Genomic DNA, 144,179 nt, shown 5'->3' with positions numbered 1-144,179 from the left:
ACGATTTCTGAAATTTGATTGTGTTTAGTTAACTATCCGACTAGACACAGCGTTCGGATCTCCGTCCAACAAAAAGTTTTATGCCATTATATTCCAGGTTAAAATGTGCTCAAATTTTCTTGCTTTTGATTGAAACCATACTTAAGATCTTTCGTGGTTAGTTAACAGGATGCGTGATTGTAGTCCCAGATCTGAGTCCAGTACAAAAATTATCGTCATAATATTTTAAGCTGAAAGGTGCTTTTTGAGATGTCATTTATTGTAATAGCGTAATGGCTGTGTCATCTCAAATACCGTGTTTTCTGATATCTGCAATATCGTGGTATATCTGGATTGAAAGCCATGCAGAGCAGCTATCTCTTCTGGCCTCTTGCAGTAACAGTTTTGTATAGTCAAACGACAGTACAGGAAAGAAAGCAAAAATTGGGCGAAACGCAATTCAGGTTTTTCGGATACTTTGAGCATGATAATACATGGCATTGTGAAGTCATGCCTAACACAATACAGATTACTAAACGTAACAGCCGCCATCTCATGAAGGCTTCTTGAAATTCAAATGGCTCCGAGCACTATGGGACTTAACATCTGTGGTCTTCAGTCCCCTAGACCTTAGAACTACTTAAACCTAACTAACCTAAGGACAGCACACACATCCATGCCCGAGGCAGGATTCGAACCTGCGACCACAGTGGTCACGCGGTTCCAGATTGAAGCGCCTAGAACCGAAAGGCCACACCGGCCGGCCTTCTTGAAGTATCCGGCGGTAACTCTATCCGCCAATACATTATGATATTTGTTCATTTTATTACGGGATGGTTGTTTTTTTTTCTTTTTGCGGGAGCGGGAGGGGACGATGTGGAAGGGTGTCACCAATCCTCTGTTTTCGTGCGGCCAGCTACTATGCACTCTCACATGCCAAACTCATAATCTCAGCGCAGCACTTACACCAGTGTCCTCTTCTATTTGTTGTATGTACTACAGTTTCTGTCTTCTCCTAAAATTTTTACCCTTCCTTGCTCCTTCTAGTACCATTGAAACCTGATGCCTTAACTCAGGCCGTATCATCCTGTCACATTCTCCAGGTAGTGTTTTCCACATGCACCTCTCATCGTCGATTCTGTGGAAGCTTCATTATTGATTTCAACAATACACTTAATTATTAGTATCCTTCGGTAACGCCACATCTCAGACGCTGCGATTCTCTTCTTTCCCGGTTTTCCCGCAGTCTGTTCTTTACTTCTCCACAAGTTGATTGCCAGATATTTGTTTCTCACATTAAGGCCTAAGTTTCATACTAGTAGGCTTCTTTTGGTGAGGATTGTTATCTTAGTAAGTACTCACCTGCCTCTTACGTCCCCATTGGTTCGTTCTTTATGCATTTTTACCTTTGAAAGTAACGGGGCCCCGTCATTTCATCTAGTGCGTAGTCCCCATTTTTAATGTTATTTTTATTGTTAACCACGTCTGCTGCTCCTTAACACTTCCTCCTCTCTTTGATTTACTCTCAAGAGTGGCCATTATATTCACGAAGAACTGTCATTAATCCTCGCTTTAAAAGGGGATAGTTCGTCTATATCTATACTCCGCAAGTCACCTTGCAATGCATAGCGGAGGATAGTTTGTGTACCACTCTCACTTCCTGTTCCAGTCGCGAGTAGTTTGCGAGAAGAAAGATTGTCGATAAGCTTCCCTGTAGGCTCGAATCTCTCTGATATCCGCAAGATATACTTAGGAGGAAGTGTTCCAGTTTCTACTCTTCCTGGACCACACGCTCTCGGAAGTTGGCAACTAAACCATACCGTGATGGAGAACCCCTCCCTTGCAGCGTCTGCTATTGGAGTTGGTTGATCATCTCTGTGACGCTTTCGAGGTTACTAAACGAGACTCGATAATTTCTTTGGATCTTCTCTATTTCCACTGTCAGTTCTGTGTGGTACTGATGCATTCAAGCATTCAAGTACTGGTCGAACGAGTGCTCTGTAACATACCTCCTCTGCTGACGGACTACATTTCCCGAGGATTCTTGTAGTGAATATCAGACTGTCGTCAGACTTTCCTGCGATTAGTTATATGTGGTCGTTCCACTTTAATGGACCCGTAAGCATGCTCCAAGATATTTTATGGAAATCACTGTTTCCAGTAATCGTTCTGCTATTGTTTAATGATATGGACTTTCCGTCTATGCATACGCAATACATTACATCCATTTATATTCAGGGACAATTGCCACTGCTTGTAACAAGCGTCGGTCTTCTGGAGGTCTTCCTGCATTTCGCTGCAATTTTACAGCGTTGCGGCTTCTCTATCCACTACAGCATCTTATGGGAAAAACCTCATGGAAGTTACGATATTGCCCACTATGTCTTTTATACAAGGTGTGATTGGAAAGTTTTAAGAATGGGCTTGTAATTGTACAATGGTTGTACTTATATGCTACTGTGATGCATATCCTTCAAAATAGTCCCCTTCTGACTGAACACACCGACTCCAACGGTGTTTCCACTTTTGGAAACATTCCTGGAAATTTTTTTTCCTGAAGTGTGTTAAGGATGTTCTCCGTATTTGTCTGGATGTCTTCAGTTAAGTCAAATCGCTTTCCTTTCAGTGAAAATTCCAGTTTAGGAAACAGGTAGAAGTCCGCATGGGCCAAATCAGGGGAATATGGTGGTGACTAGGGCCTCCCGTCGGTTACACCGTTCGCCGGGTGCAAGCGTTTCGATCTGACGCCACTTCGCCGACTTGCTTGTCGATGGGGATGAAATGACGATGATTAAGACAACACCCAGGCCCTGAGCGGAGAAAATCTCCGACCTAGCCCGGAATCGAACCCGGGCCCTTAGGATTGACATTCCGTCGCGCTGACCATTCAGTTACCTGGAGGCGGACAATATGGCGGCTGTGGAAGCACAGGAATTTTGAATTTCGTCAAAAATTCAACGATGGAGAAGGCACGATGAGCCGAAGCACTCTCATGGTGTAGCACCCAACTCCTGTCTTTCCACTGTGCAGGCCTTTTCTTCAGTATGTTCTCGCGCAAACGGTCAAGGACACATTTGTAGCATTCCTGATTAATTGTCTGTCCTCCAGGGGTAAATTTCCGATGCACAGTACCGCTAGAATAGGAAAAAAATCACCTACATTGTCTTCACCTTCGACCGACTTTCCGTGCTTTTTTTTCGGTCTTGGTGAACCTGTAGTCTTCCACTGCGAAGACTGCACTTTGGTTTCAGGATCGCATCCATGTACCCACGATTCGTCACCTGATTTGTCTATCTCTGGCTCATTTTTAGTCCGATTAATCAGTTCTTCCCACACTTGAAGTCGGTACTGTCTCTGCTCACTCGACAACACTTTTGGAATGAATTTTACAGACACTCGACGCATGTTCAGATCTTCAGTCAAAATTGACTGCACTGCTTAGAAACTTAAATTAAGTTCATCAGCCATCTCCCTAATTGTAAGTCTACGATCAGAACGCATTAAGTCGCGAACTTTCACAATATTCTCATTCGTTTTTGAGGTGGAAGGACGGCCGGACCGTGATTCATCTTAAAATGATTCGCGGCCATATTTAAATCTGTTGAACCAGACACAAACATTTGGGGGGTTCATAAAATTATCTCCAAAAGCTTTTTTTAATATTTCTTAAGTCTCAGAAGCTGATTTCCCGGTTTTACAACCAAATTTCACACAAACTCGTTGCTCCGTTTTTACGTCAATTTTCACGTAGACAGAATCCGGAAACAAGCCCTAACAGACCCGCCTCAACCAGCTGCCACAACGAACTGAATTTAGGAAACTCAGTTTCCTGTCAGAGGGTGTTCAAGGACAAGGCAATGACTCACTCCCCACCCTCCGTGTACCTGCCCGCCAAACCAGTAAGCAGTAGCGGATCCATTCTTATGACTTTCCAATCACACCTCGTACATATTGTGAAAAGTAATGGACCTATAATACTCTCTGTGGTAATCTCTCTCTTGGGGTACACCGGTAGTTTCTTCTGAATCTGAAGATTTCTCCCCATTGAAAATGAAATGCATTGTTCCCCTTCACCAGAAACTCTTCATTTCAGTCACACAGTTGGTCTGATGTTCTGAACGCTCGTATTTTCTTCATTAGGCAGCAGCTTGGAACACTATCGAATCCCTTAAGGAAGTCAAGGAAAACGGCATCTACCTGGGCGCCGGTATCTTCCGCCTTCTGGGTCTCATGCACGAACAGAGGGACCTGGGTATCAGGAGCTGGGTTTCACACGATCATTACATTCGGAAGCCCTGTTGGTTACTGCAGGGCAGATTTTCGATCTTCAGAAATGTCATAATACGAGAACATAAAACAAACTGACCCACACCAGAGATATAGGCCTGTAGTTTTGAGCGTCTGAGCAACGAGACTTATTGAAAACGTGAGTGAGCTGTGCTTTTCTGCAATCACGAGGGAAGCTTCGCTCTCACGAAGACCTGCAGTATACTGATGCTAGAAGAGGGGCTAGTTCTTTCGCATACTCCGCGTAGAATAGTACTGGCGCCCGTCATGTCCAGTGGCATTCCATCTCCTCACCTATTTCAGCTGTTTGTCTATCCCATGGTCACTGTTTTCGATATCAACCATTTTGTCGTTCGTGTGACGATTTAAAGGAGTCACTGCAGTGCTTTCTTCCTCTGTGAAATGGTTTTGGAAAAAGACGTTTAGTATTTCGGCTTTTTCTGTGTCGTCCTCCGTTTCAACGTCACTATGGTCGCACAGCGTCTGCACAAGGGGCTTCGATCCGTTTACTGATTTAACATTTACGATTTTCTGCCAAGTCAATAGACAGAATTGTACTTTCAAATTTGCCACAGTGAGTCTTGTGAGAGATATCCGTTCACCAAGAAATTAAATCTAACTTCTGATTCTTTTATTTCTTTCAGTGCTTCTTCTATATATAGGACGAACAATGGGGGACGAAGGATTCATCCTTAAATTACATCTTAAATGCCAGCACTTCCGTGTTGTTCTTCCATTCTTACTGTTCCCTCGTGGTTCTCCTGCATGCTGTGTCTTTCCTTTGCTTCACTGTTACGTTAAACTAAATTTCTGTGAATTTTCAACATGTCCCACAACTTTATATTGTCAAACGCTTTTTGTAGGTCGACAAATCGTATGAAAGTGTCTTAACGCCACAAGCAACGTAGCTTTAAAAAGTTTGATGTAGTAATACCTGATGTGCTGCAATGGAAAAAAAAAGTAAAACCATGGCGGAGGATTTTAGGGATGTTGGGTGTTTTCCTGACGTGAATGAATCGCTTATAATTAAAGAGAGCACAGTACTGTATGCGGCTTTGTTTTGTTTGGTCGAATGCCCATTCCTGTGGTCATATTCACTCAATGGAAGTTATTAAGTTCGGCAGCCAAGTGATTCTGACGTTCGTTCGATCCGTTCCCGAATTCAATCTGTTCGTACTTTGTTGCGGGCCGTTCTTTTGACCGCAACGACAAATGAGTGTTATGGGTCGCGTTCCATACTTCACAATGCTCAGTCGTCAAGCACAGTGTCACGATGATTTCATGTGCCGAGAATACATGCGCACAAATACGAGGGTTATTCGCAAAGTAAGGAACGATCTGTAGCGAAATGGAAGCCACAGTGAAAATCCGATGAAGTTTCGCACAGGCGTGATGGGCAGTGTCTCTAGTATCCCCGTCGATCGCGTTACGTCGTTCTTTTTAGTTCTGAGCACACGAGGAGCGCATAAAGATACCGAGAACAATAGCGTCTCCCGCCAAGTACGAGGGCCAGGTGAGAAATTTCGCCTGAAGCTATGCAGCTAACATTAATTAACTGGCGTGCGTTTCCTTCTTCAAGACAATTCTCCGCCGCCTTCTGCAGCGGCAATGAAGATACTCCTGCATCGTTTTCAAATGAAAATGTTTGATTACCCACAATACAGCCCGTAATTGTCTCCCTCTGAGTTTCATCTCTGTTCACATAAACCGCTAGCTATGAAGACAACATTTTCGCACAGACAACGAGCTATAGGCCAGCGTAGAGAATTGGCAGAAATCACTGCCTTCTATAACGAGGGTATTGGAAAGTTGATACAACACTACGACAAACGTCTAAGTCGGATCGGCGACTATGGAGATAAGTAGCTGGAAGTTGTAGCTAACTGTTGCAAATAAAATAGTTTTGATTTTCACTGTGGTTTCCATTTCGCGACCTATCGTTTCACACTTTCCGAATAGCCCTCGTAGTATGAAATGCTGTACTCTTCGGGGAAATACAGAAGTGGAGTTACACACGAAATACTTTGCTAGTCAAGTGGCGTAGTCTGACGCCAACAGAAGGTGAAATATATTATTATCAGGTGAAGTATGGAAAGAGACAGAAAGAAAAGAAACCATTGTAGTGAGTCAGCGTTGGATACTGAAAGATCTCGACAGTCTCTTCCTCAGTATTTTAAGGGACAAGAAAGGTGATGTGTTCGTCTGCGGTCCTTCCAAGTAATGCAAGACATAACTACAGAGAGTAAGAGACAATGCGTACGTTTGTAGCTCCTGTAATTAAATTTGGTGTCGTCACTGGTGCTTTATGCCAGCAATATGACATATATTAATAAATAAAATAAGTGTTTCAACGCAAATTAAAAGAAACTTAATGTTTTTGATGACACAAAGTCAAGTTGAATTGATTATTTCTTGACTCGCCAATAACGTCAGTGCAGACCCATTATTTCAGGGCGTTTAATGTACTAACTATAGTCAGATCTCTGACATTCCCGGTATTTTTGTTACCGTCAATATTTGTAACAATTTTAGGCTAGTGCTCTCTTGTGAAAGAGCTAAAATATGTTACTATTCAGCCAAATACATCAGTTCAGTATGGGAACTTAGATAGAGATTTGAAACACCTGTTGGCAAGTATGAAGCAAAATGAGGGGATAACAGCGCTTCACAATATGATGAATTGATTCGGCGATGTAAGGTCATTTCTGGTTTACCGGGGAAGAAGGATTTCCGCATTCAGCTTCGCTGCAACTTGTGCGTGTTGAGCGGACTGCAAATTATTGGAACGGTATGTGTCGCTCCGTAATCAGTGAAAGAGGTACACATGAGCTAGCAAAACTATGCGTTACTGAATTATTGCATGCCTCCCTGGAATTCAGTTTAAAAGGATATCCCGCAACTGATCACAAGCTTAAGGCTGTTCTGAGATTACGTTGTTCTGTATGATAAATAATTTGATGCACCTTTTGCATTATACTAGCGTAGCTGTTAATACCTTAAGATACGAGCAAGACACCACGCCAGTGGCAGCACAGTTAGGAAAAGTAAAGCCGAAATGAACAAGATCTACATAGTTCACGTCGATTCACGTCGACAAGCAAGTGGTAAACATTATTCCCTGCCCGTAGCTGATAAATGAATTGGACGCAGAGTGCTCCTCGGCAGAAGAGCAATTGTTGCAGTGTACTAGTTAGTATTCTTCTTGGCGTAAAACGATATGCTACTGTAACTGTTTTCCTGTCTAACAAATCGCCAAGTAACTAGGTACATCTTACATGAGGTTCTTCAATGAACGAATCGGTGGTCGAAATTAAACTATTTCTTATCAGCAACTGCGGTGGTTTTCTATATGTACGTGGGGAATTCAAGAAGTAAGTTACTCATTATAATTGCAGGTCAACTCACTGTAAGAGAATGGTAAACTACACTTCGGAGTGACGCAAATATAAACTATTTTTCAACATAGTCCCCCAAGTCACTGTAACCAACGCTTGTAACTTTCTACCAATCGCTCGATTAATCGATTATAGAAATCCTCTCGTTGGTCACGGAGCCATTCGAGTACCGCTGTGTGAACGTTCTTTCTGTTAGGAAATCTCTTTTCCTCAGATGTTCTTTCAGCTTGTCAAAGAGATGGAAACCGCACGGTGTCATAACTGTATTTCCTGACCAGCGTCAACGACATCCGTGCGGTTTTAGTCAAATAATTATTCAAACAAATTTCGGGCTGGCAGCCGATGGTCGTTCAACGTATCCCACGATATTTCAGCTGGGCACCTGCTGGTCGTTCTCAGGTGAGCAACTGAAGTTTTAAAATTCACAGTTAGCATCATTTCACTATGGTTGGAAGCGACGTCGCATTTGGTCCATGTTGTTGTTGTTGTTGTTGTTGTGGTCTTCAGTCCTGAGACTGGTTTGATGCAGCTCTCCATGCTACTCTATCCTGTGCAAGCCTCTTCATCTCCCAGTAGTTACTGCAACCAACATCCTTCTGAATCTGCTTAGTGTATTCATCTCTTGGTGTCCCTCTACGATTTTTACCCTCCCCGCTGCCCTCCAATGCTAAATTTGTGATCCCTTGATGCCTCAAAACATGTCCTACCAATCGGTCCCTTCTTTTTGTCAAGTTGTGCCACAAACTCCTCTTCTCCCCAATTCTATTCAATACCTCCTCATTAGTTATGTGATCTACCCATCTAATCTTCAGCATTCTTCTGTAGCACCACATTTCAAAAGCTCCTATTCTCTTCTTGTCCAAACTATTTATCGTCCATGTTTCACTTCCATACATGGCTACACTCCATACAAATACTTTCAGAAACGACTTCCTGACTCTTAAATCTATACTGGATGTTAACAAATTTCTCTTCTTCGGAAACGCTTTCCTTGCCATTGCCAGTCTACATTTTATATCCTCTCTACTTCGACCATCATCAGTTATTTTACTCCCTAAATAGCAAAACTTCTTTACTACTTTATGTGTCTCATTTCCTAATCTAATTCCCTCAGCATCACCCGATTTAATTTGACTACATTCCATTATCCTCGTTTTGCTTTTGTCGATGTTCATCTTATATCCTCCTTTCAAGACACTGTCCATTCCGTTCAACTGCTCTTCCAAGTCCTTTGCTGTCTCTGACAGAATTACAATGTCATCGGCGAACCTCAAATTTTTTATTTCTTCTCCATGAATTTTAATACCTACTCCGAATTTTTCTTTTGTTTCCTTTACTGCTTGCTCAATATAGAGATTGAATAACATCGGGGACAGGCTACAACCCTGTCTCACTTCCTTCCCAACCATTGCTTCCCTTTCATGTCCCTCGACTCTTATAACTGCCATCTGGTTTCTGTACAAATTGTAAATAGCCTTTCGCTCCCTGTATTTTACTCCTGCCACCTTCAAAATTTGAAAGAGAGTATTCCAGTTAACATTGTCAAAAGCTTTCTCAAAGTCTACAAATGCTAGAAACGTAGGTTTGCCTTTTCTTAATCTTTCTTCTAAGATAAGTCGTAAGGTTAGTATTGCCTCACGTGTTCCAACATTTCTACGGAATCCAAACTGATCGTCCCCGAGGTCCGCCTCTACCAGTTATTCCATTCGTCTGTAAAGAATTCGCGTTAGTATTTTGCAGCTGTGACTTATTAAACTGAGAGTTCGGTAATTTTCACATCTGTCAACACCTTCTTTCTTTGGGATTGGAATTATTATATTCTTCTTGAAGTCTGAGGGTATTTTGCCTGTCTCATACATCTTACTCACCAGATGGTAGAGTTTTGTCATGACTGGCTCTCCCAAGGCCGTCAGTAGTTCTAATGGAATGTTGTCTGCTCCCGGGACCTTGTTTCGACTTCAGTGCTCTGTCAAACTCTGCACGCAGTATCTTATCTCCCATTTCGTCTTCATCTACAGCCTCTTCCATTTCCATAATATTGTCCTCAAGTACATCGCCCTTGTATAAACCCTCTATAAACTCCTTCCACCATTCTGCCTTCCCTTCTTTGCTTAGAACTGGGTTTCCATCTGAGCTCTTGATATTCATATAAGTGGTTCTCTTCTCTCCAAAGGTCTCTTTAATTTTCCTGTTGGCAGTATCTATCTTACCCCTAGTGAAATAAGCCTCTACACCCTTACATTTGTCTTCTAGCCATCCCTGCTTAGCCATTTTGCACTTCCTGTCGATCTCATTTTTGAGACGTTTGTATACCTTTTTACCTGATTCATTTACTGCATTTTTATATTTTCTCCTTTCATCAATTGAATTCAATATTTCTTCTGTTACTCAAGGATTTCTACTAGCCCTCGTCTTTTTAGCTACTTGATCCTCTGCTGCCTTCACTACTTCATCCCTCGATCCCTCGGAGCCACCCATTCTTCTTCTACTGTATTTCTTTCCCCAATTCCTGTCAATTGTTCTCTTATGCTCTCCCTGAAACTCTGTGCAACCTCTGGTTCTTTCAGTTTATCCAGGTCCCATCTCCTTAATTTCTCACCTTTTTGCAATTTCTTCAGTTTTAATCTACAGTTCATAACCAATAGATTGTGGTCAGAGTCAACATCTGCCCCTGGAAATGTCTTACAATTTAAAACTTGGTTCCTAAATCTCTGTCTTACCATTATATAATCTATCTGATACCTTTTAGTATCTCCAGGATTCTTCCATGTATATAATCTTCTTTTATGATTCTTGAACCAAGTGTTAGCTTGGTCCATATACCGCCAGTATTTCAAAGCGGATATGTGTGCAGTTTAGACGTTTTGGCCACAAGAATCATAATGTCCCGCGCTCTTCAGCTTTGTAATACGTTTCCCATGGCCACCTCATTTCAATCTCACTTTGTGATGTACTAATTTCCGAACCCCAACGATATTTTGTCTGCGGGATACTCGCATCATGTACTCTCTTTTGACTGAATAGCCTTGGCGTGGGATGACATGAGGTCAAGCGTCCCATATCACTCCAACTGCACACGTTCCATACCGTTACAGAACCTTCACCAGCTTGAACTATCCCCTCCCGACACGTAGGGTCCATGGATTCATGAGGTTGTCTCCATACCCATATACCTCCATCCGCTCGATACAATTTGAAAGGGAAACGTCCGACCAGACATCATGTTTCCAGTCATCAACAGTCCAAAGTCGGCGTTGAAGTGCCCAGGCGACGCGTAAAGCTTTGTATCGTGCAAAGGGTAGACAAGTGCGCCTTCGGCTTTGAAAGCCCATATCGATGATCTTTCGTTGAAGGGTTCACACGCTGATACTTGTTGATGGCCCAGCATTGAAATCTGCAGAAATTTGCGGAAGGATTGCATTTCTGTCACATTCAGTCGTTGTTGTTCCCGTTCTTGCAGGATCTTTTTCCGTCCGCGGCGATCTCGGAATCTGACGATTTATCTGATTCCTGATTTTCACGGTTCTCTCGTACTGGAAAATCCCCACTTAATCACTACATCGGAGATGTTGTGTCCCATCGCTCGTGCGCCGACTATAACACCACCTGCAAACTCAGTTAACTCTTAGTAACTGCCATTGTAGCAGCAGTAACCGATCTAACAACCGCGCCAGACACTTGTATTATACAGCCGTTGCGGACCGCAGCGCCTATTCTGCCTGTTTACACATCGCTGTATTTGAATACGCTTGCCTATACCAGTTTCTTTGGGGCTTCATTGTAACTTTCTCAAGTCCTTGAGTACCTTACAGAGTACGAAGAAGCCCATCCACTAAAAAAAATCTTTCAAATTGAGGAACATCTACATAAGTCGTTGAGCCTGAAACATCAAAATATATCAATAACTATACGTTCCGAAGATCCTGAAGATCACATTCATTTGAAAGACAGGGGTCTCCAGGATAGCACAACACACTTTGAGATGAAATTTGTATCTGATTTATTAAAATACAAACATCAAGAATAGCATCACGTCGGTTCCGAGAGTTCTCGAATCTGTACAGACAACTGGAATACAGATCAACATAAGCATCATTTCCGCCCTTTTAATTGCTCATGAATACCACACACTGCATGTTGTACCACCACACAGCGAGACCTTCAGAGGTGGTGGTCCAGACATCTGTACACACAGGTACCTCTGATAACCAGTGACACATCCTCCTGCATTGATTTATGCCTGCATTCGTCGTGGCATACTATCCACAATTTCACCAGGGTAATGTTGATCCAGATTGTCCCACTCCTCAACGGCGGTTAGCCGTAGATCCCTCAGAGTGATTGCTGGGTCACTTCGTCTATAAACAGGCCTTTTCAATTTATCCCAGGAATGTTCGATAGGGTTCATGTCTGGAGAACATGCTGGCCACTCTAGTCAAGCGATCTCGTTACCCTGAAGGAAGTCATTCACAAGATGTGCACGATGGTTGCGCGAATTGTAATCCATGAAGACGAATGCCTCGCCAATATGCAGCCGATATGGTTTCACCATCGGCCGGAGGATGAAATTCACGTATCGTACAGCCGTTATGCGTCAGCCCCACATAATGCCACCTCAAAACAGAAGGGAGCCTCCACCTTGCTGCACTCGCTGGGCAGTGTGTCTAAGGCGTTCAGTCTGACCGGGTTGTGCCCAAACACATCTCCGACGACTGTCCGGTTTGAGGCATATGCGATACTCATCGGTGAAGAGAACGTGATGCCAATCCTGAGCAGCCCATTCGGCATGTTATTGGGTCCATCTGTACCGAGCTGCATGGTGCCGTGGTTGCAAAGATGGACCTCGCCATGGACGTCGGGAGTGAAGTTGTCCATCATGAAGCCTATTGTGCACAGTTTGAGTCGTAACACGACGTCCTGTGGCTGCACGAAAAGCATTGTTCAACATGGTGGCGTTTCTGTCAGGGATCCTCCGAGCCATAACCCGTAGGTAGCGGTCATATACTGCATATACTGCAGTAGTGGCGCAAGGGCGGCCTGAGCGAGGCATGTCATCGACAGTTCCTCCCTCTCTGTATCTCCTCCATGTCCGAACAATATTGCTTTGACTCACTTAAATGTTCAAATGTGTGTGAAATCTCATGGGACTTAACTGCTAAGGTCATCAATCCCTAAGCTTACACACTACTTAACCTAAATTATCCTAAGGACAAACACACACACCCATGTCCGAGGGGGGACTCGAACCTCCGCCGGGACCAGCCACACAGTCCATGACTGCAGCGCCTTAGACCGCTCGGCTAATCCCTCACGGCCTTTGATTCATTCCGAGGAGGTCTGGACACTTCCCTTTTTCACAGCCCTTCCTGGAACACAGTAATAATGCGGACGCGATCGAACCACGGTACTGACCGCCTAGGCTTGGTTGAACTACAGGCTACACGTGCCGTGTACCTCCTTCCTGGTGGAATGACTGGAAGTGATCGGCTGTAAGACCCCCTCCGTCTAATAGGCGCTGCTCATGCATGGTTGTTTACATCTTTGGGCGGGTTTAGTGACACGGACTGTGTCTGTGGTACAATATTTTTCTTGCGGGGTTCTAGGAACGGGTGTGATGCAAAAATTTTTTTGATGTATATATAAACTTTGATTTTTATCTTCATATTCGAGCTCCACAAATAAAGATGTACACTAAAATTTTAATTTTTCTATTTATTTTATAAATATTCCTTTTTTACATTTCCAGGAATTGGTCTAGTACACATTCTAAATGTATTATGTTTAACATCAATACGTTTATTAATCTTTTACCTGTAAAGGCTACCTAACTACAGAACACCATTTCCTCGTTAATGTCCCTGATAGTCTTTTTTTACACGTTCGGACATATTTTTCCCGAGTCCTCATATATATTAGAATACTTTCTCTTTTAAGATACATCTTGTTTTTAGATAAAGGTTTGTAACTATCTTCGGATGCAGTACCCTTTGTAATTTCGATCTAATACATCCTGTAGTCTTCTTGAGTATAGTTCTCGGCAGCCATCGTACGAGAATCAAATAATTCTACGCTCTTGAAGGCTAAGTTCATCAGGAAATAATAGTTATTTCGTACTTTAGAAAATTTGCAAACGGCCATCCGTCCAAAACGATCACAAAACAATGTCGCCTATTAGAATACAATATATGTATTTGACGAAGGATGCAGATGTTCAAATTCACGCAATCAGTGCGGGCTCCATTCTGCAATTGTGTAAGTGACCTACTTTTATTCGTTGAGAGTGATTCGCCTGGAATTGTGGCATTAAGTAAATACCAGGTCAAGCACCCAAAATCTGATTTAGAGATAGTCAGCAAAGTACATACAGCAATTATATAAAAGCGGTATAAAATTTGGGGATTGCGACACAAACACAACAGGTTTCACGCCATGTATGTGTTTTTATTCTACGTCAATATGTTTAAGAACAAAATGTTACAAAATCTGAAGAAAATGAAAAGTTCTGTATACAGTCGCTTTGACATAAATAACGATACAGGTGCCATCCTACCGATTTTCACTCATTTCAGAAGGTTTTCCTGTACCTACTCATTCTCCTCTTTTACAGATGGAATCATCTTAGCTAAATCCCTTCTCTTTTCTGCAGATAACCTATGTTCACAGTGTAGTGTTTCCAGTTACACCTGTTGAACACCAGAAAGTTTCACGTTCCTACTCAAGATATAACGTTCCAAGAACTCTTTAATTGCATTAAGAGCTGACCGAACTTTCAGTACCCCTAGCCGTTCAGGAGTCAGTCTGATCTTCTGTGCTTCTGAAATACGTATAGCGGTGAAATTCGTATTTTTTTCAGGAGGTGACTTAATGTCATAAAAATCTCTAACAGTCACCGTGAATGGTGTTGTGGGAGTAGTTTCAGTGATGGGGCTAAGTAAATCTTTCGGAACTTCACACAGAGTTAGCTTCTCTAGTTTCTCAACATGGGGAAAATTCCGATCGCAAGACATACGAGTGTTCTTTCTCCAAAAACTTCTGTTTAATTTTCATAAAGTAAGCCTTTTCAATTAGGTAAGTCAATGATGGTATGCAAGTAGTTAACTATAACCTCAAAATCAGAAAGACGATTTTTGTCGATATGAAATTCGTTTCAATAATACATTAAACACATAATTTACATTGATGCCAATCCTTTTAATAAATGTTGAAATGACAGTTAAGGTGTACCTGGACTTGGGAGCCTCTTTAGTTAGAACCACAATATTCTTTTTTCGACTATATTCCTTTCCTTCGCTGCCTAGTTCCTTACTTTCACTTTGAGCACTTCCTACTCTTCTCTTCTTCAGTTCTGGGGCAATTTTTCTTTTCATTTTGCAATATTATCTATTATTTTCATGTAATAATTACTTCAGCAATGCCCTATTGTTCCCAACAAACCACAGGGCTGTCAGCAATCCGCGCAAGTGCACGCCAAGATACTAACAGAGAGTTGGCGCATGACTCGTTACGTAAACACCGATGTATGTCTTGACACGAGTACCATTTTTAGTCAGCTGTGAACACTGTGTCCTGCTGTTCTGCCGTTGTATCAGGATATATGTTAGAGGCCTTGGAATTTACAGCGGAATTTCACCAGAAACTAAAAATTTTCCTTTTTCGCGCTTAACCCGTTGTTTACTCAAATGGCACATTTATTCAGCTTTGATCGCGAGACCATGAATATACGAGTAACTTGAGATGATTGTGAGGGTCGTTGCCATGAAGTTCTTGATGTATCGAAAATAAAACAGGAATGAAATTTGTGGTAGCATTATATTCTGGCGACACTAGTACGTGATATTCCTTAATCATAAGATTTGTGTTGGTTTTTCTGCACTACAAGCTACAGTTATTGTAAGAGTTATTTTCTTTGATTGTAAACTCATTCATAAAGAGGTACATCCAAATAGGAGACGATATTCTCACCTTAAAGTGTCCAGCACAAACGTTAAGTGAATTTACAACATTTCTTCGGTAATCAGATAAATGAAAAGCTTTTCGGTTCGTTATTCAACAATATACTGCATTTCACTCCTAACGTTGTAAGTAGCCCGACTTGTGAATTAAAAGGAAAACGGGAATACTTGCAGGTGAACTGATACATGAGCTACTTACCAACTTAATTAAATAAAGAAACTTGATTAGCGGAACTGTTTTACAAATTGCCGTTTAAAACGATGATATTAGAACCTAGCCCTACACCGACACCGAAAAATTTTCAGAGGTTGCTCAGAGATACGTTCTGAGTATTTTCGTGTAAGCGACCAACGCTCTCCGGCTTATTATAGAGCTATTCCACTTCATTTGGTTTCTTTATACGGTTAGATTAGTGCACAACAGTTCAACTGTCGATGGTATTTGCTGTGTGTCTAGTTTCCATCCGCACACAGTACTTTCTGTCGGCAACACTACTTACTTCATAGCACTTACGTTTGCGTTTACACTGAAGTGCCAAAAAAAGTGGTATAGGCATGGGCATTCAAATACAAAGATATGTAAAAAAGCTGAATACGCCTATATAACACAACAAGCGTCTGGCGCAATTGTTAGATCGGTTACGGCTGCTACAATGGCAGGTTATCGAGATTTAACTAGAGTTTGAAGGTGGTGTTATAGTCGGCGCAAGAACGATGGGGAGTTTCCAGTACGACAATTTCAAGAATGTACCGTGAATATCAGGAATCCGATAAATCATCAGATTCCGACATCGCTGCAACCGGAAAAAGATCCTGCAAGAACGGGACCAACGATGACCGAAGAAAATCATTCAATGTACCTGAAATGCAATCCATCCTCAAATTGCTGCAAATTTCAATGCTGGGTCATCAAAAAGTGTCAGCGTGCGAACCACTCAACGAAAGGTCAGCGTTGTGGGCTTTAGGAGCCAAAGGCCCACTCGTGTAGCCTTGATGACTGCGCGACACAGTGCTTTACGCCTCTCTTGGGCCCGTCAACAGCGACATTGGGCTGTTGATGACTGGAAACATGTTGCCTGTCGGACGAGTTCCGTTTCAAACTGCTTCGAGCGGATGGACGTGTACGGGTGTGGAGACAACCTCATGAATCCATGGATCCCGCATGTCAGCAGAGGACTGTTGATGCTGGTGGAGGCTCTGTAATGGTAGGAGGCGTGTGCAGTTGGAGTGATATGGGACCCTCATACGTCTAGATACGGCTCTAACAGGAGACACGTACGTAAGTATGCTGTCTGATCACCTGCATCCATTCATGTCCGTTGTGCATTTCGACGAACTTGGTAATTGCAGCAGGACAATGAGAAGCCCCACTCGTCCAGATTTGCTACAAAGTGGGTCCAGGAACTAACTCCCGAGACTTTAACATTATTAAGCATAACTGGGATGTCCTACAACGTGCTGTTCAGAAGAAATCTTGACCCCCTCTTACTCTTACGGATTTATGGACAGCCCTACAGGATTCATGGTGTTAATTCTCTCCAGCTACTTCAGACATAAGTCGAGTCCATGACACGTCGTGTCGCGGCACTTCTGCGTGCTCATGGGGGCCCTACACGATATTAAGCAGGTGTACGAGTTTCTTTGGCTTTTCACAGTAGTAATGCTCGTTTTTGTGTATGGTTTTGTTTTCCGGCAGTATTAGTCGTGCGATAACATTAATACACGACAGTACTATGGACAGCTTTACTGATGAAGCATTCGCCTAAATGTTCCTTGTGAGTGGATACATGGAATGCAACGTAAGAGTGGCACAACGATGCAAAGTTGAGCTATTCCCGTACAGGCGGTAATCACATTACACTATTTTTGAGTCTGAGAATTTTTGTATTACATGCTGTACATTTTGATTATTTCATATTACAGGCTTAAGATATTTTTACAGAAACAAGCGTGATTGCGGTTGCAAAATTATAATTACATTTTATGTAAACTGAAGGTGAAGGAGTGAGAAAGGAAAAGAAGGAACTATTTGATGTCAGCTGCATCGGGACGTCATGCGGAATCAGCGGTGACGAGTGAAAATCAGTGGCGGGCGGGGATTCGAACTGGAGGACTACTGCTTATTAAGCAGTGCATTGACCAGTGCGCCATCCGGACACAGTGGTCATCGCTACTGCGAGGACTACCTCGGCACCCATCTCGACCGATCCACACTTCCACCCGGCGCCACTATCCGCAGTCCTCGTCCATGTCCTCCAAGCCCGCTACTTTGAGATTCTCGCAGGAGGTCGAACGTAATTGTGCATCCCCACTGAAGGTGTTGGTTTCATTGCCCATCGAGGCGAATCAGTTATACAAATAAGTGGTGCCTACTCTTTCGGATAAGTCTGAGTCTGAATCCCGGTCTGGGACACATTTTAACTCTTCCGAAAGAACAAACACCAGGCATTTATATAATTATTACTTTGTAACAAGCTGTCGGGGACCGTATGTTCCGCGTACCAAAGTACTCAGACGGTATTCCTGAACAGCCTCTGAAAATTTCTCAGTGGAATTTTGGTTCATCTTGTACACGTTTCACTGCTCTGATTCTGCTTTAGCCACATGCAAAAGCGATAAAAACGGTTAACTAGTGCGGCGCCTCTGAGCGCAAGCGTGACGAAAGCAGTGAGCAGCATTCTTTTTCGGGATAGTGCGACAGGAATTGCGTAGCAAGTAAAACATTAAAAGTTCTAATTATACTGCACAAGAATCTAACATGTTCTTCCTTTTGCTTAGAGAGTGTAAGAAATAGGAAGAAGAGAGAACATACGCACTTAAAAAGACGTCTTACAGTTAGTTAACAGGGAAACATATTATATCAGCAGTAAATCAAACACACTCCAGACGCGCGAGGAATGGCAAAGAAAATGAGAAGTTTCTCAGCTGCTTTCCTTTGATTGGAGAAATGACTCGTTACAGTGTATAGGATAGAATACCATAAATGGCGTCACAACGCAATAGCGGCACTCATTCAGGGATACCCCATCGGTTAGCTCGAATGAGATCAATAATGGAGTCTCTAGTGGATGTTTAGACAAAGCATGAACTCAGAAAAAGACCACTTAGCCGCATAATTTTTGCTAGAATGGCAAGCGATATCCCTTCCGAGAATTCAGAGAGGAGAAAGACACATTGTGGAAATTATTCGATCTCAGTGGCTCCTAAATGGATCCAACACACACGTGATACGTCAGACGAAGAAAGTTCACAAAGATCGAACAATGAAGTCAGTATTCTGTGTGAAAATGGTAAGGAAAGCCTCTTCCGTAGGTACTGATGGAGAAGAAAGAGACAGTGTAAAAAGCAGTTATTCTATCTGTAGTACACCTAACTTACTCCCAACATCGATTATCATACAGTATCCAGAAAAAGAACAATTCACTTAGCAGTCTGTATCGGAATAATAAGAAAAACCACTTCTGTAGTATTCAGAGAGAAGAGATACTGTAAAAACATTTAAATGAAGTGCTGTACATCTAACTGAGGTTCAATGGATTAAAAACAACAGATAGTCAGTTGCGAAATACAAGTTTAGTAAGCCTGCATTTTGCAACTGATTAGCTGTTATTTGTAATCCAGTGAAACTCTTGTATGCGCAGCTGCTGAAGCGCAGTAATAGTCAAAATCTAGAAAAAAAGGACCTAACTGACTCATAACGTACGTGGTTCTTCCCCAAATTGAACAAATGAATATGAAGCCTCTCCAAGGTTAATAAACCACAAACATTCTGCCGCATGTGACTCAAAATACCTGTTAAATGTAATTGCAATGCGTATACCTGCACGTGTAATGAATCCTCGTGTAACCAACCTCCAGCATCCAGTAAACGACAGCCTACTTCGACCGCTCGTTCCTTGGTCTACATTTACCGTTAGACCAGAGTGGACCTACAGTTAACAGTTAGTGCAGATATTTACTGAATGATGCCCTGCCACTCATCTCTCCCTCGACTGTGAATGCAGATACACTACTCGGTCAATAGTGAGACTGTTTAAGATAGCTAAGGATCCCATCTACAATTAGTATGAGGCTCATTCAATGAACAATACAACAAATTCTTTTCTGAACCAATTTCGATTGAAAAAAATTCGGTATTTTTTGCGGAATATTCCCGCTTCAGACCGTATAGTTCCACGAATTTTCGATAGGTGGCAGCACTATCGCCATCAAAATGAAGTCTGTGACGGAGATGAGTTCCAATCAGAAAGCTTTTGGCGGGAAACGAGAGCATTACAGATACTCACAGGTGCTTGCAGAAAGTCTGCTGAGAGCTAGCAGTGGAAAAAGGCAACATGAGTCGTAGGCGAGGCGTTTGTCGTCATCGCAACAAGGTCGCGAAAACCTGTCCTATTTCCAGCTTTCCAGTGGGCCGGACACAGTTGTGACTCCTGCAACGTTGCAACCCAAATCCTTGAATGGCATGCGCTCCACTTTGCCTTCCGTATCTGCCTTCCTTCCCCCACATGGCTCCTGGAACACCTATTCCCCTTCCCCCACCTACTCCTTTTCCTTCATCTTCACCCCCTGGTTTCCTCCTTCCTCTCCACCACCCACACATTGCTGCGCCTCTATCGCTGTATCTCTCCCTCTCACCACCTCTACACCCTCCATCAGGGCAATTCCCAGCACCTTCCCCTTCTGTATGTTGGACTTCACTGTGATGTATAGCCTTCCTCCCAACTAACCTGGCTTTGTTCCCCCCCCCCCTCCCCATGGGCCCCCTTTTCCTCTTCCCTCCTTCTCCCAGAGCGGATCTTCATCCTTCCCCCACCCCTGAATCCCTGTACTCCATCCTCACTTCTTTTCCTCCCACGTCCTTCCCTCCTTGGCCCTATTCGGCACACCACCTGCCTGTCTCCCCCTCCCTCTCTTCCCCTCCCTCCCTTCTTCCTCACCTCCTTGCGCCTGGCAGGTCCTCTGTTTTGCTCATTGTCATCAGTGTGCTACATCAGTGCTGTGTTAGGTGCTATTATCCTGTGTGTCGAGAGGTGTGATTGTAATTGTGTGCTGGACTTGCATGTAGTGTCACTGTCAGTGACTGATATATGATATGCCATCTCTCGATACTTTTATGCTTCGGTCATGTTTCACTTTGTGTTATTTTAATTGTCCCAGTGTGTGGTTTATTGTGCGTGCTACATTTTTACATTTTTTATCTCCATTTTACAGTCGCTGCTTTTTGTCTGTTGTACCCCTTTTTATAACTATGTACACCATATTTTCTCCTTTATGTTATTTTTAAATGTATTCTATTGTATGTTCTATGTCTTTTGGCTGAAGAGCAGGGCATATGCTGCTGCCAGCCCACCTTGATGGGGAATTGAAATAAAATAAAGAAAAAAAACTGTATGACCGCTAGTTCATTGTCGTCTAACAGGAGGCCATAGAGAGCAAAGAAGGATCATCTGTGCGGAATTGCTTGAGCATTACAAGGCTGATGGTGACAATTTTTTGTGGACCATCGTCACAGGTGATGAAACATGGGTTCATCACTTCAAACTGGAAACAAATCGGCAATCCATGGAGTGGCACCGCACTGAGATGTATTGTGTTAAACTCATAAAATTGGAGAAATGACTTCAGCGTGTTTGTCGCCACAAAATACAAACGAACTTCTCCTTCCCCATGACAATGGGCCTCACATAAGTCTGCACACCCGAGAGGAGTTCGCAAAACTTCAGTAGACTGTTTATCCCGATCCACCCTACACACTGGATCTCACAACTTACGACTTCCATCTGCTTGTCTCACTGAAGGATGCACTATGCAGGAAGCAGTACTTGGATGACAGGGATGATGGAGCAAGAGGTTGACTCCAACGTCGACTTGTAGAGTGGTACCATGTGGACATACAACTCCCCCCCCCCCGCCCCCCCCCCCCCCCCCCCGCAAGTAAGGTGGCGCAAGGCCGTCGTATTGAATGAAGATTATGTTGAAAAATAGGGTTTCAAAGTCAAAAGAGTGGGGAATGATATGGTGTATTGGAGTCCTGAGTAAAACCAATCTATTTATCTGTAAGTGTTGAATTAGTTATTGAACGACCCTCGTAGGTTGATAAAGGAAAAAGTCCACAAAATACTAGTTATTTCTCTGATTGTATTTATCTTTTCCGTCTTTGTCTTGCGTGGGAGCTTGATCTGGAATGAGTTACGGAAAACGTTGGCAGTTAACAGCTGCCAATTCTCAGCGTAAGCTACCCGATACATGTCAAAAATAAATCAGATAACGAAAATCGGCGAAGAATGAGAAAGTCTCGCGCACTGAAGGTTCCGTACAAACTTTATTATATGTGTGGATACTTTATCAAGAGTCTTGTCGATTTTTACCTGTTATCGATATCTATACTGGCAAGATATCACTTCTTTCTAAGACCATATCAAAATCTGTACATTAGTTCCCGATACTAGCCTGGACATACAAAAGTAGGCGTGCTGGGCACTTCAGTTTATGTTTGTGCAGAGAAGATATTTAATAAAATAATTTTTATTTACTTACTGAACATGACTACAGCTTAGATTTTATGTTTGCATGCAAGAATATTTTTCTATTCTAATTTTTACGAATAATGAATGCAATATAGTTTCAATCGGCAAAAATATATATATTTATGTGATATAATCACAGTTCAGTAATTCCTGATATTTTACCTCACTTGTACAGTGAAACCTCAATCCTTGCCAAATTCCACGATTCTAGGTCAGCAGGTGGTACCTTGTAGGTTTTGATTGAGTTTGCGATTATCAAAATATGTGATATAAGTGGCCATATCTTTTTATTGAATGAATTTAGAAGACAAGACGTTTCACACCGCCAGGGGACCGGTAGTCTTTAGTATATGTTATAAATATGAACACCTGAGTAAATGGGGTCTTAACATACTGGCAGACAGACAGACGGATAAAAACTGAAAAAAAAGATTTTTTCCCTGTGATATAATTACAAATTAGCAATTTATGGATTTGTTTCCTTTATATGTGCTGCAAAACCTAGGTTCTTGGCAAATTTCGTGATTCTAGGTCAACGGGAAGTACTCAATAGGTCCTGATGAGTGAGTTTGCGAGTATCAAAATGTGACACAATTGGCCATATATTTTTATTACATGAATTTGGAAGATAAAATTATTATTTACGCCTACCCGTTCCTGAGGGAAAGGGTTGTTAACAGGCGGAGAGAGAGGCTGACAATAAAGCCATCCTATAAGTGCTCCGTTTTCACTGACTGAGGTATGCAACCCTAAAAACACGAGATAGAGGACCACTGAGTATCTGCGGTATGATGGTTTTCTACAGTACCCACTTAAGATAAACAGTGAACAACTGACAAAGCACTCACATTTTCTGCTATTTAAATAAACACAAGATTAGTGTGTCTGAGCAATCCAAATTCCTATGTGCTCAGATAGACGATAAACTGTCATGGAGAGCCCATGTTTGTCTTGTTTAGAAATTGAATACTGTCATGTTTACCTTTAGAACAGTATCTGAAATAGGTGATAATAAAACACGAAAATTAATCTCCTCTGCTTATTTCCATTCGCTTATGACACAGAGCATTATATTCTGGGGTAACTTTCTTCATATTCACAAAGAGTACTTTTGGGTCGGAAACGAACAGTTCGAGCAATATATGGTGTAAGTTCACGAACCTCTTGTCGTCCACTCTTCAGGAGTCTGAGAATTCTGACATTGGCCTCTCAACAGATATTTTCTTTAGAGCCGTTTATTGTTAACAATGTGAGCTTATTCCCAAGAAATAACATTCACTCAGTTAAAACTAAGTAGAAATCTAATCAGCATCCTTCACTCTCTTGCAGAAAGGCGTGCATTAGTCTGCTGTGTTCATTTTCAATATGCTGCCACAGGTAATTAAAATAACAATAATCCTCTCACTTTTAAGCCCAAACCGAAGAATTTCCTCTCGACTCACTCCTTTATCCCGCTGGGATGTTCCAGGAAAAAAATTAAGCTACTTCCTGTGCTATATTTTTAACTATATACTGAAAGTCTGGGCTCTGTTTTAAATGGCTCTGAGCACTATGGGACTCAACTGCTGAGGTCATTAGTCCCCTAGAACTTAGAACTAGTTAAACCTAACTAACCTAAGGACATCACAAACATCCATGCCCGAGGCAGGATTCGAACCTGCGACCGTAGCGGTCTTGCGGTTCCAGACTGCAGCGCCTTTAACCGCACGGCCACTTCGGCCGGCGGCTCTGTTTTAGATCACAGTCGTGAAGCGGAAGTGCAATGCTCGTTATGAAACAAATCTTTGATCATACAAGACGAGCCGCAGCCTCATTTTTGATCAAAGACACTTAAGCCAAGATTTGTGAAGGACTGACTGTATGGTCGTCACCTCTCCAAATCGAGTTTTCTCATTCCATTTTGAGGTCCATTCTTCTGCATCAGCACTTAACGACAGAAGCAGTTTTCTCAGATTTACACTTCAGCTATTTTATGGCCATTGCGCAAGGAACAACTTTCAAACACCATGAACAGCTTAAAGGAAGATCGAACACTGGTCTGAGTGACAGTTTGCTCATCATCATCGGTAAAAGATGATTCTGTAATGGTATGGCTCCGCCTTGGGGATGCCAAAAACTATTATTAGCAGATGTAAAATTTATGCTGTACCTCGTTTTCTTGAGACGAAAAGAGGACCCCTTTCCCGCTCGGCTGTAAATGGAAAAAGACGACAAGCAGCAAGATGGGGAGATTAGGCAATCTTTCAACCATTTCATTACACTCACTGCCGCAAACAGCATGAATTGAACAGTAACTATTGTTGAAATCAATTTTAATTTAGAATAAGGAAGGTTCATGTTCACATGGCTCTAAGCACTGCGGGACTTAACATCTGAGGTCATCAGTCCCCTAGAATTAGAACTACTTAAACCTAACTAACCTAAGGACATCACACACATCCATGCCCGAGACATGATTGGGACCTGCGATCGTAGCAGCAGCGCGGTTCCAGACTGAAGTGACTAGAACCGCTCGGCCACACGACCGGCTAATAAGGAAGGAAGAAGGATTTAGTGTCCCGTCACCGACGAAGTGTAGGACACGGAACACAAGCTAGGACAGGTGAGGATGGGAAATCGGTCATGTCATCACCTGAAGAGATTTACGGGAAATCACGGAAAACCTGAGTATGGATGGTTGTATGGGAATCCGAACTACGCCATCTTCCCAGTCCTGCGTGTTACATCTGTGTCACCTCGTTCGGTTTGATGAACTGGGTGAAACTGGCAAGGGCCTTAGATCGAATGGGCAATCATCAACAAACCTTTTGCACAGGACCTGGAAGCCACCTAAATTCGTATACTCCTTTTTAGTGATGCAATGGTGAAAGCATTCCCCCAGCTGCGTATTAAATGAATCACTAAACTCGTCGTTTCAGAAGATTGTTCAAATGGCTCTGAGCACTATGGGACTTAACATCTCAGGCCACCAGTCCCCAAGAACTTAGAACTACTTAAACCTAACTAACATCACACACATCCATGCCAGTGGCAGGATTCGAACCTGCGACCGTAGCGGTCAAGCGGTTCTAGACTGAAGCGCCTAGAACGGCACGGTCACACCGGCCGGCTCAGAAGAGTGTCATTGTACAGATACACGCCTACCATTGTCATATGAATGCTTGCATAAATCGGAGCTGTGTGGAAACGACAAAAAAGTGAGACATGAATAACACATTAATTCCTCCGTAATATTCACTGTCACCAAATACCGGGCGGTTATATTTAAACGTTCCCTGTTTAACACGTTATATCTCGGAAACCAATTTCCCTACGAGTACCAAACTTGATAGCAATCATGTTCGGAGCATGAGGTGCATGATTTTCATACGTCTCGCTGCCACCGTCCAGTTCCAACTATGGCCACCAGGTGACGTGATCAGTCATCGTGATTCGTAGTTTCACACACTGGACCAGTCGCAGTGCACTTCTTGACGTGTCAACATGAACTTGGACAAAAGGAGCAGGACATTATTGGTGAAGCTCTATTAACAAAACAACAGTAATGCTGCAGCTGAACTTCGCGAATATCGCCGGCTGAAAGGAGTACGTATGGGTCCTCTTTCTCCACCTGCTGTACGGGGCATGATGAAGGAGTTGGAACAAACTGAAGAACTGGGCGTCGCTCCGGGAAGAGGCCGACGTCCGGTCGCACCACAGGTGGTTGAAGAAATCGCTGTTGCTATGGCAGACAAATCTCCGTGTAATTCCCGATCGTCATGCTGCGTCACGATAGTCGAACATCCCCTGGTCCACAGTACGGAAGGTGCTTAGTACCAATCTCAAATGGTACCCGTACAAGATCCATATCATACAGCAGCTTGCACCACAGAACGCACAACTACGTATTGACTTCCCTCTCCATTTTCTCACAAAGGTTGAAGTTGACGACGTCTGGCCCTGGACCATCCTATGGACAGACGAAGCTTATTTTTCTCCGACGGGTGATGTGAACATACAGAATTGCCGGGAGCGGCTATCTTCCCCTCCGGTCACTGTGCATGAAGTTCCTCTGTATGGTAAACGTGTCACGGTATGGTGTGGCTTCATACCTACGTTCATCATTGGTCCATTCTTTTTTGAACAGGTTGGCGCTCAAGGACCAAAGATGTGCAGTGTGACTGGCCAGCATTACTGCGATATGCTTCGCTAGCATGCCGTACCCGCCTACAGGAGGGAGATGCCTTGTACTCAATAGTTTTCATGCAAGATGGGGCACCACCGCACATCGCTCGTGAAGTTCACCTGCTTCTCCGAAACACATTTGGAAACGATCGAATTATCAGCCGATCGTTTCCAAATGCTTGAGCGGCACGATCATCTGATCGCACTCCCTGTGATTTCTGGAGAAGTGGCTATCTGAAGGACAGGGTGCATCACGCTACACATGTACTGATCTGATGCTCAGCATGTCAAGAGAGGTAGATAGCTAGCACACCTACGGATATGCTTTGTTCTGCTGTGCAGAACGCAATCTTGCGCTTTCAGACACTTCTGGACACTGACGAATGGCGTATTGAGCCCCTTTTGTAGCACCGGTATGCAATGGTATGGTGGACAGCAGCAGCACATTAAAAGTGTTTCAATTGAATTGATTCTGCATTATTTCTCTTCCCCACGTAATTGACATTAATGCTACAAAGTTTGGTATTCGTACGGTAATTAGTTTCCGTGTTATAACCTGTTAAACAGAGAAAGTTTAAATATAACCACCTTGTACTACTATGGTACTTTTTTCTTTCATATACATGAATGATTAGCGAGTAAATGTATTTTGTCGGTATGGAAGAAGCAAGTCATTTAACGTCAAAGATGCTTACTCATGGTTAGAACATGAAAAAACAATACATTCTATAATACACTCCTGGAAATTGAAATAAGAACACCGTGAATTCATTGTCCCAGGAAGGGGAAACTTTATTGACACATTCCTGGGGTCAGACACATCACATGATCACACTGACAGAACCACAGGCACATAGACACAGGCAACAGAGCATGCACAATGTCGGCACTAGTACAGTGTATATCCACCTTTCGCAGCAATGCAGGCTGCTATTCTCCCATGGAGACGATCGTAGAGATGCTGGATGTAGTCCTGTGGAACGGCTTGCCATGCCATTTCCACCTGGCGCCTCAGTTGGACCAGCGTTCGTGCCGGACGTGCAGACCGCGTGAGACGACGCTTCATCCAGTCCCAAACATGCTCAATGGGGGACAGATCCGGAGATCTTGCTGGCCAGGGTAGTTGACTTACACCTTCTAGAGCACGTTGGGTGGCACGGGATACATGCGGACGTGCATTGTCCTGTTGGAACAGCAAGTTCCCTTGCCGGTCTAGGAATGGTAGAACGATGGGTTCGATGACGGTTTGGATGTACCGTGCACTATTCAGTGTCCCCTCGACGATCACCAGTGGTGTACGGCCAGTGTAGGAGATCGCTCCCCACACCATGATGCCGGGTGTTGGCCCTGTGTGCCTCGGTCGTATGCAGTCCTGATTGTGGCGCTCACCTGCACGGCGCCAAACACGCATACGACCATCATTGGCACCAAGGCAGAAGCGACTCTCATCGCTGAAGACGACACGTCTCCATTCGTCCCTCCATTCACGCCTGTCGCGACACCACTGGAGGCGGACTGCACGATGTTGGGGCGTGAGCGGAAGACGGCCTAACGGTGTGCGGGACCGTAGCCCAGCTTCATGGAGACGGTTGCGAATGGTCCTCGCCGAAACCCCAGGAGCAACAGTGTCCCTAATTTGCTGGCAAGTGGCGGTGCGGTCCCCTACGGCACTGCGTAGGATCCTACGGTCTTGGCGTGCATCCGTGCGTCGCTGCGGTCCGGTCCCAGGTCGACGGGCACGTGCACCTTCCGCCGACCACTGGCGACAACATCGATGTACTGTGGAGACCTCACGCCCCACGTGTTGAGCAATTCGGCGGTACGTCCACCCGGCCTCCCGCATGACCTCGCTCAAAGTCCGTCAACCGCACATACGGTTCACGTCCACGCTGTCGCGGCATGCTACCAGTGTTAAAGACTGCGATGGAGCTCCGTATGCCACGGCAAACTGGCTGACACTGACGGCGGCGGTGCACAAATGCTGCGCAGCTAGCGCCATTCGACGGCCAACACCGCGGTTCCTGGTGTGTCCGCTGTGCCGTGCGTGTGATCATTGCTTGTACAGCCCTCTCGCAGTGTCCGGAGCAAGTATGGTGGGTCTGACACACCGGTGTCAATGTGTTCTTTTTTCCATTTCCAGGAGTGTATAACTTGGAAGTTGTCAGTATTTAGACACCTTGCATGCCATAATTTATTTAGGCAGCGATGAGCACTCTTATATCTCAAAGAATGTGTCTCAAACCTTATTAACTTATCCATCTGCTAAACATGTCTCTGGATGGAGACTGCAACTCGTGTATTAATGAAGTCGCCTAAGCTCTTGAGTTGATCCAGTCAATAGAAATGTTTGGCAAGTGGAATCGTTTAGCAAAAGCAGCATGACAGTGAACAAAGCAACACTGTTCTTCCACTTGGTGCTACGATGACATGCCAATCGGTTTAGTATAGACGATTTGTTAGGTGATAGAGAAACGGGCACCTCGAAGCGACTCCTTTCTGGATTATGGTGAAATGGTTGCTCGCCTGCGCTGCATATGCGTAGTGTTTTTTCGTGAAACATGAGATGTATTTATTCGAGATATCTTGCAGTCATATTCAACACGGACCATATTATTTCTTTGCCAGAGTCCACAGGTCCGGTAGAATACATGGGAATCAATATCCAATTTGTATTCAGTCACTCCGCTTGTAAGGTTATTACGTCATTGCTTTTCCATTCGTCGAACATCATGAGCATTAATACAAGTACGGTGCTGTTCTTCTTGTCTTCAGTATTTGTGAGAACATGAAAAGGGCACTTGTATGTGAAATACGAGCCTTTGTGTTCATTTTCTGAGGACTGTATGTTTCTTTTTCAATAATTTGGGATTCTTACGATCTTATTTCTCACTCATCTGATATTGATTCAAATCTTTATACATGTTCAGTTAAGCACTACGGCCTCGAACTCCGTTTCATTTTCGCTATATTTCAGGCAAAGACAAAATAAAATGCCTTTTGCAGTGGCGGTACTTTCATATTTTTAAACAAAACTTCCAGATGCCTAGGTAAGTTCTTGCTGCAGCCTCAAGATGCGTCGTTACAGCGACAGACGCTTCGGTATTTTGACATCGCTATCACTTCTACAACACAGTCATGTAATATGGAGAACAGAAAATTCGTGAAAATTGGGGTTCGATAATTGAAGCTGATATGGGTAACAGTTTGAATACTGATGGACTGCGCAAGAAAAGTACTATGGAGCGATTTAATGCGTGGCTGAAAATACATGGGATGACAGCTGGCCTGACATACATTCAACTGGTGTGTGTCGATCTACACTTAACATGGTCAGAGAAGTAATGGTTATCTTAGCTTGCTAGTCAGAGCAATGGATATCAGATTCCGTTTCTGTCGTATAGGAGATAATATTATAGTGCGAATTTGGCAAACACGTGCTACTGTTACATGAAGTCTCTCCAGTTAAAGACGTTCATGTAGCGGTTACCAGAAGAAAAGCAAGTGCCTTGTTCTAGTTTCTCAGAGTACAGAAGCTGATGGATTTGTAAGGTTTCTGGAATGTCTTGAAAGTAGCATAATTAATCAAACAAATTATGATTTTTCACTAAAACTGGTTCTCGATTGGGTTCAGGAGACGTTCGGATTGATTACGCGAATAATTGACCTTTTGATCCGGATTGCCTTCACGCAATCAGAATCTTCAACGAAAATACCTAAGGGACCTTTTGAATATAAAAATGGAAATGAAAGAAAATTAGTGGAATTTCGTAAGAGAAAGATTAACAGGTCGGAAGTTGAATACATTAGTGGTCTCCCAAATACAATCGAGACACCGCGATAAAGAGCGAACCTATAACAAAGCTCATATACTATTTGAACATCATTTCTGGTTAGGGAAAGAAAGGAATAAGAAGAAAATTACTGCATCGTAAAATATTAATATATTTTGAACATTGGCTTTAAACTTCTACACATTGACAAATACACAATAAATGCGTGACTTACATCTGATATTTCTTTTGTAAATGGCGCAGTCCAATAATCGCTGCTTTGTCAGTCCGTTCCTTCTTAAAATTAAGTGTCCTTGCGTGTGCGTAAGTACCTTGTATCCACACCCGAGTTACCGAAATGTTTGTTCGTCGTTTCACATAGTTTTTAGAGAAAATAAAAATACAACTTGTAGCAATGCTATGTAGTACGTCTTAACATGTCGGCGACCAAAAGTACAAGGGATAATGAAGTCTCTAGAATATTTCTTAACAAAAGATAGATTGTTGTTTCTTCTGTTTCGCAGCTTCTTGTTATGAAGCGCTGCGGCAATGATTTTAAATATTTTGGTGTAGGTGCACATTAAAAAAGTATTTCATCTTTTTACTCTCGTGCTGTGATGCTTAGCATCTTTACGAAGTACAGCTCGTTGGCTGTCCTTTTCTTTAATGACAAATATCTCACATGCAAAGTAGCTGAAATCCAATTTACACTATTTTTTGTACGTCTGTAATTTTTCCATGGTGATATCGTGGCAATTAATGCTACTATTCGTAGCAATAACGTAATTTTGTTCTAGTATACGTGTTATGTTAACACCAGATTAAAAAAGATTTCCACAGACACATGTTGACTCTATAAGAAAATATGCATCTCAAATGGAAAGGATTGAAATGTTATTTTGTGAGTGCATGTGGTATTTATATAGAGTTTCTACAGTCACAGTTACTTGCATTCAAAATCAAGTAAGCAAAAGAGCAAGTAAAAAGTTGATCAGTCGCATACGCTGCAACAGACAGTCTAAGTGATGGAACTGGTGCTCGGGTACAGTGAATTATTTAAATGGAATAAGCGATGTAAAGAAACTGTTTTCCGGTTACTTCTTTCCCCAGTGTTATAAAAGTTAGGAGGAAGGGGCGATGAAAGGTCTAGAAGGGGTTTTTTAAGTCGAAATTAACTGTGTTCCGACATCATTCATCGCGGTACAGATTTTTTTTTTTCGAGGAAAGAACTCGCTGCTTGCGAGTGTATCAAAAGACGAGTGTCTTCGTAACTTTACAAAGTCGGGCTATACGTACTTTTTAATAAGCTGGAGTATTCAGCAGGCAGAGAAGTTCCTGCTAACCCCGATGCGGCGTCCGTGGGGCAGGGAGGAAACGGTTGCCGTGGATAGGTGGGGAAACCTGAGTGGGGGGAAAGCTGGATGGGGTCGCAAGAGGCGGGCCATTAGCGAAATTAGCTGTTTATGCCGTCTTAAGTTTCACATCTCATTGGCCGGCGGCAGGGCGCCCCGGTGTCAGAGCGGGCACCGCGCGCCCGCTGCAGTAATTCTATTACCTGCTCTCAGGATAACGACAGCGCACCGCCTGCGGCGTCTTCAGGTCAGGTAGCGAGCGGCGAGCTGAGGCAGGAGTCCGGGCGGGCTGTAGCCGACGGGGGGCAGACGTTATTGCGACGCGAAGTGAACGACATACAGCAATCAACAAATATTTGAAATTCCTGCGCTAGTCACGTGGAAGGGGGGCAGACAGCTCTCTGTCCCTCTGCAGAAAAATGTCACTCTCGCCAGCTCAGCGGCAGAGCTGTCGCGTTCTTTTTTGTGCAGTTGCAAACTCCTCTCAGCGCACCAGCCTTTGTCTATTAGTACTAGCATTCCTGAACTCGGTAGAAGGAGTGTGTGTGACAAAATAAAATCTTTTCCTATGCTTTTCCTCAACAGTTCTTGCTGGAGGAACAGTAGACGTAAGAAGACTGAAGCCTTAGAAATGGCCGGTGTGGCCATGCGGTTCTAGGCGCTTCAGTCTGGAACCGCGAGACCGCTACGGTCGCAGGTTCGAATCCTGCCTCGGGCATGGATGTGTGTGATATCCTTAGGTTAGTTAGGTTTAAATAGTTCTAAGTTCTAGGGGACTGATGACCTCAGATGTTAAGTCCCACAGTGCTCAGAGCAATTTTTTTACAATGATAAACAAATTGCAATTTCACCTAATTTATCATCATTTGTAAGGATTTTAGCATAACAGTCTGGATGAGTAATTTTGTATTTCTCTTCTAAAAGTAATAAAAATTTATCACCAAATTTAGTTGGGAAAATTTCAGCTTTTGAAATAATATAAGATTTATGTTGTTTTAAGTTTTTAATGTTCGGAAAACATTTGCAGAAAGTTTTAACTGTTTAGTTTTCTGAAAATATTTCAAAGGAAATGTAAACATGAAGTTAAAAGTTCTTTACTTTTTTCAAATTCTTCATTCATTTATACAATTGGAAATTTTCAGTTAGCATTCTATGTTGTGAATCATAAGTTAAAATCTTTTTTCTGTACATAATAACATAAGCAGTTGTATCATTTGAGATATTTCATTAAGAAATGTACATAATTTCACTGCAGTTTTTTGAGTAGTTAAAACTTTCATTGGTCTAGGCATATTAATTAAAGGAATTTGATAATTTTGAATAAACTTGAATGGACTTATATTTACATCGTTTTTTAATTGAGTTATTCTTTTAAAATCTCTAAAAGAATGATAAGCTTTTAAGAAGTCATTTGGTGGTTTAACATTCGATAATTCTTCAATTTTTGTCATAGATATTTTGTAATGTACTATGATCGAATAAAGAAGAATAAAGTAATTGGTTATTTTTTGATTGCTTTGGAAAACAATAAAAATAAAGCAAGGCATATCGAATTCTGTAGAATTATAATAATTAGTAATATCTAACTGAACTTTCTCTTTCCCTATAAAACAGCAAATGCCATTGTTTGAAGTTCAAAAAAGAAATTGGAATTTTTGGATTTTAAGGTCTTTCTTGTTCTAACACAAGTAAATAATCTGGTTCACATTTAACAACAGGAACACGAATTTCCACGCCTTCCATTACGATTTTGTCTCCATATGGATGTGTAGAATAATCATTTTTTGTACTCCCATGATAATAGAATCTTCTACATCTTTTCTTGAACTCGAAGTAAAAATTACACTTACATCACCTTCAAACATAACTTCTTTATAATCTTTAAAAAAACCAATAAATAATTCTAATCAATAAACAACTTCATTTTATTTTGTTTTATTTCTTCCATTCTTAGGAAATGCTACTTCCGTATTTAATACATTGTAGGGAAGCAGCATACTCACGCCTTATAAAATTCACATCAGTCTTTCCATTGTGTGCCAGCCCAGTCCGCAGTAACTAGCTCTGACGTCATAAATGTTGCGCAATACTTTAAAAATCAAGTAAATAACCTGAAATGTTTCTAGCATGTCGGGAGTAATACTAAATCAATATGTGTTGGATGTCAGTTCAATAACTTTAACCATTTTCGAAATTTGGAATTTTTCTGTAAAAATCATTGGCGCAACAGAAAAGAGCTAGAAACTTAAAAATTTATGAAACTTCCTGGCAGATTAAAACTGTGTGCCCGACCAAGACTCGAACTTGGGACCTTTGCCTTTCACTTTATTATCGATATCGATACTCACAAGATATCTCTTCTGAGTATTCTAAGACCATATCAAAATCTGTACATTAGTTCCTGAGACTAGCCTGAACGTACAAAAGAAAGTGTGCTGGGCAGTTCAGTTTATGCTTATGCACAGAGGAGATTTAATACAAAATTTTGTTTACGTACTGAATATGAATATAGCTTAGATTTTATGTTTCCGTGCAGGAATATTTTTCTATTCAAATTTTTACGCATGATGAATGCAATATAGTTTCAATTCGCAAAAATATATATTTTGATGTGATATAATCACAGTTCAACAATACCTGATTTTTTTCTCTCACTTGTACAGTGAAACCTCAATTCTTGACAAATCCCATGATTCTAGCGGAGTGTGCGCTGATATGAAACTGCAGAGTGGAAATCTCATTCTGGAAACTTCCTCCAGGCTGTGGCTAAGCCATGTCTCCGCAATATCCTTTGTTTCAGGAGTGCTAGTTCTGCAAGGTTCGCAGGAGAGCTTCTGTAAAGTCTGGAAGGTAGGAGACGAGATACTGGCAGAAGTGAAACTGTGAGGACGGGCAGTGAGTCGTGCTTGGATATCTCAGATGGTAGAGCGAAAGGCAAAGGTCCCGAGTTCGAGTCTCGGTCGGGCACACAGTTTTAATCTGCCAGGAAGTTTCAGATCAGCGCACATTCCGCTGCAGAGTGAAAATCTCATTCTTAAAAATTTATATTTAGATTCCTTTTGCATAATAATTTAGTAGAAACAGTATTCTGGATCTCACAAATTAAAGTTTTAGTTGAATTACATGATTTTCTGGTTTTTGTCTTAGAAATTAAGGAAGCAAGATAGATTAAGTAGGCGAACAAATAAAGCTAGGATGTTTAAATTTAAGTAGAAGGGAGATCCGCTATAATCATAAAGATGTGAGATATTTGAACTGAATAACTATAAAACTATAGTAATAGCATATCTCCAAAGGGCAAGTTCAGAGCTCGTCTACTGCATGTAGTTTAATTAAATTAATTATCTGGCTACTGTAGTAATTACAGTAATTGGTAAGACAGATCAGAATACTCAGACTGAATATGTGGATGATGGGTCGGTAGCAACCAATGATACTGCAGAAATATTAAACCACTCACAGTATTTGATAGATACCATGTTAGAGACGCTTTCTAAGTGGGAAGAGAAAGAGAAGGCGCAGCAGTGTAACGGTAGGGAAGAGCTACAAAATACTGAATTGTCAGGTGAAGAAGCAGAAGAAATTCATGCTTATATTTACGATGAGGATGTTGTGCTCTTATCTAAAGTGCCTGTGCAGGATGTTGATACTGTACTAATAGATTTAGGACAGGAGATAAGTGAGAATGTAGAGGATAGGCTATTGGGGGTCGATGAACCCAGTAGCTGTGACCAGTTGTCACTGGAGAAGGAACCTGACGATAATAGTGAAAGTGGTTTTGCTGTAACTAGTGTTATGCCCGGTCTGGAGGCGAAGAATCGCTCAGACTACAGTAATTTGGGTCATGTTCAGCAAACTAAATGTAATGAAATCGTGCGGTGTTTCGATTTAAAATTAATAGACCGACTGGAAGAGGCAGCTGAAAATGTAATTCAGGAAACCCCTACACACTTTGACCTAAATGTAATGACGACAGATGTCGATCACTTTAGTTGGAGACAAATCCAAAAGGAACTATTGGATGAGTTTGAGGAACCACCTGTACAACCTAGAATAAGCCATCCTATAGTAATAGTGAATATGTTGGGTATCAATGTACGTTGTCTCTTAGACAGTGGAAGTGAGGTGAGTGCGATATCTCAGGCCTTCTTTGATGCATTACCTCGTAAAGACAAGCTTACCGTAATGAGGGTATCAGGACTAAGAATAATTGGTGTTACTAGCAAGGTGTCAAAAAAGGTAAAGCAAGAAGCTTTACTGCCCTTTGATATTAATGGTAATTTAATTGATCATCCATGCTTAATTGTAAACAATCTCAGTATTGAGGTTTTAATTGGCATAGATTTCTTGTCAAAATATCAGTGTTGTTGACTTTGAAAGAAGCCAGTTGAAAATGGTCTTGCCGATAACCAGAGTAATTACGGTACCTTTTATTGATAAACATGTAGTAACTAATTATGAAACTTGGGAGCTGCCTATACGAGTTCTGAAAAATAGGAGATATTGGGATGAAGGTGTTAATCTTAGTAAAAGCAAGCTAAACACAGAAGAAGAAGAAGCAATTATTTTGGACAAGATAGAAGTTAAATTGCAGGAAATCGATCAAATTTCAGCTAATCAGAAGGAAGAACTGAGACAGGTTTTAAAAAGGCATCATAAGGTATTTTCAAATCGACCTGGTCTGATCAAAGGTTATGAATGTCAATTAAAGGTGAAACCTGGCCAAGTGTTTTTCAGGAAGCCATGCCAAATACATGTAGCTAGGAAGGAGGCGGTTCGAAAGGAGATACAGAGAATGCTAGAGTGGGGTGTGATTGAAAAAGCGGTCAGTGAGTACAATAATCCTCTTGTTGTTGTACCAAAAAGAGACGGGAGCGTCTGATTGGTTTGGGCGCTCGTTGGTTGAATGAAATAGTGGTTAGGGAAAGTGATAGACCGCAGAACATGGACGAGTTATTGAAAAAGTTCCGGGGAGTAAAATTCTTAACTTCTATGGACATCACGTGTGGATATTGGAATTTGCCACTGGCGGAAAGTACACAGCTTTCTTGTACGAAGGAGTTTGTTACCAATACCGTGTGGTACCCTTTCGGACTTAATATCTCTGTGCCTTCGTACGTGTGATGTGCCATGTTTTAGGACCAGCCTTAAGTAATAAAATAACAGTCTACGTAGATGATCTGTTAATAGCAACTCCTACCTGGGTAGAACACATAGTTTTCTTAGAGGAAGTGTTAGAGGCTATTGAGAGAGGTGGCATGAAACTAATGAAACTAAAGATTGAAAAGAGAGTGCGTTAAAGAGGAAATAGGTTTCTTGGGATATATGATAAGTGGAAAAGGTATTCTGCCTGACCCAGGCAAGCTAGCAGTCATTGAAAAATTTGAGGCTCCCAGAAAAAAGAAGCAGTTGAGATCGATGTTCGGTCTTTTCGGCTTCTATAGGCGTTTTGTTAGTGATCAGGCTTTTAATGCGCCCTGTCTTCACCTCCTGCTGAAAAAGAATACCCTTGGGTTTGGACAGCAGAATGCCAACAGGCGTTCGAGGTGCTTAAACAATCTTTAATTAATAGTCCTATTTTACATCATCCTGATTTTGAAAAACCATTCTGTATGTCTGTTGATGCTAGTGGCTATGGTATAGCTGTGGAGATATTCCAAGTAGAAATAGAGAACGAACAAGAAGTGCACAAGACGATCTTTACAGGCAGCAGAGAGAAATTATGGCATCTCAGAAATGGAAGCATTGGCAGTTGTATTTGGGGTACAGAAATTTGAGCAGTATCTATTAGGTCACAAGATAATTGTTTACAGTGACCATAAGGCGTTGACCTTTTTAAAGACCTGTAAGTTGAGGAATGCTCGTTTGGTAAGATGGTCATTGTATCTTCAGCAGTTTGACCTCGAGGTTAGATATATTCAAGGGAAAGATAATTTGGTAGCTGATGGGTTATCTAGAAGTGCGGAGCTCTGTGATGACGCGGGAATTACAGCAACAGACCTAAGTGAAATACGAATGTTTGCGTTGCACGAAGTAAATGAAGAAAGTGCATTAAAGAGGGTGATTAAGAACTTGAGACATGAGCAGAATGCAGATGACCAGCTGAAATTAGTGAAGAGCTATTTAGGAAATGCGAACTATCCTAAGGTTTCGCAATACTATTGTCTGCATAAAGGTATTCTGTTTAGAAGGAAAAATGTAGGAGTTTCAGAGTGGAAGCTGTGCCTTCCCTCACAACATGTAGACTTACTAATCGACTACGTACACCTGAGGTATGGGCACTATGGTGCAAGGAAGTGCATTGCAAAATTAAAAGAGAAGGTTGTGTACCGCCGTGTTGCGAAGCGTCTAGCATTTTGTGTAGTGTGCCAGAAAGTCCGTGCTGCTAACACCAGAATACAAGGGGATATGCATTCAGTAGAGCCAACTGAAACTCTAGAATTACTGGCTTGTGATTTGTTTGGCCCTCTCCCTGCTTCGAGAGGTGGGTGCACCCATGTTTTTTTTTTTTTTTTTTTTTTTTTTTGTTGTGGATGGATTTAGTAAATATGTTAAGCTATACGCAGTTAAAAGAGCAAATGCAAAAACGTTGGCAGGAAAGTTGGAAAAAGATTTCATCATGAACGTTGGCTTTCCGAAGAGCTTGCTGTCAGACAATGGGCCTCAATTTACTTCTGATAGATTTAAAGAATGTCTGGATAAGGCCAGAGTGAAACATCTGAAAATATCTGCGTATTTTCCCCAAGGAAATATGAGTGAACGTATTATGAGAGAACTGAATAGGCTTTGCAGGACTTATTGTGCTCGGAAACACTCAAGTTGGGCAGAGCACATGAAGTATTTTGAGAATGTAATTAACAACTTAAGGCATGATGCAACTGGTTTTGCGCCTTGCGAATTGATGATTGGTCAAGAACCGCACAATGTGATTGCAGATATGGTAGAATTCCCTATTCTAACGCAAATATCCACAGACGAGAAGAAGTTAAAGGCTAGGGAAAATATAAGAAAAAGAGCATTGGAAAGGAAGAAGTGTCACGAAGCTGTACCCACCAGTTTTGAAATAGGTCAGTTAGTCTTTGTCAAAACCAAGGAAAAATCAAAGAAAATAAATGCAGAAACAAAGAAATTCATGTTCGTAAACCAAGGACCTTTCAGGATCATAGGAAAACCACATGCCAATGCATATAGGCTAGAGTACCCTAAGAGTAAAAAGTTATTAGGTCTCAGGAACGTGATCGACCTAAAGAAGTTCATAGGTAGTGAATGAATTCTGAAGGGAGGAGGTTGTTCTGTAACCTCTACACAGTGTGGCAGCTGTGTAGTCCCAGCTGTGTGAGATCTTCTTTCCTTTTCAGGTCTCACTCATTCTTCATCTTTCCTATCCACCAAAATTTTGGCTCTTAATCTCAAATACTAAAATCTTCCTGTATGACTATCAAGCCAGCATTAAGCTAATGAATTCTGTAGGGAGGAGGTTGTTCTGTAACCTCTACACAGTATGGCAGCTGTGCAGTCCGAGCTGTGTGAGATCTTCTTTTCATTTCAGATCTCACTCTCTCTTCAGCTTTCCTATCCACCTAAAATTTTGATCCCTTCTTTCCAATACGAAAATTTTCTGAAACCACTGAATTCTGTAGGGAGGAGGTTGATTTGTAACCTCTACACAGTGTGGCAGCTGTGCAGTCCCAGCTGTGTGAGATCTTCTTTCCCATTTCAGGTCTCACTCTATCTTCATCTTTCCTATCCACCAAAGTTTCGACTCCTTCTTTGCAATACAAAAATTTTCTGTCATGGCTATCAAGCCATGAGTTCTGTAACCATTGTATCCCCCGATTAGTGAAGAAAATACCGAATGTGACAAACCTAACAGTGACATAAACAACAGAGAAGTATGATGTAATTAAGATACAAAGGTATTTGAGTAACAAGTATGTATAGAACCCTGGTAATATTATAAGTACAAAGTGTTGTTTTATTGGAAATGGTCTCACAATAATATTTAAAAAAGATATACTCGTACAAGTTCGTCTATAAGCAGGATCTGAAGTGGCAATGAGACCTAGTGTATGCATTAGAGCTAACTAATAAATAGTAAGAGAGAGTGCTTAGTGTTGTGAAAAATAGACAGATAAGTTGTAGAAATGAACTCACCTTGTGTAGCAAGGAATGGCAGTGTAATAGAATTGAGTAGTGTTTGTGGCTGGGACGTGAAGGACACGTCCCTGAAGTATTTATAAGGTTGGAGCTGGCCGTTATTTGGTGTAGTGTGTGACAGGACACACCTACACGTATTGAGGTTATGAGTTGGAGGCGCGAATGTGACCATAGGTACCCTTATGTTAGATGAGACAGAGCAGCTCATGTTGTCCTATAGGTTTAAGGAATTTAGCATTACGCTCGGCCATAATTACTTAATGCACTTTAGTGGTAGGTCGAGAGAGACTACCTGTGGTTTCAGCATCCAATCAAGTGGAAGTGGATTGCAACGTGAGCAAACTAATCAGCTGCCATACACTATAGATATGAAATAAATGTGCTATTCTATGCGTTAAACGTTAATAGAGTGAGTGTTAAATAAGTACACACACTAGCAACATAATTGAGTAACATAATGGCAGACGTGAAACATTATTTATAGCTCAGGATAAATACACTTCGATGAAGTAAGTACATAATTGCAGATGTGGAACTGACACAGCAGCAGAGGACTAATTAGTGGATTTAGTAGTCAACTAAAAGTAGTGTGTTTTGAACACTCAGAACTGTACTATTACCACAAGTTACTCACATGTACAAAGAGGCTGAGAAGACAACTGCTAATTAAATATACTCATACTATCTCTAAGAATAAGGTAATCGAAGATGACTCAGTTAAGTAAATAAAATACAGATTTGTCAGGAATGTACCGAGCACTGGTTCAGTGTTCCGGCCCAGAAATAATAAATTGAGATTAAATAGGATTTATGATTGTATGCCTTGAGCAAAAATTTTCTCTAGTACGTGACTAACGGGGTTTTGAGCCATTTGTTTACCTATTTTATGACAGTTAAGTAACTGCGAGAGTAAAATTGAAAAAGTTCTTTTAACTTTGTTCCAGTAACATGCTGAAAGATAAAATTATATATCCCCATTTCATTGTGACCCACCCTTAGATATTAAGTGAACAGAGTCTGAGGCACTCTTTTTGTTTGTTCTACAGGACAAACCAGATAATGGCAGCCTGGTAGCTGCGTGAAAGCATGGAGTGACTTCGACACAACTCACAGTAACTCCTCCCCTTTCCCCATGCAATGAAGAGTGAACATGAAGGACGCACACCATAGCAACTTCCCCTCCTCAACCCTTGTGAATGGAAGTGTAGAACGCTAGCCAAAGCGGCTACAACAGGATATGTAAAAATGAATTAGTCATGATTTGTGAAATTTTCTTTCAGGTTTAGAAAAGACTGCTAAGATATAATTATCTGTTTATCTATCATGAATAATTGTGTTATTTTCTATGAATTTGTGTATGTAAAAATATTTACAGACAATTTAATGGATTTAAGATTTTCATAATTTTACATATTTTTGTGTGTTTGTCTGTCTAAGGCAATATGTATGCCAAAGTGTTTCATTGATTTTGCTTAAATTTTGAGTGATAATGTTGCTTAAGAGGCAATGAATATGCCAGCAATTTAAATAATTGAATTAGGTAATAAGTTTTCTTTTAATATTTACATTTCAGTTTTAATTTTTCATAGGGAGTTAAGCTATACTCTTGCTTCCCTTTTTGTAATTCATTTTTTTCATTTACATTACAAAAAATTACGTAGAGGATGATGTAGGGAAGCCTCATAAAATTCACATCAGTCTTTCCATTGTGTGCCAGCCCAGTCCGCTGTAACTAGCTCAGACAACATAAATGTTGCGCAATACTTTAAAAATGCAGTAAATAACCTGAAACGTTTCTAGCATGTCAGGAGTAATACTAAATCAATATGTGTTGGATGTCAGTTCAATAACTTTAACCATTTTCGAAATTTGGATGTTTTTCTGTAAAAATCATTGGCGCAACAGAAAAGAGCTAGAAACTTAAAAATTTATATTTAGATTCCTTTTGCATAATAATTTAGTAGAAACAATATTCTGGATATCACAAATTAAAATTTTAGTTGAAATACACGATTTTCTGGTTTTTGTCTAAGAAATTAAGGAAGCAATATAGATTAAGTAGGCGAATAAATAAAGCTAGGATGTTTAAATTTAAGTAGAAGGGAGATCCACTATAATCATAAAGATGTAAGATATTTGAACTGAATAACTATAAAACTATAGCGATAGCGTATCTCCAAAGGGCAAGTTCAGAGCTCGTCTACGGTGTGTAGTGTAATTAACTTAATTCTCTCGCCCAAAATATTTGACTTAGCCACGTCAGACTTTTATTAGGATTACTTACCTGTGTGCTGATTGCACATTTAAATTCAGAGCTTCATCGGCCATCAGCAAAGGAAGCAATGATTTATTCGATAACTTAAAGTGGTGCATTACTAGCCCAGGGGCTAGTCGAGAGAGCAGATTTGATCAGGCGTTCTCTTAGCCGTCCGCAGCGCGGCTTTATATGTAAGAACGCTGCGCGAGGACAAAAGGCCCCAGTTCTCTCCAGACGCTGATTAGCGCACCACTTCTGCCGGGAGTCGCGTCGCGTTGGTATCATTGATATAAACAGCCTCGGATGCAGTAATAAGTTACTCAGGATACGCGTAAGCATGAAATCGTTTTCGAGTGAAGTGTTATTTTGGGATGACGTTAATGATCTATCTTTAGTTTGCGTATGTCGTATTTTCACGTGTCGCCGCAGGACAGACATTCTACCATTATTAGTGTGGCGTTTGTTGAACATTATCATCAAATTATGGTGAGCATTCACTTAAACATTTAATTTGAACAGTTATAGTTGCATCAGCGCATTAGACTCTGAACTGCTCTGGTAGTTGGATTGCATGGATTCTTTTTGGTCTATGACTTTCAGAATATAGTGAACATTTTAGAGAGAATGGTTTTTGATTATGAATCCCAAACAATCTCCTAATTCCTCAGAGCTATAAGCTGTAGCTATAAATGTATTTCTCAGATGCAGTGGGCACTAGGAATTCTAATTACAGGCTTCACGTTTTGCTAATCACATTCTGGTTGCCAATATTGTAGTTAGAGAGCCAGTGTTGATAACGGCAAACAACAGCATTAAATAAATAATAGGAACATTTATACAATTATTCCACCTGCCGCCCCACAACATCTGAAATGGAAGCAGTTAAACAAATAATAATTGAAAAAGAAATAATTGGCAGTTCTCTTCAGAATAAAATATTATTTCCTTTTTAATTATCTTAACATTATTTTAAACAAAATTATCAATTAATTTAATGTTTGATATATATATACAGAAAAATCAGTTCCATCTGTGAGAGTAACACAAAAAGCCAAATACAATGGTGAAAATTTGGAGGAATCCAACCATCACAAATATTAATGTCAATTTCTGTATCCTTGTTAGGAAGATTTAAATAATTTTTTATTTTGTCATTAATTTATTTAATAAAATTGCAGCCAAATAGTCATATACAGTTACTTTGCTTAATATTTTACATTTACATTTTACATTTTTGCAAATTCATTTATCGATTTCACTCTTTTACTGCACAGTTCTATGTGATATCGTTCACAGGCTTCGTTACACAGTTCACATACACATGTTGCGGTTGGGTCATGATAAGTTTTGTTCTTGCAGATTAGATGATGAAAGCCGTGAATAGAAAGTCTAGTTACGACAATTCGCTGTTCGAAGTTTGGTGCTGTCCATGAGCGGTTCGTCATTGCTTCGGTGCCATAAAACTCCGGCCATATTTTTTCTCGTTTGTCCTCCATGATCTTCAGTTGCTTTCTGGAAGCCCTGGTGTGTGGCATCATATATCGAAGTCTGATGTCTTCAATTAGGAATGTCTCTCTCGCTAGCAGGTACACTAGTCTAGATCTTGTTGTCTTTGAGAGACCTAGTGCTCTTTTTAGATAGGTCCATTTTACCTTTTCTAGTGTTTCTAGATTTTTTCCTGTCAGGTGGTCCCATATAACCTCCATCCCATAGGCCAGGATTGGCAAGATTTTTGTGTTGAATAATTTCATGGCTGTTTCTAGACTGATTAGGCGGATGTTTTTGATGTCCTGTATTGCTATTATTGCTTGGGCTGCACGTTCTGTTCTATGTTTTGTGAAGCATTTGGCTGTTGGTTGCAATGTCACTGCTAGGTATCTAAAGTCTGATGAGATTTTTATTTTTTGTCCTCTGATACTGATTTCCGCATTCTTGGGTGTTTTGCCTCCTTTTCTGAAAATTACCATTTCTGTCTTTGTTATGTTATGTGTAGTTTGTGTTCACTGCACCATCTGTCTATTTTCTCAATGATTCTCTGCAGCTTCTGTATATCTGTTGAACCTACGGTTATGTCGTCAGCATATGCATATACTTACACATCTTCTTCATTTTCATTTTCTCATTAAAAGGAAATGTTTTGTTTCATGATTTATTATGGAAAAAAATTATTAAATCGTTCCTGAAACAACTGCTACACAATTAAAATACAATTTTCATCAGTTATGGTTATATCTAAATTTTGATTTGAATAAAAAATTGGAATATTTATAGGATGATCTAGAGTAGAAATTTTTGAATAAAAAAATCAAGCATTAGGTTTAAATCAAGCAATAATATTAGTTTCTCTAAGAAAAACATCATTATGTTTAACAAATATTCCATTAGCCAAATTAAAATTTAAGTTAATTAAATCAAATGATTTTAGGAACATCTTTGTCAACAGTTTTTAGGTTCAGTAATTTGATTATTAAATCATAAAAAAATTTGTCATATTGTTTCTTTTATAATACTGTATCATTTTTTTTAACTTTTGATAACAATTCCTTTCAAAATTTGATCTGATTTAATATGAATGTTTGTATTTTTCAAAAGAATTAAATATTCTTAATTTTTCAAACAATATTATGCTACAGGAATTTCTATAGTTTCTCCAAAAAAATCAAATTTATTATATTTTATATAATATTTGGAGTTAAAAGAGTTGAAAAAACCAACTAGTGAAACGTTCCATTCTTTTCTCTTATTTGAACAGTTCATCATTCTTTCAGATGAAAAAAATTATCACTAAATTAAAATAATCAACTTGTTTATATTAAGAAAAATTATGAAAATATACGCTGGATTGGGAACAAAAAATAATAATTCCAGAAAAGCAATTTAAGAAACATGGTAAATTGTTACCAATTTCAATTCGATGAGGAGTTACAGGAGCAAGTAGTTGTGGGAAAACAACATTAATTATTAATAATTATGATTTAGCAACTGGATGGTTGAATTGGAAAAGACTAATCATTTATATGTTTATTCAGAAAGTTTAGATCAACCATGTATCATGAATTTATGAAAGATCAAAACAAATGTAATGAAGCTAATAAAAATAGTTAGTTTCATGGAAAATAATGATGAAATTATTATATTAGATGAATGGAAAGTAATTCACTTGTAGATTTTGATGATTTTATTCTTGTAAAGAAAGTTACACCTAGAGAATATTTTACTAGAGGGAGACATAGAAGAATAGAGTGTATCTATTTAAGTTAAACATATTCCAAAATTTGCAACAAAATTAGTTACAGATGATTTTAATTTTTTAATTATTTTAGGATTAGATGAAACAAATTTAAATCACATTTACCATGTATTTGTTGATGTTGATATAAAGATTGATATGTTTAAAGAATTATCTAGCAAATTTTGGAAAATATACATATTCGTTTTTATAACAATAGATATGACAAGGACAATTAATAAAGGTAAATAAAGAGAAAAGAATTTTTTTAAACATTTAACATAAAAAACATAATGAAATGGGGTGTACCCAAAGGTTACATCTATATTCATGAGCAAATATTTTAAGTGTTAATTATAAAAAGCTTTGAACATCAATACATTTCATATAAAAGAGTTAAGAGTAAACAATTAACATTAATGTTATATGTAAACCTTAAACATAAATGTTAATATAAATGTTAAACATAAAACAGTGAATGTAACCAACAAATATTGACATTAAACATAACTATACTATGTTTTATTCTTAATAAACGTTTGCAAAGTACAATTCAGCATTTAAAAAAAACTAAACAAATGAAAAAGTGAAAAAAAAAACAATAAAAAAACCGTTTAAGAAATGGATAAAGAAACAAAGAAAGGCTATGAAAAATTTAAACAAGATGATCAACCAGATACTGTTACAATTGATTAAGTTAACCCAAGACTTGAAGGATTAGGTGAAAACGTTTTAAAAGCAATTGAAAAAAACAGAGAAGTAGAAAAACAAATATATCCTTATAATCAACATTATTTATAGGTATTTATTGATATTCCAACAATTAAGTATTATGAAAGTGATGAATGAGGTTATACATTAAGGGAATCAGAAATAAATAATTTGTTGGAGAATTATGAAATGCAAAAATTTTAAAAATGACAACCAAATTAAGTATAAGTGAAAGAATGTCAGAATTTGTTAATCATAGTGCAGATATTATTTTTGAATGTAGATCTGTTGGACAATTTAAATTTGTTGTTCAGTTACCTGTACAATTCAGTGGTGATAAATTAAAAAATGGTGAAAAAGAATATGAAGTAACAGATGGATTAATGAAACTTTTAATTACAGGACAAATAACTATGGATGATTTAGAAACAGAATTTGATTCTCTTAATTTCCTAAATTATACAAACATTTTATTCGACTCAAATGCTGTTTATAATGGAAGTAATACAAAAAAATAAAACCAGATGGAGGAAATTAATACAATAATTTGAGTAAAACAAATCTCAATCAATATCTTCCTAGTTTTTCAGAGAGTAACCTCAGTGATTCATTTTAAACAGTTGGCAAAGTTGAAGTTGAAATATATTCATAAAATAGATTTGAATATGTTTGGTTGAATAATGTTAGAGATTTAATTGATAGATTCATAGTAATTCATGATGAAAATACCAGGAAATAAGAATAATCATAATGAAAAAGTATTAATTACTCAAATGTTAACAAATAAATTTAGTGATTTTATTATTAATGATCCAAAAGGAATTACTTATTTTATTAGATTTTTAAATAATTTACCACACACATTTTGGATAAGTGGAAAATATGGAAAAGGATTAGTAATCACTTTGATAAACAAATTACTGTTTGAGAAATATCTTCCAGGCTATTGATTCTGTTATATGGGTAACAAGTTAGAAGACAGATTAGGTAGATGAGATGAAGGAATTAATCCACTAGATGAATCATATAAAGAACATGGTATTTCTTATGGAGATAATAAAGAACCAGAAAAAAGACATAAAACCAGAAATAACTTAATTAGCTGTGAAAGAAAGAATTATGCAAGTGGTGTTTCATTAGGAGAAAAAGTAGCTCCAACTGCCATTAGAGGAAGAATCTATTCTAATCAAAAATTAGGAATGAGTTTAAATGTTGAAACAGCTGCAGCAAACTTATGCCTGTGGTTTTATAAAAATGGATGGGGTTTATAAACAATTCTTTATTAATTTTTGATCTATATGAATGAACTTTGCAATTGATTATACTTTGTTACCTAGTGTCCAAAATAAACCAAAACCAGTTACACTTAAACTCAGTAATGATCAAATAAATAATATTGAACCATTTTTGAATAATGTTCAGAACAGAAAGAAAGAGAATTAGACTGGTTGATATTTACCTGTTTCATTATCTATTTCTGTTTTAAAAAAATTTGTTGAATATTAAACACACAACAGAGGAACAAAACATGATGGAGGATCTTTACCACACTTATCAGCAGTATTACCTTATTTAGCAAGAATTGGTTAACTTGCAAGTATAACTGCAGTAATTACAAATACTGTTATAAATAGAAAAGAGGATAATGAGTTAGAATAACAGAAATGACATAATTTTTAAATAGAAAAGAAAAACAAAGGAGTGAAAAAATTTCGAAGAGGTAATCAAAAACCTTAACCTAATTTTGATATTGAAGAATTAAATTAGTTAAACAATAAAAAATTTATCATTTTCGTGGCTTTCTTATGATCAATGAATGGCCTAAGGAACCTATAATTTAGAATGTGGAAGAGTAAATTTAGATACTTCTGATCATTTTGGTACTCACTGACTTCCTTATTGTAAAAATGAAGATTTACAATATGTATTTGATGGATATGGTGGATATATTCCAAAACAACTAGTTATCTATTTGGGAAAAAATTATTTATATTACAAAATCTAGAGAATCAAAATTTCGATTAATTAATTTGTGGTCGTTTGTTTTTACTTGTATTGATATTGCTATATATGAAATTATTACTATATATGAAATTTAAGAAATGGACAGTTTTGGAAACAAACTTAGTAATGATTTAGAAAAGTAAAATATTTTCAATCATTAGAACCGAAAAATTCTCAGTTATGAATCTAAAATTTTCTATCTTCAATATATACAAAAATTAATTAATTACTAAAATAAATACAGAAAAGAGTTAAATGCATATTTAAAGGGACTAGATGTTACATTGCTCTCAAAGATAGAAGAATTGTGAATGTACACGATACAATTGATGTGAAAGATAAAGTTATCAAACATATTTGCAGAATGTTTTCGGAATTGTTGCTATAAGACCTGAATTTGCAGCTATTTTAGCGCAGGTGAATAAGTTCATTAATCAACAAGAACTAACATTTTACAAAAGTGCAATCAAATTTTTTTCTCGAATTGATTTTACTCCATATTTAACTGAATTGAAATATTCCTTATAAAGTATATGATAATCAAATTATTAAATTTAAATTTATGACTGGAGATCAATAAAATATGTACAGCCTAGAAACTACTTCTTGATATTGGTGAAAACATAAACAAAGATTTAACATTTAATGATTTTGGTGGGTTTTGTTTACAAACTTTAGAAACAAATAAAGTTTGGAAATCTCAATTTCTAAATGCAGCATTAAAAGTTTCTATTAAAACTGTTACAGTTCATGTAAAGATAATTGTACTTCGGCAAGTAATTTAATTACTATTTACTCATTATAAATGAAGAATGATAATCACATTTATGGCTTGAAACAGGAACAGTTTATTGTAACCTTTTTACCAATGCAATAATGGCTGAAAATAGAAAACAAAGAATTGAGGGAATTTGTTCACATGTAAAACTAAAAAGAGGAAATTCTATGAGATATTTTTATAGATGTTCGCATAAAAATTTTGTTAACAAATTATCAAAGATTTACATAAACTCTTTACAAACAATTTTAAAAAGGAAAATGTAATTTCAGTTGGAACTGATGGTTTATAGCAATCCGATTTGGAGGAAACGGATTCTGGAAAAGTTAAACAGAACTTCAAAAGGAAATTATGGATAGAAATATTTATTAACTGTTATGGATGTATTTTTTAAATTTGCTTGTGCAATTTCAAATAAATTGGTGTAAATACAGTTGGCTGTCTCGAAAAATTATTTGAGTCTGGATAACAAAACAATTAGCAAACAGAAAGTGATAAAGAATTTTATAATAAAGAATTTCCATAATTAATAAAAAATAACATTGATCGTTATTCAACTTTAAAGTGAATTAGAGCGACTGTTGTTGAACGATTTAATAGAGCATTGAAAAAATATGGAAGAAATTTGTTCTTCACACAAAACATTAACTATAAAAAGCGACCAAAAAATGTAATTAAAGAAACTCAAAAAAGTCTAACTGAAAACTGCTAATGGATCAAATTTGTTCGATACTTAAGCTAAATATAAAATTGGTGATGAAGTAAGAATAAGTAAATTGACAGGAACTTTGAAGAAGTATATACAGCAAATTGGACAACAGAAATTTTCGAAATTAAATGTGTCATTAATTCTGATCCAATCACACATAAATTGAAAGATTTAAATGGCAGACAAATAAAAGGAAATTTTTAAGAGCATGAATCATTTAACGAATTTTCCAGATGTTTATCTTGATGAAAAAGTTTTAAATAAGAAAGGTAATAAAGTTGATGTTAAATGGTTAGGTTGTGATAATTCACACATTAGTTGGCTAACTAAAAGTAATGTAATTTTATACGTTTTTTACAACACCTTCGAATTGGAGAAATTTGTATTTTTAAAAATATTAATATCAAGTTTTATATATAAATGGAGTTATTCAACTAAACTTTAAAAATGTTTGGTATTAAATATACTTTTTATTATGCTTATTGTTTCATTAATTGAGATTTGACTTTATTTTTATAGACAAGTAATGGTTAACAAAAACAGTTTGATGTCAGAATCATTTGAAGATTTAAAATGCAATTTGAAGCTTTCAAATGTTTTTAAAAACTTGTTGCTCTGATGAACAGAAAATTCTTATTAATGTTACTTTGATTATGAAAAAAGTACTTGGAAATTTAGTTTTATGTCCTAGCAAAAATTGCTAGATTATTCATATCTTCATACAATTGTTCTCATGAATATTCTTCCAAAGTATTGAAATTATTTCGGTGGGAAAAATTCTTAATTTTTTTTCCTTCTGAACAAACCAATGAACTCTCGCCCTGTAACTGTTGTCAGCTTGAACTAACACCTGCAAGCAATACACGTGCACTTGAGCAGTTAGTTGTGAGCAGGTATTGTTAAGTAGTAGCCATGTGACCGAAACGTATGAACGTTTTTGTGTCACAAATCTTAGTGCAGCAATATCCTTTAATCAGGTGTTTAAGACACTGTCCCGAATACATGAAATGCATTCGCAGTAATGAATACGCACAACCATCATATGTAAATGATTGACCAGGGCTCGAAACCAGCTTTCCCACTTCATGCGAGCGGTTGCCGCAACTGATTTGGCTATGTGTGTACGACTCACGATGAGTCCCAACTTCAATATGTCATCGTTCATGCGTCACAACCTGCATTCGTCGACATTATGTAATTCCCGTACAGGGGAGAGCATTTTGAAACTCGCAGACTAGTTGGAGGATAAATGAGATACTGCAGTGCCTGTGTTGTTACGAAGAACGATGAATGTCCAAAGAAACATTACATCGTTCTTAACAACCCAGGCACTGCAATATCGTATTCTCCTGGTAATTTTGAAGAAAAATGTGCGCAAACTTTGGTCCGCAAACCTTGACTATCAAAGAGAAACAATGACGCATGGGAGCCTGCTACGACTTGATCTAAATGCAATAACGCAGACCTTTCTTTTCTAGCTCAAAAAATATGACACTTGAGGAGACTTGGTGTTGTCAATATGAACCTACCACAAGCGAGAAAGTGCAGGAATTCACGTGAAGGGGCAATGTTTTGACTACATAACGGATTTCCAAGCCATTGTGACACAGGAGTCGAATAACATCCCAAAGAAGAGCTTTTGTGGCGGTTTCCCGTGGTTGTATGAACGTTTTGTGCGTTGTACTAAAGTGTTGGCATACTATGTAGAACACTTGAAGCACTAAAACTACCATCTTATCGTTTCTCTATTTTTTTATTAATGCAGTCGCGAAACTTTTTCGAGCGGTGGGGTATGTCACCCATAACTTGTGTTTGTTGTTTCAAATGATTTTGAGTTTTATGTGAACATTTTTAATTAATTTATTTGTTTGCATAAGACCTACTTTTCTCATTTTTTAATAAATACTTTTAATGTAAGACGAAAGAAATAAAACCACTACTGTAAAAGTAAATCTGCGACCAAAATGCATGCATTTAAAACGAATTTTGCTTGAACAAGTCCACTTGCGAATGAAATGTCATTGATTTAGACTGTAATCAGGAAGAGCAGTACGCCCCCGTAAATGACGCAACCTGACAATTTCGGTCGAAACATTTCCCCTGGGAGCAAATATTTATGATAGTTAACCTGGCGGCATGGCGGACGTCAGAAATGTGCAAATTTGTGTGAATTCCTAATTGATCAAACTTCTGAGGTCATCGGTCTCTGGTCTTACACACTACTTAAACTGATGTAACTTACGCTAAGAACAACACACACATCCTTGCCTGAGGGACGACTCGAACCTCCGGCGTGAGGGGCCGCGCAATCCGTGACATGGCTCCTCAAACGGCGCGGCCACTCCACGCGGCACGTGAAGTCGGCTTCAAGTTTGTGACGCCATGACAACTCCCTTTGTTACACCTCCATGCTTGAGTGCTGCCGGCAATTAATAAGACACGAGTAGCACCGCCTATGATGAAGGCAAACAAAAACGACATATAGCTGCCATGACTAATCGTCAAAATCTTCTGCCGATTGAGAAAGACGTGTTTCAATGCAGCCCAGCGCAGGGCTTCACACCTTCCTCAGAAGATGGCCCTTCCCCCGTTGATAAGATAATTTGCCAACATAACATCAGTATATTCTTTCAGAATACAGTCTCACCAACTAAAAGCAGCAGCAATAATCTGTGTTTCATTACAATGCATTGCGTGTCCCGTTATTAAGCAAGGCTCCGCCACTGGGATGTTTTTTGGGTGGTTGTCTTCAACGGTACGAATTTTGTGACTACCGTGTATTTTATAACATTGACATAAACACCAGGTTTCACCAGAAAGAACGGGCATATGGTTAGTGAAACTGAACAGTTCAAATTTCTAGGTGTTCAGATGGATAGTAAGCTGTCGTGGAAAGCCCACGTTCAGGATCTTGTTCAAAGGTTTAATACTGCCATTTCTACTATTCGAATGGTATCAGAAGTGAGTGATCGTTCGACAAGAAAATTAGTCTACTCTGCTTATTTTAATTCGCTTATGTCGTATGGTATTTTATTTTGGGGTAACTCTTACCAATCTAAAAGGACATTTTGGGCTCAGAAACTGGCTTTTCGGGCAAAAAGTGGTGTAAGTTCACGAACCTCTTGTCGAGCTACGTTCATGAGTCCAGGTATTTTGACATTGGCCTCTCAATAAATATATTCCTTACTGTCATTTCTTGTTAACAATATTAGCTTATTCCCAAGAATAAGCAGCTTTCACTCGGTTAATACTCGGCAGAAATCAAACCTGCATTTGAATCGAACTTCCTTAACTCTTGTACAAAAAGGCGTGCAATATACTGCTGAATCCATTTTCAATAAGCTGCCACTCGAATTCAAAAATCATAGCAGTAATCCACGCGCTTTCAAATCGAAACTGAAGAGTTTACTCATGGGTCACTCCTTCTATTCTGTCGAGGAGTTCCTTGAAAAATTAAGCTGATTCTTATTGTATTGTTGATTGCGTTTACTTAAACTAATGGACTGACTTTTTCGGGTTCATAAACATTTATTTTTATCTGTTATTACTTTTATGTTATAATTTCAAGTACTGAGACGTTCCATGACCTTGGAGATCTGCTCCTCAGTTTGGTCCTACGGAACTTGAAATGTAAATGAAATAAATAAAATAAAATCATTTTTAACTGAACCCAATAATCTTGGGTGGTGGGCAGAACACGGTTTGTTGTTAAAATTTCTTAAAATTCTCCCTACTTTATATGATACGCTCTCAGCATATGGTCGTGGTAAAGCAACTGACGTAGATTTATCTTGTTGTATTGCTGATGGTAGTCCGAACTACAAGGCATGACATCTACTTCTCACAGAATCTGTTCCGTTTAGATATAGACGTTCGTTGTTCAATTTCCTGCATTAAGATATTCGCATCAGATATGATACACGAATACAGTCTTCGAAACAGGTTCCCAGTGCGTTGGTATGGCTGGTGATCGCTAGTCGCACGCAGATGCCGGTCAGTATGCGTAAGTTTGCAGTAAATACTATGTCAGAAAGAGACAGCATTGTGTTTATAGACGATAAGGACCGAAAACTGGAGCTTCCCATCAATCACAGTTTACACTAACCTGAATTCTAGGGTGAAGGGTTTCAGACGTTCAAAAAAAAGGCTAAGGATGTCAGCTTCATGTGGCAAAGGTAAAAATATATCATCAACATATATCCAGAAACATGTTGGTATTAAGGTTCCTGTCTTCCATAAAAAGTAGTCAGCAAGTATAGGTGATAAGAGACTACCCGTAACAATTCCATTTGTAGATAACATTTGTCAGTATATAAAACGTAAGATTTATTTAGCAAACATACCGAAACCAAGTTCCAACATTTTCACATCCATCATTTTTCTCATTATACTCAACATATTTCTCAAGTGGAACGTGCATAAACAGAAAGACAATATCAAAGTTTACAAGCACACGCGAACAGTCACGGATGTAACGTATTTAAACACTGAAAAAATCACATTGAATTGTAGATGTGTTGTTCACATTTGCTGACAAAGAAGAACATCCACTAAATATTTCGTCAATGTATAGGTGAACGCACCCAAATTAGAAACAATGAGATATAGTAGCACCCCGTCCTTGTGGATGTTGGATAAATCATTTAGTTTCGGCGAAACGGCAGCATCAGATTGGAATTTCGTAGTACCATATTTAGACAACAAGGTCTTTTTCAGGAATAAAAGAGTCTTCCGTTCCATCGTTTGAGCAGGCTCGCTCTTCACTCTCCAGTGTCAAGGATCGCTAAGAAAGAAATCCATTTTACTAGCATAGTCCACGCGAGCAGCGAGGACTGTGGCATTCTCTTTGTCTGCTTGTAAAACTACTAAATCATTATGTTTTCTGATAGATCAAATGTCTGCCCTTTCAGCAGAAGAGATTATTTGTTGGCTGTTGAGAATAGCGCAAATTCTAACATACTTTTTGCCTGATTTATTCCACTCGATCCTCTGGAATATCGGATACCGCTCGTTCCACAGAATAGATAAACTCCTTAATGGGAATGATATTCGGAGTGGGAGCAAAATTTGGGCATTTTTCCAATACGAACCCAATGGCATCGTCCAGCTCGCTGCTTGCGCAGTTAATAGCAGGGCGTCTGTGTGAGACGTCATCTAATGTCGTGGGACACAAAAGAAGCTCAGATTTTGGGGATTATCTGCCGTTGGCGGCCTTGAGCGCCCAATCCGACAATGTCCACGTGGCGCCATGAACCCATTTCCAAGAAGCCATAGAGAGAAGCGACGAAAATTTTAAATTCAAGATAATTAAACCTCAGGAAGTAGCAAGCAGCTTTCTAAGAGTAAAACGAATACGATCTCTTAACAGTGCCTGACGAAACTGCTTTTTAATAGCATTGGCAGATCTTCTATTAGAAACCACTAATAAACTCGTACAAATTTTGAATAAATTTCAGCACCTCGGCAAGGACCAAGGGCACTCATCAGCTCTATCTATTTCTCCCAAAGTTCATCACACTTCCGCATACGATCAACCATTGCCTCCCCATAGAGTTACCTGAGGTGACTTCGTAGGCTTTCCTGGTGAAATAGCTTCTGATACCCTCCTCAGCTTTGCAGCCGGATTTTTAAGTCGCCACAATATTTCGGCGGACCCGGCGTATGTGCATATCATGTAGTTAAAAACAATTCCTGTTATGACCTCCTCTGGTGACGGTGTCGACATTCATGTGGACACCGGGCCTTACCCCTCTCAGCGATGCTGCTCTGTGCCGTATCTAGCCTGGGTCAAGCAGCGCCATGGCCCAAATTACAGAGCTCATATAAAGACGGCCGCCCTATGTCGTAGCACAATGATTCAAGTCACCGTACAGCCTGCTGCAGTAACCGAACGTCAGCAACAGCAAACTCAATAAATGAAAATATTTGTGACTGAATACATTATTCACCAACAGTTACAATCTTTTCCTCGGAACAACCACGATATAAATTTTGACTCTGTTGGATCAACTATTTTGGCCATTAGCATAACTGAACACTATTCTCGGTCACCGTGATTAGATGTATACAACTGTCTCCAGCTCTGGCCGCGCCGTATAAGTTTTGGCTAGGAGAGTGTATTCTACCTACAGCTGTTGTTACCAAACTTTTCCTCTGAACGAACACTTTGTGAGTCCTAGTACTTTGAGGGTACCCCTTATTTATTTTGAAGATTAATAGAATTTTAATAAACGAGAATAACTTGTTTTATTCATTGATCAGTTCAGTTTTGAGTTGTAACTATTAGCATAGAAGTTATAATAAAATTTCCCATAAAGGATTAGTGTCTACAAAATGCAGAAAAAATAACATGTTATTAACAGTTCTTCACGGAACACTGATTTACTTTCCGCAGAACACCTAGAGGATAGTTTACCTAGCAACACACGATGTTTCCTGGTCGGTGTTTCAATCTAGTGAGTGGTTTAAGGATCACATAAAGGAATGGGCACTGTGTACAAACATCAAAAAAGTTTTTCATCTCCCCAGTTCCCAGAACTCCTGAAGATAGACGTTGACTGTGGATATTGTATCACAGACACAGTCCCTTTCACTGTTCAGAGACGTCACTAAACCCGCCCAAAGATGTAAACAAGAATGCTTGAGCAGCGCATATTAGACGGAGGGGTCCGGCAGCCGATGAGTTCCAGTCATTCCCCAGGAAGGGGGTACACGGCTCATGTTGTCTGTAGTTTAACCGTGCCTAGACGGTCAATATCGCGGTTCAATCGCGTCCGCATTGTTACTTTGTGCCAGAAAGGGCTGTCAACAAGAGAAGTGTACAGGCGTCTCGGAGTGAACCAAAGCGATGTTGTTCGGACATGGAAGAGATACAGAGAGATAGGAACTGTCGATGACTTGCCACGCATAGGTCGCCCAAGGGCTACTACCGCAGTGGATGTCCGCTCGGAGGAACTCCGACAGCAACGACACCATGTCGAATAATGCTTTCCGTGCAGCCACAGGACACAAACAGGGCGCAATGGACTGCATGATGGGCAACTTCACTCCAGACGTCCATGTCGAGATCCATCTTTACAACCACGAAACCATGAAGCGCAGTAGTACAGATGAGCCCAACAACATGCCGAATGGACCGCTCAGGATTGACATCACCTTCTCTTCACCGATGAGTGTCGCATATGCCTTCCACCAGACAATCGTCGAAGACGTCTTTGGAGGCAACCTAGGCAGGCTGAACGTCTTAGACACACTGTTCAACGAGAGCACCAAGTTGGAGATTCCCTGCTGTTTTGGGGGTGGCATTATGTGGGGCCGACGTAGCTGCTGGTGGTTATAGAAGGCGCCATAGCGTCTGTACGATACGTGGATGCCATCCTCCGACCGATAGTGCAACCATATCGTCAGCATATTGACGAGGAATTCATCTTCATTGACGACAATTCGAGCCCCCATCGTGCACATCTTGTGAATGACTTCCTCCAGTATAACGACATCGTTCGACTAGAGTGGCCAGCGTGTTATCCAGACAAGAACCCTCTCGAACACGCCTGGGATAGATTGAAAAGGGCTGTCTGTGGACGACGTGACCCACCAACCACTCTGTGGGATCCACGCCGAATCGCCGTTGAGGAGTAGGACAGTCAGAACCAACGGTACCTTGATGAACTTGTGGATAGTATGCCACGACGAATACAGGCATGCATCAATGCAAGAGGACGTGCTACTGGATATTAGAGATACCGGTGTGTACAGCATTCTTTACCACCACCTCTGAAGGTCTTGCTGTGTGATGGTACAACATGCAATGTGTGGTTTTCATGAGCAATAAAAAGTGCGGAAATGATGTTTCTGTTGATCTCTATTCCAATTTTCCGTACAGGTTCCGGATCTCTCGGAACTGACATGATTAAAACTTTTTCTGATGTGTATACTTCCATAACCGTTTGTGTGGTTGTGAGGTATGAGACTGTATTTTTAAATATTTTTAATCCTACACATTAAAGTGCTGAGCAACGTGTTGCAGGTATTTGGGTGATACTTTTAATTCTTAGGTTACAGATTTTTATAGATGATGAAGCATTTTGTACTTTGAAACAGATGACGGTCTTCCAGCAAGCAATGTGTGATATTTACAAATGTACTGAGCGTTTATTATTGTCGTAGCTATTTTACCTTTCTTGGAAATGAAAATTTAAATGAATTTCCAGTACTTAGAGTATAAAAATCCGCTTCAGTTGCCTGTAATTTTTTAAATTTATTCTACTTCCGTGTCGTGCTGTACAGGCGAACGCTGTGGTTGCGTGTCTTTTGCGTGAGTTCTGTTACTTATTTATTTACATTATTATTGTTTTCATTTCTGTCCGGAACCCTCCCCTAAGTTACATTTTGTTCCAATCTCGTGGGTTTGTTTGACGTGGAAATCATCTCTCATGTCTGATTGGCTCGACCGCCACAAAAAAATGTCTCTGAGCACTATGGGACTTAACTTCTGAGGTCATAAGTCCCCTAGAACTTAGAATTACTTAAACCTAACTAACCTAAGGACATCACACACATCCAGGCCCGAGGCAGGATTCGAACCTGCGACCGTAGCGCTCGCGCAGTTCCAGACTGTAGCGGCTAGAACCACTCGGCCACCACGGCCGGCTCGACCGCCACACACTTATATTCTATTGAAAAGCTTTCATTTTAGGTTGCCAGCCATAGGACGTGTATGTTAGTAGCCCCTCCTCTTGTTCGTTGTTGGTGGCACCTGAAAAGTGAAGCTTTAAGCTTCAAAACCGGTCGCGGACTAAATTAAGCAAATTATTGGCAACTGAAGTGGATTTTTATTCTATGAATATGTTCAACTAATCAAATATTTTGTAGATTCCAATAGTTTCTATTTCACAATGTATTTGTTACCGGCCAAACCCGATTTTAGGATGAACTAGTTTCGCCTAGTTCAAATTCGTTCATCCTGTTACCCATAGGAAAAAAGTTTGACCTAGCTCGAATCGGTTTATCCTAGTTAGAATTTACATGGTTTAGAATAAACTGGTACGTCCTAGTCTGAACTAATTTTGCCTAGTAGGAACGTACGTCGCTGCCTGTACGAATGGGGAATCCCCGAATCATCTTTGGCTCGCCCCTCGCGCCTCTTAACCGCTCTTCGCTCGCACTGTTCTTTATTCTGAACGGTATTTTGCATCGACGAGTGTGCGTGTTAAGTTGCTGGTTGCCTTTAAATGATTTTATTATAATCCCAGTATAATTATTGCGAGGCGTTTCATCATGAATGAGCCTTCGTGTAGTAGACAAGCCAATCAAAAGCTATGGAGGGAAATGTTTCTGGACGAAATTTTGCTGAGTGAAAACAAAAAGTGTTATTAGTAGACGAATATGCGGATTTGGTTAAACAAGTAGAAGACGCGGAAAAGTTGGACTAAAGAACATCATTGCCAAAAAGAAGACTGAAACGATTTGCTGTTTTGAAAACTGCTAGTGTGAAAAAACTCATTGCATGGTGTGAAGGGAATATAAAATACTTTGTTCCACCTGATGAACTTTATGACGTGACTGACGCAGCTCATTTATCTGTGGGTCATGATGGTCGCGATAGTATGTTAGCCGAAACATCAAAAAGTATGCCAAGGAAATGATATGCCTCTATTTATCAATGTGTGATGTTTATCAACAAAAGAAGACAAAAAAGAAAAGAGGGCTAGTTTCAAAGCCATTTCTCCGTTCGGAAATGAATAGCTGGTGCCGAGTCGATTTGATTGACTTCCATACACAACCAGACGGGAATTTAAAATTAATTCAGTTTACCAAGACCATCTCATAAAATTTGTTCTCCTTCGTGCGTTAACATCAAAGAGGGCTGAAGAAGTGGCTTATCATTTGATTGACCTGTTCCTAACTGAAGGGGCGCCGTGCATTCTTCAGTCTGATAATGGCAGAGAATTTGTCAATAATGTGAACTCGTAAAGCTTTCGTCAGAACTGAAAATTGTGCATCGAAAACCAAGGTATAGCCAAAGTCAGAGTTCTGTTGAACGTGCACACCAAGACATTGAAAATATGATAAGTTCTTGGTTAAAGGACAACAATTCGACGAAGTGGTCAGAAGAATTAAGGTATGCCCAATTCATGAAAAATCGAGCTTACCACCCTGGCATAAAACAATCACCTTACATAGAATTATTCGGAATCGAACCTAGAGTAATACTATCCATTTCCGCGTTGGCTCAAGAAATCATAAATGATATTCTGTATGAAGATGACCTAAAGAAGGCAATCGAAGATGACAGCAATACTGAACAGTACGAGACAATGATGATGATAACATTATGAAAATTGACACAAATGACATTCAAAATGCTAGAAAAATTGCGACAGAAAATAAAAAAAAAACAAGCTAAAAGAATGAAAGCTTCCTCTGACAAATCCCATCTACTAGCTGACATTGGACGCAATGTAATCATACTTTTTCCAGATGTAGAGAAAGGCAGAGGTGACTTTCGAAACTTAATTGGCGTAATACTTCTAAAGACTGACGAGGGCATCTACAAAGTTGGCACAAAACATGGCATACTTCAAAAACATTATTGCAGGTATAATTTTATTAAAATTTTCCATATTTTTTGTAATAAAATATTAAAAATATTTGTTTTAACTCCGTTTTTATTTTTTTAGTACTGATTTCGACGTCTGCAATCAGAAGTTTTTAGATGTGGAAGATATTAACCAGGATATTGAAATATCTTTAAGGAGTGCAGCCACAAAACATTGTGTTGGATCAGGGCATGAAAAATGTACAACCAACAAATGTAATAGTAATAAAAACGAAGTACTCTGTAATTCTAAGTGCCACCAAAGTAAACCTTGCAAAAATAAATAAATACGCAAACTACGGATAAGGTGATTTCTGTGGATGGATATATGTAAGTTGATCTAGTGATAGATGTGAAATTATTGATTAGTTAATAAATAACTTTAATGAATCATATTCACTGTTTTATTTATATTCCTTTATTCAGTTTACTTTGAAAAGCTTATAGAAGATACAAACTAGGTAAAATTAGTTCAGACTAGGACGTACCAGTTTATACTAAAGGATGTAAATTATAAGTGGGATAAACGGGTTCGGCCTAGGCTAAACTGTTTTATCTTATCGGTAACAGGATGAACGAGTTTGATCTAGGCGAAAATCGTTCATCCTAAAATCGCGTTTGGCCGGAAACATATTTAACTTGTGAGTGGTTTTCTATAGTACTTTTACTTAATTTCATTTTAGTTATTGATTACTTGTGCGTATTACAGCAATAATGTAAAGACCGATTATTTAACACAGTGAAACAAGATTTTCTCAACTGAAACACTTTTAAATTTCAGTAGATTTTTGTTCCTAGGGACATGACCATGTTGTAAGTTGGAACATTTTTTCGCATCTAGAAATAACCTTAATTTCAAGCAGTAAATTTTGTCACTTAAGAAAAAGGGTTCAGCACACGAAAAGCGAATTCTATCATTTGAAAATAGTGTAAGAATACGCATAAAATTTCAATTACAGGGCTTGCTAGATGCAGAACACAAAAAATACTCCAAGGGACAACACTGTCCCCTACATCAAAGTAACCTGTTTAAATGTTTTGGTTACTATACATTCTGTGATTAGTGACCCTTAGTGACCCTACTTTACAGACAGGCTTTGGTGCTGTTGACTCGTGAAGTTCTTGAGCTACGTCACTGCACTGGAAACTCTAGAAACTAACTTCTGAAATAATTGAAACAAACACTCCAGGCGACGCAGCTCTTAATTGCAGCGCTGCACGTCGCACCATCAATAATTTAGAGTCCTAACTTCACCAGTTTCCCTCCGACAGTGTCGAAAATGCGACTCGGGGTTAGTGAAGAAATTTACCGGTCGTTCCGGCAAATTTCTCCATGTAACAGGCACCTTATGGGCGTGAAATTTTACGCAGAGAGATATATCGGTTCCGCATGTTTGAAGAACGTTAGACGATGTAATGAATATTACCCAGCAGTAAGTGAGCTCAGAGCTCTTTGTCGTGAAATTCCAACACTAATTCTCCATCCGCCACATTGCAAGTGAAAATACAAAGGCCCTGGTTTCTTAAAGCTTCCAGAAGCATTGAGCCTTCATTTAACGATGTGATCGAAATTTGGTGACAATATCAAACAATATTTCTTTTACATGTACTATTTTAGAGCGAAGGAGCTGTGCTATGCATCCCGTTTGGAGATGTTCTCGCTTTCTGAGGCGTGTACAGACAAGCAATGATGTGGTGGCGCAAGATTTCCTTTGGCTATACGACAGAAACTATTTCTGAGTTTCTTCATCCTTGACGCTTCACGTGCGTCTCTGAATTGATGCTAGGCCCTTTTGGCAACGAGTCCAGGAGATTGACAGCATCACTATCCCAGAGGACTGTCATTACGACTTTGCCAGCTTTTATTTTGGTTATTGTTTGTGACATCACTTCAGTAACTACATTTCATTTCCGGCTCAAAGTGACACACCCACGTTTCGTCACCTGTAGCGGTACGTGACAGAAAGGTCTGGCCTCGAACTGCAGCAACCGGAAAGATTAAATGGCTTTTCTTTGAATCTGTGGTCTGTTGTGAGTGTTTACGGAGTCCGTCTTGACCACACTTTCGAGTATGCAGGAGTCTGTCATTGCACATGTACTTTCGACAGTTGAAGAACCCTGCGCTGTTGTGCACGAATGTCATCCGCGGGATTCACCGTATCGGAGCTGTGCCGTGGCTGTGGCAGGACGTCCCGAACGTGGCCGATCATGGAGTTCAGTTTCTGCACTTCCCGACGCTTTAACTTTCTTTACCCATTACCCAACAGTACTCCTATCAACTACATCATTAGCATACGCTGCACGCAAACGTTTGCGGATGTTTACCACGGTTTCTTTATTCGCAACCAAGAATTCAGTTACAGCACATTTGCTTCTAACTTGCGGCTTGGGTAGACACCACTTTGATGGTTATCTACGGCTTTGCCATCTGTCGGAATTGTTGGGTTCGAAACTTTGTGCACGAGCAGAAGAAACATCAAATTTGTGCCACGTAAATGAATCTAGTTTCCGTATATATGAACAGCTGTGTAAAATTTTGGGCATTACTTATTGAGGGGCCCTCGTACATTTTAGGTAGTGGCTAACAATGTGGTAGCCTTAATGTGTTCGGTTATTAAGTTTTTTCAACATTTTTGAGTGTTATAAGAAATTGTGTGCTTTATTTTCTCCTCTCTTCCCCCTTCCATGAAACTAACATGAGCTGCTCCACCCCATTGTCCACCCTCTTCCCTCCCCCAGCGCAGATCCTAGTTAGGCCTTGCCCGGAAACATAGGTGGATGAGAGTATATAAAGTATGTAGCATGCATTTTTACACAGGAATGGGACAAACGGAATGTAGTCCATTGATTGCTATTCAAGAATTTCTGTAGAGCTTGAATTAAGCTAATGTTTCATAAATTTGCTTCTTTTTAATGCGATACATATCAGTATACAAGTACTGACAGCTGTACCTCAATCAGATCGATAACGTTTAGTTGTATGCACAAAAATGAGGCCTGTACCCCCATTTCCAGATAACTAAGTGACATACTTTTTAAAGTTATTGTGTTCTTCTTCTGCTGATGATAGAATTTCCTTTGTTTGTCGGCCCCATTCCGTGGATGTACTGTTCCACGATCTTGGGTGGTCATTCTGGCAGCTTTTCCCTTGCGTTAGTCCATCTTTACAAATTTGAACTAGTTCATGATTCCTACAGGAGCCTCTCAGTTTCTTTTCCTTGACTTCATCCATTTATTTACATCTTGTACCAGAATGAAAAATGCTGTCATAGCACAAGAAAGGCTAATATGGATGTATAAGAAGGGAACTAGCTTTTCAACTTATCTGGAAACGTGAAATGAAATTCAAATCAAAACATCTTGACATATTTGCGCTTTTTTACTTCTTAGTAGTAGTACCCATGTTATGTAATATAGTGCATCGTCATCTCCCCCAGGAACAAATCCACCCCCAGAGATTGTATCCCAACAGATAAACATTTTTAGTTATTACATGTATGCTCTTCAGCCATGTGATATTATATGGTGTTTACTATGGCTCGTGAAGGTTCTAGCACAGGATGAGAGACTGCAGCCTATAAATTGCTAGATGCAGGTGTTCCAACACTTTGCAACTAAGAGAGCTTACTGCGCTGTGGAAGTAGTGTTAACTCGTAAAAGAGCGCGAATACGTCAAGATGTTTTGATTTAAATGTCTTTGAAGCTGCTACATAAGTCGAAAAGCTAGTTCCCTTCTTTTCAATCCTTTACTCTGTCCAGAACACATTCGCCTTTTACTCTATAATAATTTTGACAGTAGACCGGCCTAGTTTGGTAACCGGCAACTCGGGCGACTACTGATCCGGAAAATGTTTTTTGTTGTCTTTCGAAACATGTTGCTTATATCGTGGCAACGGATGACGCTTTCACAAAACAACAGGACGACAATTAATTACATGTATTTGTCTACCTTCTTACGAAATTTGAACAGACTTGCACAAGTCTGTAATATAGAACTAGCGTGCTACAAAAACCATCAAGAAAATCGTGTTATTATGCACGTGTATGCACATAAAATCGGAACGATGCACATACATATGGTGCTATTAGCTTATCATTAGTTTAAACCCAATTAACATATTTTTCAAACGAAATTAATCGATTCGCACAATATGCCTGGGCGACTACCCCAGTTCATCGTAAAAACTTAGCTTAATATACTGTAACATAGCTACGCTGAGACAGATGTTCGAATGGCTACACTAATGGTCGCTGGTCAGGGTTAAACCAAAAACATTCTCCCGCATGTTCCTAGCACAAATAGTAAATGAGCACCAAGACCCGATTCCACACAGATCCTTTATCGATACATTTGTTCCCTTTTCCATCACGGTTACTCCTTGGATCTGTTTTAGTACCCTCATTTGCCGTTATCTTTTATTTTATCATTTTCGTTTCCGCTTTAGTGTCTGTTACATATGTCATAACATGACACACCCATTCTTTATATTCCTTTTATTTTCTCCTGAGTTGTCACACTCTTTTGCCTCATACAGAATTTTGCAGCGTTCGGCTACCAATAACACTTTCACGATTTGGTTTTTCGTTTCGTGCATAAGTCTTCATAGCTGATGATAAAAGTCCTTAGATAATTAAAACTCATCACTTCTTCAAATACTACACCATCTACTTATACCCTCGTTCCATTCATACTGTGTCAGTGAAATGGTTCCTCATTAAGTTACAGAGGAGTAGCCTTAATGAGTCTCCTTGTTTAATTCCTTCATCTGTTAAAATGGCATCTGTCAATCCTTACTGTGTTTTAGTTCTCGTTTTATTACCTGTATACATGTCTTCTATGATTTGTACTGTGTCCATTAAAATTCTCTTGTACATTAAGGTTTGAGATATGTAGTTTGTTTCTAAGAATATCAAAGGTTTCTGACAAATCGTAGAAAGAGTGATTTACTGAACTCTATGGATTCCTCCATAATCTGCCTTAGAGCGAAAATAGCGTGTATGGTTTCCTGTTTTTCATGAATCCTTGCTCTTCTTCTGCTATTTCTACGTCATCCTGTATTGTCTCTAATTCCAGGTTAAAAGTCTGAAGTGGTACCAAGCAGGGTAATTCCCCAGTAAGTACCTAATACGTGTTTATATCCCATTAGGTTTGTTCCGGAATTGTAATTCTTTGAATTCTCTTGCTCTTCTAACTTCCTTCATAAAACTGTCAAATATAGTACTTAGCTGTTGATATGATACTTGCTCCCGATATTTAGAAAATTTTCTGTTTTTAAACTTTTTATTGCAGCGTAGATTTCCTTCCTTGAGAAGTCTATTTTGTTGCCATTCTCTGTGCTTTGGCATCTAATTTCAATTTCCACATTTGTTATGTGCTCCCGCGCCCGGGTTCCCGGGTTAGATTCCCGGTGGGGTCAGGGATTTTCTCTGCCTCGTGATGACTGGGTGTTGTGTGATGTCCTTAGGTTAGTTAGGCTTAAGTAGTTCTAAGTTCTAGGGGACTGATGACCATAGATGTTAAGTCCCATAGTGCTCAGAGCCATTTGAACCATTTGTTGTGTCCTTATACTGTAATTTAAAATAATTTTCACACTGAATTTTAATTACATTCTGTATCTGAATGTGTTAATTAATATGCTTCTTTTGCTTTCGGAGCATCCACCATACTTTCTTTTGTGACTCATAAATGACTCGTTCCATTCCTTTTGTATATCGCCTCCAATAATCCCCTTTTATTTTCTGAACTTCCGAGTTCACACTGTTAAGAATGATACTGCATATAATCCTCTTGACGTTGTCTGGCTGTACATTTTAGAAAAGCTTTTTTCTCATGAATAGCTAATTCTTGCTCGCCTAGACATAGATTACCAAGGATTTTCTCCTTCAATCTATTCTGATGCATCATCTTAGTACTCTCATACTCTGTGACTACACTTTTAATCCTTTTGTCAGTCAGCCTCTTAATTTTTTGTTGTTTGGGCTGTGTTCGAGATTTAGTTTACACGTCATCAGTCCATGATCCGATCCAACAATGGGCGATGTTAATGTTCTCACATATAATATTTGATTTGGATGAACGGTTCTATTGGTTATAATGTAGGCTTCAATTAATAACCTACAGCTATCTCTTTTATTATTCACACAAACATTCTTCCATACAAGAAATGTTGCGCAGTTTCCAAAATGAGTTTTCACTCTGCAACGGAGAGTATCCTGATTTAAAACTTCGTGACAAGCCTGGTCTCGAACCTGTGACTTTTGCATTTCGCCAGCAGTCGCTTTACCGACTGAGTCAGCCAAGCGTGACTGACGATCCACCCGCAGTTATTTACTTCTGCCAGAAGTCGAACGAAAGATGCAGTGATACCTCATATAAATGACTATCATTTTCAAAAGTGTGCAGCCACTTTCATGACTTGGGTATAGTGCTCTCATAACGGGGTATTTCTGATTTGTTCCTTACACATAAACTGAAGTTAATCTGTTGCACAATTTATGCGAAAGTGGGCAGACAGAACCACTAAAATGTGGGCTGACAAAACCACCACATGATATTCTTTACCATTTCCTCAGATTCATTTCCCGTTGCGCTCTGCAGGCAGCTTAAAAATACTAGTTACTTGGTATTAATTACAAAGGGAGTGATGTAAAAGTTCTGACATTCTTCTCCCATGACTATTCCCTAGCAGAAGCACATTCTTAGTACTTTTAACGTTTTGACTGTTACAAATTATAAAACGCATTTTCCCCTGTCTTCCCAACGTTTCTAATCGCCTTCGGCCGTTTTTCCCACAGTATCCAGAGCACTCAGGCTGCTGAAGTCGTATGGATTAAATCTAGCAGACTTGCAGCGATTCCTGACCTTATTGTCAGATTTGGCAAGTATCTCAGCAGTCCAGTCATCTTACTATTCCGTGCTGGTAACAATAGCTTTCAGCTCTTCAGCCTAAGCTGCTGATTGATCAGCTTTCGTTTTAAGTTCAGCTGCTTTTCCTCCATACTCATGAAGTGATACGCACAACCACTACAGTGCCAAAGACCAGCCACATCTACTCCGAAAAACGTTGTTTCGCTGCATCCAGCATGGAACAAAAAAGGTTGTCAGCCCTCACATTCGCCATCACTTGTCAATGCTCTGTGACAGTTCTGACACTTGTTCACTCTAACGAAATTTATTGTGCTTAGATAAATTTCTTTGGGTTAGTAGTTCGACCATTAATTTATGACAGAAGTACATGTATGTTGCTTATGAACGCCACATAGGCAACTAAATATTAAATTACTAAATTGTTTCCAGCAAAATATGATATTGTTCCGTACTTGATTTGACTTTTACCACAACAGAGGCTGAGATTAGATGACATTGCGTTTGATAAGGAAAAATAAAGAGAACAGAAACTAAAATGAAGTAACAATTGCTTATCCTCTAAACAAATAAAATATTGGTAAATATTCTTTACAAAAATACTGACGATCGTTACTACTGTACTACAGTAATCAGCTAAGTTGTCCTTGATAACTATGTCTGTTAACTTAGTTTGACAATTATTTGAAACATGCAGGTTTTTAGGTTCCTACAGCATAAAATAAGCTAAAATTAAACTTACATCTACCTGTTACTTCGACAGCAGCTTTTATCGCTTAAAATCAAAATTAAAGGCGCATCTACTCTCCTACTTTTACAGCTCGAGTGTTGCCAATCAGCATTCAACAGGACACTACAATTATTTGAATTTCAGAGGGTCGATGTTACATAGAATTTGTCCGTCTCCAGAAATTTATCGCAGTTATGAACTAATTATTCTATAACATACTGAGATCAGAGGAAAAGGTCTACACTCCTGTACAACCCTTTTTGTAGATGGCAACAACCTGGGCTTTATTTCAGGCACTGACATGCATCCTTGTACAAAAGACCTCCAATAAACTACTGTTAGAAAATGGAAACCGTTCTTCACCATATTCAGTATAGAATCTGACGAGCACTCCATTTATCCCCGAGGCCTTTCGTTTTCCAACGATTTAAGCTAGTTGTTAATTCCTCATTCACTTATTTCTATATCCGCAATTTTCATTTCTGTGCGACAGTCGATGTCTGGAATTGCGATATTTTCCGTGAAGCATGTGTGCATATTGTGGACCACTCCTGGAGCCTGATATAATGAGTTAAGGTCATACCTACGAAACGCAACACAGCGATTTCCTTCAACTTAAGATGCGATGGCAGAGATGGTCATATGATTAAAAAATCGGCAACGTTTTCGGCTGTCGTCATTTCAAATGCTCGTTAATCATGAAGGCACCGAAGTGAAAGATCGTAAAATGTAGACTGAAATTCGAGATCCTGCCTTAAGAAATTACTGTAGCAGTTGGTGCTCTTTTTATGTTGTATAGGGAAAAGTGGAATCACACTTCAAAAGGGCACTCGTAGTATAAACGTTTCGTTGGATCTGTGTCCAACGCTATGGTTACTGTCATTTCCTTTTACACTTAAGCTAGTATCTACTTTTCAGCGGATGGGACGTAAATCTTCCGGACTCTTTCTGGACTCTCACTTTGTGGCTAAAGGCCCTGCGCTCGAGTCCTGGTGAGGAGAGTTTTCCAACGTTTGATGCGACTTCAAACCCGATCACCTGACACGTTGAAACAAGATAGCCACAGAATTAATGTAATACTGAGAGATTATCTGCGAGGAATTTTACAGTATGTCTCCGAATAATGTAAAACCCTAGTAAAAAGAAATTTTTCTAAGGCAGGAAAACTTGGGACATATTTAATGATCATCTTGCATCTTGGGACTAAGAGTTTCACGTTTTTTTCTGTTCCACATACGTAAAACTGTTCTGATACTGATTTGGTAGAACATCATTCGCGAAGGGCAGGTGTGCGAGATCGAATCACTAGAATCTCAGGAGTCTTGACCAGAAACATGTAGTCAACGCGGCGTGTATTTCCATTCTACTATGCGAGATTTTATTCTTCAGTTCACTGCTGCTATCAAGATCTATAAATAACTCGTCGATAAGATTTAAGTAAGTAAGGTTCTTACAAACGTCCCATGAAATATCAGATTTTGCTTGGGCTATTTTGTTGGTAGTTCCTCAAACCTTTTCTGTTACGAAATTCGTTAAGGGTTAATGATAGAAGTTGGTTAGGATCACTATCTCAGTTGGCGAACTTGGCCATTTGGTAACTGGAATGCATCGACAAGTTATTCAGTCTTTCAAAAAAGAGGAATACAAGGAATATATAATAATTTGAAAAGAGCTTCCGTTTGCAATAATTATGAGGCATACCAACCCTCCTTACACATTTTGATAGCAGATGGAGACCATGCATAGTCGACACATTTTGTCTTGTCATGAAGAATGGAAATGTAAATCCCCACGTTCACTCTTAACTCTGAAGAAATTGGGTGTAGTAACGTTGATGTATTTCAGGCACCGCACAGTGGTGCACCCTGGCCAGAGATGGAATGCACACAACAGAGAGTAGCGTCAGTTTCAGAGGCTTACTAATGGCTTACCGCCTCTGTAGTTAGGAATAAAGAATCCCTGTAGGTAGGTTGGCACCACTGACACCACACTGCAGCATCTCACCTCTAACAAACGTCTCGTTGCATGCGATGGGTGGCACATCGTGACGCATTTGGTGTCTTCTGGGTCTCGTTGGCCACTGAATTTTTGTTTTCTCAATAGAATACCACCTCTGCTCCTAGTTTATGTTGAGGAAGGACTCCTTGATGGTATGGGCCACTATCTCGACGTAATTTGACTGGGCATAATCACAGGACTTCAGTGTAGTTGAGAAATTTCGTTGTGAATCTGTCTCATCTACTCCAATGTGCTGAAGGTAATATGCACATTTCTATCATATTGAATTAGTTTAGGATGTAGGCCTTAAAACGTAATCGTGAAAAAGAAACGTTTGGCAGCCTGAGATGTCACATTGCTTAGGTCCACTGGTGTGTTAACTTGTAAATGTGACACTCAGCTACTTACAATACATGAGGAAGTCTGTTAAAATCCAACAAAGAACTATAAACTGTAAAACAAGAAGTCAATCTACAGAAATACAGAACATTAAAACAATGAACAAATGTAGACTGCAATTAATTTCGATGCTGGTATTAATACGTTATACACAACAGGTAAAATATTACTGAAGCCTAGCAAGTATTAAAGTAGGTGAGAGAGAGGAAAGTGGCAAGCTTGGACAACGTAGATGTAATATTCTTTAAATATGAAAGAATAACTTTAAAACTGCCCAGGATCAATAAAATAAATCAAAAATGGAAACAGAGTAGGGTCCAAATTAATTTCGCACATACTTGTGTCTGCCTCCCATAAAGAAGAAATTATATCTTTTCGCCTAAAAATTCTAGTATATCATTCTTCGAAATACACCTCAAGGGATGTGCGCTCAAACCATTAAAAATCAAGTTTGTTGCCAGAACAAAGAGTTTCTCGGAAAGGTGGGTCCATCACTTTCAATACTACAGTAATGCGACGTAACAGAAATATATGAGAGATATTTGGAAAGTAAGGTCCGACGGGGTGCGAAATGGAAACCACAGTGAAAATTCGCTGAAGCTTTGCACAGATGTGTTGGGCAGTTTGTCTAATATGCCTGTCGATAGCATCAAGTCGTTCTTTTCAGTTCTGAGCGTAGAGTCAGCACGTAAAGGTGCTTAGAACAATAATGTCTCCCGCCAAGAATCAGGGCCTGGTGTAAGACTTCGCCTGATGTCATGCAGCCCCCGTAACATAACTGTCACGCATTTCGTTCTGCGTGACGATTCTTGGCTGCACACTGAAGGGGCAATGAAAATGCTCCTGCAGCGTTTTCGATCGGAAATGTCTGATCACCCACAACAGAGCCCATAATTGACCCTCCCTGAGTTTCATCTCTGCTCACATGTACCGCTAGCTATGAAGACAACGTTCTGGCACACACATCGAGCTTTAGACCAGCGTAGAGAATTGTCAGCGGCTTCCTTCTATGACGAGGGTATTCAAAAGTTGGTATAAAGCTACGAAAAATGTCTAAACCGGAGAGGTGACAGTGTAGAGAAGTAAATGGAAGGTGTAGCTAACTGTTGCAAATAAAACATTTTTGATTTTCACAGTGGTTTACAATTTGCGACCGATATTTTATTGAAAAAAAAAACTCGTCATAGTAATGTGCACTGGACGCATACAGTTAATATGATGTAATTAAAAGTCTAGAGATACAATTTTCAGTTTTATTCACTGGTAACAGGTTTAGTTTATTTAACCACCATCAGACCATTAGTGTGCTGTCAAAATGGTTTAAAGCTATTAAGTACCTAGGTAGGTACACATAGCTTGGAAGGAGGCACCTCCAAACCATGTTGGCGGCACCCTGATGGCCCAATAATGATTAAATAACCGAAACCGGTTAGCAGTGAAGAAATTTGGTGGCTCTGGCTCTAGACTTATAGTCTAATTATTTCGTATTTTAAACCATAGTTGCCTGTTGCACTACCAATATGTCAGAATTTGTAGACACACTTGAGACAGGCCACTCACAGTTAATCGAGACTGAAACGTGCCATTGTTTGTTAGAAGGGAACATATTTCCAAGCAGGAGGCTAAATAACCCCTTTGAAGTCTTCCTCTGAACACAGTTTTACGACATTAATTTTTACTGTCTGATAAGGAAACTACACGGTAATCGGATTTTTGATTTTTTCTTATATATTTATATCACATGACGTTCAGAATTCAAATATCAGTCGCCCAAAGTAGTATATGAGAAGGGTAGAAGGACGGATCCTCAAAATTACAGACCAATATCCTTAACATCGGTTTGTTGCGGGATTCTCGAACATATTCTCGGTTCGAATATAATGAATTTCCTTGAGACAGTGAAGTTGCTGTCCATGCATCAGCACGGCTTTAGAAAGCATCGCTTCTGGGAAACGCAACTCGCCCTTTTTTTACATGATATCTTGCAAACCATGGATGAAGGGTATCAGACGGATGCCATATTCCTTGACTTCCGGAAAGCGTTTGACTCGGTGCCCCACTGCAAACTAAGGTACAAGCATATGGGATTGGTTCCCATATATGTGAGTGGCTCGAAGACTTCTTAAGTGATAGAATCCACTACGTTGTCCTCGATGGTGAGTATTCATCGGAGGTGAGGATATCATCTGGAATGCCCCAGGGAATTGTGGTAGGTCCGCTGTTGTTTTCCATCTACATAAATGATCTTTTGGAGAGGGTGGATAGCAATGTGCGGCTGTTTGCTCATGATGCTGTGGTGTACGAGAAGGTGTCGTCGTTGAGTGACTGTAGGAGGATACAAGATGACTTGGACAGGATCTGTGATTGGTGTAAAGTATTGCAGCTAACTCTGAATATAGATAGATGTAAATTAATGCAGATGAATAGGAAAAAGAATCTCGTAATGTTTGAATACTCCATTAGTGGTGTAGCGGTTTACACAGTCACGTCGATTAAATATTTGGGCGTAACATTGCAGAGCGATATGAAATGGGACAAGCATGTAATGGCAGTTGTGGGGAAGGCGGATAGTCGTCTTCGGTTTATTGGTAAAATTTTGGGAAGATGTGGTTCATCTGTAAAGGAGATCGCTTATAAAACACTAATACGACCTATTCTTGAGTACTGCTCGAGCGTTTGGGATCCTTATCAGTTCGGATTGAGGGAGAACATAGAAGCAATTCAGAGGCGGGCTGCTATATTTGTTACTGGTAGGTTTGCTCAGCACGCGAGTGTTACGGAAATGCTTCAGGAACTCGGGTGGGAGTCTCTGGAGGAAAGGAGGCGTTCTTTTCATGAATCGCTACTGAGGAAATTTAGAGAACCAGCATTTGAGGCTGACTGCAGTACAATTTTACTGCCGCCAACTTATATTTCGCGGAAAGACCACAAAGATAAGATAAGCTAAGAGAGATTAGGGCTCGTACAGAGGCAGTCATTTTTCCCTCGTTCTGTTTGGGAGTGGAACAGGGACAGAAGATGGTAGTTGTGGTACGGGGTACCCTCCGCCACGCACCGTATGGTGGATTGCGGAGTATATATGTGGATGTAGATGTAGACTGATGGAACTTTACAAAATTCTCGAGAAGTTATATGAGCTTATTAATGCCCTAAAACAGGGTTTCCCAGACTTATTGCTACTGCGTACCGCTTGGCTTTTCTGAAATTTTGGGGTCCGCTATATTGTGGTCATTTTTTAACAAACCCCTTGCTTGGGAAGGGAGTGCGGAGTATACGCCTTGTAATATGCGCACTCCGGTGTCATACCTAAGATTTCTTCGTATCATGATACTACTTAACGTAACGCCCAACGAAGCGATAGTAACAACTATAAATGGTTCACTGCACGATGATTAAGGCAGTGCCACACATTGGTTCGCCACATAAATCGACAGCAGTTCCACAGCGGCTCGAAAAATTTAGAATGGCCACCGACAAGACACCATCACAGTACTGCCAACGTCAAAACAAGACCATTCGTTTCCGACTAAGACAGCGACGGTTAATGACGAGAGGGGCGGGGAGGGTACAATCCGACCTACGCGTACGGTCCGAAACAAACATTATCTAGTACATCCATTTTCTTTAACATTAGACATATGCTATTTTATCGGTTTTTCTATCATTTTAATTTAAAAAAGTAACGTAAGTGAGTAATTTTACTACTAAACCTATGTCAGAATGTGTCTCGTTTACTTGTACACGTACCATCTGGAATGTCTTCGAGTAGCGCCAGTAGCACGCTTACCACCATCTGGGAACCCCTGATCTGAATTAACATCATTTGCTTTCGACGGGCAGCGGGGTCCTGTGGTTGAATGTTTGTCTCCCCTGTGGGGTCCTGGATTCTATTCCTAATCGATGTAAATTTTTAAACAAAGGTGTGGGTTCTCTGAGTATTTCCGTGACGAATAAGAAAGACGAAGATGGAAGAAATCAGTAGGGCTTGAGACTGCTAATCGCTAGATCGAAGGTTCGTTTCTCGTACCAGTCATTACTTTTTTCGTTATTTTTCCACTCAGCTCTAATACCTCTCTCTGTCCGTCCGAACAAGTCGGGAAGGTCCGACGGTACTGACCGACCGCCATGTAATCATGAGCCGATAGGCGTCACTGGATACGGATGTGGAGGGCCATAACGCCAGTACACCTCTCTCCCGGTCGTTGTCAGCTTTCGTGACCGGAGCCGCCACTTCTCAACTAGCATCATAAGGGCTGAGTGCATCCCGCTTGCCAACAGCGCTCGGTTAGACCCGGGCGTCGCCGATTCAAGTGCCAAACACGACAGCGCTTAACTTTGGTGAGCTGTGTTATCACCGCGGCAAGGTCAACGGCAGTTCGAATACCTACATCATTCCAATACTAAATTCATAAAATATATGCTAGTTAACGGTTATGTAATAACCATTTTTACGGAAAATTAATGTCCCCTTATTTCTAGGCACATATCGCACACAAAAATTCCAGTTCCCACTGCAAATATAAATTCTTAAAGATTGTTAGTAAAGACTGTTTAAATTAAAAACATTACAAATTAAACTTCTTTCGTCCTTTCGTATTTTACGCTTCACGGAAATGCTCGTAGAATGTGCACTTGTCCGTCGCCGGGAAGCGAGCCCACGCTTCGTGCATTGTACCTCAGAGCTACGCAGCCTGTCGAAAACACTACATGATTTTAGAACATTTTTTAGAAGAAAAGGAGGTAGATTGAGGTTGAACGTCCCGTCGACTTCGAGCTCTCTTTTTTTCTTTTCTTCTTTTTTTTTTGTTTTGGGGCGGTGACTCATCATTCTTCTGAATGGTTTGATGCCGCCCGCAACGAATTTCTCTCCTGTGACAACCTCATCACCTCAGAGTAGCACTTGCAACCTTCGTCCTCAGTTATTTGCTGAATGTATTCCAATCCCTGCTTCTTCTATAGTTTTTGTCTTCGACACTTCCCTCTAATACCATGGAAGTTATTCACTAATATCTTAACAGATCTATTATCCTATTCCTCCTTCTTGTAAGTTTTTGCCATACATTCCTTTTCTCTCTTATTCTACGCAGAGCCTTATCATTCCTTATCTCATCGGTAATCCTAATTTTGAACATTCTTTTGTAGCACCACATCTCAAAAGCTTCGATTCCATTCTGCTCCGGTTTTCCCGCAGTCCATGTTTCATACCATACACTGCTGTGCTCGAAACGTACATTCTAGGACATTTCTTCCTCAAATTAAGGGCTATGCTTGATACTAGCAGCCTCCTATTGGCCAGGGATGCCCTTTCTGCCAGTGCTAGTCGGGAATGAGATTTTCACTCTGCAGCGGAGTGTGCGCTGATATGAAACTTCCTGGCAGATTAAAACTGTGTGCCTGACCGAGACTAGAACTCGGGACCTTTGCCTTTCGCGGGAAAGTGCTCTACCATCTGAGCTACCCAAGCACGACTCACGCCCAGTCCTCAGCCTTGTCTCCGCAATATCCTTTCTTTCAGGAGTGCTAGTTCTGCAAGGTTCGCAGGAGAGCTTCTGCAAAGTTTGGAAGGTAGGAGACGAGGTACTGGCAGAAGTAGAGCTGTGAGGACGGGGCGTGAGTCGTGATTGGTTAGCTCAGATGGTAGGGCACTTGACCGCGAAAGGCAAAGGTTCCTATTTCGAGTCTCAGTCTGGCACGCAGTTTTAATGTACCAGGAAGTTTCAGTGCTAGTCTGCTTTTTATGACCTACTTGCACCGTCCGTCAGCGATTATTTTGTTGTCTAGGAAGGATCTACTTCTTTAACAATAATTCTTATATTAATTTCTCGGTATACTCATTTCTGCTACTTCTCAGCTTTCATCATTAGAGCCGTGTATTTTTAGACGTTCATAAAACTTCAAGGTCGATTTTGTCGAGAATGTTTGACTTTGCATTGCACTGCTTTGGCTAACTGATATTTGAGTTGTGAACTTCGAGTACCACAAACATTAATATATACAAAATAAATACATACAAAAATCCTACTGTCGTAAGGGCTCCTTGTAAATAAAATACTTTGAGTCTTGATGCGTGTACTAACTTATAACTAGGAACTGTAATTTCTCGACTTGTCACAATGACTCCTGTACCAAATGTAGCCGGTAGATAGGGTGTGTAGGAGCTAGCCGCAGCTGGTCAGTTCAGGCATTACGTCGGGCCGCTCTCGAGACGCCGCCAACGACGCAGTGCGAACCGAGAGCCTCTCCCGTTGTTTCTTTGCGGAACAAGCAGGCGCCGGGGGGCGGGCGGGGTGCTCACTGCACGAGGGCCCGCGAGAGGGGCCGGCGCGGCGCGGCGCGGCCGCTAAGCAATAACACGCGCCGCCAGAGGCGTTAATTAGCGCGGCTGCAGGCTGCAGGCAGCGCTCGTCATTAGCGGCCCTGGGGAGTGGGGAGCCGCCGAGCACCGCTCCGCTCGCGGAGGCTTTTCTGCGCTGCCCGCGGGTCGCCCTGCTGACGGCGCCGTCGCCACTGCAGTTTGCAGTTCTGCGAGCGCGAGCACTTGAAACTCCACAGTGTACAAAAAGGCAAAAATAGTGAATTACCAAACTTCCCTCTCTAGCACTGGTCCATTCCTATATTTCTGCTACTACAGTGATGTCCTTGTCCATTTCTACACTACTGGCCATTAAAATTGCTACACCAAGAAGAATTGCAGATGATAAACGGGTATTCATTGGACGAATATATTATACTAGAACTAACATGTGATTACATTTTCACACAATTTGGGTGCATAGATCCTGAGAAATCAGTACCCAGAACAACCACCTCTGGCAGTAACAACGGCCGTGATACGCCTGGGCATTGAGTCAAACAGAGCTTGGATGGCGTGTACAGGTACAGCTGCCCACGCAGCTTCAACACGATACCACAGTTTATCAAGAGTAGTGACTGGCGTATTGTGAAGAGCCAGTTGCTCGGCCACCATTGACCAGACGTTTTCAATTGGTGACAGATATGGAGAATGTGCTGGGCAGGGCAGCAGTCGAACATTTTCTGTATCCAGAAAGGCCCGTACAGGAACTGCAACATGCGGTCGTGCATTATGCTGCTGAAATGTAGGGTTTCGCTGGGATCGAATGAAGGGTAGAGCCACGGGTAGTAACACATCTGAAATGTAACGTCCAATGTTCAAATAGATGTCAATGGGAACAAGACGTGACCCAGACGTGTAACCAATAGCACCCCATACCACCACACTGAGTGATCCGGCAGTATGGCGATGACGAATACACGCTTCCAATGTGCGTTCACCACCATGTCTCCAAACACGGGTGCGACCATCATGATGCTGTAAACGTAACCTGAAATCATGCGAAAAAATGACGTTTTGCCATTCGTGCGCCCAGGTTCGTCGTTGAGTACACCATCGCAGGTGCTCCTGTCTGTGATGCAGCATCAAGACTGACCAAAGCCATGGTCTCCGAGCTGATAGTCCATGGTGCTGCAAACGTCGTCGAACTGTTCGTGCAGATGGTTGTTGTCTTGAAAACGTCCCCATCTGTTGACTCAGGGATCGAGACGTGTCTGTACTATCCGTTACAGCCATGCGGATAAGATACCTGTTATCTCGACTGCTAGTGATACGAGGCCGTTGGGATCCAGCACGGCGTTCCGTATTACCCTCTTGAACCCACCGATCCCATATTCTGCAAAGAGTCATTCGATCTCGACCAACGCGAGCAGCAATGTCGCGATACGATAAACCGCAATCGCGATAGGCTACAACCCGACCTTTGTCAAAGTCAAAAATGTGATGGTACGCATTTCTCCTCCTTACACGAGACATCACAACAACATTTCACCAGGCAACGCAGGTCAACTGCTGTTTGTGTCTGAGAAATCGGTTGGAAACTTTCCTCGTGTCAGCAAGTTGCACGTGTCGCCGCCGGCGCCAACCTTGTGGGAATGCTCTGAAAAGCTAATCATTTGCATATCACAGCATCTTCTTCCTGTCGGTTAAATTTCACGTCTGTAGCACGTCATCTTCGTGGTGTAGCAATTTTAATGGCCAGTAGTGTGTATTTCCGCTACTAAACAGCGCTACAAAATTAAGGTAAACGTCTGAAGATAGGCAAATTGCACCAAAGCGGTGTCAAAGTGGTCGCTTAGCCTCCAGCCGCTAGAGCAGCAGCCAGGCTGTGTCGAAATTTCTAAACTACTTTTGTAACGTGCTCAACGAAGTTGTTGCTCGGGTGGCACCAATACCAGCATCATGTTTCGAATTTTGGAAAGATCAGTATTATATCAGTATTATATCAGTATGTTCTACTTCAAGCTAAATTTTATGAAAAGGAATTACTTTATAAAATATTTTAGTTTCGATGTTATAATCGGTAAATACTAGTTCTGAATTGAAATCTGGTTTCGCAGGACAGAGCGGATCAGGTTGTGGAAAGAGGCCAAGGTCAATTACTGTTAGTTATACAAGAACACATACAACTTTATTCCTCAAACCAATCAACAGTTCTCTCTTTAAAACGACAAAGGTCAATCACGGCCAAGGGCCCAAGTAACTTCTCCAGAATAACTTTAAATGATTGCTTTCAAAACACCAGGATTTCGAGTAACGGCTGAAGGCCTTACTTCAGTAAAATCACAATATCTTTTCGGCTAATGGCCGAGACAATGTTTCAGATCATCTAAGGAAATTCTTTTAAAGCTAAGCATTCACAAAATCCGGCTAAATGCCATATTCAGAAAAATTCAAGTTAATTCTTCGACTGAAAGCCCAATTAAAAAAATTTTTATTTTCATAAGGAAAGAGAGACTTTAAAGATAAGCTTTTACACAGTACAACAGAAAAATATCTTAAGAAAACTTGAAGTATCTTGTCGCCTGAAGGCCCAAACAATTACTCAAGAATAATTAAAGATGACCTTAAGATAAACATTTACAGAGCATGGCCGAAGGCCGTTTCTAGAATTCAAGATAATTAAAGAGAAACCACACAGACAAGGATTTACATATTAAAGGCACAGATTCTGAAACAAACGCGGCTGAAGACCTAAATACAGAGCAACAAGAATTTTCAATGAAACACTGTTGAAGGGCTAAACTTAAAGTTGTTATGAAGATCGGCTAAAGGCCATATACTAAACATAAAACAGACAATATTAATACACAGTACCTGCGACCAAATAAAATGAAAATCACAAACAACAAACAGTGGTGCTCAGAAGTGTTCCAAGGCTCGGCCTGGGAAGGAAACTCTAACACAGTTTAGGTGAGACAGACGGCCAAGCGTAACACTAAACTTGCAGCACGACCTACAGACGGCTGACGAACGAACCAACCGCCTAATCAATTCCCTTCCAACAGCACGACAACCAAAAGTACCAGCGAAGACGAGGATCGCAGCTTGATTATGTGTTAATAATAACTGGCGTATAAACACAGTCAAGGCACAATAAACACAAAAAGAGAAAAAGAGAACAACACCAAGCTGTCGAACTACACCCCGTGTCAGACAGCATCAACACAGCGAGGAAAACACACTGCCGCAAAACTACTCTAACGACCAGGGCAGGTAACCGGAACGTTAACGGCCACAAGTCAGAAGATACCGCTGGTGCACTTCACTAATAAATTATAATCATTGCAAAGATTAAACACCATACAGGGAGAAGGCTGCAAAATTTGCCGACTCCAAGATATCATCACGTTGCTGCTTGCAGAAACAGCCCAGGATACAACAACCAGCAATCAACGAAGAGATGTCACAACGGTTGAGCTTTCACGACAGGCTCACTGATTACTCAACTCCAGAACGGCGGTGGGCGACGAATTTAGCAGTTCTCGCAGCTAATGCCACACTAAACTCCGACAGCGCGTGCACGCCGCCAGCGGCCCCGGCCTGATCATACGCCGCTCAGACTTCCTCGCTGCTCCGCCGCAACCGACCAACTGCTCCACACACCATGACACGGAAATATAACTGCCACATCAAAAAAGTTACAGCAGTACTAGTATCGATAAACGCTGCTGCTGACACTGACGGAGGCAAGTGAGCAACTCGTTCAGATAGTAACTGAGGGAGGAATAAGACGCCACTCGATAGTGACAAAATGCCCAAAAGGAGAAACAGCATTAACGCGAGCCGACCACGGCTCATGAATGTACAGTTAAAATTATTTTTTTTTAGAAACATTTGAAATTAAGATTAAAATTTCTATCATTAATTACGCAATCCTGTACTGTTTACTATGTTTATTTCTGGATTCATTTATGAAATGATAATCAAAATTAATAATGTATCGAAAAGTAGTATAAATTCGTTTGTTAAGAAAAATTGTAAACCCTTTGGAATATTGTTATTTCCTTAACAGGCATGCCTCTGAAGTGATCGGACGTATTTTTATATTTTCTACATCTACATCTACATCCATACTCTGCAAGCCACCTGACGGTGTGTGGCGGACAATGTAATTTCCGCTCTATTAATTTGAAAAATCAAAATACTTTATGATGTACTAGAATGTGAGACAATATATTTACATAAAAATGCTGCAAAAACAATCTTGAGATATATTTAGTTCAACCAACGGTGAGGGCTTGATGTGACATTTTTCAGCTTCAAAAATCAGAGCCCTAGACAAAAAGAACAGCGAGCCAACTCAACATGACAAGCTAAGTAAACTAGAAAGTTTATTGTAATCATCGCTCCTCTCAAATCTTCATAAAAGACTATGTGTAATGTGGACTATACATGGAAGTAGGAAGGAGGGGGTAGATTACACACCTTCGCCGTTGTATTCATGCACAAGTTAATTTTACACTCCAGCATGATCTAGCAACAGGAGATTAGAAAACAGGATGGTTGAAACAGCATAAATGTTGTTTGATTCTTCGGGTCACGTTCAAATTTCGTCGAATGGTTTTGAAGGGTCCCTAGTCGTTCCAAACTGTACACCAGAGCAAAAATTATGACCAGAAGGGTGTGACCACGTTCAAAGAGGATGCAGGCCCACAATGACTTAAGAAAGGAGTGGAAACATTCGAGGTTGTCAGCAGTTACAAAGGCTTACAAGATCACGTTGCTGCTGCTTATCGCACTGGGAACTGTCGTTTTCGACCGCGTAATTTGGGGAATGAACGCCACAGGGAAAGGGGTGGTTACATTGGCGTCCTTTATGCCACCCCTGCGACCTTTTCGTGTCGATTGTGACCTGCAGCCTGTGTGAAATCTTTTCCTCGGCAACTGTAAGAAAATCGGATGATTTCAGTGGTGAGCGTTGCGGCTGTAACCTCCGTCACAGAGGCGTCAAAAGAAGGGGTATAATGTGGCTAAGACAGAGGTGCGACGACCGCTCCAACTTGTGACACGTCCACGGTGGCGCTGGGCAGAACTGAAGCGAAATTTGGTGCCAGTGTGACGTCATTAACCCACCGCACGCCTTAAACGAACGTCTGAGATCTGGTCTCTTTTCCGCGTGTGTCGACACGTTGCTGTTTGATGCTTTGTCGAACCATAGAGGACACCTTTAGCCAGATTTAAAACTTATGTATCGCAATAGAAGGCAATTACGGGTTTCGATTAAATGATACTGTAATACTCTTTCGCGGTGTATATTAATGTCCAATAAGCAATATCTACAAATCAAATGGCTCTGAGCACTATGGGACTTAACATCCGAGGTCATCAGTCCCCTAGAACTTAGAACTACTTAAACCTAACTAACCTAAGGACATCACACACATCCATGCCCGAGGCAGGATTCGAACCTGCGACCGTAGTGGTCGCGCGGCTCCAAACTGTAGCGCCTAGAACCGCTCGGCCACTCCGGCCGGCAAGCAATATCTGAAAGTCATTCCCATTTTCAAGAAGGGGCCTTGAACAGGCGCACAAATCCTATATGCCAGTATCTCTAACGTTGGTATGTTGTAGAATTTTGGAACGTATTTTATCCTCGCATATTACAACATTTCTGGAGACCGCCAGCTCGCTCTGTTCGTCGATGGGACCCAGCAGGGATACAGTCGCTCAGGTAGATATCGTGTTCCTTGACTTCCGGAAGGCGTTCGTTTCCGCATTGATGCCTAATGAATAAAATAGGAGCATGTGTAATATCAGACCGACTGGGTGAGTGGATCGAAGAGTTTCTAGCAAGCAGAGCACGGCATGTCATTCTGAACGGAGAGAAGCCTCCAGACGAAAAGTAACTTGGAGTGTGCCCCAAGGGGATGTCACACGGCTATTACTTTTCCAAATACACAGGATATATCAGAATTAATGGCGTAAACGTTTCCAGTAGAAAATACACGATACTAGAACCAAAGCAGTCTCCGACTTAGTGGTTACCAGCCACCAATGACTTGAGTTTGAGTAAATGTCATCCCAGTTGGGAAAAGGTAACAGTACTGTACACCATTAAGAAGTGATTGCAGATACTTTGGTACAAATGTAGGTGTTTTGAATAATCACGACAAAAGGTACATGAGTACTTGCAGTTAAAGGTTCCCATATGTCACTTAACACACCATTTGCAGCAGTTTGCAAATTGGACAGGTCAGTCCGTCCAGTATAATCCGTTCCCTGTCGGGAAATATTATAAATTTGTGTGTGTGGAACTGGATTTTCCAGATCCTTCGTTGTTCGTCCTCCGTGGATGACACAGAAAAGTGGCAAACAAACAAACAGCCTGCACTCAGTGCGCGAATCTCAGAAGTACCCTCCGTGCTCAGCGGTCACGGCCACAGCTTCAATAAACAGGTTAGCCAACACCCAAGGCACTGCAGTGAACCATGTATCTGCTTCCTCGACCGCACTGTGGCCGCGCACCAGCCAATGCTGCCTGACTCCGTCTTGGTCACAGATTACCAGCTCCACAGAGTACTTGTGGCATACCTTCCTGATACCGTTTGCCAGAGTTGCGCTGGTGCTGCTCGAGATCCTGTGTTGTATGCCTAGCTGAGTATTTCTTACAGTCCTCTATTACTACACCTCCTCCTTCCACTTCTGCGTGTCCCCTCTCTCTGTGCGTCTCCTTCACCCCTCACTCTTTGTACATCTCTTCCTGCCCCCCCCCTCTCTCAATCTCCTCTGTCTGCTCCTCTCATGTCTGCTCCTGTCTCTCCGTCTGCTTCTTACCCTTCTGTCCTTCTCTTCCTTCTTCCCTAATAACATCTCCTCCTCCGCCTCTCTTTGTTAATCTCCTCCTCCTCCTCCGCTTGCTGTCCATTCCCTCTTCCCCTTTTGTCTGCTCGTCCTCCCACATCTCCTTCTCTCTCTCTCTCTCTCCATCTCATCCTCTTTCCTCTCTCTGTTTACCTCTTCCTCTCCCTTCTGCTTCCCACGCCCATTCCCATCTCCTCCTCCTTCTATCAGTGCATACCTCCTCCTTCCCCCTCGCTGTCGCTGCATCTCTTCGTCCTACCTTCTCTCTCTCCACTTTATCACACTCACCTCAATAGAGGCTGATGGTTCTTCCTACTATAGTATTTCTCTCCCGATCGTAACTAACATATACAGTATACCAAATTTGCCTGAAATAGTTCCAGAGATTTAGTAGTAGCCTTTTAATAGTGACTTTGCTCACCTACACACCTGTAAACATATTTCACACATATTTAACATATTTCTCGCATATTTCTACACATATTTGACTTGTATGTCTAAAGAAATGTCATTTTCATACAGCTCAAGGTTTATGTCATCGTTTCTCCTGAACTATGTGCTGAACAATGCTATACTTTTTTCAGATACATTCAGTGGTACACGAGTGTGTGAGAAAAGTAATGAGACTGATGTTTTAATGTTTTTTTATGTTTTCACAAACAACATTGTTTACCCCTTCAAAGCGGTTCCCTTAGGCGGCTTACACCGGCGGAATCGTTGACCTCAGTCTTGCTGGCAGCGCTGAGAAGTTTCAGCTGGTAGTGCCTTTAACATGTCAGTCATATTCTTTTGAATGTTCTCCAGAGTCCCAAAATGACGCCCTTTTAAAATATTTTTCAATTAAAAAAAAAAAATTCACCAGGACTCATATGAGGTGAACAGGAGGGCTGTGGAATACAGGGATGTCTTTTGAGATCAAACATTCCGTGATGAAAGTGACCGTATGACATGGGCCGTTGTCACGATGCAGCATCCACTTGTCTGCAATGTCCGGTCTCATTCGATTCACCCTGTAAGAAACGCTTGAAGACAGTTTGTCCTGGAGGGACAAATTCTTTATGTACCATACCTCTACTGTCAATAAAGCAAATCACCATTGTCTTGATCTTTGATTTGCTGATTAGAGCTTTTTTCGATCTTGGAGATGTCTCACTGTGACACCCCTCACTTTGCCACTTTGTCTCAGAATCGTACTTAAGATTCTAGGATTCATCACCTGTGATCACTCGACGAAAGATTGAAACATTCTTAGTCACTGACAGTCCTTTCAGCAAGATAAGCACACACCTTTCTTCGATTCTCATTCTGCTCATTTGTGAGGTTTCCCGGCATCTTTTGGCACAGACCTTTCGCACGTGAAACTCTTCGGTGAAAATTTGAGGTGCGCTGAAAGTGTTTAACGTATCACCCATTATCGTTATTGTTAAACGTCGGTGCGATCCCACAAGAGCACACACACGTTCGATGTTGTAGCACGTTTTTGAAATTGAACGTCCCCGGAGCGAGGTTCATCTTCCTCTAAAAAAAAAAAAAAAAAAAAAAAAAAAAAAAAAAAAAAAAAAAAATTGTGCCAGTGGAAACCTATCGCTCTTGATGACGTTCAAATGGCTCTGAGCACTCTGGGACTTAACATCTGAGGTCATCAGTCCCGTAGAACTTAGAACTACTTAAAACTAACCAACCTAAGGACATCACACGCATCCATGCCCAATGCAGGATTCGAACCTGCGACCGTAGTGGTGGCGCGGTTCCAGACTGTAGCGCCTAGAACATCTCGGTCACACCGGCCGGCTCCTGATGAGGATTATTCCTCATAGGCTTGCTTCAAATTTTCAAAGGTCACATTCTCTGACTGCCCAAGTTTAACAGAAATCTTGACAGCATAACGTTGCTGAAAATACCATTGTTTTGTTTTCGTAATACACAACAAAAACACAATTTCTGTGATGGCGCTCTCAAAAATCACGTAATGGCTGTACAGAGCTAACAAGCGGACTGAGAATCTGGAAAGAACGTACACTGCGGTGAACGCAACTAGAACAACATAGATTTGCACATCGCTCTCAGTGTTATCAGCCTCTTTACTTTTCCCATGCACCTCGTATGCACCTACTGCTCCGAAAAGTGTAGTGAATCGAGTTTGTAGTTAAGAAGTAATTAAAACGTCACTCATGATGCGGCAGTTTCTCAAGCATCTCGGTTTTTATGACGTCATGTCACTGAACTATGGGTCGTACAATGATATGTATTTTTTTAAGTGTACTACTGGCCATTAAAATTGCTACACCAAGAAGAAATGCAGATGATAAACGGATATTCATTGGACAAATATATTATACTATAACTAACATGTGATTACATTTTCACCCAATTTGGGTGCATAGATCCTGAGAAATCAGTATTCAGAACAACCACCTATGGCCGTAATAACGGCCTTGATACGCCTATGGATTGAGTCAAACAGAGCTTGGATGGCGTGTACAGGTACAGCTGCCCATGCAGCTTCAACACGATATCCCAGTTTATAAAGAGTAGTGACTGGCGTATTGTGACGAGCCAGTTGCTCGGCCACCATTGACCAGATGTTTTCAATTGGTGAGAGATGTGGAGAATGTGCTGGCCAGGGCAGCAGTCTAACATTTTCTGTATCCAGAAAGGCTTGTACAGGACCTGCAACATGCGGTCGTGAATTATCCTGCTGAAAAGTAGGGTTTCGCAGGGATCGAATGAAGGGTAGAGCCACGGGTTGTAACACATCTGAAATTTAACGTCCACTGTTCAGAGTGCACCGAGACGTGTAACCAATGGCACCCCATACCATCACGCCGGGTGATACGCCAGTATGGCGATGACGAATACACGCTTCCAATGTGCGTTCACCGCGATGTCGCCAAACACGGATGCGACCATCATTATGCTGTAAACAGAACCTGGATTCATCCGAAAAAAATGACGTTTTGCCATTCGTGCACTCAGGTTCGTCGTTGAGTACACTATCGCAGGCGTCCTGCCTGTGATGCTGCGTCAAGGGTAACCGCAGCCATGGTCTCCGAGCTGATAGTCCATGGTGCTGCAAACGTCGTCGAACTGTTCGTGCAGGTGGTCGTTGTCCTGCAAACGTCCCCATCTGTTGACTCAGGGATCGAAACGTGGCTGCACGATCCGTTACAGCCATGCGGATAAGATACCTGTCATCTCGACTGCTAGTGATACGAGACCGTTGGGATGCAGCACGGCGTTCTGTATTACCGTGATCAACCCACCGATTCCATATCCTGCTAACAGTCATTGGATCTCGACTAATTCGAGCATTAATGTCACGATACGATAAACCGCAATCGCGATAGGCTACAATCCGACGTTTATCAAAGTTGGAAACGTGATAGTACGCATTTCTCCTCCTTACACGAGGCATCACAACAACGTTTCACCAGGCACCGCCGGTCAACTGCTGTTTGTGTATGAGAAATCGGTTGTAGGTGTCGCCACCGGCGCCAACCTTGCGTGAATGCTCTGAAAAGCCAATCATTTGCATATTACAGCATCTTCTTCCTGTCGGTTAAATTTCGTGTCTGTAGCACGTCATCTTCGTGGTGTAGTAATTTTAGTGGCCAGTAGTGAATATTCAGGGGCAAATATGGATACCGTCTGCAAAATGTGTTTGCAAATAGAGTTAGAAGAAGTAGTAAATTAAAAAGCCATATATGATGTGGCAGTTTCACACGCATCTCAGTGATAATGACGTCGTATCTCTTCAACTATATGTTCGTACAATTATATGTTTTTCTAGGTGTATGCATCAGCATGTGTGAATACTGTCGGCGAACAGTGTTGAGAATAGAGCTAGTAGCGTCTTGACGATGACATGTTTTTCATGCACTCGGTGTTTATGACGTCCTATCTCGCGGACTAAGAAGAGTAGTACCATGTTTTCATTTTTGTCGTGCATTCAGTGGTGCATGTAAATATTGTCTGCAAACTATATAACGAATGCAATTAGTAGTAAGTAAGTAACCAATTAAAACCCCATGCTTCATGTGGCAATTGTAGTGTATGAACAGCGAAAATGTAATAACCGATAAACTTTTTCCTTTTCGTTATTATGTGCGGGTCGTCAGCGAGGAAAAGTTTCGTAAAGGTGTGAAGTTGCGTGTAAAGTCTGTTGCAAGTATTTCAGTTTTCTTATTCTCAAATATCGGATGAGTAGAGTGTATTTTTTTTGGGCTACACTACTTTCTGCCCCCCCCCCTCCCTCCCCCCCCTCCCCCCCTCTCTGATAGGTTGATGGTTCTTTCCAGACAGTAAGAAAAATGTGTGCCAAATTTGATCGAAATCGGTCAAGTAGTTTAGGAGGAGATACGGAACATAAACACATACGTACGTACATCCAGTTTTATAATTTGTAAGGATTACATGATTGGAGTTACAACCCCCAGAACACCTAACAGCATGTGAGCGGAGCGGTTTGAAGTGGGGGATTCCACAAGAAATGTAGTCCATTGAGAAAGGGAGGGGTTACAGAACATTCAACCAATACTTCAGTATTGATTGGTAAGTGTGGGGTGGATAAATAGAGGAAGTAAGATTCACAGAAGTGCAGCACGTTTCGTTACAGGTTCATTTAGTGACCGCGAAAGCATCACGAAGATGTTAAGCCAACTCCAGTGCAGCTGCTGCAAGAGAGTCGTTCTGCATTATGGTGTGGTTCAGTGTTACGGTTCCGAGAACTTAGGTTCGTAGACGAGTCAACCAGTATTTCGCTTACTCCTACTTATATCACTCGAAAAGACGACGAAGATAAAATCAGTGAGATTCGAAATCACATAAAGGTTCACCAGGAATCAATCGTTCTTCCTTGTCATTCGCGACTGGAAGAAGGAAAGGGGGAGCTGGCAGTACACAAAGCACCTTGCGCCAAACACGGTACGCTGGCTCGCGAAATACTTACATATATATGTAAAGCATATTTCGTCAACAAAATATCAGAATGGTTAGTTTTCAACCATGGCTGACTGTGACCTGTTGTCTATAAACAGGTTCGGAAACTCCATGGAGAGCTCACTACACTTCTGCAAAATTACTCTGCGAGGAATCGAGAAGAGGCATTGCTTACGATCTATTTGGTTCATCTACCCTGTTCGTACCTGCCGTACTCTATAGGATTTTTTTTTTTTTTGGAATCACCATACTCCTGAATATATTTGTGCCAACCGCTTCATCTCACAGTAGCACTTACACCCTACGCCCGTAGTTATTTGTTAGATATATTCCAAATCCTATTTTCCCGTACAGTTTTTACCCTTTACAGCTCTCTCTATTACTATGGAAGCCCCTGATTTCTTAAACATGTTATATATTCCCGTCCCTTCTACTTGACAGGGTTTTTTCATATGTTCATTCCGTCATCGAGACTGCAGAGATGGTCCCCAATGGTTGTCTTATGAGTCCATCTAATTTTGTAAATCGCTCTATGGCATCATGTCTCAAACTCCTAAGGTCTCTTCCTCTCTCTTTCTTCCGCAGTCTTTGATATGTTGTGCTCCAAAAATACATTCTCCGAAATATCTTCCTCAAATGAAGGCCTCTGTACGGTATCAGCAGACTTCTCTGGGACAAGAATGCCTGTAATAATCTACTTTTTATGTCCTTGCTTGTTCTTTACTTGTTTTACTTGCAAGGTAACAGAATTTCTTCACTTCGACCACTTTGTGATCCCCAGTTCGTTCATCGTTAATTTCATTTCTGCTACTCCTTATTAGTTTTGTCTTACTTCGGTTTACTCTCAAACCATATTCTGTACTCATTCGACTGTTCATCTCACTTAACGGTTGTTGTAATTCCTCTTCACTTTCACTGGGAATAACAAAGTCAAAGGCAAATTTTATCGCTGATATCTTTCACCTTGCTCTTGAACGTTACTTTTTACCTCTCACTGCGGTTTCCATACACAGTTTAAACAGTAGGGGCGAAACACTATATTCCCCTCTTACACCGTTTTTAATCTGAGCACTTAGTTCTCAGTCCCATTCCTATTGGTCCTTCTTGGTGCTTGTACTTACTGCATATTATCTGTCTTTCCATTTAGCTTACTCCTATTTTTTTTCAGAATTTCGAGTATTTAGCATTATTTTTTTCTGTTTCAAAAGCTTTTTCCAGGTCGACAAATACCGGATGGTTATAATTAAACTTTCCCTATTCAACACGTTATAACACGGAAACTAATTACCGTGCGACTACCAAACTAGATAGCATTAATGTACAGAGTATGAGGTGCTTGATTTCCATGTGCCACAGCACCACCGCCCAGTTCCAATTATGGCCACCAGGTGCTATGATCACTCATCGTGATTCGTATGTCTCACACACTTGACCAATCGCAGTGCACTTGCCGTGTCAACGGCAGGGCGTTATTGGTGAAGCTCTGTTATCAAAACAACAGTAATGCTGCAGCTGCACTTCGAGAATATCGCCTGCTGAAATGATTACGGAAGGGCTTCTTTCTCCACCTGCTGTGCGCAGCATGATGAAGTTGTTCGAAACAACTGGGGAACTGGGCGTTGCTCCGGGAAGAGGCCGACGGCCGGTTGCACCACAGGTGGTTGATGAAATCGCTGTTGCTACGGCAGACAACGCTCGGCGCAATTCCCGATAGTTAGGCAGTGCGCTTGCTGTGACATGACAGTTGAACCTCCCGTGGTCTAATGTACGGAAAGTGCTTCGAACCATTCTCAAATGGTATCCGTACAAAATCCATATTTTACAGCAACTTGCACCACAGGACCCACAACGACGTGTTGACTTCGCTCTCCGCTTTCTCTCAAGGATTGAAGTTGTCGAGTTCCGGCCCTGGACCATTCTGTGGACAGACGAAGCTCATTTTTACCTGAAGGATGAGGTGAATACACAGAACTGCCAAGTGTGGGATCTTCACCTCCAGCCACTCTGCATGAAGTTCCTCTGTAAGGTGAACGTGTCACCGTATGGTGTGGCTTCACGGCTACGTTTATCATTGGCCCATTATTTTTTGAAGAGGTTGGCGCTCAAGCAGTGTGACTGCCCATCGTTCCTGCGATGTGCTTTAGCAGCATGTCATACCAGCCCTACTGGAAGGAGACGTATTCAACTCAACAGCCGGTTTGGGTGGCTGAGTGGTTCTAGGCGCTACAGTCTGGGACCGTACGACCGCTACGGTCGTAGGTTCGAATCCTGCCTTGGGCATGGATGTGTGTGATGTCCTTAGGCTAGTTATGTTTAAGTAGTTCTAAGAAGTTAAGTCCCATAGTGCTCAGAGCTATTTGAACCATTTGAACTCAACAGTTTTCATGCAAGTTGGCACCCCACCGCACATCGCTCGTGAAGTTCACCTGCTTCTCCGAAACACATTTGGAAACGATCGAAGTATGAGCCGATCGTTTCCAAATGCTTGGCCAGCTCGATCTCCTGATCTCACTCCTTGTGCTTTCTGGCTGTGGGGCTACCGGAAACACAGGGTTTACTAACGGAACATTCACACATGTGCTAAAGCCCAGCATATCTAGAGAGGTAGCCAGCATAACTATGGACATACTTGGTTCTGCTGTGCAGAATGCAGTCCTACGCTTTCAGACTCTTCTGGACACTGATGGGCCCCATACTGAGCCCCTGTTGTAGCAGTAACGGTACCGGTATGTAACGTTACGATGTACCATAGCAGCACATTAAACGTGTTTCAATTGGACTGATTCTGCATTATTTCTCTTCCCCATCTCCTTGACATTAATGTTACCAAGTTTGGTACTCGCAGCTTCCGTGTTATAACGTGTTAAATAGGGAATGTTTAATTATAACCACTCGGAACTAAGAATTCGTCTTAATTTTCCTTAAGTTAACCCCACCTGCCGCTCTGGTGTCCTTATCTTTCCGACAGCAAACTGAATGTTGTCCAATAGATCCTCAATTGTCTGTTTCATTGTTCTTTATATTATAAATTAGCAACTAGGATGCATGAGCTGTTAAATTAATTCGCGGCTTATATTCTTATATACTCTTAGACTACTTTCGTCGGTATTTTGTGAATGCACTTCCCGAAATCTATCCCTTTTGCCGTGTTCGATCTCAACTATCCCAGAGCCCTGCCAGACTGCGACTGTTATACAAGATCCTTCATTTATTCTGTGTCGACTTCCGTTTCTTGTTCTATGACGGCGTCCTCTCTCTCGTACAGACCTCCAATGCACTCCTTCCACCTATCCGCTCTCCCCTCGAATTTGACAGTCTAATTTCCACTTCACTCTTAATGTTGACATCCTTGCTTTTTGTTTCCCTGAAAGTTGTTTTGACTTTTCTGTACGCTGAATCAGTCCTTCTGATGACCATTTCTTTTTCGTGTTCTCCACATTTTTCCTGCAGCCAATTCGCCTTTGTTTCCCTGAACTTTCTATTTATTTCATTTCTACCTGACGAATATTTCTGATTCACAAATTTCCCTGAAAATATTTGTACTTACATCGTATTTTCTTCCTTGTACTTTCGTCCACCAACTCATTTCTGGCGTTATCCAAGGTTTCTTCTCAGTTGTACCTATTTTTGTCTATCCAATAAAAGTGATTACCATTTTTATAGATGCTCATTCCCCTTCGGCTGAGCAGCCTACTATGATTTTCGTTATGGCAGTATTGGCAGTCTCAGAGAACTTCAAACACGTCTCACCATTCGGCAATACTTCAGTATACCATTACTGCTCCATAGTATACCTTGCTATCTAATATCTGATTTCGGAATCTCTGTCTGACCGATGTAATCTATCTGGAACCATCCTTATAGCTCGTTTTACTGTGGTTTTGGAACAGTGTCTCCACAATTATTAGTTGTAATTCACTGACAAACTCAATTAATGTTTCTTCCCTCTTATTCTTATTACGCAGCTCATATTCTCCACTAACTGTTTTTTATACCTTCCCTTGCTACCATATAAAATACCAAATCTACAGCTAATAATTTAGAAATTCTAAAGTCAGAGAAAGCCTGAGTAGTCATAATAAGACACTGAAGTGATTCACATAGTCTGATAAAAAAAGAAACGCACTCAGCAGGCATGGTCTGATGTGAATTTAACTTCCTGTACGTATGCACCATCGTCGGGTATGTAAATGATTTGAGGTGCAAAATCTCCGTGACAGGCAGAACGGCAACCATAGTGCGTTATTGACGTTCTAGTTTAGTGTTATTACCAGACTTTGTAGGATATGTAAGGGGCGTGGACAGTGTCAGATATTGAGTAATCGCTGTGAAAGACGCAAAGAGGCGGAGGTGACGCGAGACAGAGCATTACAGGGTTACAGACGGATCTACTTGGGGGTCTGCATTTGCCTGGCTGATCGAATCGTGCATATTGAGATTTATGGGTTGTCCGAATATTATCGAAGCGCAAAGTTGGACTTCCTGCGAACGTGAGGGCAAGGATCGGTCAACAAAGTCTGACTACCAGAAGAAAGGATCTTCGTATTGCGCACCAAGCGCATCGTAACCATTTTACATGTGTCTGCCATCCGAGAACAAGTAATGGACTCCCTCCAATATTCTGTCTCATACCGTACCATTGGTCGGAAACTATCAGAAGATGGCCTAGGGAATTATCCTCCTCTGTATAGACTGCCGTAAACATAACGACGCATAGGGTTGAGTTTGGAGTGACGTCATGACACTGAAGCATTGACCGCTGATGAATTGCTTCGCATTCAGAGATGAATCACGCTTCTGCAGAATCCCGGATGACCATCGTCGGCGAGAATGGCCGGGACTTGGGGAAAGGTCCAATCCGTCTAACAGTTTGGAGAGCTGCATCGTTGTTACTCCTGGCGTCATGATGTGGGGAGCCATTGTGCATGACTTCAGGTCACGGTTTGCAGCGCTAGAGGGAACACGGACACCACAATGCACATATGATTTTATCATGGGTCATTTTTCAGCTGAACACAGCTCGCCGTATATGGCGAACTGTTTGCGCACTGCTAAGGTGTCGCATGACCCGCAAGATCCCAATACCTGTCTCCGATGGGACATGTGTGAGACCCATTCGGATGGTTAACCGTCACAGTGCCAGTATCGAGGATATCAAGGACGGGTTACAACATTTGTGGGCTAAGTTGCCTCAGAAGATAATACAACGGCTTTATGAGGCTCTTCCCAACCGAATCATTGCATGAATTCTGGTCACAGAGAGTGCAACATCATAATGATTAGTGGGCTCATACAGTCAAGTTCTTTACAAATTCGAATCGGGTCTCCGGACTCTCAAAGAACATCACATACTCTCTCAGCCTCTGCTTCTGCGTGCTTTAGTTTTTCGTCAGGCAGCATGTACAAATCCATAATAAATACAATGTAACGGTAGTGAGGAAGGTATTGTGAAACTGATAACTCGAGATAATTTAGGAAGACACCGAAGTTCAGTTTAAAGTTTTAACAATAATATTGAGTCAGTGAAGAAGTATAGGGCCTTGGATACTGTGAAGACTTGCTGGAATATCAAGAGGTATTGAAAGAATTTAATTGTTCAACTCTAGGCAGTTTGGTGTGGAATATACGCTCGGATAAAGTCAGGTGAGTCAATGTGTAGTTTGTTTGGCGATGTGATAATGACGATTCAGTGTATTTTTCGGTTGTTCATCAATACTGGGCTTCCTTCAACTGAATAAACGTTGATACGAGGGTTGGAACTTTAGTAGTGGCAACTTTTTATTTACAGATCGTACAAAATAGATATGTGTTTCAAAGTTTTACTGACCTTCAAAGTAGTCACCAACATTGCGTATAACCCGTTGCCAGTGACGTGGAAGTCGTAGGATACTCTTAGCAGTGCCAGTTGTGTTGACAGTTCGAGCAGCGCGTTTTATTGCCCGAAGAATTTGTAGCAGTTCTGAAGCGAATGCTGTGATGTGTTTCCTTCAGTTTAGAAACAATGTTGAAATCACGAGGACTTAAGTCAGGGGAGTGCAGTAAGTGGTATAGCACATAGCAGCCCCAACAGTCAAACAAATCAGTAACAGATTGCACTGTATGTGCTTGAGCATTGTCCTGCAAAATGATTGTCAGGTCCTGCAGAAAGTGTCATCACTTCTGTCTCTATGCTGTTCATTTTTGGAACACAACCTACGACCAGCTTAGAGACGGAAGTGATGAAACTTTCTGCTGGACATGACCATCATTTTGCAGGACAATACTCAAGCACATACAGTGCAAGCTGTTACTGATTTGTTTGACTGATGGGGCTGCTAAGTGCTATACCACCTACTGCACTCCCTTGACTTAAGACCTCGTGAGTTCGATTTCTAAACTGAAGGAAACACTTCATGGCATTCGCCTCAGAACTGCTACAAATTCGTCAGGCAATAGAATGTGCTGCTCGAACTGTCAACACAACTGCCACTGCTAAGAGTATCCTACGACTTTCACATCGTTGGCAACGGGTTACACACAATGCTGACAACTACTTTGAAGGTCAGTAAGACTTGGAAACATATATTTTTTACGAGCTGTAAATAAATAGTTGCCACTATTAAAGTTCCAACCCTCGTATATCCAGCTTTGCTTCTAGTGCTGAAAGAAACTCAGTGCTGATGATCGCAAAATACACGGAATCATCATCATCACATCACCAAACCAATATACAAGTTTGTTTGCCTGACTTTACAGGTGTGTATATTACAGATGATGCAGTCTAATGTTCAAAAGCTTAATTCTTTCACATCTTGTGGAGGACCCGAAGGGACTAAACTGCATCCACCATATAAGTGTTCTGCATTAAGTCTGGAAGGACATGTATGAATGTGAAATCATGTTTTTCGTACATATTTTGAAATCGCTGCAGGTCGTGAAACCATAAAACAGATACTGCACAGTAGGTCACAAGGAAGCAGTGGAAGGCTGCAGCCACAGTGGAAAGTTGTCGACAGGTATGTCAAATAATATAGGTTGCTCTATTATTCCATAGTAGTGTATGTATGAGTGTTCTGGAGCAAAGGGCATATTTTATAAAAAATTATGGTTTTAAAAAGAAGATCTTAGTTCTCCCAGTCAAAAATTTACCTACACCCACAAACGAAATTTTCATTCATTTAAAAATATAAAAAATCTAAAATATTTTTCGTTTACAGACAAGTTCTCCAAGATTGTTTTTGTCTAAACCCACAAACGAAATTCTCATTTATTTGATAAATAAAAATTATAATAAATTTTTCTCTCTATAAGTAAGTTCTGACAAATCTCATTTGTTTATAGCAATGCTTGAAATTTTCATTTAACAACTCAAAGGTTCATTTCAACCATAAATGTTTAAGATTTTAAAAACTAAATTTTTTCTATATAAATAAAAATAAGAAAATGTACTCGAAAGCTAAGCTATTTTAAAACCTAGAAACCTATACTAAAGAAACACAGATTTAGACAACCGTTATTCAGACATAACTAGACAGGTTCTCTTGGAATTTATTGATTATTGTGATATGATGAAATGAAGAAAAGTGAACTAAGATGTAAAAAATATACAATAACTTCAATCAATTTGTAAAACAAAAATTTTAAACAATTATTTCAAAATAATTAAGAAAAATGAATCGATCATATTCCAAATCCAGTTAACAATCTTGATGATAACGATAAAATATTGATAATAATGATAATAAATAGAATAAAAAGTCTTTAGAAGATCTTCATAAAATCCTTAAAACGCAAAATTAAAAAATTATTCTAAGCTTAATAAAGAACAATTAATCGATTCTATCAATATGTCTGAGGGAAATAATAATATAGATAATGAGAATTATTTTCAAAAGCTCGTGGTAGATAAATATCAAGAAATCAAAGAAAATAATTATAAGAAAAATTTGTCAGGTTACAATTTTCTAGATGATGATTTTTTTTAAACCATATAACAAATTAACAGCGAAGCTTCTGCTTTTCAATGAAGAATAATGACTTATGAAATTAATAATAATGATAGTATTTCTCACTGCAATAACCAAATCAAAGATTATTTTAACACAAAAAGGAGTGATTAAAGCTAATATGAAATTTTATTGTAATTTTAAACATCAAGGCAAATGCAAAAATTTAACTTTAAAACAAGCAACGAAGTCTTGTTAAGAACAATTAATTTTGAAAATTATTAACAAACATCAACAAATAAACTATTAACTCAAATGGAGGAAGTGGAAAGGAAAAAATATCCGGTTGGTCGTTATATTATGTAAACAGCGGATCTGAGTGTTAAAAGACAAAAACCAATTTTTGGTTCTTCTTATATCGATTTAACAAAAGAAATTAACGATAAAAGAGGTTTAATTAATTTAAGAAACACAGGTCAAAAACGTTTTTTTTTCATTCGACAATATCAGCTTTACTTGTAGTAGATTGTGATGGAGAAAGAGTTAATGAATTTAAAATAATGGAAAAGAAGTATATGAAACTTTTGAAAAAGAAGATATACTTTTCCTGTTAAGTTAAAATATTCCAAAATTTGAAGTGAAGTCAAATACTTCTATTAATGTTTATACTTATCATGAAAATTCTATTGTGTATCCTCTTTACCATGCAGAAAGTAAACAAGAAAAACATGTTAATCTTCTCTTAATTCGAAAAGAAAGTAATTCACATTACTGTAGGATAAAAAATTGATCTACAATAATTAGTTCAAAAACAAGTAAACTCAATGGAAAAAATTATCTTTGTGACAGGTATTTAAGATATTTTTACTCACAAGAAAAATTAGACAATTACGAAAACGATTGTAGAGAATATAAAGAAGCAAATATAAATATGCCTGTAGAAGGTGAAAACGTTAAATTTGAAAATTATACACATTCATTACAGGTACCTTTTACAGTTTATGGAGACTTCGCTTCTCTTTTAAAGGATCTTAGCACTTCTCAAACCAATCCTCATAAAACATTTACCATTTTCATTTAATTATTATGTTAAATATTCTAATGGTGAGCATAAAAACCTATAAAGCTGTAGCAAAAAAGTCATTTAAATGTTAAAACACGAATCTAGAAAATGTTCCAATCACAAATGAAGATAAAATAAATGTAAAATTTTCAAATAACGTACATTCTTGTGAAAAACAGTTTACTAAAGGAGAAAAATGTGAGAGATTATTGTCATTAACAGGAAAATATGAAGGATTTACACACATAATATAGCAAATTATGCTGTTCACCACTTAATAAACAAAAGTATATTTACTTTAGTGAATGGGTTGAGGATGGAATACAATTAATAGTTTTGGGTATCTATAGATTTATGGCTTCAGGTATTAATAAATTATCTTCTAATGCAACAAATGAACGATTTAGAGAAACATAACAATATTATAATGGCGCACAATTACTTTTAATAGTTAAAAAAGAAGTTTATTCTGATGAATATATGAATTGTGAAGGAAATTAGAAGAAACAAAGTTGCTTAACAAAGATTAATTGTATTCTAGACTTAATAAATCAAACATATGTGCTGAAAACTATAATTATGCAAAATTAATTTGGATAAAATTCAAAACTAACAGTTTACAAGAATGTTCAAAATTATATAATAAATCTCATGTTTCAATACTACCAGATATCTTTGAACATTTTAGAGATATATGTATTAAATTATATACAGTTGATCTAGCTTGATATTTTACTGCTTCTGGTTTATCTTGGGATTCTTTGTTAAAAATAAAAAAAATTGAATTAGATTTATTTGATGATTATGATATGACTTTATTTCTTGAAAGGGAATTACAGGAGGAATATCACAAATTATTAAATGATATGTTACATCATGTAATAAATATACAAAAAAATTTGACCAGGAGAAGAATCAAATTGTATTACACACTTAGTTGCAAATTATTTGTATGGTTGGGAAATGTCTCAATTTTTACCATTTAAAAATTTTGAATTGTTAGACCCAAAATATGTTAATTCAGAAAATATTTAAAATACCAGATTATAATATAAGTATATATTGTTGTCAGTAGAAAATATCCAAAAAATTGTATTATTTACATGTAGATATAACATTAACACCAGAAGAAGGAAATAAATTATTAACAAGCTCAAATAATTAAGAAATGTTTTAATTATAAAAATCTTAAATAGTGTTTAAATCTTTGATAAAAATTCACAGAAATTAATAGAGTAGCATCACCTGAACAATCAGATTGGTTGAAGAAATATATTATTTTAATACTGATATGAGAGAAAAGGCAGCCAACAAATTTGAAAAAGATCTTTATAAAGTAAAGAATTTAACTGTTTTTGGTAAAAGGATGGAAAATATTAAAAATAGAAAAAATAATAACACATTAAAAAAACACAAAATATACTTCAAAACTGAATTATGAACACACTACTGTATTTTCCGAAGATCTAGATACAGGTCATATAAAAAAATAGCAAAATCCAACAAAATAATTTACATTCGAATGAGTATTCTAGATATTTAAAAATAAATGAAAATATGCTGAAAATATTGATTTATGTTATTTGTTGACATCTAGATCAACATAGGTACTCTATAAATCACATTTATGTGTCTGGCAGAGGGTTCATTTTTGGAGGGCTATTTTTGAAAGATTTAGGGGATACAATATTCAATCTCGCTATGAAAACTGTGTTCACTAACCCTGTATCGATTCTGATGCTTCTTATTAGCTGTGGATTATTTGTTGCTAAGAGCTCAAGTGTGTTTTCACAACTGTTTACGATTCGTATGGGCTCATGGACTAACTGCACACAATAATTTTCAGAGAATGCATTTATCACAGTTTTGGATGGTGTTTTATTCATACCTCTGCAATTAACCTATATTGTTGCGAACATATTGAGGGTAAATTAAAGTCATCACCAACTATAATTGTAAATGTTGGGTAAGTTTTTGAAATAAAACTTAAGTTTTCTTTAAAGCTTTTTGTAATTGTGTCATCTGCATTTGGATGTCAGTAAAAAGATCCCATTATTATTTTATTTTGGTTGCCAACAAAGACCTCTGTCCATAGTAACTCACAGGAACTATCTGCTTCAATTTTGTGACAAGCAAAACTACTTCTAATAGCAACAGACATCCACTTACAATTGTCTTTAGCCTATCCTTTTGGAATACTGTTATGTTCTTCATAATAATTTGGCTGCACTTACCTTTAGCTTAAGCCAGCTTTCAGTGCTTGTAACGACTTGAGTATTGGTGCTTTCCATTACCACTTGGCTCTCTGATACTTTCCCAACACAGTTACCACAATTTATAATTGTCATCTTGATGGTTCCTGGATCTATATTCTTCCTGTATTTGGCTTGTTTGTGACTGAAGGCCTTTCTGTGTTTTCCCAAGGCTCTCTAACCTAAAAATCCGCCCAGTCCACGCCACATGGCCCCTGCTACCCATGTAGCCGCCTCCTGGATGTACTGGGCTCCTGATGTATTCAGTAGAACCTGAAACCCATCCACCCTAAAGCGCAAGTCGAGGAATCTGTAGCCTACACAGAAGCAGAACTCTCTGAGCCTCTGATTCAGTTCTATACCAGGGGTCCACAATCGGTCCTGTCGACTATGCTGCAAATGGTGAGCGCTGCTTTCATCTTGCAAGCAAGATTAGGAGTCTTTGCCACTTCTGTTAGCCGCTCAAAACAAGTGAGAATCTCTTCTGATACAAAGTGACACACATCATTGGCACTTATCTGAGCCACCACCTGCAGTTGGCTGCTCCCAGTGCAATCCATGACATCCAGAACGACCTGTCCCATGTCTGGAGTCGTTCCACCAGGTATGCACACAGAGGGCACATTGGCTTTTATCCCCTTCTTAACAGCCAAGTTCCTAAGGGGCTCCAAAACATGCCTAACATTGGAGGTGCCAACTACCAATGGTCCCATCATCCGTGATTGCCCAGACCTTGAAGGATAGAGGTTTCCTCTGAAACTGGACAGGCGATTGCATCTGGTTGTGAGACAATATCAGTCACAGACAGCACCTGGAAATTATTTGTCAGACTAACCGAGGAGGCCTTACATTTGGCCCACTGGGAAGTCTTTTTCTGCCTGCCACACCCCATGACGGCCTACTACTCGACCACTGGTAAGGGATCACATCAGTGTGAGCAGCAACTGGGCTGGCCATCGGCGAGGACTGATCAGAGGACGCAGACGTGCTGGTCATCAGTTGAATCCCAACGGCCAGCACACATCCACTGCAACTTTAAACTGAGTAAACGAAGCTGCAAGTGAAGTGTCACCAATTCAGCTCACGTCCACACACAAAAATCACAGTCCCTATCCATAGAACGCCACACTACCCAGAAAAACGGTCTGTCGATACATGCTGCAGAACGTGCAGCCTCAATCTATACCAGTCGTTTGATATAATCAAGATTATGAAAGCACTGCATAGATAAGTTAAAGATTTTGATTAGGAAGGACAGATAAAAAGTGACCATGTGATTTTCTAATCACGCATCACGGTGGACATGTTGACACATGCTGCAGAATTCCACTGTAGATGCTGACAAAAAGGCTAGAAGTGTGTCTAATAAATTAAATTAATACACAGAGATTCGAAAATGGAACTACTGAAGCACTCAAGTGAAATTACATAACTTGCCCTTGATTAGCAACATGTAGTATGTCAGAAAATAGGTTTACTTTCCGACACAAAAGAAATCGCAAGAAATGTGTCTAATAGATACTAAATTAACATGCAGAAACTCAAGAAACTGAACTATCAAGGCACACAGATAAAATTATTCAATTTGCGCCTGGTTAGGAACGCATAAAAGTCACAAAATAGGTTACTTCCCTGTTGCTGCTTCTGTCATGACTGGTTGCTGCTGCATGGATACCGATTCTGTTTATACAATACAGGAATTGAAGATTTTTATAAACATCAGATGTTGATGATGGATGAATGTGACAAGCGATTATCAAAAAGTAATATTTATGTAATTCCACAAGTAAAGAAGAATGTTTTAGGTAAAGTGAAAGGTGAGAATTATGGACAAAATTATGTAAGAACACTTTAGCTTAAGATCGAAAATCTATGCTTATAAAGTAGAAAATAAAGATTATAACAAACCTAAAGAAGTTAAAAATCTACTGACAAAATGGAATTAGTTTTGATGATTATAGAAAGATGTTTCGATGACAAAATAAAGTGATCTAGAAAAACGAATTTAATTAGATCATTTAAACATGAACTTCATTTAGGTAATGTAATTCAATTGTTTTAAGTGTTGATGATGATAAATGTATTACATTACAAGGTGGAATTAATACTTTACCATATGAAATTTATAGAAAAATGGAATTAAATCCAAACACTCAAAAATAAAAAATATATAAAAATGAAAATTTAAAAATTAAAAATAAATTTGAAGTTTAAAATTTTGAAAAACTGTGTAATGTATATAAAAGATGTTTGAAAAATTAAAAATATTCTAAAACAAAATTAATTCTATCTCTCATCAATTGTTTAAATATTTTTCATACTTTGTTAGTTTATCTCTTTTTAATACATATTTACCACAAGGTTTCCACAAAAACATTCAACCTATTGATAATGGAAAGGCATTTTCTCATTCTGTGAGTCACTGCATGTGTGAAGATATTTAGAAGATTTTTTCATTTGTCTCTTACAGTTTTCACAAGTAAATGTTTTTGTATCCATTTTATTGATAAGTTCTGTTATATTTTCATATTCATTTTCCCTCTATTCTTTTTGATTCTATTTGTACCTACAAAAGAACTCTCTTGAGAGCATATTCTTATTTGTAATTTTTATTTCTTGATGAATTTCTTTTTCTTGTTTGTTCACTGGAAAAATCATTTTATTTTCAATTTCCAATTATAAACAAAACATTTAAGAAAATTAAAAATATTGAAGTTAATAAATGTTTTCATGAATAAATGGATGTAATTCTAGATCTTTAAAATAGCAAACTTACATATATATTAATGAAAAAATAATCCATAGTTTCAAGCAAAAGATATTTGAAATATTTTGGAATATTTTAGTTTGAGAAATGTTTGGAAGATAAATACAGAAAAAGTATAAAGAAATTAAGTGTATATTGAACACACCCTCATATTCAGACATAAATTTTATAGATGGACCACGTTTGCATCCTTTAATTATAAAATAAAAATGATACATCAGAAAATTTTCAAGATTGGATTTATGAAGAAGTTTTAGCATCATTTCGAAAACATGGTGATTATAAAGAAAGATTAGCGTAAAACAAAATTATACAGGTCAAATAAATCATTTAGAACATCTAAATAAAATTAAGGACAATGATGTAGGAAATCAGGTGGAATATATCATAGACCTATAGAAGTTGTACTTGAGAGGAATGAACAACTGAATAGTTTATTACCACACATTTTTTCTCAAATACTGGTGAAAATTACAACTCACTTTTGTTATTTTTAGATTATATGAATATAATTATGTATGCTATATTATTCAAACAGCATTTAATAAGGTTCAAAACAATTATCAGAAACAGACATCGAAATTTTTAATTATCAGTTATTTACCTAATTCCACAAATGTATTTCAAAGAATGGAACAAACACTGAATATTGTTTATCAACACAAATATTTCATCATTTTGAATAATTATTTGCAAGATTTATTGTATGATAATATACTTAATCCAGTACAGCTTTCATGATTACATTTTAAATAAGGTTCATAATGATTTTTATATAGAGCTAATGGATAAAATTCATTTACCAGTGGATTCCATTAATTCAAATTTAAAATTTTCTGATGAATTCATCATTAAAGCATTTTTATTTTCTTCTTCTTTAATAAAACAATGAGCATAACAAATACTATATTCAATCATTTTAATTTTATATGGCAATTTTATTTGTATCTGTCTAATTCATCCTGAAATTCTCTCATAAAGTCTTCAGATAAACCTTATCTTGCATTCATGAATACAACCTTCTGTTAACTCTTGATACAAAGAACTTCAATCAAATTAATTTTATCTTTAAGTTCTCTATTAAAATCTGAATATTCTTGACAATAGCTAAATTTATATTATGTTGAAATTGTCTTAAAATATGTTTGGACAACTTTTGACTCTATGATAGAATGGTACAATATGTTTTATCTTAAAATTCTGTCATAAAATCTTCATATAATTCTTGATTTATGTTTTTCTAGTTAGCTTTACCTTGAAAGTCTCTTATAAAATATTCTGATAAAGTCTGATTTTTTGATATATATATCTACAGTGCTCTTCATTAAATGGAAACTCTTTTTTAATATTCCCAGCAACGTTATTACTCAATTTTGAATATAATTCATAAAACTGTTCTCCATTTGAGTTTAGAGGAATTGTACAAAACATAATTTCCCTATTACTCCTATAATATCAGTAAGTCTTTTTACTAAATTTAGAGTAACTTTTATTTCCAAGTTGTCTTGTCATAGTGTTTAGACGATCCTTTTACATATAAAAAATTTCTTATATTTTTAAAAATTAAATATAAAAGTTTTTTGCCAATGAAAACTCATTAATAATTTTTTAATAATTTGTTAAACATTGGACAAGGTATTTTTTCTTTAAACCATTCACCAACACATTTTTTATGAAAATATTATTACAGCTTGTTTTCACAAGTTTCTAAAACATATAGAGCTGTCATTGCCTTAAGATTTGATAAGGTTTATGTAATTCTTGTAAGAATGATGCTGGTATATTTTGACATTTTAAGGTATACTTGCAACTAACTTGATGTCTAAATACTTAAATAAAATATTCCGATAATTTCTGATTTTGTGATATTCCATCCCAATCAACTTTGTCTTGAGATTATCTAATAAAATATTTACATAATTTTTGAATGATTGAAATATCTTCACTATCTAATTTATCTTGAAATTCTCCAATGAAACATTCTTATAATTTCTGACTATAAAATATAACATCTATACCATTTCATCTTGAATGTATGGAATAACATTTTTATATACAATTTTATGACCTCTTAGTATACATTCCCAGTCCATTTTATATTGAAATTCAGGAACAGAATCTTCTGATAATTTTTCGATTATGATATAATACCTGAATCTATTTTATCTTGAAATTCTCTTACAATATCTTCAGATAATTCTTGATGCTTTGGTATGTTTTCCCAATTAATTTTGTTTTGATATTTTCTTATGAAATCCTCATTACATATTTGGTAATCAGAAATGGTTTGATAATTTATTTTGTTTGAAATTCTCTCAGATAATATTCAGACTATTTTGATATAACGATATACACCAAAGAGCCAAAGAAACTGGTAACCCACCTAATATTGTTTAGGGCTCCAGCAAACAAGCAGAAGTGCCACAAAGCAATGTGGCATAGACTGGACTAATGTCTGAAGTAGTGCTGGGAGGAACTGACACCATGAATCCAGCAGGTCTGTCTATAAATCCATAAGAGTACCAGGGGATGGAGATTTCTTCTTAACAGCATTTTGCAATTGATCCAGATATGCTCATAATATTTATGTCTTGTTAGTTTGGTTGCAGGCTAAAGTGTATAAACACAGAAGAGTGTTCCTGGAGTCACTCTGTAGGAACTCTGGATGTATGGGGTGTCCTATTCTCCCACTGGAACTACCAAAGTCCATCAGAATGCACAATGGAATGGATGCTGTTGATCAGACAGGATGTTTACACATGTGTCACTGGTCAGAGGTGTTACTGGTCAGAGACATATCTAGACATATCAGAAGCCCCGTATCACTCCAACTGCACATGCCACAAAACATTAAAGAGCATCAACCAATTTCAACAGACCCTGCAGGGACCATGGATTCTCATACCCTTAGCTATGAAAGACATACAGATTATGATTCATTGAATGGTTTACATGTTGACACTTGTTGATGGCCCAGCACTGAAATATGTAGCAATTTGCAGAAAGGGTGGTCTTCTGTCCCACTGATTCTAACACCATGCTCAAATTCACTTAAATCTTGATAACCTGCCACTGTATCAGCAATAACTGATCTGACAACTGCATCAGACCCTTGTTGTCTTTCATAGCTGTTTCCCACCACAACGCCTGTTTTGCATGTTTACATATCTATGTATTTGAATACGCATGACGATACCAGTTTCTTTGGTATTTCACGATATCTTAGTATATATTCACAATGTAATTTATCCCAAAATTCTCTCATAATTTCTCCACTGTATGATAATGTATTGAAATTAAATGTTTTCTTCACATTAAGAGAATGGATTTCCCTTTTTAATATGATCAACAACTATATTTCCATACATTTCATTTGCTAAATACAAGTCAAGTAATTGGAAAAAATTTAATTTTATACACATAACGAATCATCTAAAAAAGTTATTTTGCTCTAACTTTTAGACTCACCATTTATATACAAAAATTTTGTAAAACAATTTATTGTCACTAACCCAGCCATAATGCGAATTATCAAATCCTAACCTACTGATGTATACTTTATTAACTTTCTTATTTAGAATTTTCTCAATTAGATAAATATCTAGAAATTTCGTTTACAATAGTTCTTGTACATAAAAATTTCCTTTCAGCTTTTCTCCATTTAAATCTTTCCATTTATATGTGATTGGATTAGAATGAATAACATCTTTAATTTCAAAAATTTCTGTTTGACGAATTTGCAGTATATCCTGTTTCGAAAATTCCTGTTAATTTACATACTCTTACTTTATCGCTAATTTTATGAGAAGCATTAGTATCTAACAAATTTGTTACATTAACTGTGCTCAATTTTCTTTGGTTACACTATTCGATTTCATTTGTTGAATGTTTAGTGTTATTGTATTTATCAACATGATCCTTATGTAAATCTGCAAATTTATAATTTCCAATTAATATTTTATCACACTTTGTTTTAATGTTCTTTTAAATCGTTAAACAGAGATCCTTCTAATGCACTAAAACTTAATAATGATAAATATCAAATTTTTATTGATTCTTGAACTTCTGTATCATCAAATTCTTTACCATTATCAGTTTGTAAATTTTTTCATCTTTAAGCAATTAACTTATCTTTAAGCAGATTTGACAAATACGTCATTAACAGTTAATAAATATTAAGATTCCTTCATTTATCTGTGAAATAGCTATTAATTTCGACTCAATCAGTGTGCTAAGAATCATACATTCCAAAGGAAATAACATTTTTCCTTTTAAAATTTTTTCTCATGGTTTACATATTTAACCAAAGTCTCGTCACTAATATTTAATCCAATACCTGGAAATTTCTGTTAAGAATTTTTTTAGTTTTGCCAATTGAACAAACACCTATAATTTTTTTCCATTTTTAGTTATTTATGTTTGAGGATTATGTGTTTCAATATACATTTTACACTTCAAACAGTAGATGTGATTGCTATTGTCCATTTACATAGAAAGTAATAATTATATTTTAAGTAATTTCACCAAACATAACTATCTTCATATCAACAAGAACAGTTTTAACAGAATCTTTTAATCATATAGATAGAAAGCTTGCTTAATTTACTTCTATGACTAATAGGAATTATTTTATAAAGGTTTTCATAAACACTTACTGAAATATCAAAATCATTAAATGATAGTTCTTAATTTATTTTTTCACCAATAACAACAGCTTTTTAAAAAGTAAACCAGTATTCGAAAAGACCTCCAGTCACAATAGTAGATTCAATTAATTGTTTATGATATACTTTAGATATAAATATAGATTACGATAACTTAAGTAGTTTAAATTTGCAGTTTCATATTTTTTTGTGAATAAACTGTGAAAGTTTTTCCTACTTCCTATTTTGTAATGGAAATTGGTAGATTAGTTTTTTAAGTGGTGTAATTTTTCATTAAAATCTGTTTTACTCATGTAATTATTGCACTGTGTTAAAATACTCATATGTTCAAGTTTTGTTACAAAAATGATTATCCGTTTTCTAAATATTATTTTGTAGCTACATCATAACCTCTCATAGGATTTTTTAAATCTACATGTCTTCTACCCTTAATATCAATATAAGTTTTATTAGCTTTACAAATAGCACATAATTCTTAGTGAAGTTGTTTTATTTTGTTTTCTGTTTCTTGATAAAATTTTGCTTCTAATACATTTTTTTGTTTTCCACAATTGCCATTAACATGTGAAATTTAGTCTGAGCTTATTTAAATAAATTTCCATTTTTAAATTTGAGATATTATTAAACTTATAATTTACACATGACCATGTTAAAACAAACAGAAACAAATGACCAATTTTCTGTTATTCTGATGTTATAAGATAATTCATTTCTTCCCAAGTAGCTTACTAGTTATTTGGGTATATTTCCTCCAAATGAATCAAAAACAAATTAGTTATCTTTATTCTTATAATAACAGATCCAATGACTATGTACACGATCAGGTGTATCTAAATTTAATATTCCTCATTAAACATTTTTTGGTTTATCAGGTAATTCATCAATCATAGAAATTGCACAAAGTATTAATTTTTAAGAGTTTAACTAATTCTTCTACGTTAAAATTACATATAGGATTATTAAGTTTTTTAAATTATTTTTATACTAGAGTGTGTCTTCTTATTCTTTATATGTTTTTGCTGATCATGAACTGATTTTGGCATTGTTGCTATGCCAGCAGCTAATGACACATTAGCTTCTAGTGAAATATGTAAAACTGTTCAAAACCACTTTTGTGTTTCTCTTAGAATTAAATATTCAACAATTTGTTTTACAACAGAAGTATGGGATGTAATAATCAAATTTCTACCAATTTTTTGTATTTTTCTAAAGTTAAAAGTTAATAAATGTACTTTGTTTCTTCAATATTCAATTTTACTTTAATTTACTTTGGTTTTATTTTACCATTTGGAAGTTTAGTATAATCAGAACTAAATTTATTCCTTTATATAGATTAAAAATCAATGAAGAATTTTTTAAAACCCCATACTCTATTATGAACATTTAAACTGATGCCTAGTTTTCGTTTCCCATACATTATTCCTCTACATTTTGTTGCTGCTAATTTTTACCATTTGAATAATAATTAGAATGGAGCCTTTGTTTTGCTATTACCTTCTTTATCTGCTTCATGTCTTTTTTCTAAATTTTTATCATCTCTGTAAGCAATATTGTGTTTTTACTTGCTTCATCCAATGCATTAATTCCTGTATCAACTCTAGCTAATCTTTCTAGTAATTTTTTTGCAGCACAACAACAGCTTTAGCCAGTATTATGTATTTCAAATGGGAGTTTATTAATTAATGATTAACTAATCCTTTTATGTATTTTTCAACTGTCAAAACATGCCTGGTAAATTATTTGAAAATTTAATTAACTAAGGAATTCCTTCAGAATTTATTTTCTGAAATTTTTGTTGTTTCCCAAATTGTCATTTATTTATGGAAATTCAACTAATACAAATGAGTAGATTATTACAATTGAGTGATAATTCATTTGTTCTTAAAAAGATTAACTATTCCAATTAGATAAACCTATAAAAATATTTCAGTAGTTGTTTTTTCATATAAATGTTTTTACTCCACATGTTATATAAAAAGTAATAAATTATACACTAATGGAGAAATGATTGAAATTACTGTTGGTCAATATAGTTTGAAAAATTTAGAAAAATTTATTCAATCCAAAAACCTAATACACCCATTAAAGAGATATATGGAACTGTAATTGAAAATGATGTTACATTATTTTTGAGTAAAGAAGATTTAACTCATCAAATTATAGGATATTTAATCTAATTATTGATGCTCATTAAGAAATGGCTAACGATGTTCCTAAAATGATTCTATTTGAAATAATAAGTATTCATTTTAAGTTAGTTGATAGAATGTTTGTTAAACACAATGATCATTTTCATATAGGAACTAATATTATATCATCATTTGAACCAAGTGCTAAAATTGTAGGACCAACAATTTATGAATTAAACTATCATATAAATATTCCAATTTTTGATATTCAAAATCTAACATTTACCAACAGTAATGATAGTGATTATTTGAGTGACTTCAATGGTTTCTGTTTAACAGTAGATTTAAAAATATATTAACACTATTTGGATTAATACATCATCGATAGATTCGAGAGTTATAAATTTTACTCATTTCTAGTTAATGAGAAACAAAAAATGTTTTAAATATTCCTAACAACAAAACAGAAAATAACATTGATATTGATGATGGTTAGAATTGTAGTCAATTATTAACTACTTTATATTACGTATGATGTTATTCACACACATGGAAAAGATTTTTCAGCATATGATGGTTAATTTAGTATTAAACAAATTCATAATGATGTGTTTAAATTGACCGGTCTTATTATGATTAAAAGAAGAAAATATTTTATCTTATATAGATCATCCATTTATTTCTGCATCAACTCTTATATGATTATCTTCATCTCATTGAAATTAATTAATTATGGAAGACCATACTGTTAACAATGACAAAATTAAAAACAAAAATGAAGTAATTTATCAATTAGAATTAATAGGTGGATTTCTTAAGTTCTTTACAGATATAATTTTGGAACAAGATTTAATAGAAGTTTTCTTGGAATTTAAGAAAAGATTTGGAAATTTTTATGTTTTGATGTACTAATAATTACGATAAAAGTACACCTTTAAAATAAGGTAAAATTTTCATAAAAAGTATGAAATTAATTCCCTTTTGTTAAATATGTAACAGAATATACACTGGAGGTAGAACAAGTATATTCACTTGAATTAGAACAAGAAAGATTGAAAAATCCAAGAATTCCAATATCTTTTGTTTCAACCACAAATAACTTAAATTTCTGGTATAAATGGAAAAGGAAATTATTTTCAATAATTTTAACTGTGATGAACTTGAAATACCTTACATTATTTTTGTGGTTTTTCAAACTAATCGAAAAAATAAGTGGTTAAAGGATTCTTCTTTATGTGGCCATGTTAAATTATATGATACCTATGTAGAGAATGGAAGAAAAGAAATTTTTCCTTATGAATTATGGAGTATTAATCCACCAAATAATTTTTTAAAAGCTTGAGATGGTTTTAGATATTTTAAAGAATAACACAATTAAACAACAATTAAAATGGAAATCCATTCCATTTTATGGAAATGATCCTATTGGTGTAGTAAACATGTCTAGAAAATGAATTTTTTATCCACTCAGAAAACAACACTGAAAATATGTGCATTTTTAATGAAAATATACCAAACAGTAGAACAGCATGTACAATTATGTATCGTAAAATTAATATAACTTATGATTCACAATATAGAATTTTAACTGAAAATTAAGAACAAATATTTTATATTTTGGTTTTTGCTTGAACAATATTTAAAAATAATACTTTTGGTAATTGATAACTCTCCTCTGTATCTCTTTCATAATACTAATAGTCTGCCAGATTTCTTGCAGTAATATTTAAAAGAGAGTTTGAATTTTCTTCAAAATACCTATATTGTTCATAATGATAACTGACTATTTCTTTTATAGTTATAAAAAAATTGAGAGTTAGACTTTTTCAATTCTTCCCAAAGATCTATATCCGTTCTTCCTGTGATCATAAAATGTCCAAAGATAACATTCTTCAGAATAAAGTCTTTTAAACAATCAACAGCTTCATTATGTTCTTCACTTCTCTAATGTTCTATAATTAAGTAAAATGTTTCTTGCTAATTTCACATTCAACTTTTTCCTCTCTGTTTATTAAAAATATTGTCATCAAATTCAAATCCATCCCAAGCATTGGTCTTTTTTGTTTCAGTTTATGAACGAAAAATTTAATAAAATTTCTATATTTTTAAATAAATGAATATTTCGTTCAAGGGTAGAGCTGAATTTTTAATTATGGGATACATCAAAACTAAAATCTTGTTTTTAAATATGGAAATTTATAAAAAACATGCTCTTTGTGCCAGAGCTCGCATGCATACATTACTTTCCATATGTAGATCTGTGTAGGTTAAATAAATCAGTGTCATCTATGGGAAGTGTTCTACAGTATTTTAGAAGCTTGGTGGGGTATTGGCAGGTAGTGAGGACTAAAGATAGGGTGTCCAATAAACAAGGTCATGATAGTATTGGTAGTGTTACATCCCCACAGAATCCACTGCCAAATTTCCTGATATCTTAAGTTCTGGATAATCAGTAGTATATCTGGACTGGTTGTCTTTTCCAGCATTTATCTTCAGTGCACAGAGCTTACAAGTAATCATCAGTATGAGTACACTGATTGGCTCTAGCTTCAGTCAGAGACATTGTCAGTGATTCTGCCCTCCATCTGCTAAATGCAATATGCTGGTGTTGCATCTGAGTGAGGCTTCAGATTACTGTTATATATATTGTAATCAGGAATGATAATAAAAAGGACATAGCGACCAAGGCAACAGTGTATTTTTGAGCCAAACATGGTCGCAGATCCGCTGAAAGACTTTCTGTCAGAAGTAATATTACATCATTGTGATCAGACCGGCTTTTGCTGCTGCTATAGGAAACCTAATATTTATGGCAGTCCAGGAAACTTTAGTAGGAGCTTTTAGTGAGTATTTAAAGCTTCTTCTGAACACTAAACTACTCTTGGATAGCATAAATAATCTCAACAGCACCTAGACTTCCTCCATGGAAGAACATGCTGGACCTCACACGGAGGTGTACCAAACACGTTACACAATTTTTAACGATGGGAAAACTTCGCTCTTACTACAGTGGCCATTGGCACACAATTAATGTTCGTAAAACGCATTGCCAAATTAAATACGGATCTGAGAATGTACTGCTGTGAGATTGTATGTGCTACCTAATTTTTCCAAAACGCTGCTCTTGAACACGAGATTCTTCTGATGATCACTCTCTGCACTATTAGTTCATGAGCGATTCCTTAGAAAACGCCCCCAAATTTATTTTGCTATTGGTTTCATACCAAAATTGAGCAAAGGACTCCAAGATGGCTATGCACTGCAAATGGCTGAAATTTGTACATTACATTCCTAAGATCTTGATCTCGAACAGCCTTGAAAATCTTAGTAATATATTTAACTGAACAGAGGTCCAAAGTTACCTTAACAAGAACACATAATGCACAGAACTATGCTGTAATGTGTCTATGTTATCATCAAAAGGATTCTGGGAACACCATATTTTAGTACTGAAGCATATGCTAAATTTTTGTGCATGTGAAAATGGTCTGATGTGTAAAATGATTTCTACATTATTTCAGTTTCACTTAAGTGAACTAACAAAATATTAAATGACCCAAAAAGTTCTTCCCATACACGACATACATGACATATCCTGCTGTGGCAGGGGAAAGAATATGCTCCTTTTAAAAGACTCTGTATGCGAGGTGCGGTACGAGCTGCCTCATTTTACCTTCCTGAGCACCTTTAAAATATTTCTCATAAATGTCGGCATGCCAGCATAGTCGCGCTTTCTTTGTGCTGAGAGAGAAAAAAGAATGGCAGGGAGAAAGAGATGGGAAAGTAATAAGTACTGGTTGTGATAATGGGCGAAGGAGGGAACGGCAGAGAAGGAGAAAGGGACAGTGGCAGTGAAATGTAGTAGAGAGTGAGAGAACAGTGCTAGGAGTTTGTATGGTAGAGGATAAAGCGAAGAAGAAAGTGGATGTGGGTGAGAGCTAAGACAATGACAAGGAGGAAGAAAGATATAGTGACAGTGAGAAGAGACAGCAGCAGTGAGAAGCAATGAATGATACAGAAGTAGTAAAAGAAAGCAAGAAGGAGTGGTAGTGACAGGAGACTGTAGTAGTTGGGCAGAACGAAGGCGACATTGACAGTGGATCAGGAGACAGTGACAGAGAGATAAGATAGGCTGAATGGTCAAATGGCTCTGAGCACTATGGGACTTGACATCTGAGGTCATCAGTCCCCTAGAACTTAGAACTACTTAAACCTAACCTAAGGACATCACACACATCCATGCCCAAGGCAGGATTCGAGTCAGCGACCGTAGCTGTCGCGCGGTTCCAGACTGAAGCGCCTAGAACCGCTCGGCCACACCGGCCGGCTAAGCTGAATGAGAGAGTGAATATGACTAAGGAGGAGGGGATGGGTATGAGCGATCCACAGCGATGGACTAGTACGTTCGAGAAAATTACTGTTAGAGGAGTTTTTGGGAGTGACAGGTGAGTTGCATGCCAAAATTTTTGGGGAAAATTTTAAAATTGCTGAGGAAAATAGAATAATGCAGCCGCTACTCCACTTTTCCTTCAGAGTTTTTGAAGCAGGAGCATACTCACCTTTTCTGTACTACGATAGGAGCATTTTTACTCTGCTACCAGTACGACTGAAGGTTATTACAATGGATCATATCCGTTACGAAATGTAGGTGTCTGTACCTGACAGTGAATGTAGTGTTTGGTATAAGTTACCTTTCGAGGTTTCCACTCCAATTGGAGACACTTCCGATTCCTTGGAAAGGCCAAATGACGTCAACCGCTGCCGCGTACAGCGGCTTCGCCTTCGGCGCCAACCTGCTGGCAAATTACAGTCGCAGCGGCCGCGTCTAGTAGGCTGCGTCACGCGAGCTGGCACTCTGGCGCCGGAGCACGCTGCACGCAGTGCGCGGCAGTACAGCCGCACGCGGCAAAAGCTGGCGCGTGCAGCCTGGGGCACGCAAGCAGGCGCCTGCGTAAACATAGCCCAGATGCGCCAGGGAACAAGTGGAACGTACTTCGTCACTAACTGGACATGAAAGGGAATTGTGTGTTTATAGTTATTGTTGCAGAACTCTGCACACAACTTGTCATCTCTCACAATAGGTTGTTGTTCTGGAAACTATTCCTATTTGTTATCTCTCTCTCTCTCTCTCTCTCTCTCTCTCTCTCTCTCTCTCTCCACTCAACCATAACTCCCCTGAGGACCAAGGAAATTTGGCAAGTGACTAGACAGTGAGTTATCACTTGCATACAAGAAGAACGACACAAAAATGGAGAGACAGAGAGAGAGAGAGAGAGAGACGAGAGAGACAGAGAGAAAGAGAGAGAGAGAGAGAGAGAGAGAGAGAGAGACATGAAGAGAGAGAGAGAATGAAGCTTTATAAATTTCAGTTATATTTCCTTCTCGTTTTGTTTTTATTTGCCTCAGTATTTACTGCTAACTTACTTTCATGAAACTGCTCAATATTGTCCCAGTGAGTGAATAGGAGAGTTAATGTTGGTTGACCTTCAGTCAAAAAGCTCCTTGTGACTCCTGGCCCACCTGCCCACTCTTCCAAATGTTCAAGTGTGTGTGAATTCCTAAAGCCGTCGGCACACGGACCGTGCTGTCGAACGTTAACGTTGAGCGTGCCAAGTTCAACGTGCTGCTGAACGCTCAGGAACGATGCGACTTGTGCATACGGTACGTGGGGTCCCAACGTGGTATACGCGATCGCAACGCACTCCAGCGACAGTTGAGGGATGTTTCTAGGTCATAAATTACACTGTTTACTCAACGGGCGCGCGTAAAATTCCCACGTTAGCTCTGTTAAAACGCACATTTCCTCCATCGTCCACGAAAAGGAAAGTACCATGTCCAATCAATAAAGACACAGGCTTATAAAAGTTCCATTACAAACAGTGCGGTACAAATTTGGGATACTTCTCCGCATAAGATAAACATTGTTTCATCACTCCATTTTAGTAAAACCCCAAGGTCAGTCTTACTTGGTCACTGTTCCTACCCAGTAGCAGAATCATTGTAACATGTGAATTAGGAAGCGTAAAAGAAAAAGGAGCAAAATATCTTTATACCAGTAGCGCAAACTGTCCTGTAGATTAAGCCAATCGAACAAAGTCAAAAAAGGTGAACTTATATTTCCATACATCAAATATTATAGCATATACTTATATTAAACTAATAATAAAGTATCAGAACCTAATAAATACGCAAATGTTAGGAAAAAAAATCGTTGGAAGTGTTAAGACGCGAACCAACGCTCAAATGAAAACTCTTTATCAGACGCGGATGCTACTCATTATGCTAAACCAACATTAGGCTCCGCGGACGTAAACATATTGTGTTACCCTTTGCTAAAAACGTTAATCGTAGATAATTATGTTACTAATTTAAATTTAATTATAACAAATTGTACCAAGAACAATGCGTTTTGGGTGGATCTTCAGTGTGTCGCTGCCTTCAAATAGCCTACTCTCATAATACGCAATTTAGAATAATTCTTTTGCCACGAATATGATGTTTCTCATTATTTTATTGGAACGAATCACACAAGTAACAACGAGTTTTCTAGTGATTCTCAATTTGCTGGTGCTCAGAAACGGCATATATATACGTATAGGCTTGAAATGAATGCCAATATGGCGCCTCACAACTCTGTGCTAAAGGGAGACGGCGTGCGTGTGACGTAGGTGGCGTTTGGCCATCTCATTGGTCAACGCTCAGACGCACGCTCAGAATATCTGACACGCCCGATATTGCTCTGCACGTTCGGAAAGACTCCCGACAATGCTATTCCACGCTATGACGTCAGAAACTCGGCGCGCTCAACGCTGAACGTTCGGATGCACGGTCCGTGTGCCGACGGCGTAAGGGACCAAACTGCTACGGTCGTCGGTCCCTAGTCTTACACACTACTTAAACTAACTTATGTTAAGAAGCACACACACACACCCATGCCCGAGGGAGGACTCGAAGTTCCGAACTGAGGGGCCACGCAGTTTGTCACATGGCGCCTCAAACCGCGAGTCCACTCTGCGCGGCCCCACTCTTCCACCTCCACTTCCATTTCCCTACTTTCATGTGGGTATAATTCATCAGTCAAGGTAGAAACTGAAAAGAAATCCTGATAGCATCTTCTCAATATTAATGCCGCAATGAAAAGACATTGCTGGACTATCGCCGCCTGGCCGTGCGGTTAAAGGCGCTTCAGTCTGGAACCGCGTGACCGCTGCGGTCGCAGGTTCGAATCCTGCCTCGGGCATGGGTGTGTGTGATGTCCTTAGGTTAGTTTTTAATTAGTTCTAAGTTCTAGGAGACTGATGACCTCAGAAGTTAAGTCGCATAGTGCTCAGAGCCATTTAAACCATTTGAACTATCGCCGCCCAGTATCGTGTATCATCTGCTGCTGCGTCCATCAATAAAACCCAGCTTCATCAAAATACAAAATACAGTTAAAACTGCAATTGCATTTCGTACACTACTGGATAATAGAATTCGAGATACTTCTATGAAATAGTTTGGTGCTTCACGGGACTAGATTTTGCGCGGATGCGGAAGTGATGGAACATTCGGGTATACAAGATTGTGAAGGTTCAGGTGTTTCGGTATTTCAACAAGTCTCCAAGCCAAAGTGGTTCGGTTAGTACCTAGGTTTGGGAAAATCGCCACCGCCAGCGATAGCTGCGGTAGATATCAGCCTGATGCTGGCAGGCGACTTCGTCGACTATAGCAGACGGTAATATCATGAGCCAATTCTGTAGTGGAAAATATCAATTGGGTAGCAGTCTTAGTTTGGTCTAAAATGTGGAAACCATCCCTTCATGCACTAGTAATATAGTTCGACTTGCCGCACTTTACAGAGAACTAGGCATGGAAAAAAGACAGTGTAGACTGAACAGTCAAAATACTCGTTGCTACACGTCTAAAGGAACACGTCTAAATCATGATGACGTGAGGAATTCCACTTTCCAAATAGTGACCATTTACGTATGCAGGGAGAATGGGAGGCGTGGGGGTGGGTGGGGAGAGCGCTAGAAAGTGTTATCTGTGGGGAACGTTTAACGGAATGAACTACATTTATTTGCAGATGCCTCGATCCTCCAAGGAGACTATGCACGACCCGCTGCCCCCTGTCACTTCTGATTTGTGCTGTAAGATCTGAAGAACACAGCATATGTTGGGAAGCGAGCGTAGCGAATGCACGCCAGAGGATGGCCTGAGGATTGGTACCGTGTACGAAGCTGGTAGCCTGTAAGCAAAATAAAAACTGCGGCTATAGGCTAAAACATAAAGCTCTTCCTTATGGAAGTGTTTAAGCGGGTTCAAGCTTCCATGGCATCAGTGCTATTGACCTTACAGGGGTCACCACAAGCATGATGTCTACCCTTGTGGCTTGATCCGATCAGTACGAGTGAAATGCTGACAAAGTATGAGCAACCATGAACCAAGTGTCTCTCCAACACTTTTTGTGTCTCCTTAGATTACACCCTTCCACCCATGAGTGTATATGAGCTCCTACCCTCAAAAGGGGATTTAAAAAAAAATCATAGGCAAGAGTCTCTGTTGTATGAAATTCGTAGCAGTAAGGACTCCTGTAGCCCGCCTCTGTGTCGGTTCAGCAACAAGTTCATAATATCAACGGCGTTGGTGATGATACGCTCTGTTGTCCCCAGTGGTCAGAACATTCAGACGTGTCTCGCAGTTGGCGCTTTTGTTTGATAGCAGCACCTGTGTTTTAAGTGTGTGGTTTGATATGTTTTCTTTTTTGTGTCTTGATATCACGTTTCTAGAATATCAGACTATAACGGACAATTACTACAGTTTTTATGCTTACATATCTAGAGAACTCTCTAGTGCAACAATCGCATTTGTATATACGTGCGTCCCAACGCTCCCGAAGACGATGACCTATTACTTTTTTGAGTCATTAGTCGTCTGACTGAACTGGTTCGGCCTGCCCCACCGTCCACTCCTGTTTATTTTAGAGTAGCATTTACACCAAACGTCCTCTATTGGTCGTTGGATATATTCCAATCTCTGTCTTCTCCTACAGCTTTTATCCTCTACAGCTCCCTCTAGTTCCTAAATGCCTTAATGCGGGTCTTGTCATCCTGTCTTCTCTTCTTTTCAACTTATTTCCACGTGTTCGTCTCCTCGCCGAATCTGCGGAAAACCTCCTGATTTCTATTAACAAATTGGCAGGTAATTTTCAGTTTCCTACAAAGCCGGCACATATGAAAAGTTACAGTTCTGTTCTTACCCGGATTTCTCATCGCTCTTGTTTCGTTTCAAACATTGTCGTGCGAGAAACATCCGTTATGTGTCATTCTTCTTACAAGGTAACTGAATTTCTTCATATTATCCACTTTATGGTCGCCACTTGTGATGTTAAGTTTATAGTCAATCTCATTTCTGCTACTTGTCATTATTTTTCTCTTTCTTCATTGTACTTCAGTTCATCTTCCGTACTGTTCATTCTATTTAACACATCCGTGATTCTTTTTAACTGCAGATAGCAATGTAATCAACGAATTTCAACGTTTATATCCATTCACCCTGAATTTTAGACTCACTCTTTAACCTTTCTTTTATTTCTATTATGCCTTTTCGAGGAATTGATTCAACAACGCCTTACATAATTTATAATTGTAGTACTTAGTCTTCCATTCTTATTGACCCATCTTGGATCTTGTACGATTATATTATCCTTCTTTCCCTATAGCTTACTCCTATTTTTCTCATACACTCCTGGAAATTGAAATAAGAACACCGTGAATTCATTGTCGCAGGAAGGGGAAACTTTATTGACACATTCCTGGGGTCAGATACATCACATGATCACACTGACAGAACCACAGGCACATAGACACAGGCAACAGAGCATGCACAATGTCGGCACTAGTACAGTGTATATCCACCTTTCGCAGCAATGCAGGCTGCTATTCTCCCATGGAGACGATCGTAGAGATGCTGGATGTAGTCCTGTGGAACGGCTTGCCATGCCATTTCCACCTGGCGCCTCAGTTGGACCAGCGTTCGTGCTGGACGTGCAGACCGCGTGAGACGACGCTTCATCCAGTCCCAAACATGCTCAATGGGGGACAGATCCGGAGATCTTGCTGGCCAGGGTAGTTGCCTTACACCTTCTAGAGCACGTTGGGTGGCACGGGATACATGCGGACGTGCATTGTCCTGTTGGAACAGCAAGTTCCCTTGCCGGTCTAGGAATGGTAGAACGATGGGTTCGATGACGGTTTGGATGACCCGTGCACTATTCAGTGTCCCCTCGACGATCACCAGTGGTGTACGGCCAGTGTAGGAGATCGCTCCCCACACCATGATGCCGGGTGTTGGCCCTGTGTGCCTCGGTCGTATGCAGTCCTGATTGTGGCGCTCACCTGCACGGCGCCAAACACGCATACGACCATCATTGGCACCAAGGCAGAAGCGACTCTCATCGCTGAAGACGACACGTCTCCATGCGTCCCTCCATTCACGCCTGTCGCGACACCACTGGAGGCGGGCTGCACAATGTTGGGGCGTGAGCGGAAGACGGCCTAACGGTGTGCGGGACCGTAGCCCAGCTTCATGGAGACGGTTGCGAATGGTCCTCGCCGATACCCCAGGAGCAAGAGTGTCCCTAATTTGCTGGGAAGTGGCAGTGCGGTCCCCTACGGCACTGCGTAGGATCCTACGGTCTTGGCGTGCATCCGTGCGTCGCTGCGTCCGGTCCCAGGTCGACGGGCACGTGCACCTTCCGCCGACCACTGGCGACAACATCGATGTACTGTGGAGACCTCACGCCCCACGTGTTGAGCAATTCGGCGGTACGTCCACCCGGCCTCCCGCATGCCCACTATACGCCCTCGCTCAAAGTCCGTCAACTGCACATACGGTTCACGTCCACGCTGTCGCGGCATGCTACCAGTGTTAAAGACTGCGATGGAGCTCCGTATGCCACGGCAAACTGGCTGACACTGACGGCGGCGGTGCACAAATGCGCCATTCGACGGCCAACACCGCGGTTCCTGGTGTGTCCGCTGTGCCGTGCGTGTGATCATTGCTTGTACAGCCCTCTCGCAGTGTCCGGAGCAAGTATGGTGGGTCTGACACACCGGTGTCAATGTGTTCTTTTTTCCATTTCCAGGAGTGTATTTCGAACATCTTTCATTTTCCATTGCCTGACACTCTTTCTAGGTCGACAGACCCTACGTCTTTCGTGTCGACTCCCATTCCACCTTCAATAATGTCTTCAGCAACGTCCTCCGTCTCGTAGAGGCCTCAATGTACTCTTTCCACCTATGAACGTCTCTTGGTTTTCATGAAGCTTTGCTTCCAACATCAGTCGCTACGTCAGAACTGCCTCTCTGGTTCCTTTTCCTTTCCCATAACCAAAATGATTGTCATCCAACCCACCACCAATTTTCTTTTCCATTTTTTTCGTATCTTATTCTTATCAGCGACTTAGACGCATAAAGTTTTAGCTCTCGCACTTACCTGCCCTTTCTATCTTCGTGATAGTTTGGATGATATTTTCCGCAAGTAGGGGATTTGTCTTCAGCCTTATAGATTCTATAATCCAGTCTGAATAGGTGGTCGGCACGTCTCCCAGTGATTTTAGAAATACGGAAGGAATGTTATATATCCCTTGCGAAACGGGAAAAAGTAAAATAAGAGGACGTTATCTATCCCTTCTGCCTTAATTTGCTGCAAGATTTCTAAAGCTCCAGTAAACTCTGACTCAGACCCTACGTCTTCTAAATGACTCCCATTCCATCCTCAATAACTTCTTGGAGCCTCAGTGTACTCTTTCCACCTATACACTCTGTCCTCTATGCTTAACAGTGGAATTTGTTATTCACGTTTAATGTTGACGACCCTGCTTTTCATTTCACCAAAGGTTGTTTTGGCGTTTCTGTATGCTGAATGAGTCTTTCCGATGGCCAATACTTTTTCGATTTCTTCATACTTTCCTGCAGTCACTTCACCTTGGCTTCCCTGCACTTTCTATTTATTTCATTCCGAAGTTACTTACTTTGCCGATTTCCTGAATTTTCCTGAGCATGTGTCTAATCAATTCTTTCGTCGAATTTCTTCTTTGACGTGAGGTTTCATCATATTTACCTTCCGTTTACCTACTTCTTTCCAGATTTTGTTATAGTCCTTTACAGAGACGTCCATTTCTTTTCAACTGAATTGCCGCTGTGCGACTCATTATCGCATTATCTAAAGCCACAGAGAACTCAAACGCACACATCAGCATCCAACTTCTTATCATTTTGAGTGTTCCAGACGAGTCACTTAAATCTGACCTACTCTTCACTGTTACTATCAGCAGTTCTAAGTCTTATGGTTAGCGTTGCTGGATGTCGATCACGGGGTCCCGTGTTTGGTACCCGGTCGTGTGGAAATTTTCTTCATTCGGGAGTTGGTGTTTGTGTATTGTCCCAGTCATCATTTTTTCATCAGCGAGGCGCTAGTTGCCAAAATGGCGTCAAACCAAAAGACGTGCACAAGGCCGTCGAACATCGTGAAAGGGGTCTCTCGGCCAAAAATGACGTACCCTTTTTGTAATTATTATTAAACTGAGAGTTGAGTCTATATCTACTCTTTGTTACGCCCTACAGCCTACGACTTTAGAAGCTTGGTATTACCATTAGTTTCCCGCCGGTGTGGCCGAGCGGTTCTAGGCGCTTCAGTCCGGAACCTCGTGACCGGTACGGTCGCTGGTTCGAATCCTGCCCCGGGCATGGATGTGTGTGATGTCCTTAGGTTAGTTAGGTTTAAGTAGTTCTAAGATCTAGGGGACTGATGACCTCAGAAGTTAAGTCCCATAGTGCTCAGAGCCATTCGAACCATTTTAGAAGGGTAGATGTCACGACGAAGTTCATCATCCGGGAGGAGGAGGCGCTGGAAATTGCCGTGATGAAGGAGATGGAGGGTTTGGAGGTGGAGAGAGGGAGGGATACAGCGATAGAGGTGCAGCAATGGGAGGGGGGTGGAGAGGAAGGAGGAAACCAGAGGGTGGGGGGATCAAGCCTGCGGACAATGGTTATTATCTATTCCTGACTATTTCAGACGCACCGGGACGCATCAAGTCTCGAGAAGGACCTGTAGGACCTGTAACTACACTCTCTGATCAAGAGCATCCGGATTTTCATGTGTAAGGCGGAAGTGACTTACAGATGTCTCAACAGTGGACCCGCCAGTATTACAGGTCTCAGAGCGTTGTATTCTCAGTAGAGAATCATCCACAGAAGAGTTCACCGACTTCGCGGACTTACCACTAGATGTCACCAAGTAATACATCCATCAGCAGGCGTAGACATCCCCACTGTTTATTAAAAGGGATGTGGCACATGAGAAAGATCAGTTGAAGATAGGAGGTGACTATATAAACACTGACAGAAGAAAAATGTCGTTTTATTAGTGGAAAAATGTGATAATGTTGAAGGAAAAATGCAATGGTACGGAGACAGTGGAAGCAGTCAGAGCATGCAGAGACGGGCGGAACGAAGAGGTAGCCTGTTAATTATCACACCAGCATTGCTTCAGTGAAATACCAGATTTTCAAAGGCGACAATGATTTTTTCAAAGTTATCAATAGAGAAGAAAGGACAGAAGAGAAAGGAGGTGCCAGAGACAATACTGACGACGAAACATCGTCAAGACGAAGAATCGAGACATCGAAAGTACGAGAAGGGGCCATCAGTCATCACGAAACGTAGGTGTGTGATGCACTAACGGAGGCTGTATGAAATGTAGGCGTTATTTTAACTAAGAAAAGAGGAAGTGGACTGTGTATTACAATTGTGGACTCTTTGGAATATGGGCTGAACAACTATTTGTTAAAATCACGTGCCATGAGCCCCAAAGCACACAGATTTGACAGTAAAATGGTAATAACTAGATGCCAGTAAAATAAATCTTTATGTGGGCGTCCTTTGCTCTTAAATGTGTGTCTGTACATCAGCTCAGTAAATTCATTTTCTATTTTCTTACTACAGAGGTTAAAAGGTTATATCAGCGAAGTTTACACTGCAAGACGGTGCACTGGAGCAGCAGTGCCAATTAATATCATTTCACTAAATTAATATGTTCATTTTAGGTAGAGTCATAGCCACTTTAACTTCTTCCTGTGAATTGCAGAAAATCTAACATACTGCGGCTGCTGCATTTGTGAGATGATCAGAAGATACATCTCAGGTGAGGAAGCAGTTACGTTCCTCTTCTGCCAAGCGGTATTTTCCATACCTTAGTGACTACTTACGTCAGAACTAAACATTACGTAGTAGACTTCACGAAAAGATAGATGACAGTAGAGGACATTGTGTATTGTCTTTTTCTTGTCTTCCTGTGTGATGTTTAATTCATGGCTGCTAGTGACGTGCTGGGCGTGGCCTGGCTTCACAACGAGGATCTGCCTTATGAGATGATAGTAAGCAGCCAGGTACTGGCCACCACGGTAGCGGAGCTGTCCCAGCAGCTTTGGCAAGTCGTGCGTGAGCCTGTGTTGCTAATGGAGGGACGTAACAGTGACGATAATAGCGTAATTAACACTATTTGGTCAGTCCTCTCGGAGTTTGAATTAGTAACGCAGCATCTGGAAGTTGTATCACCTTCTCAGAGCCAGGTGCGAGGTCACAAGCAAGGCTTATGCATTATAGGATAGACTAGGAGCGTGTCGGAACAGTTACACGGGAGGCTGGTGAAGCTGGGCATGATACTTGGTGATTTGTTAGCAGCACACGGACGGAATTAAACGTACTAATGGGAGCTGATGGGACGCAGCAGGATAAGACTGGGCTGCCATAAAGGGAGGGTAAATTGTGGAAAACACATTCTTTCGGTGTAAGGTGGACAATTATAGTACGGGAACAGTGGACGGAGCTTGAGCATGCAGAGACGCGCGAAAAGAAGAAGTAGCAGCTAATTGCCGCAGCAGCATTGTTGCAGTGATATCAGGTTTTAAAAGAAAAACAACGATTTTTTCGAAATTATTAAGAACAGGAGACAGAAAAGAACAAAGACGCAAGAGAAAGGATTCAAGAACTGTATATTCAGAAGAAGATTGATGCTAATATTACACACCCTCCAGTAGCAACGTGTGAAGTGTTTATGCAATATGTTGTTATTGAGAGAACAGAGCAAATGTCTGCATTAAGGCGGGTGTAACTCTTGAAGTAATGTATCTTAACACCAGAGCTAATTTAGCAAGCAGGATAGCAAGGGCCACCAACAGTTATATTGATCAATCAGAACATTATGACTGCCAACTTATTATCGACATAAACCCGCCCAGATGATAACAGCGTCACCTAGCGAGGAATGACTGCTACTCACACATACGCACGGTGCATGCAGTCTCAGTGAGCGTGCTATCCGTGTGTGGATTGGGGCAGACTGTGATGGACCGGAACCTCGGCACGAGCATATCGGAAACTACACGACTTGTCGGGTGTTCGAGGAGTGTTGTGGTGAGTGTCTCTAACACGTGGCGAAACCAAGGTGAAATCGCGTCCAGACTCATGTGGTTGGGCAGCCCACCTCATCATGGATGTCGGACGTCGTAGCATGGGCAAGCTGGTAAGCCAGGACATGCGGCGAACTGTGGCGGACTAACATCAGACTTTAATGCTGGGTAGAGTACAAGTGTGTCTGAATGCACAGTGCACCGAACACTCCTAACGAAGGGCCTCCGCAGCCGACGACCCTCGTATGTAGTAATGTTAACACTACGGCATCGGAAACTACGACTGTAATGGGCATGTCACCATCGGCACGTGGCGCAATGGCAGAGCGTTGCATGGTATGATGAACTGCGATACCTCCTTTATCATGCCGACAGGAGGGCGCGAATCCATCGTTTTCCAGGGGAACAGGTCCTTCACACCTTCATTACTGGTCGGGGACAAGCTCGAGAAAACTGCATTATGCTCTGGGGAACATTCACGTGGGCATAAATGGGTACAGTGGGGCTCTTGAAAGGCACCATGACGGCCGAGGAGTAACGCACACTGGTCGCAGACCATGTACACCCCTTCATGATGATCAGGTTTTCCGACGGCGGTGACATTCCTCGACGAGATAATGCGCCATGTCACAAGGCCAGGAGTGAGACGGAGTTGTTCGAGGAACACAGTGGCAAGTTCCAGTGGATGTGCTGGGTCTCCAACACGCCAGACATAAACCCTATCGAAGACATCTGGGATGTGATTGAACGTGGCGTCAGAGCTCATCGCCCCCCTCCCCGGAATTTAGTGGAATTAGGTGAAAAATGTTCAAATGTGTGTGAAATTTTATGGGACTTAACTGCTAAGGTCATCAGTCCCTAAGCTTACACACTACTTAACCTAAATTATCCTAAGGACAAACACACACATCCATGCCCGAGGGAGGACTCGATCCTCCGCCGGGACCAGCCGCACAGTCCATGACTGCAGCGCCCAAGACCGCTCGGCTGGAATTAGGTGACCTGCGTGTGCAAATGTGGTGCCAACACCCTCCATGCCTTATAAAGGCCCCATTGCTTCCATGCCACGGCACGTCGCCGCTGTTATTCTTGCCAAAGGTGGACATACCGTCTATTAAGTAGGTGGGCATAATGTGCTGGCTGATTAGTGGAAGAGAGTAGTGGAAATTGATTGATTTAGCTTAGGAACATGATCAGGCAATAAACAGGTCATTTGGCGAGTACAAGTAGCCCACTGAGGCCGAGGTAATAGTTAATATTATGGAAGGCCTTAAACCAGTAGAATGTTCACAGGTGATGTTCGGCCAGGCCCCTTACACATTTAGGAATTTACAAGAATTAGCATATCATACCGAAAAATTGAGATTTGTTGACCGAGGTCGGAAGCGCGATCCACATTCAAACATGACAAAGAAAAAAAGGTGTTGTGACTGTGGAGTTTAGAGGATAACCGTTGTTTCTCTGTGGAACGGTGGGACATTTCTGGAGGAGCTGTTGACCACGGCGGAAAATAGGCTGGGAAATAGCAGCTGACGGTGACGTAAGGGGGCAGCAAAGCGTGTTATTTTTGTTGCTGTCCCTGTAGGAATTAAGATTAGGTTCACGCACCTGTGTTATAGAGCACCATATCCCTGCTGTGAAATTGATAATGAACCGATATGGAGGCTACTGGTCACTGGTATCTCGTTGACTGCAGCCACTGATGTCTGGTTTTGCATGAACCAGGTAGTGTGCAAGAAGTCGAATTTGAATTGGACGCATTGCGGATATTGGGGTGGCTTTTCGTTAAGCTGAGGACCTGAGTGGTGGCCAAAGTGACAGGAAAGCTACTGTAGCGTTTTAAATGGCTTTTTGAGTTTATTAGGTTCGTGACTGCAGTCACTGTGTTAGTTAAGGAGTGCAGAACACATATTAATCAGGCAGGGCACTATTGTTACCTATCTAATAGCCGGTATGTCTACTTTTGGCACAGATAACAGCGGCGACGCGTCGTGGCATGGAAGCAATGAGGCCTTAGTAAGACGATCGAGGGAGTTGCCACCACATCTCCACACACTGGTCGTGTAATTCTTGACTTTGTGACATGGCGCATTGTTCAAATGTTTGTGAAATCTTATGGGACTTAACTGCTAAGGTCATCAGTCCCTAAGCTTACACACTACACAACCTAAATTATCCTAAGGACAAACACACACACCCATGCTCGAGGGAGGACTCGAACCTCCGCCGGGATCAGCCGCACAGTCCAAGACTGCAGCGCCTAAGACCGCTCGGCTAATCCCGCGCGGCATGGCGCATTATCGTGTTGAAAAATACCACTGCCATCTTGAAACATGATCGTCGTGAAAGCGTGTACGTAGTCTGCAACCAGTGTAAATATTTCTTAGCCTTCGAAGTGCTCCAAAGAACCCTTGGTTTCCCGCGTGATTGTTCCTCAGAGCATAATGGAGCCGCCGCCAGCTTGTCTCCGCCCCGCAGTGCAGGTGTCTCGGAGCTGTTCCCCTGGAAGACAACGGATTCGCGCCCTCCAATCGGCGGGGTGAAGAAAATATCAAAATTCATCAGATCATGCAACGCTCTGCCAATGCGCCAACGTCCAGTGCCGATGATCACTTGCCGATGTCGTGATCACAGACACTTGTACTCTGCCCAGAATTAAGATCTAATGTTAGTTCCGCCACAGTTCATCGCATGCCCTGTTTTACCCGTCTGCCCAGCCCATGACGTCCGCCATCTGTGATGAGGAGTGGCCTCCAAACCCCACGACGTCTGGACGTGCTTTCACCTGGGATTCGCCACTAGTTGAAGACACTGGTCGCAACACTCCTCGAACACCCGGCAAGTTGTGCGGCTTCCGAAATGCTCATGCCAAGCCTCCGGGATATCAGAAACTGCTCTCTGTCAGATAGATCGCGCGCCTTACCCATCCTAAACACGGACTGCATGCTCACTGATTCTACGTGCACCATGCGTGTGTCTGGCTAGCAGTCAGTACTCTCCAGGTGACGCTGCTATTGCCAGGACGGATTGATGTCGATAGCAGGCCGGTGGTCATAATCTTCTGGCAGATCAATGTATCTCTTTTAACTTAAACCATTTTATAATTAGTAATTATTTATTATACAATACGTGAGGCTGTGGATGTTGTCGCAAGTTAATCATTTGCTTTAATGTAAATAAAGGATGATTAATGTCTCGTCGACGGAACATAAGCTCGAATTACAAAAGAGTGGAGAATAAGGAACCATTGCGGTATTTGTCTGTGGCAGTTTACGGTGATCACGCAACATTCGGATGGGCGGATGGAGGTTTGAACCGTCGTCCTCCCAAATGCGAGTCCAGTGTGCCAACCACTGTGCCATCATGTTCGGCTGATTTTTTGTATTACAGACGTGATGTTGTAGCACCTTTTTCTGTTTGCTGCTGGAGTAAGAGGTAGGAATTTTAGGGAGGAATACTGTGCAAAGTCAAACGGACATGGTCCACTACCAGAGAGTAATGCGCACGTGACTACCGTGAGTACTGCTGGGGTTGAGATAGGGCAGTGACAGATGGGGTGATGTCAGCCGCAGCACGGCAAAGAACAAGAGACTTTCTCCAGGCTAGTGTAGCAAAGAGTTGTCTGCGGCACGCCATTAACGGTCAGCACATGGCGTGACCACTATGTGGACACAAACAGCCCGGGGGGGAGCACTTTGTGTCCTTTACGAGGTCAGACGATGACTATTCCAGGCGAGGAGGAGAAAGGGGCTTCTGAACTTCAAGAAGAACACTGACTAAGTGCTTTAGTAGCCGACGCCTGCCGCGCGGGAGTAGTCGAGCGGTCTTAGGCGCTGCAGTCATGGTCTGTCCGGCTGGTCCCGGCGGAGGTTCGAGTCCTGCCTCGGGCATAGCTGTGTGTGTGTGTGTGTGTGTTTGTCCTTAGGATAATTTAGGTTAAGTAGTGTGTAAGCTTAGGGACTGATGACCTTAGCAGTTAAGTCCAATAAGATTTCATACACATTTGAACATGTTTCTAGCCGACGCCTGTATCTTGGTAATTAGCCAACATAGCGTACATTGTAGAATATAAGTGGACATTGAGTGCATTGGTTAACGAGTAATATTATACTTGGAAGGCCCATGGATATAGTGCGACGTGTTGTGGCTGTTGTGTGATGGCACACTGGGCGTGAAAACATGTTTTCTAAAAGCAGGGGCCTTTTTCATTTGTTCAAAAAAAAAAAAAAATTGGTTCGAATGGCTCTAAGCACTATGGAACTTAACATCTTATTGGACTCAACTGCTAAGGTCATCAGTCCCTAAGCTTACACACTACTTAACCTAAGGACATCACACACATCCATACCCGTGGCAGTATTGGAACCTGCGACCGGAGCAGCTGCGCGTTTCCGGACTGAAGCGCCTAGAACCGCTCGGTCACAACGGCCGGCTTTCATTTGTTGATTATACGCAACGATAGTGACTGACTTTTAAGTTTTATTGTAAATAAGGTGATCTTTGAATTACTACGATATGAGCGTGACCGATTTGGTTTATGCCATTTTTACAAAGAAGGAGAGTGATTCATTTATATGTTTTATTCTACAGATGATTGTGTTGAGATGTACGCGTAGGTAGTCCCGTAAATGTTTGAGACATAGTTAGTAATGGGGGCTGCTGAATAATGTTTAGCTGCGTGCTGTGTGGGTAATCCTAATTAGAATAAATTTCTTTATTACCGTCTATGACACACAATGTTAGGTCATCACAGTACCGGTTTCGGTCTACAATGACCATCTTCAGATTTGTTTTAAAAACATATTCTAATGTAATGAAGCCTCAGTTGCATCGTCAAAAGATACACATAAAATCAGCTCAGCATCGTCACACACATATATGAAATATCGTATATAGTAGAGCCATTTTCTTAACAGTACTACTGTTAAGAACAGGGCTGTTATCAAAATGACTCTACTATATACGATATTCGATTTATGTGTAACTATGCTGAGCTGATTTTGTGTTTATCTTTTGGCGATGCAACTATGGCTTCATTATATTAGGACATGTTCTTAAAATAGATCTGACGAGATGAATGAAACTGGTAGTTTGAGGACCTAACATTTATGATCATAGACGGAAATAACAAAAATTGTTGTACACATTCTGTGTCACTGTTCGATTGGTTATCTAATCAGATCTGTGAGTTGACTTAGTGTCCTGTTTTTAATTGTTGAAGTAATAGTGCCTCTGTGGCTAAGGGTCATATATTGTAATTATTATTGTGGTTGCCGAATACTGTGCCCTGGGGCTGGTTGATCTTAAAGCTGTTTCATTGAATTTTATTTCTCAGTTTTTTTCATTTTGTTGACACAGGACCAGCTACTTTCTATATATTTAATGAAGCGTTTATTACCAAACCTGTCACAGCTGCAGTACAAATGTTTGGCGACTAGTTTCGAACTATTTGGTTCATACCGAAGCCTGGCCTACTAATGCTGTTCTTATAGCTTCTGATCTTTCTAACAAACATCAAAATGGCAATAAATGCTTTGTAAAATGCTCGCCGATGGCTGTCAAAATTTGCATGTGCCTAATTACCAAGTCAGAAGCAAATTTAGTTGGAAAAATCAAACGATAAGGGAGACCAAAAGCAACTTTTGTGTCCAGAATATATTGGCAGAAAAATCCAACTAATCCATGTTTCTCCATATCGTCCTTATAAAGATTGCTAGCTGACTTCCATGTGTATTACTGATATGTTTTGTCTTTGTCAGAGCATCAAATATTGTTTACTGAAATGCAATTTTTGCAGAACATTTATTTTCTTTACAAAGACACGTTCCAGCACCTGTGTGACATATTCAGTGGTTGTAGCTTTATTTCTGTGAAAAAAATGTAACACGAATTCCACTTTTGTTCACCAAAAGAGAACGAGTCCCGCTGAAGGCAGCATATACGTGTTAAAATACGTCCGAGAAGAACGGAAAGAAAAACATTTGGCTTTTTGCTAAAGGATAAAAAAACATAATACAAACTTCACTTGTGTTCACCAAAATAGAGCGAGTTCCACTGTAGGCAGCCCATAGGTGTTAAAATATGTTCAGGTAGAACGGAAAGAGAAACATTTGACATTTTGCAAAAGACAAAAAAATAATCTTTAATTCAGAAGTATGGGAAGGAACATAAATGCTTCAAAATTGGACACGGTAGTTTTTTGTGGCATGAGAAGAGCGCATTGTGATATTTTATATGTTTTTGTTTCCGAAAGAAGATGAGAAATTGCATCTACATCTCGTTAGGTTATATGTCGAACTGTCTTATGCACACGCCAGTCAAATATGTTTTATCGAATTTTCTGTTTAAAGTTAAGAACCACCCTTTGATTACTCTGATGAAGCTAAGACCAGACGATTTCATTAGAGTATTGGTGTGTTATGATGACACAACGCTAAATGATCAAAAAGAGAATCATGAATTAGAAAAAAAGAGCTGATAGAACGTGAAAACTGCTCTCTTGGTATCTCCTCGCTAGTCTGAAATGCAATGATAGCTTTATAACAGTGCACGGCAATATTGGTCATCTGTCATATGTTTTCGTCTGCTGCAGATAGAATATATTGCACTGTTGGTGCTTCGATTTTGCGTTGAGTTAAAAAAGACTATATGACTGATACTTTTGTGGCTAGGTCAGGCACGATGCAGTTCGAAGAAAGAGGAGCACAGATACTAGAAGATGCAATTTCTTACCCAAAAACGCCCGGATAGCGTCCGTTAAGTGTACTGGAACGGCTAGCAGATTTCTTGCAGCCGTGGGAAGCGGCTTTCCAACGCGGAGATGAAACTTTCTATGTACACGGTCGTTGTTCCCGTTCACAGGAGTCCGAAGCATTTTTTAAAGAAGTGGATACACAGGGGAAGCTTCCTCGAGAGATATTGAAGGTGAGGCAAGAAACAGAAATGGACGCCTACTTTGGGTTGTTTTCCGGTGCATCTATTTGACTTCTGAATGAAGTCACATTTAATTACCCAGTGGTTATAACTGAAGTGCAGTGTTGGCTGTGGCAGTGAAACTTGTTAAATATTCTAATGCGTTAATGCGAAACAGAATATCCACTGGCAACCTTTTAATTTCAGTTTTGGTCACCAGGTGCAAATCTGACGTTGTGAATGCAAGAAAGTCGTATAGAAATGATTTCATACGTAATGGATTAGACACGAAACGTGTGCAGAGAAAGTAAAACGTGTTGAAGTCATACCGTTGAATTTCTTACAAACCACCGCTTACACAATTTGTGCAGTATGAGCAACTGAGAGGTCGACGAGGAGCTGCATCGACAAAACGACGTGTTGAACAGTTGCACACAGCAGTTCCGGTGGAATCTGAGCAACGTTTTATGGCATACCGGTTTTCAGATCGGGTAGAGACCAAATGTATCCCTGATAAACGCCTTCTTTTCGATATCCCCAGAGCCAAACAAAGTCACATGGATTCAGATCACCGTACTCCTGGCAGACCTTATGGGCGTATTCTCTTCAAAGACGAGCGGGCCGAGAGTGAAGGTGCATGTGAGTCCACACCAAACAATCACATACTAGATACGAGTGCAGTGGCTCCTCGTACACCACAAGCGATTTAACAGTCCCGCAAATTCGGGATTTCTGTGTATTCACTGCATCCTGTAGTGTAAAACGTGCCTCGTCAGTCCGCAGAATATTTCCCGGCCACATGTCATCAAGTTGGAGGCGGAAGTATCATGATGTTTCGGTTGTTGCAGCGTCTAGATCTCATAGGAGCATCAGTGTAAAGCAGGCCGTAAAACTTTCCGTGCTGTTGACTATGGGATGGACAATTCTCGTGACAGTGCACGAGTTACAACAACAGCGACCTAGGCAATAACTTTCACCGAGGTAGGACGCCTTCCTCTCAGAGCCATTTTTGAACAACTGATCATAGTTGCTAAGCTCTGTATTAATAGTCACGGTCACTGGGCAGTCAAAATTCGAGAATCTGATAGTGCAAATTTCTGCTATGTTCACAAACAGAAATGTGAGACGAACATTGCTGTCAATTTTTCGTTGCACTGAACAGTGCAAAGTTGTCCACACTACTTATAACTTGAATGAGATTTTCACCCTGCAGCGGAGTGTGCGCTGATATGAAACTTCCTGGCAGATTAAAAATGTGTTCCGGACCGAGACTCGAACTCGGGACCTTTGACTTTAGCGGGCAAGTGCTCTACCATCTGAACTACCCAAGCACGAGTCACAACCGGTCCCCACAGCTTCAATTCTTCTAGTACCTCGTCTCCTACCTTCCAAACCTCACAGAAGCTCTTCTGCGAACCTTGGGGAACTATAGTTCTAGATTCATATCAGCGCACACTCCGCTGCAGAGTGAAAATCTCATTCTGGAAACATCCCCCAGGCTGTGGCTAAGCCATGTCTCCGCTATATCCTTTCTTCCAGGAGTGCTAGACTGCAAGGTTCGCAAATGAGTTATGTGAAGTTCGGAAAGTAGAAGACGAGGTACTGGCAGAATTGAAGCTGTGAGGAAGGGTCGTGCGTGCTTGGGTAGCTCAGATGGTAGAGCACTTGCCCGCGAATGGCAAAGGTCCCGAGTTCGAGTCTCGGTCCGGCACACAGTTTTTATCTGCCAGGAAGTTTCACACTTGTAACTTCGCGATATAATCAAAGAGCTGTGAAACACGGGCTTTCCCAGTTGGTCAGATGAGTACCTTCATAATGGGCACCACGATAACTATATTCTTGGCTGGTTTTGGAGTTTTCATTTATTTCAAATTTTACCTATCGGTCCATGTACGACAGTGCTCGGTACTAATATGTTCCCAAAGGTCGCGTGAGAAAATGAGATTTTTGCAGGTGATAATACATATGGTTCTGTTGATCACATAAATAAGAGGTCATATGTTTTGTATAGACCTTGGCCTAGCGACCATTTATACACCTATCAGAAGAACAGGCTTACTGTTGCTATCCTACAGTTCAGGGACAAAATTTAAACATTGCACACTTCCTCCAGCCCCGCAAATTGAACAAACAGTTGGTTCTTTTGCTTTAGGTGTGGTCTGGGGTCGACCATCGGCGACTTGTAAAAAGCACCACTTCTTCATGAGCGCTTCCTGAGAAAACTCCGAAAACCACGAAAAGTGCCAGTTGTGGGAACGGCCACATCTATAATTCCAGTCACAGCAGATTGTCGAAATTTTGTACCGTAAGTTCTTAAGACGATATTTTTAGATGCTCTTCGAAACATTTTTGGATATCATTATTCGTTACAGAGCTCCAGATGTTGAAAGTTACCGAACTTATGCATAAAATCGCAGAAAGCTGTTTTTAGCTGTTTTTGCGCCATGGGCCGCAATTCTCTAGCCAATCAACCATTTGAATGGTTCAAATTTTAACTGTAAGTTTGTTAGATGTTTATCTAGAAAAGCCACATTCCCGTTTTCAAAATTCTGTATCCTTTATTAGGTACATGCGGAAAACCATGTTCTCTGGGTGCCAAACGTACTAATTGTGACCATTTCTATAATTTCTGTTCATAGCAAATTGTCGAAATTTTTACCATATGTTCTTAAGATTATCATCTAGCGGAACCTTGAAACTTTTTTCGGTATAATTATCCGTTACCAAGATCCAGAGGTTCGAATTTACCGTACTTTATATCCTGGCCGAGGTTTAATTGCTGACATAGTGAATACATGGAAAAGGTTCTAGGGTTATCGTAAGTCAGTATTTTTTCACTAATAAAACTTTATAACGCGCTGTCTGTGTAATGGGCACTTCACTCTTGTACAGATATGCGCAAAGTGGAACTGCATGGAAAAAATCGGTGAAAAGGGTCTTAACACCCCTGAAAAGAAAGGAACTGAAAGGACCGCAGATTAAGTGAAATATCTGTAATAACATTATCACTCTTTCCAGATATCTATGATTTGCGAACGATGAGGCAAGTATCCAAAAAAAAAAGTAAAGCGAACGTTTTTGTGTCATCTTTACATTATGCGTACTTATTTGTTGTCAGAGTATACAAATGTGTCAAATTATGTAAATAAACTCTCTTGACTATACTGACCTATAGAATTCGTTTAATACAAGCAGCCACCTTGCTGTAGCAGGGAAAAAGAGTACTAGAAAGGCGAATATCTTCACCTTTAGAAGACTGAGTGGAAAGTTGGGACCCAGCTACCTCGATCATAATTCCACCTTCCTCACCTACAATGTTGACGTGCGAATGTATTCGCGCTTTTTGTGCTGAAAGAGAGAAGCAGAGAGTCAGTGATGGTGAAAGACACAGCACCAGTAGGAGAGAAACAGTGATGATGGGAAGAGAAAGTGGTAATAAAAGAGAAAGAGAGATGGATGAAGACAACACCAGTGGAAGCCAAAGAGAGAGGATATATTGATGGTAAGCGAAATACAGTGGCAGTAGAACAGAGATGGATGGAAATAGGTGCAGTGGGAGCAAACGAGAGACAGGAAATGAAAAATACAGACGGCTGGAGACTCTACATAAACTTGGGATATCTGAACTTTCCCAGATTCGCGAACTTTAACAGGTAGTATAGGAGAGGGCGCATTTTTACCGAAATTTTAAACGCGTGAGTATAGTGTTAAAAATAAGTAGGATCTCCAGAATTTTTGCGCTGCCGAGGTGTGGTAAATCAACGAAAGAATAAGGAGACAGTGTGAAAGGGATACAGACAGTGGCAGTGAGAGGGTGATGCTGAGTATGAAGGCTCAACTGCAAAGAGAGACTGGGTAAAATGATTTCGAATGTTCTGTGTTAGAAGAGCGCTAATGTTCGCATGCCAAAATTTTTGGTGAGTAAGGCTGAATTATGGTCGAGGCAGCTGGTTCCCACTTTTCTGTCAGAGCTTTTTACAGAGGAACATCAGGGTTACAATTATTGAACTATATGAAAAAAAACGTAAATTGGCTACAAACTACAGCGGTCACACACTTTATTCAACATGTAAAAGTCGCTACAGATATTCGGATTTGGGTTATGACACGTTCGATATGCCTGCTATCATTGGTGACAATGTGGAGGAGACGAATAGTGAACCTGCTGAAGTGTCGGAACATAAGTGCTGTCGATGAGCTACTGAATGGCAGTTTTCATTTCATCAATAGTTTTGGGGTTATTGCTGAATCCCTTGTTCTTAATATGGCCCCACAAAAGGTAGTTTCATGTGTTCAGATCTGGAGAATATGGCGGCCAATCGAGGACCATGCCAGTGGCCGCCGCTAGGTGTCTCAGACCTAGAATGCGGTCCCCAAAGTGCTCCTCCAGGACATCAAACACTCTCCCGCTTTGATGGGTCAACCTCCACCTTGCATGAAATACATCTTGTCGAAATCAGGGATGAAATCATCTTCCAAAACCTTTGTGTACCGTTCGCTATTCACCATTCCATCAAGAAATATCATACCGATTATCCCGTGACTGGACGTTGCACACCACACAGTCATCCGTTGAGGGTGAAGAGACTTCTCGCTCGTGAAATGCGGATTCTCAGTCCCCAAAATTCGCCAGTTCTGCTTATTGATGAACCCGTCCAAATAAAAGTGGGCTTCGTTGCTAAACCAAAGCATAAAGAGCATGCTAATTGCCATCACGCTGAATGTCCTAACGCAAACCTTCAGAAGTAATGATGATTGTATTTAGTAGAGTTCAATTATTGTCACCCTGTATTCGCCTTTCTTGTGCTCCGACAGGAGCATTTTACACTGGTGGAACTATAGCTCTGTTTCATGATGTTGCAAGTGAGTTGTCAGATTGATTAGCCTGCTGGACTCGCTTTCGTGGAAACTGGGCTAAAATTCTCATCCACTGCCTACACAGGCGTTTCCTACGATTTTCTTCATTCAAAACTAACGTAGGGGTGAAAAGACCACTGTTACATTATAATTCTGCTGCATCCCTGTCCAGTTCGAATTTTTGCTCTTCTCTAATGAACTCGTCATCAAGTGCATAACGTTGAAAGGTGGCACATTAAATGAATGTCAATTTCGCACCTTAGATGAGAGTTTTTATACATTGTAACTGGATGGTGAATATGTCACTTGACATACTCCAGCGAAAATGAGCAGATTTGCCTATTAAAATGTACAGTATGCTATGCAATGGGATGAAACTCAGTAGATGGTATTAACACACCAAACCTAAATCCTGCATGTCAATGAGCAGGAGGTGAAACAAGCAGCTAGAGGAAATGTTTCATTTTGGAGCAGATACGAGGGGTGACATCATGGGCTGAGTACAATGGAAAGCTCTTAAAAGTGACCCGCAGCACGGGACAATAAACGGGCCAGGTGACTCATCAAGGAGGGCAAGTAGTGGGCCACCAGAGTGATATGGAAAGAATCTTTAGAAAACGTTGGGGAATTTCCAGATGGGTATGAACAAACCGGTGATGCAGTCGACCACGTGAACTGCATGTGGTACGTTCATGATGTCTGCCTGTAACTTTTAGGCATATGAAATAGGCACAAAATGTCCGATTGGCTGATATGAACTACGAAGGAGTAAAGTGTCGAAATTTTGACACAGTTTGATGGTAGACCCTTTGCGATTGATGGAGATAGTTCCCAAAAAATAAAAGGATTGCTCGTATTGGTCAGAAAAAGCTGTGATGTGGAGCATAAGAGCACTCAGGTGGGGGACAGTTTTGCTACGAGAGACACAAGACCAAAAATTTTGGGGACTCTTCTCTGAACCAGCGTCAAGTGCAGAACGGGGCACCTCACGCTCTGTATGACTCAAATTAGGCATTTTTTGTGAACATTGCGTAAACTTCGGCTGACATTCAGCTAGATATTAGCTGTAGTGTCGTTATGCTCTAAGAGCGGGGAAATGAAAAAGCCACATAGTTAATAGTTATTGTGAGAACTGAGAGGGCATTGTAATGTGCACAGTGCTCCATCCATGCTTGTGCATATCGCCTTGTTTCAAGATTAGGGATGAGTCCATGTTGTCTCGCCTAACGAGAAACATAGGACAGTTTCTGCTGGTAAAATAAGCAAAGATTTTGATTAGCCTTTATAGGACTTTCAGAGGATGAGAGCAGCCATGCAGCTGACAGCTCATTGCAGCTAAGGTAATTACTGCGAGCAGAGGCGTAAACTTGTTGGTTCACCAGCTTGTATCTACTGTGAACTCGAGCAACCTTGATTAATCTTTTGCTCAGCTTGTCACAAAAACTAACCATCCTCCATAGACGTGATTGTCATCCTAAATACTACCAAACTTAGAACCAGAATCGGATGATTTGTCGTAATATTGGCCAACTTCACGATATAGCGATGGAATAATTTTGTAGAGAACCTTCTGGTTAAAATTTTATATTGTTGTGTTATTTTGAGTAAACAGGACATATGTGTTATCTTGACAACAGTCCTAACATAGCCACGTTGCAACGTATGTAATTTCTTAAATTCCTTTGACAATAATCTTGAATTAAAAACAATTTGTGTAGAGCTAAACACCGTTGTGCTCTGTCGTAGAATAATGATCCACTACTTACCCCAGTCATTTATTCTATAGACGCTAATGCACTCACAGGGTGTTTTTTGCTGATGTCTGACGAAAGAGAAAAGGAGTAGTGTGTCAGATAATGGCGACCCTGCTAGGATGGCAATTGGTCTGCCAGGATGACAGTTAGTCAAATTAGAAAGACTAATTAAAAATTAAAGTATAGTACTGCAAAAAAGTTTGCCACAAGGTTACTCAAGGTATGTGTCTGCAAAATGGTCAGAATATTACAAATGTGTGATCCGCAAAGCAGAAAAAGTTGTATTAACGAGTAAAGATAAAGTTTTGTGTTTTTGTAAAAGTAGCTTGTGCATGACCTTGCTGGCGCCCGCGAAGTTATTCACGGCATTGTTGAGTTGGTTTAAATATTCACAAACAGTGAACGGCGTTGCTAATGATGTGTTCATAGTCTAAGAAACGTTCTATGATATTTTGGAGACGTGTCAGGTCATATAACTTCACGTTGACTAGAGCTCAGACTCGCCCAAATCGAGAAAGACAGAGGTTAGTTAGTCGATCGGAGATGCCGGAAGGACCGAGAACATCTCGTATAGGGCAAACTGAAGATAGAAATTGACGCACAAGAAAAAGTATCGATTGCAAGTTACGAAACTGAACAAAGTGGCAACGCAGAGGGTTCAAAAATGGTTCAAATGGCTCTGAGCACTATGGGACTCAACATCTTAGGCCATAAGTCCCCTAGAACTTAGAACTACTTAAACCTAACTAACCTAAGGACATCACACACACCCATGCCCGAGGTAGGATTCGAACCTGCGACCGTAGCAGTCCCGCGGTTCCGGACTGCAGCGCCAGAACCGCACGGCCACCGCGGCCGGCAGCAACGCAGAGGGAATGGAGTCAGTTTCGCAACTGGTATCACAGTCTGAGACCGCACAAAAACGAACAAATGACGGATCTAATGGGTCAGAAGTAGAATCGGAGGACGAGCAACTTGGGTACGTTGAACCAAATGTTGTAATTCTGAATCAAACGGGACAGTTTCCTACGGAACGAATAAGTGAAACTGCATCAGCACTGTGCACAGAAGTCGGTGAGACGTCACGTGAAAGACGCGAATCGCAAAATTTACACCAAATGCTGACAGGTGACAATGGTGAAGAGTCGGATAGTGTGTCCGCAATATTGAAGCAACTCAGTACTGTTGTCAAGCAAATAAATTGCAGTGTTAACAGACTTAAAAACAGAGGCAAATGCTGCATTAAATGTCCTCATATTTGATACGAATGCTGGGTTCGAAAAGGTCCGCAAAGATCAACATAAGTTGCGAACGGGAGTTAATGAATACTTTACTGAAATCCGGAAAGAGGCGAGAGACATAATGGTGGAAAAAAATCCAGGGGTAACCAAGTCAGTTATCCAACCTTCCGTGGCAGTTGCGGAAACAAAAAAAAAAAGTCATGAGATTCCACTTGTATGTCCACAAGAGGTTGCGTCAGTATTTTCCGATCCGAAACAGAAGCAAACGACAGGAGAACACTGGAGACAGGTGAATGATGCAGGTAATGAGTGTTCACAACAGACAATGGTGGAAAGCGGTAACTGTACGCATTCCAATAGAGCGGCAGCCGACCCTCCGAACGTACACGAACGATGCGATAACAAAGCAAGTTACGGCGACACATTCACCAAATTCTCAGTTTACGAGTTACAGTACAACAGATCATATACCATAGGTCAATATGACTCAAATACAAAGACAAAACACTGATTCAGTAAAGGGAAATTTAAACGCGTCTTTCAGTCCGATACACGAGGAACGGTACGGTTTAGATAATCGCACTCCACCGCGTAGATGCGATGCTAGATGGGACTCAAATGGCAGGATCCAAATATGGTAGAACGAATAAAGGAAAACAAGACGCAGTTGAAGGGAACGGAAAATGTTGCGAAAACACAAACTTCATATGGGGCAATAGAAAAATTTGACAATGATCACTTTTTGACCGTCAGAAAATTCCAGCATTACAAAGAAAGCGGAACGGCTTACATCCCCGCACATTTGTACATCAATTCCAGATCGTTTTACCAGAGTATTTGCCACTTAGACATAAACTTGACTTCATTTGTGGTCATATGGAACACGCAATAGCGGAAACCATGCAAAGAGTCGCTGCAAACTGTCAGGCGTATGAACAATTTAATTCTGCATTCTTGGAGCGATACTGGTCCACGGAAACCCAACATAGGATAAAATATGAATTGTTACAGAAGGAGTCACTCGAAAATTCAGGAGAAAAGAAGCCAGTTAGACTTTTTGAAGAAATGACGAAAAAGAATCAGTGTTCACTGTACGAATTGTACAGTGACGGGGAACTTATACGTATGTGCACAATGAAGTTACCGTTGCGTTATCAGCAATCATTGGTTAGCAGAGCGAGAGATAATATACAGGCATTTAAAGGAATGTTAAGGGAATTTTAATTCATCTTCAGTGAAGATGACGCGAAGAAACAACGTGCAGTGAGAGAAACCAATGGTAGGGGGAATAATAGCAACCGATTGGCCTTTAATAATGCTGGCAATGGCAATAATGATGTTGGAATCTCTTGGGAAGAATAGTAATCGCCCATGGGATAATAATAGCTATGAGAGTGGAGTGTCAGAACGTCCTAACATTCTTTCGTAAAATTTTCAGGTTAGTAGTTTACATAAGACCATTCTTCATTCGATATTTTTCTTCTCCTGAGGGTACCAACGTCAAGATCGTCAAAACCAAATTAAAATTCTTGTCTCAAGAAATGTGCAAAGCTGAAAGAGTGCAACGCTTTTGTTTAATAAGCATTATTATTATCATTATGGTTTCGGTACTAAAATGTGTAATTTATGATGAAAATTGTGCGCACCTAAGGTACGAAGCGTTTATTGTACATCGTTTTAAAGTATGACGATAAATGTGATTACTTAACAATGTCAGTGAATTCACTCGTTGCACTGCAGTTAAATCGCATGTTGTTCAGAGCCTCTTGCAACTTTTGCAACATGTTTTATCGACCTGGTCTTGTTTCTACAGATTCTTATCACTACGATTTTTCATTCAATTTTTCTTAATGACACGGAATCATATATTTTTCTTAAGGTATCCGTAAAACTTAAATAGATCCTCATCAGATTGGTAGAGAATGTATCATTGCTCATTAGAACGATATTCAGACCCATTTAGAGAAAATGTGGAGAGAGTAGGCACGACGAATATGGGTTCAGATTTTTTTTGAGATGTATGCCAGAGATATCTTTAATACTATGTTCATTACGAATAACTATCAACAAAAAACTAAATATTTTTATCTGGTTTGATACAAATAAATGTTTCGAAGCTTGTAAATGGAGAAAAACAGTGAGGATTTGTGAGGAAAGTAGGGAACCAATACACATTAAAAAGAGGGGTACCAAATATAAACAGCATGGCAGAGATGAACGCCATTTGTAGTTCTAAACGTTAATTTTTAACTCGTTTAAGTTCCTGACATATTTAAATTGTGTTGCAGATTCCGAAGTAGATCTGGAAGTTGAACGTTACCTTTCATAATCATGCTCTCATCCACTGAGCTGAACATGATTCACAGTGACACAGTGATGTATTCTTTTTGTTAATTTTCCGCCCCCCATCGTAGCTAGGAATCATATTGGTGATTTTGGCACAAATATTAAAGAGAATATCAGTAACTTCCAGCAACTTCAATCTGAGACTATACCGATACAAACACTTACAGATGACAATTATGATTCATTTGTACCTTCCGTTCTTTTTCGAAGAAGGAGCCATGGAATTCAAAGTGCTTGTATGCCACTCATGTAGATCAGTCGCATTCGCCCTCTCATTGGTTAGTCGTAATAGAATCTTTATTCCCATGATTACATGCAGTGATAGTAAAAATATGGCAAAGTAACGATTTTTCAAGGTCGCATACAAGTGACTTGGTGAAAAAAAGACATTAAATAAACCAGACGGAAATACCCTGTGTAGAAGTATGAAACAGGAATTTCCCTATAGATGGTGCTAGCCGTCAGCGTAGCGCCCATGAGACCTCGTCAGCGGCGCCATCTGCATCCTGTAACGGCTGTTACGACGAATTTCAACATACAGTAACCCAAGTTTCGTACATCGGTATCTGTTTCAAATCCGTAAACATGTCGAGGTTTGTGCCTACAAACAAAGATTTGCGGACATCAGTGGTTTTCTGTTATCATTTGAAGAAAGCTGCTACAGAATCGCGTCTAATGCTTGTCGAAGCTATCGGCGAGCATGCTCTTGGGAAAAACAGTGTTTCGAGTGGTTAAAAAAATTCAAAAGTGAGAAACGACGAGCGCGAGAAACTACCGAAAAAGTTCGAAGACAACGAATTGAAGGCCTTATTGGATGAAGAAGATACTCAAACTTAACAGGAACTCACGGAAGAACTGAATGTGAAACCTATGGGAAAGGCGGAGAAAGTGGCAAAATGGTTTCCACATTAACTGAATGAAAAACGGCAAGCAAATCGAAAGAACGCTTTCGAAATGCGGCTCGACATACAAAAGGAAGTCGTTTCTCTATCAAATAGTAACAGATAATGAAAAATGGATATATTCTGAGAATCCTGAGAGTCGTAAATCATGGGTGAATCGAGGCAAACCATCGACATCCACTGAAAGACCAAATCGCTTTGGAAAGAAGACAACGCTCTGTGTTTGTTGAGATCAAAAGGATGTCATCTATTATGAGCTGCTAAAACCTGCTGAAACCGTTAACACTGATCGCTACCAATAGATAATGATTGATTTGGATCGAGAATTACGTGAAAAACGATCGGGATATGGAAAAAGGCAACAAAAAGTCATATTTCTCCACAATAACACCCCATCACACACAGAAAAAAGGGTCAGAGAAACGATTGAGGCGTTCAGTTAGGAAATGCTAGGGCATGTGGTTTATTCTCCAGATTTGGCTCCGTCCGCTTATCATCTATTTGCATCGCTGGGACACGCTCTCGATGAACAACGCTTCAATTCATATGAAAATGTACGAAAATGGCTCGCTGACTGGTTCGCTTCAAAAGAAGCCTGCCGTAGAGGGGGAAGAAATGTGTAAAAAGCAATTAACTATTTTTTATCAGTTTCAAATAATAGGCGTGTAATTTTGCAACCAAATTCCGGTTTCATTCTTCTGCACCTGGTATCACACTGTCTTCAGTGTCTTTTGAATTTTACTAATAAAAATATTAACTTTTTGTCACCAGACATTTATCCTCGATGAAATTATTTATAACATTCTAAATCCTGAGGCAAAAAGAGAGACTGTACATGGTCAAGGAAATCATGGTACTGGAAGTCAGTTAAACGAAATTTATTAAGAAATGTGAGCTTCAATCCCACGCTTCGTTGTGTAACGATGGTTGTATTCCGCTAATAACCAACAGACTGTATCTGAGCATTGTCGGTCGCATCTCCTCTGCAGTTCTACTCCACAAACGTGCGAAGGGAGTGCGTATGGGAGAGTGAAACATGTGATCGTACCATCAAGAAAGTTTGAATCGATTACCTGGTTAGATGTTTCCCACAAAATGCAACAGACTGTCTCGATTTATCACTCAGCAAATAATTTCATTCTGTCAGGAAGTCGCTTTACAGTATATACCTCGCTGTGATCTGCGTCATTCCCATGGAATTTGTGTTTCGTGACTTGTCAGTTGATCTTCCTTATACATAACAATGTGATTCATTTAAAGCTGGGGTATGTAAGCAAACATAGGAAGAGAATTTTGTTAAACAGCATAGACATAACGCGCTGTGAACGGAAATATTATAGAAAAGTTTCCACAATTGCATGACTAGAATTCGCGCATTCTCAGAGAATGAATATGGAGACGCCTCCATATCACCAGAATAAATGCTTCTGAAGCGATTGACAGCCAGTCACAATGATTAATCATAATAAATAACAGTAGTAAAAGGAAATTTTCACTTTCAAAGCGTTAGGTAGATGCTACTAAAATAAGAAATGAAGGTAGTTGTGCAAATATAATTTGGTCTCTAATGAATAAAGTCAATACCAAGAAATAGGTTATCCATAACTTAAGGAACTTAATTGACGAATATCTACTTTCGACAAGCTCTTGTGAATCAGAGGTACCGTGGAAATTTTTCTAAAATAAACAGATATCATTTTGTTTATCTCATAGGAGAATAAATGAAATTAAAGATGTAACTATAAAGTGTAATAGCTTCAACAATCTGAAGCGGTCTTGCATAGACAAGTGACATTCACTTAGAAATGGCGACCATCAGAGATTTTCTGTACAAGTAAGCTGAGTAATAATCCAGATATATGACCTCTGAATGAAAGAGAGAGTAGAAGAAAGGGGATAATCTCCATTGTTTCGGGAAGCTATGTTTCTCCATTCAGCAAGGGATCTAAGGACTAGAGCAAT

Source organism: Schistocerca nitens, chromosome 5 (genome assembly GCF_023898315.1).
Source record: "Schistocerca nitens isolate TAMUIC-IGC-003100 chromosome 5, iqSchNite1.1, whole genome shotgun sequence".
Taxonomy (NCBI): Eukaryota; Metazoa; Arthropoda; class Insecta; order Orthoptera; family Acrididae; genus Schistocerca; species Schistocerca nitens.
The sequence above is the reverse complement of the archived record's forward strand: the minus strand, read 5'-3'. Positions refer to the sequence as shown.